Source organism: Mauremys mutica, chromosome 2 (genome assembly GCF_020497125.1).
Source record: "Mauremys mutica isolate MM-2020 ecotype Southern chromosome 2, ASM2049712v1, whole genome shotgun sequence".
NCBI lineage: Eukaryota > Metazoa > Chordata > Testudines > Geoemydidae > Mauremys > Mauremys mutica.
The window spans coordinates 114,724,046-114,828,584 of record NC_059073.1 but is presented as its reverse complement, the minus strand read 5'-3'; the positions used below and the strand labels follow the sequence as shown (position 1 = coordinate 114,828,584).

Below are 104,539 nucleotides of genomic sequence, written 5' to 3'. Positions count from 1 at the left end.
CGTTGTGCGCGAGTTAGTGACGCCACCTGCCCGGGCGGGCGCTGTGTGGTTGGTCGGACGGGGGGGGAGGGGTGCACGGAGTCGGCCGCGGCGCGGGCGGGACGGAGCCGGCAGCCAGCAGCAAGCGCGTGAGGCCCCGGAGTCCGCGAGACAGGCCTTGCGGCGCGTGGCGGGGGCATCTCCATAGCGACAGTGACAGCACAGAGGGGAGGAGGGAGCGCGCGCGCGCGGCGCGGCCAGGCCGCGGGGGGAAGGGGGCGCCAGCGGGGGCCGGGCCCGCTCTGCGCCGGGGGGCCGGATCCCAGCATGGCCTCGGGCGGGGGAGGCGGCGGCGGCGGCGGCAGCGGAGGGGGGAAGATCCGGACCCGGCGGTACCACCTGGGCGCCTCGAAGCCCTACCCGAGAAACAAGCAGGTGAGAGGCCGGGGATGGGCCGCGCCGCGCCGCTCTGCCAGGCCGGGGGCTCTGACTCGCGGGGGCCCGCGGGGACTGGGAGCCGCCGGGCCGGGCGGAGGATCCCCGGCCTATCCAGGCCCCGCGGGCTGGGGACCCACGTGGAGCCCGGGGGTGGCGGGGGATCGGGCCGCCCGAGCTGCGGGAGGGCGCTGGGGGCGTGCGAGGAGCCACGGCCCGGGGTGGGGGGGGTCTCCAGCGGGGCTGGCGGTGCGTGCGGGGGAGGCTTTCCCGTACGCTGGGGCCGCTATGCATGTGTGGGGGTTTCCTCTCGGGCCGCGGGGAGGGGTTTGGGATTTCCCTCTGGGAGCGGAGGGGGGGCGGGAGTTAGGGATTTCCTGCCTTTTTTTCGGTGAAGCTGGGAGGGGTCACTGGAGGGAAGAGGAAACGTGTTTAGCAGTTGGTGCCATGTGTGAATTAACCCCGTCTCAGTTTGCTTCAAACAGCTTTGACGGGGCGGGAACGGGGGAAAGAAAAGCCTTGGAAGGAAAAATCTGGAGAGCGTTTCCTGTCACACAGACGAGCTGGTGTAGGGTGCAGATTTTCCCAGGATGTAAACTTTGACTCTGCCCATCATGTAATATCTCTGGGCCTTTGGGGCGGTTTAGCTCCACTCTTGATACAATCTTCTTTCCTATACTGCCCAAGTTACTGGTTGCTTCCCAACTCAGATTGCCAAAAGATAATTGTATATCAGCAGGAATGATTTGGGTTCACTTTTGGGCAAACGTTATACACAATCAGGATAAACCTCTAGAATGACATTATCTTAAATAGATGTTTAGTTAGCATACAGTGAATTTTGAGATTTGAATGTCTTTAAGATCAAACTAGCCAAAATTTTAATTGTTATGTACAAGTTTCAAAACATGTTACAAACCATGATGCAGTTAGTTGTCCTTGTAATAACTTCAGTAGGCAAATAGTTCATGCTCTTTAACCCCTCACATAAATGTTTCTGGTACTTCATTCTGTGTATATCTGTTGCTAGCACATATTGGGTGCTAATACAGTATAAGTAATAACAATATTAAAAAAACCTGTTTTAATTGTTTTTTAAATCTTGCTGAAGTGGTGGATAAATAACAAAATAACTTGTTTATATATTACAGCACTTGACACTGCTGGGCATTTATAGATAAAAATCCAGAAACTAGGTGGGATGGCTGGTGGACAGGCAAATAGATCCTTCATTATTAGTGTGTGTGTTTCTAGGAGTTTTAGGGTACTCGGATACCTATGTACTATACAGATCTCATCTGTGTGGGTATATATGTATGCATACATTTGGGAATGTGTTTATGTAAATCGTTGAACTAGGTTAATACAAATTCAGTTATGTTCTGTTTGTATATAAAGTGAAGGACTATCCAACATAAATCTCATAATATACTGCTTCTCAGAATAATAGAAAGGAATTGTAATTTTTCTACAGTCTTAAGTATACATATACAATTGCATAACACTGTTCTGCATCTGTTCCTGAAGCTCTAGGACAGGGTTCTCAAACTGGGGGTTACAAGGTTATTACCTGGAGGCTGACAGCTCGCAACCCCTCACCCCAAACCCCACTTCACCTCCAGCATTTATAATGGTGTTAATTAAAAACACTTTTTTGTATATTTTATATGGGGGGGTTGCACTCTGTAGCTTGCTATGTGAAAGGGGTCACCAGTACAAAAGTTTGAGAACCACTGCTCTACGAGATTAATGACATCTAAACAGTAAAAATGAGTTTCTTCATCTCTAAGTGTAGTATTGAAACATCTGTGTAAAAGCTAAAGAAGTATTGAAGTAGCAAGTAATGAATGTGTTGATCACTGCTAGTTGAGGAGTGACTTTGAAGGAAATGTATGGAAAGCTTTAGATAGTAATTATGGACCTAATCCTCTATTCTAAATGGACCGGTTGTGTTGTCTTTGTATATTCCCAATGGGTTCATTTGGATAAGTGCTGAAGTAAGCATGTGTTTGGGAATATTTGGAGGATCAGGCCCTAAGAATAGATACCTGAATGTACTGGTCAAATTTACAGATGTAACATGGTGTAATAAGAAAAATGCTTTCTTTACTGTAATGCTTCAAAACTCATTTTTTCAGGCAGAAATTATAAAGCCTGAAAGCACAATTCTTTGTTTTTCCCCCTTGGGTAAATCAGTTTTTACTGGGCAGGCTTTTTAAAGCCTGCCACCAACCTGTATGTTCACTTTAAGGTTCAGACTAGTGGTTTTAATCTTGGGGATATGACATCTGTAGTTTCAAAGATTTGTCTACTTTTTTGTGCACTGGTGTAAAAAGTGACTTGCACTGGCTTACCTGTGTTTGAAACCTGGGTAAGCTGCACCAGTGTAGTATGTCTTCACAAAGGGTTTGCACTAGTGCAACTACATTGATGTAGCTTTAGCAGGGGGTGGGCAAACCTTTTGGCCTGAGGGCCACATCTGGGTATGGAAATTGTATGGCGGGCCATGAATGCTCATGAAATTGGAGGTTGGGGTGTGGGAGGGGGTGAGGGCTCCAAATGGGGGTGCAGGCTCTGGGGTGGGGGGTTGGGGGTGTAGGAGGGTACTTTGGGATGGGATCGAGGGGTTTGGAGGGTGGGAGGGGGATCAGGGCTGGGGCATGGGGAAGGGGTCTGGGGTATAGGTTCCAGGCGTCGCTTACCTCAAGCAGCTCTCAGAAGCAGCAACATGTCCCTTCTCTGGCCCCATCCACAGGCACCGCCCCTGTAGCTTCCATTGGCCGCAGTTCCTGGCCAGTGGGGGCAGCATGTGGAGCCCCCTGTCTGACCCTACGTATAGGAACCAGAGGGGGGACATGCTGCCGCTTTCAGGAGCCGCGCGGAGCAGGGCAAGTTCTGGACCCCGCTCCCCGGCTGGAGCAGGGCAAGTCCTGGACCCCGCTCTCCAGCAGGAGCCTGAGGGCCGGATTAAAATGTCTGGAGAGCCGGATAGTTTGCCCACCCCGAGCTATAGTATTGCAGCCCCCTCCCAAGTCCTGGTCATGCAAGTTGCTTTGAGCTTGTGGAACCCCACTGAAGTCAGTGAGGCTTGATGCCTGGGTCTGCATGTACAGAGAAGTTGCTCTTTCAGACCTAATCCTGCATGTACCAGTGCTTTAAATAATTATTTTTTTCATGTGCACACAAACAATCCCTGATTCTAAACTGTTGATTGCTTTGCTTCTGAGTGACATGAAATACAAGAGCCGAAAGAAATAAAAAATTGCCATATATCTGAACTTCCCGCCCTGTTCTGTGAGGAACATCTGATTGTCTGCTGCTGAATCATCCTAGGAAGAAAAATGTCTCATGATTAGGCATAACTTTTAGAATTTTGCAATCAACAGTATAATTTGGTGATGTTCTGTAAATGAGACAGAGATTTTTTTAGTTTAAGAATAATGTTCATTTGAGTATTTTGTGTGTCTGTCTCTACATGCTTTAGTTCAGTAGTAGGCTGGTGTAAGAAACTGGTTTTAAAAGTTTGTCTTTTCTTTCAAGAATTGGGATGTAGTTCATTTCAGCTCATGTTTTATCTCTGGTACCATCTGTACGTAAGTGGGAACCATGTTATCAAGAACAGTGTAACTATGATTCTTGTTAGCAGGTATTAACAGAGTTTCTGCCATCAGCATAAAAAATTACTCCTACTCTACAGGGGCCTATCTACACTGAGAATTTTTAGCAGTTGTCTCACATTTAGTCTAGCAGTTGTGCCAGTAAAGCTGGAAATGCCAATGTAGAGTGGGTACAGGCATTTTTACCAATTTTCATCTATTTCAACTCACTTTAAATGTAGCTTAGCATAGTTTTGTGAAACAATTTATAGCACTGTTCATTAGTGTACATTTCCCAGGGACCTTGTATTAGCATGTAGTACCAGCACAAATGTAGACAAGACTGTTGGTTCATAACTGTCCTTATTGGTATATACCTCAGTTCTGTCTCAAGGCTTAGATTCTTTCATTCCCAATGGAAGAATAAAGTTTGTAATGGAGAAAAGTCCTTTCTGAAGGAGAGAAATAATGTTTACATCCCACTTTTGTATCTTACATAGTTCATCCATCAATTTAGAGCATGAGATTCTCTCAGAGTAAGAACATGCCTAAATTATTTTGTCTATATTACTGTTTCTAAAAGTGGTCTGTGGACCACGTCTGACTTACGAAAAACTGACAGATCGGTTTTTTTCCAGCTGCCGTGTCACATCTGTGTGACAGCTAAAAAATGATTGAATTGTTCATAATATTTTTCTGATATTGTATTAATGCATAAATATTGTGCAACTGCAAATTTTGAAAGGGAGGTATTCTGCACAGTCCTGACACAGGAGAAAAAGTGGTCCCCAGTACAGTAACTCCTCACTTAAAGTCGGCCCGGTTAACGTTGTTTCGTTGCTGATCAATTAGGGAACATGCTTGTTTAAAGTTGTGCAGTGCTCCCTTTCTAACGTCGTTTGGCAGATGCCTGCTTTGTCCAGGAAGAACAGCCCATTGCAGCTAGCTGGTGGGGGCTTGGAACCAGGGTGGACCGGCAGCCCCCCTATCAGTTCCTTGCTCCCCTAAGTTCCCTGTGCAGCAGCTGCCCAGCAGGCTAGCAGTTGCAGCTGTCCCTCCCCCCACTGCCATGTGCTGCTCCTGCCCTCTGCCTTGGAGCTGCTCCCCGAGACTCTTGCTTGCTGTGTGTGGGGGAGTGAAGGAAGAGGGGGGCTAATGTCAGGGTGTCCCTCTCCCCTTTGCTCCTGCACCCCACTTACCCCATCTTCCATAGAGTAGGGGGGACACGCGACAGGGTTCAGGACAGAGGGAGCTTGCTGGCAGCAGCAGCTGAGGTCTCAGCAAGCTGATCTAATTAACAAGGCAGTGTACTTAAAGGTGAAATGCGCATCTCTTTCTCACACACAGTGTGTGTCTCTGTCTGCGATGCTCTCTCCCCTCCCTCCATTCCTGCTGCCTTGTACAGTAGAGTGTGAGAGTTAACCCTTGAGGGCTCAGCCAATTGCTAGTTCATCATTTAGCCGTAAGGCATTCCCTGGAAAATATCCCACCCTCTGACTCCTCCACCTCAACCAAGCTTCCCAATCATCATCGCTGTGTACCAGTATTAAATTGTTTGTTTAAAACTTACACTGTGTGTATGTATATATAATATAGTCTTTTGTCTGTTTAAAAAAAATTCCCTGGAACCTAACCCCCTCATTTACATTAATTCTTATGGGGAAATTGGATTCACTTAACATTGTTTTGCTTAAAGTTGCATTTTTCAGGAACGTAACTACAACGTTAAGTGAGGAGTTACTGTATAATCTTTCTGTTAATACATGATCTGCTATGAAATGTTGAGTATCCCTGGTTTCTAATACTTTACATTTTGTATTATACACCCCTGTGGTCACTGGTGCTATAGAAGTAATAATTATGCTGGGTATTCCAAAATGCCACTTTGCAGAAACTAAATTTTTTTTAATTTTGACTCATTAGAACAGAACTTTAGAATTATTCCTCAGTTTGTCCACTCTTTCTGTATTTAGTCTCAAATCTGATTCTTTTCAAGAATAGCCATGAAAAATTTGGACAGCTTTCATGCGTTGCCATCAGATATATCTCAATCCGTCCCGTTGTCTGGGCATTCACCAGATTGAGTGGTTTATTTCTTTATGACACTTCAAATATCTGCCATTTCTTCTTTATCCCATTGTCAAAACACTTACTGAAGGCTTGTGCACACAAAGTTGCACCGATTTAATCTAAAATGGAAATTTAAACCATTTTTTTAAACAGGTAGAAACCCCTGCGTGGATGCTCTTATTTTGGTTTTAGAGCAGTCCTTTCTGGTTCAGTTTAAGACTGTTGGGAACGGGTTTAAGATAAACTGAAATAAGCGACTCTTACACTAAAATGAAAGCTGGTTTAATTAACTGGTTTAAAAATTATTTAAAGGGTGGTCTGTGATAGAAAGTTATACTCATAGCTACTGAGCTGTGAATTTAAACCAGTATAACTCCAGGTGTGGATATTTTTATTCTGGAAAAAGTGTGTGTTCCCAGGTTTATTTAACTTAAAGCCTCTTTCTAAGTGACACAAGCTTTTATTCTGGAGTAAATGTTCACACCGGGAGTTATATCAATTTTACTATATCTGTTTAACTATACCAGTATAATTATAATTGGTAAAACTTCTGTAGACAAGCCCTAAGTTGAACCAGTGCAACTTTCCCATGTAGACAGGGCCTAACACTTCAGTATTCTCTAAACTTCACCTCTCATTTCCATATTTCTCCTACTTACAGTGCTGCTGTTAATTGGCATAGCTATAATTAAAATATTTGTGGTAAACTTGGTATACTGTGGCTTGCATTTTTAACAAGCGTTAGCTAATATGTGTTATAATCCTAATGTAGACAGTTGTATTTTTAACACAGGTTAATTAGTTGAAGTAAACCCTGGAGTCCGCCAAGCAGTGAATTGTTTGCTGTCAGGACTTGAACTAGTGACCTGGCAGTGAAAGGCTCTGTATCCCATTATCAGTCCCCTACTCATCCAGACCACTGAGTCTGTAAGCTGATTTAAAATAGTGGTTGAATTCTGGTGTGTGTGTGTGGGGTGTGTGTGTGTGTGTGTGTGTGTGTGTAAAAGATATTCGCTTCTCCTTCCACCCTTAAATAAAAAGGTCAATATTTTTACATGCAGTTTGAAAAGGAGATAGGCTGTTTTGTTATCTTAATTCTTTAACTTTAAAATAACAAGTTACTCTAGTGTTTAAAAGCACAGAAATATATTTTTCATATTTTTAAAAATATATTGGTTGGCTCATCTCAATTCTCCAAGTGTACTGATGGATTGGTAGCAGTAAGAGTTATAGAATACTTTAGGCTATTTTTTATGGATACACACTCCAAAATATTTGGATAAAGCACATTTTGAACTTTTTCCCCACATAACATTTGTGGTTCCTTTGAGACAAATATTAGCTCCATGTTCTTTACAAATTATTTGCAAGCTGTTGGTTTCTTTAGTGACTCTCTCTTCAGTTTAGTATCAGAGGGGTAGCCGTGTTAGTCTGGTTCTGTAGAAGCAGCAAAGAATCCTGTGGCACCTTATAGACTAACAGACATCTGTTAGTCTATAAGGTGCCACAGGATTCTTTGCTGCTTCTCTTCAGTTTGGCTTATGCAAATTATTTGGTGGAGGCTGTCATGTTAACATTAAGATTCTTTATACAAAGGGTAGAATATATACAAATTAACATATTCCATTCATGTTTGGTTTTTTTACTGCAGCTATGCTATGCAGTTGGAGGCTGGTCTACATTGTCTTAAAAAAATTAAATCAAATGAATTAAATTAGCTGTTCTTAAACTGATTTAACCCTCACTTTAAATTATTTTAACTTAATTTGCTTAAGGGTCAAACAAGTTTAAGTATATCTGTATTAATGAGTTGCACTGTATTAACGAGATCAGTTTTTAATAGCCTTAATTAAACTGGTGCAACTTTTCTAATGTAGGCAAGTCCTGATTGCCTTCCAGTAGTGCATTAAGTGACATGACTACCATCTGTGTTGAAAAATGTAGGCAATAAAGGAGCAGTGTCCTGAATCTTCACAGTAAATGATGCTACTTATTGCTTTCAGCGTGCTTACCTCATGTTAATTAAAATAAAAAAACTGCTAATGAAATCTTAAAATCACAGATATAAATACACACACATAGGGAAATGGGTATTAACATTAGTGACATTAACTTGCCCACATTCAATATATATTTTTGATTTCCATTTTATAACCTTAACATTGCCTTAATATATAATATTAAATTGCTGTTTCTTGTGTTTTGTGTTTTTGAGAGACACAAAATGCTTGTGACTGATTGTGTTTGCATTTAAATAGTTCCAATTTGGTTTTGATGTTCACACCTCATTGAAATTAACAGAACAGGAGAGCTGTTTTTACCATCTTTGCTGCTATTTGGCTGCAGACATCTTCCATATAGGTTAGGAACATATTGGGGCTGGTCTACATTAGACAAGCTACACCCATATATTCAAACCCCTAGTATAGATTCACTTAAACAGTTTTCAGTCTTACATCTGATTAGCTTAAGTCAATTTGAGCTAAACTGATATAAACAAGGTTTAAACTGATTCGAGTGTATCTATATTAGGGATTTATTCTGGTGTAACTAGATCAATTTTAAATCTGTTTAGTTACACCAGTGCAATTTTTATAACGTAGAACAGTTCTTTATGTTTTTAACAGAAGATTAGAATGTACAAAACACTACAGAATGAATCAGGAATTGTAGACAACCATGATGAAACCTCAGAATCTGCCATTTTTGCAATCACAGGTTTCTCTTGTCCCTGATGTTCCGTCAGACTTCAGAGGAACTTGTTGTGTGCTTCAGTGGATACGTACAATCTCCCTTAAGCAAACTGTCCAAGTAGCAATCCTTGTCTTTATCAAACTGGTCAGAGAACACACAGCAGGATTATACAAAATTTAGGTTTAAAAACTCTTGAGCCCTGACTAAAGTAATTACAACTTCCACTGTTGCTACCCAAATGTGAATTTTGGGTTCTAACTCTTATGTTGTAGACAAAGCCTCTGTTTGATGCTTAAAAGTTGATAGGGCTTTGTTGAGCCATGCTAAAAATCATAGATGGCCACTGAGCATAATAAAGGTGATTTTTAAATTACTTGCCTTACTTTAATATTTCCCATTTCATCACCCAAACTTAACAAGGTGCTACTTCTAAATAAGGGCTCTATACATGCAAAGTTTCAAACTTAAGTCTAGTCTACATTAGGATTTTACATGAGTATAGCTCTGGTGTGAAAATATACATCCCTGAGAGATGTAGGTATGCTGACCTAATTCCCGGTATAGACAGTGCTAGGTTGATGGAACAATTCTTCTTGTGCTAATGGGAGAATCCTTCCCATTGGTGTAAGTAGTGTCTACAGTAAAGCACTACAGAGTTTGTGCATAATTCAAAAATTGTGTCTTCACTAATAGGGAGGACTCCTGTGAACAAGATGAGATGAACAATAGGATTGGCACGTTCAGTGTTTGATTCACAGTAGCCCCATCATATATCACAGGGGTCGGCAACCTTTCAGAAGTGGTGTGCCGAGTCTTCATTTATTCATTCTAATTTAAGGTTTCACATGCCGGTAATACATTTTAACATTTTTAGAACATCTCGCTCTATAAGTCTATAAACTATTGTTGTATGTAAAGTAAACAAGTTTTTTAAAATGTTTAAGAAGCTTCATTTAAAATTAAATTAAAATGCAGATCTTATCAGTTTAGTGCAGTGGTTCTTAACCTGGGGTGCACCTCCTGGGGCAGGGCCAGTGCAAGGATATTTTGTGCCCTAGGCAAAACTTCCACCTTGCCTCTCTTTCCCCCCCGCACATCGGTACATTGAGGGGCAAATCCCAACGAGCCTTTATAGGCCCCAGGGGCCAGCCATGCCCAGAGGCTGCTCCCCAGACCAGGTTCCCCCCTCCCCGTCCCCTGAACTTCCCTGGAGGGTGCACAGCCCCCCTGTGAGCCCTCCTTGCCCCGAGTCCACTCACTGGCTTTGCCAGGCTTGGGCCGCTGCAGCAGCTTGGCAGGGAGGAGCCACCTTCCGGAGGCACCGGAGAGCCAGAGCGTCCCACTTGCGGCAGCAGCGAGCCCCAGCCATGGAGGAGCCGGTGCGGTGCAGGGGGTCAGCAGCCCTGCAAAGGCAGTGCCGCCGTTGCTAGCAGGGAGCAGCTGTGCCCCCTGCCCCTCCTGCCCAGGCTGCGGCCCGTCGCCCCCTACCTGTCCCCTGACTGCCCCAACCCTTATCCACCCCCCCACCCCCAGACAGACCTCCGGGACTCCCACCAACCACTCGCCGCCCCCTGACAGGACCCCCAGAACTCCTGGCCCATCCAACCCTCCCCCTGCTTCCTGACTGCCCCCCGGGACTCCCCTTACCATGCCCATGCCAGTCAGACGCTGGCTCCACGTGGAGGCAAAACTCCACGTGGAGTGCTGAGGCAGCGGGAGGTGGGGAGCTGTGGGAGGGGCAGCGGCGGCAGCTCACGCTTCCGGGAGCCACAGAACCCGAGTGCAGTGAGGGGGGAGCCGGGGAGCGTGTCTGCCTGGGCTGCGGCCCGGTGCATGTGGGCAGCGGTCCCCATGCGCCCCTTGGCTCCCCCGTCACCGTGCTTGGGCTCTGCAGCTCCCGGGAGTGTGAGCCGCTGCCACCACTCCTCCCACAGCAGGCTCAGGGCCCCGCGCCCTGGCGGCTCACATTCCCAGGAGCCGCATAACCCAAGCCTGGTGAGGGGGGAAACTTGGGGGTGCGCCTGCCGCTGGTCTGGGGTCCCAGCCGCTGGCCCCGGTCAGCCTCCTGCCGGCTGAGTGAACAGAACCCCAGGCCGGCAAGACACTGAGTGGGGCCGGCGGCCAGGACCCTGGCCGACAGCTGCATGCCAGGCAAAATCGGCTTGTGTGCCACCTTTGGCATGCATGCCGTAGATTGCCGACCCCTGGTATATCAGCTCAGTTTGTAGTAAGGAAGGGAGATAAAGACAGTATAGCATTGATTCTTGAAGAGTATTTGTCTTATACAAATCCTATTAAATCATATGGCTAGAGAGTAAACAAAACCAAGCAAACTGCTGACACCACTTGTAAGCAATGAGTAATTTTCCTAGTGTAGACCGGGCTACAATGCTGAAGACACTTAGGAAGTTCTGGCCAGTTAGATGACACAGTCAGTGTTTAAAAGGTTGGTTGCATTTATATTAATGCTCCCAGCTGGTATTGCTGCAACAGTGGTAATAAAAATCATAAGTCTTGGGTGGGCATAGCGGTCTTTTACGTTATGTATGCGTAACGGTGCTGGAACCCACTCTGCTAATATTGTTGATGTGCATTCTAAACAGAGTGTAGGAAAAAAACAAGTATTTGGGACCTGCCTACTAAATTAACCACATTTAAACATGATTGTGGTTAAGCCATATTATAGCAACTTTTTTTCTTTCTTGCATGGACAGATAACGTTGAACTAAGTTTTAATCCTGGTTGACACACACACTCACACTCTTAATTGTTTTAGAGAATGTTACTAAAGTATCTGGGTAGCCGTGTTAGTTTGTATCCACAAAAACAAGGAGTCCGGTGGCATCTTAAAGACTAACAGATTTATTTGAGCATAAGCTTACTAAAGTGCATTTCCTTTTAACGCTGTCACAAAATATCCAGGAAATCACCAGTTAGGCCACACTAACACCCAGAGCAGCTTGAGTTCATGTAATTTATTGCTCTAGTCTCCCCAGTCCCAAGCCTTCAAAGACTCTAACAAAGAAATTCCTGCTGATGCCAACTGGTATTGGCACAGTTGGGGTTCCCTAGTAGACAAGGCTCTAGTGGCTTCGATTGGCTTTACTGCTATGTTAATTAAAGCCGACAGAGCCTTGTCCATGCTTAAGCTCCCACTGATGCTAACATGGGTTTAGCTGAACGTTTAATAACATTAATAGGAAATTCTTTTGTAAACAAAGCGATAGATTCTTCACTTCCACAATAGACTTTCACTTCCCATATGTAACTACCCAGAAAGCACACATCCAGTTTCTCCAAATCACAAAGAAATGCAAAGGTTTAATTATGACCTCAGCAAGACATATTAAAATAAGCATACATTGCTTCACTGTGAAAGTATATAATGAGTTTTTACTACCTTAAAAATTCAGGGTCCTAGTTAAGGTTTGTATATGAAAGTTGAGGTCATGGGGGAAAATGACAAAGATTTTTATGGAGGCAATGGCAGCAAGTGATGGATTGGGAGGTTTTGGGTTGGAGGGTAAAGAATTTGTCAAGGTAGCTGGTTAATGTACCATTTGTCCCGATATTCAGCTAAGGAGACGAGCAAGATGTAGGCGCTGACTCTGTGGGTTCTCTGGGGCTGGAACACCCACAGGGAAAAATTGCAGCCAAGCTCCCCGCTGCTCGCCTCCTTCTTCCCCCCGTCCCCCCAGTGCGCCGCGTCCCCGCTCCTCCCCCCTTCCAGTGCTTCCTGCCACCTAACAGGCATTTGGCGGCACTTAGCGCTTTCCAGGAGGGAGGGGCGGGAACGCGGTGCGGTGGGGATGGAGGGGGAGAAGAGGCAGGGCAGGGGCGGGGACTTGGAAGGGGGTGGAATGGGGGTGGGATGAGGTCGGTGCAGGGACAGGAAGAGGTCGGGGGTGGGCGAGCACCCACCCAGCAGAGGAGAAGTCAGTTCTGTAGGGGTGAGTGACGGGTGAGGGAGTGAAGAGGTGAGCAGTGGGCAGGGAGATGAGCGGTGGGTGGGGGACTGAGGAGGGAGGCAGCAAGCCAGCAGCAGGCCAGGGGATGAGGAAGGGCATGTGGGGGGGCGAGTGGGGAGGGGGCGGGACCTGGGGCAGAGTGGGGGCGGAGACTGGGAGGAGTGGGAGTGGACTGTGGGCGGGGCTGATGGCACCCCAGTGTGGTGATCTGGTCACCCTAACTCCAGGTCTCCTTTCTGCCTTGACATCAACCACCATCTTCTTCCAACAGAGGATGTGTGAACCCCCAAAGAAATGACAGAGGCTCCAGCTGTGTAGGCACCCTGCATCACAATCCTCAAGTTTACAGTCTCAGCTGCTTCTTGTGTCGCAGCACCTGAGGGTTGACAGCCAGTCTCCACAATGTCTGCTGCTGCCCCCTTCAGAGGCCATGTGGTCCATTTCCTTCTGATGTGGCACACTATTACAATGGACAAATAGGTCCTGGACATGTCAAATGGCTACTCATCAGAGGGTCGGGCATTCCTCTCTTTCTGGAGTATCTTTTCTTGCTAAAGACATGTGGTTTGTCTGTCAGGTCCCAGTGGGTACATGTGGCAGCTCTTAGCTCTTCTCACCCAGTGGCAGAAGGCTCCTCAGTCTTTACTCATCCTACTACTGCAAAGTTCCTGAAGGAGATATCATAAGGACAGTCTCTCCCATTGCAAAACCGGTCCCTGCCTAGGATCTGAGCCTCATCCTCTCTGCTCTCATGAGATGACTGTTTGAATCCTGGCTTTCTGTTCCTTCCTGCACCTTCCTTGAATGTTGCTTTCTTGATGCCAATTACCTCTGCGAAAAGGGTTGGGGAGCTTGAGTTCCTTATAGCAAACCTGCCTTCTACGATTTTTCACTAGAACTAGTTTTCTTTGTGACTACATCCAAAGTTCATACCTAAAATACCTTCTGAGTTTCACCTTACCTAGACTGTTTGCCTTCCAAAAACCTGTGCATGCAGGGGACATGACTCTTCCTTGGATTTGTGTAGGGCTCTAGCCTTCTACCTGCACAGAAGGGGACTTCCAAAAAGGTGCCAAAGGTTTGTTTGTCACTGTTGCTGAAAGGGTGAAGGAAAAGTCTGTCTCTTCCCAAATAGTCTCTAAGTGGATTTCCTCCTGCATCGTTCTGTGCTATGATCATATGAAAGTCCATCCTCCTTAAACTGTCAGGGCCCATTCTGTGAGAGTCCAAGTGCTCTCAGTATCCTCATGACAGGGAATCCTGCTCTCAGATATGCAGAATAGCTACTTGGGGCTCTGTATTCATCTTCACCAGGCACTATGCTCTGGTCCAAACTTCGGCTGTGAAATGCTTTCTTTAGCACAGCAATCCTGCACTCTGTGATATAACAGACTTCCTTGTGCCCTCTTCCTTAATGAGCACTGCTTGGAGTCACCCACAGTGAATACCCATAGGGACTAGCATTTGAAGAAGAAAGGAAGGTTACTCAACTTCTAGTAACTAGAGTTCTTTGAGATGTGTGGTCCCTGTGAATATTGAAGACTGCCTTCCTTTGCTCACGTCCTTCTGGGATCCATGTTAGAATCAGAGCTGGAGAGGCAGTTGATCTGTGCTGCCCTTTATGCCCACTGTTGAAAGCACAAGGAGGCACAAGTGCAGACCAATGGACACTGCTGTTGAAGAGTTTCTGGTCCCCAGTGTACAGAGTGCATTCACACCCACAGTGACTACCCATAGTGACTACACATCTTGTATTCCAGTTACTATAAGATAAGTAATCTTTCTTTCTCCATTCCAAGGGTTAGATCAGGCCTGCACAACTCGTAAAGCGACGAGGGCCATATTACTCCAAAGAAAACAGCTGAGGGCCGCCCCTCGCCCCGCGGAAACAAACCCTCCTTCCCCAGCGCTGCCCCACCGAAACAGCAGTATTGAACCTTGGTAATATGTTATAGCGGGCCCCTAAGGTAGTATAATTAAGGTAAAAGAAAAATGTCTTTTTGCTAGAAGTAGAATAAGATCTTCCCCCAACTTTGTAATCAATTGCCCTGTCGAATGAATGAGGTATGAATGAGGAAGGCGTGGAAGGCAGCACCTCCAGACAGCTGCAACCCTTGGAGACGGGATGGGAGCCAGACCAGATCAGCCCCCCACCACCCCGGCTCGCCTACTCACCCCCCACCACTGCCTGCCCACTCGCCTCCTCAGCCCCCCACCCCTCTGTCTCGCCTACTGAGCCCCCGCCATTGCCCGCCCGCTCGCTTGCTCGCCTCCTCAGCCCCCCCACCTCACCTCCTTACCCTCTGCCACTGCCCGCCCGCCTCTTCAGCCCCCCTCCCTCACCTGCCGCTTGCCTGCTCACCCCCTGCGGGCTGCACAGTGAGCCCACACGGGCCCCTGGGCCGCATGTTGTGCAGGCCTGGGTTAGATGATACATTAGTAAAAATGCATAAGTCCTGTTCACGCTACAGTTTATATCATTGTTACTACATGTGTTAGAGTAGCTCCACTGATAAATTGTGGGGCCTAGTTTTCCTAGTTTAAACAAGGTGTTTCTGTCCATATATATATTAAACAAAGCAAACCTCCCCATATATATATTTGGGTTATGTAATCACATTTAAACAATTTTTAAAAGGTTACCATAGGATAGTCTATGACCTCATCATATACGAGTGTGCATCATGTGTGGATGAGTCCTTTATAGATTAAAAAAAATAAAAACACAACAGACTTGTCCTTACTAGTGTCTCACATTTTTATTTTCATGCTTAATTTATTTGAAATATTACTCTGCACAGTAATGTAGCCCCAATTTCACGGTTCTCAATTAAGTATGACTATGCTAGTTGTTCAGACATCTAATTGAGGACTTTCAATTCTGATTGTCATTCATTTGCTAAGTATTTTGGCCAAAGGTGTTGTAAGTTATGATTCTGTTTTATCTTGGGGGTGCTTAGCAACGCTAATTGTCACAAACAGATCACTTCAGTGGTCCATTCTCTGCACTGGCTCCCCATTGAATAGAGAAGTTATCGGTCCTAAATTTTAAAGCTCTTCATGGGAGTGGTGCTCTCTCCCCTCTCCCTGAGAGATTGCCTTTTCTGTGATGACCTTGCATGATAGCTGCATTCCACTGGAAGAATAAAATCGCTGACCAATAGGTGGAAGTTTGTAAATGTGGAGACAGAACTTTTACAGCTCTTCCACCGAACTCACAAGCAAACATTAAAAAAGTTAATTGAGCTATTTTTTTTTTCCAGACTGGGAAGGAAGAAAGGGGAGGGGATTGTTACTCCTGTTTTTAAATAAGTGTTCAGATAATATGGTGAAGTGCCCATATAAGCACATAATCAATATGAGATGGATTGGAAAAGGTATTTCTGGATGATTTTCTATTCAGTACATGTCCAAGTATTTGTCAGGAGTGTTGTACTCTACTTTGCCATCCTGCTGCCATGCCTGTTTTTAAATAAAAGTTCTAATTTTAGTCTGAAACAATTTTTCTTTGTATGAAGAGAATCAGTACCATCAGTTCTGAGCTGGCTTTCCGTTTTTACAGTTCTAACTTTTGTTTTTGTTCAATTGTAGATGTATTTTACACTATGTAAATCTGGTAGTCTTGGTGCAAACAGAGTTAGCTAAATCCCCAGTCTCTCTTCTTAGCGTTGCCAGAGATTCCTCTCAATTTTTCCTTGCATTTTAGTGTAGTGCCCATAATAGTGATGAAGATGCATATTAGTATTTTAAATTTATATATTTCTTTTTTTCTTTCCAGTGTTGTAACTGATGGCTATCTCAAGGTGTTATACCTAACATGTGCTCTGATAGTAATATGTTGTGCCTGTCGTTGATCAGTACTAAGGCTTGCATGCAGCCTGTAGTCTCACATTTTCCACTCTTATGCGGTTTTATGAAATGTTTACTCTGTATACTATAGGATATAAACATAGAATATATTTACCTAGACAAAGACACTCAATATTGGGGAAGCTGGGCAGGAACAGGCTTTAACCAACTGGTACCCTGAATTCCTTAGACCTGGGAATGGCTCGGTATGTCTTCTCTTGCAGAGTATACACTGTGGATTGGTGGTAATGATAGGCTGGGTATTTGCTTTGCAAGCAGTACTAAAATGTAGAACATTGCAGTATCTTCTCTGAGATGTTTGGATCTAGTAAACTAGCTAGATATTTTTTAAAGCGTTTCCAGGTCTCAGTTTAGATAATGAAAGAAAAACAAGCTGGTATTGAGAGACAATCCTTCATTCGGGATTTTAGAAACAAAATTTTGGAAGTATTCCAATTGCCCTAAATGAAGCAAACATTCCAAAGGATTATGTAATTGGTGGCATGCCAGTAACATGTTGTTTGGAGCAAAATACGGATATTAAATAAGTAATTTACCGATGCTTCATTTAAAAAAAATAAAAATAAAACCAAATATACTGTTCTGTCATACTTTACTCCTGGGGAAATTCTTCATCCAAAATTAAAAATTCTGTGCACAATATTTTAAAATTCTGCCTATTTTATTTGTCAAAATAACATAACATAATCATGCCAGTTTCAATTATTTTGGTAATTTATTTCAAAATATGTGTCTGCAAGTACATCTGTAGCAATACAGACAACAAAAATGATTCAGGAAATGTTTTCTGACAAATAAATTCTTTACTAGGCATGTTAATACAGAACTTTGAGTAATAATTCATTAAAACTACAATACCAAAACTATGTCCCACACCCCTCAAAAGCAGGCCAAAGGCTTGTGGAAGTCGGGGTAACGGAGATCTGATGATCGGGGACATAATTGCTCGAGAGGAGCCTGGGAGTGAAACTGGCAGGTTGTTGAGTGTAGCTGTGAGACGTATGGAACAGTTTTTTGGGGAGGAGGGAGGGAAGGACTGTTAGAGAGTTAGGGAGCCTCCTCCATGCAGAACCTGGCTGACCCCTAGCCTCTCCCATTCAGCCAGACACCTCTGCCCCTATCCCCATGTGTCCCAGCATCCCATTCAGCCAGGCATACTGTCACATGTCCCCATGTGTCCCTGCACCCCCACTCCCCATTCAGCCAGGCATAGCTGCCGCTGTACCCATGTATCCCTGCACCCCCACTCAGTCATCCCCAGTCCCTCTATCCCTGTGTGGCCCTGCACCCCCACCCCATTCAACCCCTGGCTCAATGTTGTCACCCCACTAGCTGCTGCCCCCCACTAGCCCTTCTAAATCTCCATCTGTGTGACACCACCCCCCCCAGCAGCCCCTCGTGTGCCGCTTTATTCCCCCCCCCCTTCCATCCAGTGCATCCTTAAAGGCCCTGTGTGCAGGGCTCTGTGAAGAACATAGCTTCTGCCCCTTCCCTCTGCACAGCTGGCTTCTCCAGCCTGTGGGCCAGCTGCCTCTCTTCTAATGCCACATCCGCCTCTGGTGAGCAAAAGGTGTAATTGCAACTTCTTCTTCGAGTGATTGCTCCAATGCATTCCAGTTAGGTGTGCGCGCCGCGCGTGCACGGCTTCTCCGGAACTTTTTTACCTTAGCTACTCCGGCGGGCCGGCTGGCGCCCCCTGGAGTGGCGCCGCTATGGCGCCGGTTATATACCCCAGCCGGCCCGTCCGCTCCTCAGTTCCTTCTTACCGCCCGTGACGGCAGTTGGAACTGTGGAGTGCTAAACAGTTCTCCACGTCCCTAGCTTTCTCTCTTCTTCATCGTTGTATATAGTTACCATAGTTAGTTGTAGTTATTTAGTTAGTATAGTTAGTGTTAGATAGATAAGGTAAAAAGGGGGGTTTTCCCCTTTTTTTTGCCTTAGCCGGTGCGGGCTCATGCCCAAAGCACCGGGCTTTAAACCCTGCACGGGGTGCCAGAGACCGATGCCCGTGGGAGACCCGCACGACGCCTGTCTCCGCTGCTTGGGCGAAGGGCACCGAACAGACAAGTGCCCGATCTGCTCGAAGTTCAAACCGCGGACCCGCAAGGATCGAGATACCCGCCTAAAGCAGATCCTCATGGAGGCGTCTCTTCAACCAGCGGCACCGCCCGCACCGGTCCCGCGGCCTCCTCCCATGCAGGACACACCGCCGGCACCGAGTCGCTCCACGTCTGCGGCACCGCCGGCGAAGAAGGCGGTGACGAAGTCTCGGCACCGCTCGCTTTCGCCCGCCAGGAAACAGAGACTGGCGAAGGCTTTGGCTCAGGCTCGCGTAGAGGACTCTGCCAAAGCGACTCCGCAGCCTGCAGCCCCCGTGGTGCCTCTGCACAAGCCGTGCACTGCACCGGTGACTCCGGCGACGCAAGGGCCGTCGAGTCCGGCGCCGCCACGCTCCCCGGTGCCGTCCGTGGTCGAGCCTCGGCCGCCGTCAACGCCGGAGATTTTCGCCTCCGCGCGAGAGCTGATACAGCTCCTAGAGGCTCCAGGCCTCCGGCCCCCGGCACCGCCAGTGCGGGCTGTCGTGTCCAAGGGAAAACCGGCCGCGATGATCCGGCCACCATCCCTGGAATCACGGCGTGGACGTCGTACACGGTCCCGGTCTCGTTCCCGCACCGTCGACAGGTCCCCGTCCCGCCGATCGCGATCCCGGCACCGCTCTCCATCGCGGCACCGATCACAGTCTGCTCGTCGGTCGCAGTCCCGGTACCGCTCCTCTTCGCGGCACCGGTCGTACTCCCGGCGTCACACCAGATCCAAGTCGCCACCGCATCGGCACCGACGGTCTCTGTCACGGCACCGTTCCCGGCGCTGCGACTCCCGCGGCCGCTCCAGACGTCGCAGCTCGCGCTCTTGGTCGAGCTCCCGGCACCGGTCGAGCTCCCGGCACCGCGATGACCGTGGTCATTCCCGGCACCGGAGATCTTACTCCCGGTCGAGCTCCCGGCACCGATCCAGCCCCCGGCGCCGGTCGAGCTCCCCGGCGCCGGTCGAGCTCCCCGGCGCCGGTCGAGCTCCCCGGCGCCGGTCGAGCTCCCGGCGCCGGTCGAGCTCCCGGCACCGTGGAGAGAGTCATGCGAGGTCGCCTTCCCGGCACCGAGTGGAAGGGCATCCCGCTGCGGTATGCCCTGGAATCTCCTCGGCACCTCCCTGGCCTTCTCGCCCTGAGTCGGTCGCCTCCGGCGCAGAAGCCTATGGGCTCCCGCCTCCGACGCCACCAGCCCAGCCTCGCGGTGCGCAGCAGTGGGGATTTTGGGTGCCATGGGCCCAATATGAGTCAGACGGTGTGCCCTTTCTGCCGGGGCCTCCAGGGGCCCAGCGCAGAGTCCCAGAGGCGTCGATATCTCGACCACCGCCATCACCACCACCAGCTATTCCGGTGGAGTCAGAGGGCCCCTCCGAACCCCCAGTGCACCACGCAGTGGACCCCTCGTCGGCCGAGGTCGTCCAGGAGTTATCCTCCGCATCCTCACCCGATGAGGCGGTGGCCGGCGCGGCGTCAAAGAAGCCGCCCCCCGTTGATGCGAAGGCGCATCAGGACCTGCTCCACCGTGTGGCGATGGCTATGGCCCTCCCTGTGGAGGAGGTAAAGGAGGACGAGGACCCCATCACAAACGTGGTGGGGTCAGACATGCCAGTACGGGTTGCGTTACCTTTTGTGCGCACAGTCCAAAGGAACGCCACCACTATTTGGCAAACGCCCGCATCTGTGCCTCCCACAGCCCGTGGCGTCGAAAGAAAGTACTCAGTCCCTCCCACGGGCTATGAGTACTTGTATGTGCATCCGGCTCCGGACTCCCTAGTTGTACAGTCCGTCAATGATAGAGAGCGAAACGGCCAGCCGGCCCCTGCTCCAAAGTCAAAGGACGCACGACGGATGGACCTGCTCGGCCGAAAGGTCTATTCTGCGGGGGGTCTGCAGATGAGGATTGGTAACCAGCTGGTCCTCCTGGCCAGATACGTGTTTGACATACTCACGTCTCTGGACAAGTTCTCTGACCTCCTGCCGTCGACATCCCGCCAGGACTTCACCACTATGTTGGAAGAAGGGAGGCGATCCTCTCGGTCCTCCATTACAGCCGCCCTCGACGTGGCGGACTCAGGGGCACGCACCTTAGCATCGGGGGTCACGATGCGGCGCATCGCCTGGCTCCAATCTTCTACCCTGCCTCCGGAAGTACAGTATACTCTCCAGGATCTGCCCTTTGACACCAAGGGGTTATTCTCGGAGAAGATGGACTCGCGGATCCAGTCTCTAAAGGATGGCCGGGTGGCGATACGTACACTCGGTATGCATACGCCGGTGACGCAGCGCAGGCCATTCCGCCCACAGCCTTCCCGGTATCTGTCGCGGTACCGGCCCTACCCGGCTCGGCGACCGGCCCAAAATCGCCGTCGCCCATTGGGCAACCGCCGAAACCAGGGCCAGGCCGCTTCCAAAGCCCCGCACGCGGCCAAGCAACCCTTTTGATGGGACGCACGAGGGCTGCACATCACTCTCCCCTCCGGATCCTTCCCGTTTATTTCACGACCGCCTCTCCCGCTTCTTCTCGGCGTGGTCCCGTGTGACGTCGGACAGCTGGGTACTCAGCACGGTCCACTCGGGATACCGTCTCCAGTTTGTTTCACCCCCTCCTTCCCACCCACCTTCCCTGTCCCTCTTCAGGGACCCCTCTCACGAGCAGGTCCTCATACAAGAGGTCCAGACTCTGTTGAGCGTGGGTGCCATCGAGGAGGTGCCTCCCTCCAGGCGGGGCAGGGGATTTTACTCCAGGTATTTCCTCATCCCCAAGGCGAAAGGCGGGCTACGTCCTATCCTGGACCTTCGCGGGCTGAACAGATACCTGCTCAAGCCCAAGTTCCGCATGGTCACCTTGGGGACCATCATTCCCTCCCTGGATCCGGGAGACTGGTTTGCTGCCCTCGACATGAAGGACGCCTACTTCCATGTCGCGATCTACCCCCCTCATCGGCGCTACCTTCGGTTTGTGGTCAACGACGCCCACTACCAGTTCGCCGTGTTGCCGTTCGGCCTATCGACCGCCCCCAGAGTGTTCACCAAATGCATGGCGGTCGTCGCCGCAGCCCTACGACGGAGTCAGATACATGTTTACCCGTATCTGGACGACTGGCTGATTCGAGGTCAGTCCCGACAACTGGTGGGGAATCAGCTGACAGAGATCCTGGCTCTCTTTCGGCGGCTCGGCCTTCTCATCAACGTCGACAAGTCCACTTTGATTCCGACACAGCGCGTCGAATTCATCGGCGCGGTCCTCGACTCCACGGTGGCCAGAGCCTCGCTCCCTCGAGCTCGGCACCAGACAATGGTCTCCCTCATCCGGGACCTCGTCAATTTCCCGACTACGACGGTACGGGCATGCCTTCGCCTCCTAGGCCACATGGCATCATGTACGTATGTCACCGCGTATGCGCGGCTCCACCTCCGTCCGTTCCAGTCCTGGCTCGCGACGGTGTACCGCCCGCGTCGCGACTCCATCGACATGGTGGTCACGGTCAACAGGACGACCCTCGACTCCCTCCGCTGGTGGCTCGACCCGGAGGTCGTGTGCGCCGGAGTCCCGTTCCACCCTCCTCGGCCATCGGCAACGTTGACCACGGACGCCTCTGCGCTCGGATGGGGGGCTCACCTGGGGGACCTTCACACTCAAGGTCTCTGGTCAGCGCACGAGCTCGCACTCCACATCAATGTCCGCGAGCTCCGAGCGATCCGCCTCGCATGTCACACCTTTCGGTCCAACCTGCATGGCCGCTGTGTGACAGTGTTCACGGACAATACAACAGCAATGTTCTACGTGAACAAGCAGGGCGGAGCTCGCTCGTCCCCCCTCTGCAAGGAAGCGATCCTCCTGTGGGACTTCTGCGTGACCCACTCCATTCACCTGGAAGCGTCTTTTCTTCCGGGAGTGCAGAACACGCTGGCTGACCATCTCAGCAGGTCGTTTCTCTCCCACGAGTGGTCCCTTCGTCCCGACGTTGCACACACGATCTTCCAGAGGTGGGGGTTTCCCCGGGTCGACCTCTTCGCCTCCAAGGCGAACAGGAAGTGTCTCCAGTTCTGCTCGTTCCGGGGTCACTCGCCGGGCTCTCTGTCGGACGCCTTCCTGTATCCCTGGGAGACTCACCTCCTCTACGCCTTCCCTCCGTTCCCGCTCGTGCACAGAGTGCTCCAGAAGCTTCGGAGGGATCGAGCCACCGTCATACTCGTGGCTCCGGCCTGGCCGAGGCAGCATTGGTACACCCTGCTCCTCGAGCTCTCCGTTCGGGATCCCATACCGCTCCCGTTATGGCCGGACCTCATCACGCAGGACTTCGGCAGGCTCCACCATCCGAACCTGCAGTCCCTCCATCTTACAGCCTGGTACCTGCATGGTTGACCCACGCAGAGAGGGATTGTTCGGCGGCCGTGCAGCAAGTCCTGTTGGAAAGCAGAAAGCCTTCCACTCGTTCCACCTACCTGGCGAAATGGAAGAGGTTCGCACTCTGGTGTGACCAACAGGGGCTCAACCCATTCGTGGTACCGGTCCCTACCATCCTGGACTACCTCTGCTACCTTAAGGAGCAAGGTTTGGCGGTTTCCTCCTTGAGGGTCCACCTCGCAGCAGTGTCCGCCTTTCGTCCATCGGTGGAGAGTCGCTCCGTCTTTTCCAACCCGATGGTTTCCCGCTTCCTGAAAGGCCTCGACCGCTTATACCCGCCGGTTCGACGTCCTGCCCCAACCTGGGACTTGAACCTCGTCCTGGCCAGACTCGTGTCCACCATTCGAGCCTATGGCCACATGCTCTCTCCTTTACCTCTCCTGGAAGACGGCCTTCCTGGTTGCCATAACATCGGCAAGACGAGTATCGGAGCTCCGAGCGTTGACGGTGGGCCCGCCCTACACCGTCTTCCACGCAGATAAGGTGCAGCTTCGTCCTCACCCGGCCTTCCTGCCAAAGGTGGTCTTGGCTTTCCACCTTAATCAAGACATCTTTCTTCCGGTCTTCTTCCCGAAGCCCCATACCACGCCTCGGGAACAACAGCTCCACACCCTCGACGTCCGTCGAGCGCTTGCTTTTTACATCGAGCGGACGAAGCCCTTCCGGCGTTCCACACAGCTCTTCGTAGCAGTCGCCGATCGCATGAAAGGCGAGCCGGTCTCTTCCCAGCGCATCTCCTCCTGGGTAACGCAATGCATCCGGACATGCTACGAGCTGGCTCACGTGCCACCGTGCCGCCTCACCGCTCACTCCACGAGAGCGCACGCCTCGTCTACCGCCTTCCTGGCCCATGTCCCTATCCAGGACCACCTGGTCTTCGGTCCACACCTTCGCCTCCCACTACGCGTTGGTGCAGCAGTCTAGAGACGACGCAGCCTTCGGCTCTGCGGTATTACACTCCGCCACGTCTCACTCCGACCCCACCGCCTAGGTAAGGCTTGGGAATCACCTAACTGGAATGCATTGGAGCAATCACTCGAAGAAGAAGAGACGGTTACTCACCTGTAGTAACTGTTGTTCTTCAAGATGTGTTGCTCCAATCCATTCCAGACCCGCCCTCCTTCCCCACTGTCGGAGTAGCCGGCAAGAAGGAACTGAGGAGCGGACGGGCCGGCTGGGGTATATAACCGGCGCCATAGCGGCGCCACTCCAGGGGGCGCCAGCCGGCCCGCCGGAGTAGCTAGGGTAAAAAAGTTCCAGAGAAGCCGTGCACGCGCGGCGCGCACACCTAACTGGAATGGATTGGAGCAACACATCTCGAAGAACAACAGTTACTACAGGTGAGTAACTGTCTCTTCCCTTCTCCTCACCATCAGAATCAGTTATTCTGTGGGGGAGAGGGGAATCTGTGGGAGACAATAATTCTGTGCTTGCACAGTGGTGCAGAATTCCCTCAGGAGTAATACTTCAAGATCACTTTGTTACTTAGGCATAGCAATATGCAGTTTCATTTTGAGATTCATGCATTCTAAGAAATTGGAGTAAACTGACAAGAAAAAGGAAAATCTTGAGAACTTGGCTGGATGTGTACATTTACAGCCTGATAAAGATGCTTATTGGTGGCTAATTTCCACTTGTTATTTACATTATTTGACTATTTTAAGGTATGATCTGAACTTCATGCATAGTCTTTTAGCTTCTCGGTTCATTAAGGCAAATTGCAGTTTTGCAGCTGATGTTCTTTAATGCTATTGGCTTGAAAGCTAATTAAATTATTTTCTTTAAAAAAACCTGATGTAGTTTCATGTAACACACCTGCTCTGGGTTCCCTTACCACTTGTTGTGGTTTTACAAACACACTTTCTTCTTTTAAATTTTTTTTTCTTTCCTATTGCTGTGTGAAAGGCCAATGCAAATAGGTGGAACTGTCACATGCATAAAGTAGTTTCATGGTATTTCTGCATTTACAGACACTGCACACCCAGCTAGCACGAGTATAAATAGCAATATAGATGGTGAGGCACAGCTTAGATGAGTAGAGTGACCTATGTGTCTAACCATAGGGCAGGGGTTCTCAATCTTTTTCTTTTCTGCGGCCCCCCTCAACATGCCATAAAAACTTCACGACCCAGCTGTGCCACAACAATGTTTTTTCTGCATATAAAAGCCAGGACCGATGCTAGGGGGTAGCAAGCAGGGCAATTGCCGGGGGCCCCGCAAAGCTAAGTTGGTTAGTCTTCAGCCCCATGTGGCAGGGCTCATTGCCCTGGGCTGCAGTCCTGCATGATGGGGCTTTGGCTTGCTGCCCTGGATCCTAGCAAGTCTAACTCAATTCAGGTTTCACGGACCCCCTGAAACCTGCTCATGGCCCCCCAGGGAGCCCTGGACCTCAGGTTGAGAACCACTGCCCTAGGGTATATACCCTACATGGCTCTCTATGTGCCCAAGCAGTGCTTCCCAGATCTACACTGCTACTTTAGCAGTGTAGTGTCCCACTGCCTCCATGCTGCCGGAGCCTTTCCCCACCACAATGAAAGACTCCAGCGGTGAGGGGAAGGTTCCAGAAGGGGGAAGGCAGTGGGGAAACATTCCAACAGCTCTCCCCTGCCAGAGGCTTTCCCCATTGCTTCCTGCCACCACAGGCTTTCGCTGTAGTGAGTGTGGATGCAGCCTGCCTTTTATTGTAGTTACATGTACCCTGCACACCGCCACAAGTGTAGACAAGGTCTCAAATACAGAAAGTAAATTAAAGGACCAGAGGGTTATTTTAAAATAAAGTTGGGGAATGAAATTGTGACATAAACAGTTTGCATATTTAATTGTTTTATATACTTTTTATTTCTGCTTGTGATTCTTTTTGAAGAGTGGATATTTAAACTCCCCTCCCCACTGAATTATAACGTTCATTTATTAAATGTGTCATTGAGTGAAACTTAACCAAGGTGGAAGAGCAGAACACTAATTATTTTGACAGTGTCACATAGATACATTCTTCATGCCATAGATACTATTGAAATGTAGCCAAGTTTCTTCCAGGTACTTTTCAACATCAACTTAGTTCAAGAGCACAATGTCTTCAGCCCTCCAAAATTAATGACCAATTGATGACTCTTTTTCAATAACACTAATATAACAATGATAAATCAGCATTGATTACTCACTCATATTAACGGTTCATCAGAGGATGCAGATATTTGTTCAAAGCATAGTATTTTATAGATCTTGATACAAGAAGTCAATGTTTAAAATGCCATGAGCAAAAAATCTTGAGGCTGATGGTTGTTGGAAATAACTTGATGTCACTGTAGATGTTGATTAAAGGTTTCTTTGCACATATGGTTGTACCTGATTAACTCCCTATAGGGACACATTTATTGTAGAAAAAGAATATCCACATATGAAATTAATCAGGAGCAACTCCATGTGTAGACAAGCACTAAGAGAAGGGGTAGGAAGAGGGTCGTCTTACATTGGAGGAAGAACGTAGCTTAGTGACCTGGCTCCTGAAGTTCAATCAGAGTTTTGAGAATTAGGTGAGAGAAGGGCACCATAGAGATTGAGAACTCTGATAAAGGGAAATAAATACATTGTCCAATGAATAGTCTTCATATTTGTCCTCAAGAAATATAATACTTTCTTTTAAGGGTTTGAAATTCTTGTCTGTTTTCATTTTGTCAGCAGCTCTTGCCTGACATCTGTCTTTAGTGTCTGTGTGTAATGTTGCATGTTAGAATATATTTTTGAGTTCATGCTTGTGGTTAAATATAAGCACTTTCTTTTTCAAGCAGGGAATCATTAGCAGAGTTACAGAATCAGTGAAGAATATCGTACCAGGGTGGTTACAAAGGTACTTCAATAAAAGTGAAGATGAATGTGTAGATGCAAGCGAACCTACAAGCCAGCAGGAAACTCCAGTAAACTACCATCATGGTTATGCAGATGATGACACCCCAGTGTTTGATGGGAGGGTCACTCCTGAGTCAACAAGAATTAATTTAGAAGGTATGTGGGAGATTGCAATCAAAACTGTAGCCAGTTAGTTGAATAATCTTTATTCATAGATTTACATTTCTGAATTAATTGTAACTTAAGGGAAATTGGAAGGAAAAGCGATTTTACAAAATCTGATACAAATGTTTTAATAACTTTTTTCAATTTTAAGTGTAGACATGTCATTTGAAACATTGTCTTCCTGTGTGTGATGAGTGTCCTGTAGGGAATTATATGTCAATGAGTTTCATGTAATCCATTAAATAGCTGTTAAATGGTCATGATTTTTAGTCAGAAGTAAGCTGGATTGTTTATAAACAAAAGATCTCTAGATGAAAAACTCTTATCCCATTACCATAGAAACATTGGTTATGTTTCTTGTTTTGGGAACTGTGATACTGATGAGCAGTCCTAGAATGAGTGGAGGATACCCTCCTCGTAGTCCTGACCTTTTTAATCAGGCTCCTTTGATCAGTAATAGAGGTGATAAATTCAGGTTAGTTCTTAATTACTTTAAAATTAAGATACCTATAAACATGACACGGTTGGCAGGACATGTCAATAGTTTCTCAGGTTTGCAGTGCAGGACTATCCAGATACTCCCATCTGTGAGCTTGTATTAAAAATGTTTGCTGTGATGGTGATGACCAAAACTGCTAGCCTGGGTAAGGAGGTCATTTGTGTGCATCTATCCTTAGGTGACTGTCAAATTGGAGAAAGTTAGTTGCCTCTGCTAGCAACACTATCTGAAGAAGACTTTAAGGGCAAATAAAGCCTTGGCTACACTTGAGTTACAGTGCTGGTGGTGGATTTACAGCGCTGTAACTCACTCCCCGTCCACACTGGCAAGGCACATACAGCGCTGTATCTCCCTGGCTACAGCGCTGGTTGTACTCCACCTCCACGAGAGGAATAAAGAGAATAGGGCGCGGGGGCACCAGTGTAAACAGGGAATAATCTTACTACGCTGTAACTGACCTCCGGAAGCTTCCCATAATGCTTTTAAGTAAAGATAACTCTCTTTGTTTTGTTGTGATGCCTCTGTTTGTTTTGTTGTGAACTCGGGGCTCCCGGAGCTGCTTATCAAAAAAACAAACACAACTACTGTTTGCTGTGAATGAGCTCCCTTTGGAACGCCCACAGCTAGTGTTTGCTTGAAGAGAGAGGAAGGAAGGGGCTTGAGGAGAGAAGCAGCATGGCGGGAGGGAGGGAGGGGGGGTCCGTTTCGGGGAGGCCGCTTATCTGGTCTGTGAGGAAAAAAACAAAGAGGGCTATTTGCTTTCAGTGAATGGGTCGGAACTTGCAAGGCAGCTGCTTGACAGAGTGTCGGCTCCAAAAATCCACTCTCTCTCTCCCCCACGCTCCCTGTCACACTCCACCCCACCCCTCTCTTTTGAAAAGCACGTTGCAGCCACTTGAACGCTGGGATAGCTGCCCATAATGCACCATTCCCAGTGCCGCTGCAAATGTGGCCACGACAGTGCGCTGGTAGTTGTCAGTGTGGCCAGATTGCAGCGCTTTCCCTACTCAGCTGTACAAAGACAGGTTTAACTCCCAGCGCTGTACAGCTGCAAGTGTAGCCATACCCTAAGAAAATTTACAGCACTCTCAGTCTTTGACTAGAGAGCAAGTTTTCATAAAGGAATAGGAGATGTCTTCAGGACTGAGGAACACATACTGTCTTCGATGGAGAAGTACTTACAGGACATCTCAGCAAGGCAACCACACAGCAGATTTAATCAAACAACTCCAAAGGATAAGGAATTACACTACTGTCCAGAACGTTTGACCAGTTATGATGTGAATGGGGAATGCCACAGATAAATCTTAATGACTTGAGAACAGAAAAAACAAACTCCATATAATCAGCTTTCAGGAACCATTGACCTGAAGCACAGATGCTCTCTCCCAAGCTGGACCTTTAGCCTGGTATATATTATTCCTCTCCAGATGTTGTCATAAAAATCTGCTGGAGATTGGGCAGACTGGTTAGTGACCCCACCATGATTCTGAACACTGAGCAAATCCATAGATGTTGATATCAATAGCATTTGCTTTCCTAGAACTTTGAGGAAGGCCTCGGGCTCCTTTTAAATAAAATATATTGTAATAGCCATCTCCTTCGCACAAGAACTATAAGACCTAATCCACCAATAGTCAGAACTTCAGACCTTTTGATTTATTTGTGAAGTTGCTCATCTGGTTACTATAGGGTGGCATGAGTTTCACACAAACCAAGAGGTTTGTATCCTCTGTATGCTAAAATCCCAGCAATAACTGATGGCAGGGACCCAACATTTTTCATCTGTAGGGGGAGCCAGTACAATAACATTTAGAGAAGATACCAAAATAAGTAACTTTATTACATATAATCAAGTGACTATTAATACTTTTTATCTAATAGAGATTATATTAATTAGGCGAATTGTCTGTCTGAATCTCATCATTTTCTTCATACATGCATTTTGTAAATATTCATATATTTTGTGTGATGAAAGACCCTGTTTGAGAGTAATTGGACATAGGGGACAAAATTAGGGCTGGTAAGGAAACCTTGACACTGAATTTCCTAACTTCTTTGTACTTTAAAATGTTGTTTAATGTTGCAGGAGGTTAAGTATTTGCATGTAGTGCTGCTGCTGTCATCAGACAGTTAAGTGAAACCCTGTACGGGTGAGGAAAAAGTTAAATTTGGCTTATCTTTATTTTTGTACTTGATACATGGCAGTAGAACGACTGTTGATAGAAAACGGCTCTTGATTTCTGTGTGCTTGTACACTCACCTTGCCTAATAGAATGCTAATTGTGTTTTTTTTAATTCCTCTTTAGAACCGTCCACAAGTAGATCTGCATTAAACTTCTCAGATGTATTAACAAGACCCTCTCTTCATCGGAGTAATTTGAATTGCACCATGTTGGATTCCCCATCACCACATTGTCAGCCCTCCACATCCTCTGCATTTGCAATTGGCAGTTCTGGACTCTCCCTTGTAAAAGAAATCAAAGATTCTACCTCTCAGCATGATGATGATAACATCTCAACTACTAGTGGCTTCTCCTCTAGAGCATCTGATAAAGGTAACTTTCATTTTACTACGGTCATATCTGCCTTATATGATGATTGTGTTTCACAACATGAATAAATTGAGTTTGTTTTGTATGCCATCTGTCATCTCAGTAAATACAAAATTTGTTAGTGTCAATTACTTAGATGTATATCTTCTGGTATTTAAGAATTTAATTTTAAGTATCTGAAATATTACATTACTTTGTAATTTTTAGATGAGTGTTCTGAAAAATGCTGTTATGAGGCTAGGGTGTCTCAGGAATTGGTGATGGAACACGAAGCCTTTCACCTAGGTTATACTCAAATCTGAGTTGAGGTAGTAGTGACTGACAGCTCATTGTACTCATGAAATGGGGTGGTGGTCTCAATCTATTTAATCGTAAATAGATGTTCACATCAAAATCACCAATGTAATTCAGCCCTGAAAAATGGGCTGGGGTGTTCCGCAGGTTAAAGTTGAGGCAATATGGTTAGGGTCATGTGAGGAGACTTGCACTGCCTGTGCTTTACACCTCTACCCTGCTATAACATGACCCGATATAACACGCATTCGCCTATAGCATAGTAGCAGCGGGGCTCCGGCGGCGCTTTAAAGAGTCCGGGGCTCTGGCTGCTGCGGGGAGCCCAGGGCCCTTTAAATCACTGCCGGAGCCCTGCCACTGCTACCCCGGGGCTGCAGCAGCGGGGCTCAGCCGACGATTTAAAGGGCCTGGGCTCTCCGCAGCGGCTGGAGCCTGGAGCTCTTTAAATCACCCCTGGAGCCCTGCCGCCGCTACCCCATATAACGGTGTTTCACCTATAACGCGGTAGGGATTTCTGGCTCCCCACGACTGCGTTATATCGGGGTAGAGGTGTATCTGTTTTTGCACAGAGGACTTCAGTTTTCAATACTGACAAGTCTGTCACATTTCATGAATACTACATTCACTAAGGAAAAACATTCTCAACATTTTAAAGTAAAAATTTTAAGTTTTGGACTGACACCTTTGGAGACTGAGGTTCTTTATCTTCAGAATAAGTGCTGGACAGCACAGGCAGCCATATTGTAGGTCTCCACATACTGTGCATCTAACATAGCTCCTCCAGAAAGGGGGAGAGCAATTCTTAGGGGTGAGGATAGTTGTTTCCATGCTATTGCAATTCTTGGCCTACCTGAATTTGCCAGTAAGAATGCTGGTGGTTTCTGTGGACTATTTGATAGTAACAGGAACAAGAGCATTATCTCATTTCAGATGGATAACTAAAAAGTTACCAGACTTACGAATGAGTCATTTCTGACCTGGGCTAGTCTTGAACCATTAACCTACGTGTCAAGGACTTAGTATCTGATTACCAATCCCCATGTGTTTATAGTCTCCTCCTGTCTTCGTCAGAAAGAAGAAATACTGTTTTATAGTAAATCCATCAGTATTGTTCAGTTCTGTTTAGTTCCTTGAATTCCCATTATAAGGGCTAGTTGTGTATGCACTTTTGTGAACAGGGCCTGGGTTCAGGGATGATGTTGGTGCACCTACTTTTTGATGCAGATTATATTGCCATAATAAACAATATTAGTCTGTTTAAAGAACTCTGAAACCCAGGGGTAGAATAGTGCAGGATTAAATATTGGATTTTATTATGTCTCTCTTTAATGCTGTTTTATATCCAATTTTCTGTGTGTATTAACTAGCTTACAATTTATAATATGATTTACACACACAATGTGTTCTTTTGTCAGATATCGCAGTTTCAAAAAATACATCCGTACCACCTCTCTGGTCCACAGAGACTGAACGATCTCATTCTCTCACACAACATTCTGCTACCAGCTCTAAAAAACCTGCATTCAACTTATCTGCTTTTGGAGCCCTATCCCCTGTGAGTACTGCACAATATAAGTTTTAATCATATTAGTTTTGTGTCCATTTTGCTAACTACCTGTTAATATGTCTCTCTGCAGTCACTTGGTAATGCTTCTGTCCTTAAGACAAGCCAGCTTGGGGATTCTCCATTTTACCCTGGAAAAACCACTTATGGTGGTGCAGCTGCAGCAGCAAGGCAATCTAAAATACGAATTACTCCTTATCAGGTAAGAGAAACTATTGGTGATATGGGTAGGGAAAAGCAGTTGAAATGTAAAATGAAAATGTTGTCTTGAAAACGTGCACATAATAAAGTAAGCTTTTGATCATCTTATCAAATACTTCAGTAGTAGAGACTATACTGTTAGAGAGAGATCACTGACAGTTAGTAATGGGGGAAGAAACTGTCAAATGTAGAAGTCTTTAACCAGGAAAGCTTCCAGTCTTAAAGGTAAATTTCATGAGCTTATTAACCTGTGGGACTACTGGTGATGAATAGTTGCTTATTAAACTGATTTTGAGTTTAAAAACTGTTGTAGAGCAACTGTTGCTTCTCCAGTGTGCATACACCCTCTTGTGCAGTTTTTATATTTCAACAAACAGCCACTAAAAGGAGTGTTGTAGCCATGTTGATTCCAGGATGTGAGAGTCACAAGGTGGGTGAGGTAATATCTCTTAGCGGACCAAATTCTGTTGGTGAAAACTCAAACTCAAGCTTGAAAATTGTCTTTCACCAACAAAAGTTGGTCCAATAAGAAATGTGACTTCACCCACCTTGTCTCACTGGAGAAGTGATACTAAGTCCTTGGCTCTCATGAAGACCTGTGCTTCTCTTGTTCTTCCTGGATGTAAACCAGAATAAGTGAAACACTGAATACAGGTTTCCGTGATGAATTCCATGCATCCTAATCGCTGCTGAGTAGAAAAGTAAAGCGTCAGTCAGACTACCTTGTTTGTGTAATAGCAGTCTGGCCTTAGGAATGTTGTAGAAGCTATCAGTGAAACTTACAAATAGTACAGTGCTGTTTGTTGTCTGAGAGACAGGGGCAAGCTGTATTATAACAAAGTTATACCTTATCATGTATCTTGAAATTGGAAAAGTTGCATTGTAGCAAAAACAGTAGTGATTGCTTTAAAGTTGCATAACAATTTATATATAACTTACACATACTTAACTATACATAGTATGTATGTGTATATAGTGTGTGTGCGTCTATAACATCAGGTAACCTTAACTACAGCAGGAACAGATGTTTGTGCCTATTTGAAAATGTTCATATTTAAAGTAGCAAAGAGTCCTGTGGCATACTATTTACAAACAAGGTAATTTTGCTGACCTTTATTCTTCTACTCAGCAGAGATTAGGATACAATCCTAAATGCAGTGTCAAGATAGACACTGTAACACAATCCATTTAAACATTTACATAATCCTAATGGATTTACATGGCACTTTACAAAGATACAGCTCTTAAGGACAGAGAATGTTTTATAGACTAAGACCATGTCTAATATAATAAATGCTGTAAACAGCCAAAAAAAATTTATTGCAGTTTTTCAAAAATCAGTTTTAAAAAATAAACATACTTGGGCCTGGGGAAGGGGAACTAAAATGGCAAGCTTCCTTTGAAGGAGGGACTAAGCTCATATCCTGCCCATGCTATTTGCTGTGGGTTACAGCCAGTATTACTAGCTGCTTGTACCTTCTATGCTTTGCTTCCTGCCTGCACGTAGCAACAGTGTGATTCATAGCATTTGTCTGTGATTACACAGGGGAACATAGGATGCCAACAATAAATTAGTATTCAAGAAAGTTTTCCAAGTATTCTTCCTTTTGAGCTTTGTTGCTTCTCTTTATAGTTTTATTTGATATGTATTGTTGAAAATATAAAGGTTTCTCTTCTTTATAATGAAGTTACAAGGCACTGTAGTAGCAAAATATAAACTCTGAAAATAATTAAAAAAATAAACTAAAAATTGGAATTCCTGATCATGATGTAAACTGATTAAGATGATTCACTATACTGTCATGTAAATCTGACTTCTCTTGCTTACTCAAAGTACATTCTTCAGAAGTGACTTGCAATATGAGCCTTTACTTAAATTTTCTTTCCTGCCGTCCTTCAAAAAAGATAGCAGGCCCATTATTTTCTTCTTTTTCAGCCTTTTACATTTTGATTAAAAGGCTAGGAATTGAAGTGATTTAAGACATCACTTTGTCCCACACCCTTGTTTCAGGCACATGGGAGGATAATCCAACTCTTGCTGTGAAACCAGTAGGCTCCCATTTTCTTCAATAAGTCCTCATTGAGCTCATTCCCCACATCTCTTCTAAAATATTGGGATCCAACCCATTGTTGTCCCAAAACAAACAAATATATGACTATTGAAGTCCAACATTTTAACATTTATCATGCTAATTTTTCAGACACCAGTCAGAAGACAAATGAAAGCTAAGCAAGCAAATGTGCAATCCTATGGAGTGACAAGTTCCACAGCGCGGCGCATCTTGCAGTCTCTGGAGAAGATGTCAAGTCCTTTAGCAGTAAATGGCTCTCATTTTATTCTATTGTGTTTCAGTGCAAGAGCATGTAACACATTCTAAACTTACCTGCACCATATTGGTGAAAACTTTCTTAATATAGTTTAACTTACTGTAATATTTATTCGACAGGATGCTAAAAGGATTCCATCTTCTGTTGCTTCTCCACTGTCTTCTGTAAGTTGGTCTCTAAACTGTCTTCTCTTCTGTTGCATGCCAACGTCATTGTAAAGAATTTTTCCTCTAATGTGTCGCTTTTTTCCTTACAGCCTGTGGACAGGAACATGCTGGATATTACTCGCTTCCATTTAAAGAGAAAACAGGTAAAGATTTGCTGATACCAAGGTAGTTTATCAATTGAATTAAAATATTTATTACTTTTAAGTACTGTGAAGTTTCTGCAAACCTATAGTGGATATAAACAATAGGATATTAACTCACATAACATTAACATTATATTTTGTTTGGGTTATTAGTGACTAAAATGTTGTCTTGTCCACACTGTAGCTGGGAGGGCTGGGATAGTTATCCACTCCACTTCTGGGGTAGGCTAGTTTCGTGTTGCTCTTTCTTGAAATCTTTTACTAAGAGGAACATGGCTGGAACTCTAAATGGAGCTTTGCTTCTTCCCACTACTTGTTGACAAGCAAGGTGTGTGTTAGACAATAGTTTGAGGAAGGTCTTGTGCCGGAAGAATAACCAGAATTGGAAAAAATAATAAATATTTATAAATGGTGCTAAATGACTTTGCCAGGCTTGTGTTTAAACTAACGAAATAAACTTGTTACATGTGCTCCTTAATGCTTCTGTCTTGAAAAATGGTGGTGTGTCGAGAAGGGAAGGAATTTTGTAATTTCTGGTCACCTCTATAATTTTAACCAATGTTCTTACACATAAGAATAAGTTCTTCTTCGAGTGATTGCTCCTATGCATTCCAGTTAGGTGTGCGCGCCGCGCGTGCACGGCATCTCGGAACTTTTTACCCTAGCAACTCTGGCGGGCCGGCTGGGCGCCCCCTGGAGTGGCGCCGTTATGGCGCTAAATATATACCCCAGCCGGCCCGTCCGCTCCTCAGTTCCTTCTTACCGCCCGTGACGGCCAGTTGGAACTGTGGAGTGCTCTTCGTTCTCCACAATCCCTAGCGTTTACATCTCTCTTGTATATAGTTAGTTTTGTAGTTACAGTTTTAGATAGTTAGTTAGTATAGATAAGGTGAAGGGGGGGGTTCCCCTTTTACCTCACCCGGTGCGGGCTCATGCCCAAGGCACCGGGCTTTAAGCCCTGCGCGGCGTGCCAGAAGCCTATGCCCATCGGAGACCCGCACGACGCCTGTCTCCGTTGCCTGGGCGAAGGGCACAGAACGGACAAGTGTTCGATCTGCTCGACTTTTAAACCGCGGACCCGGAAAGAGCGGGACATCCGCCTGAAGCAGATCCTAATGGAAGCGTCGCTTCGACCACCGGCACCGTCCGCGCCGGCACCGCGAACTGCCTCGGTGCAGAGCGCACTGGCGGCACCGAGCCGCTCCACCTCCGCGGCGCCGCCGATACAGAAAGCGGCTGCGAAGTCGCGGCACCGCTCGCTTTCGCCGAAGAAGAAGCAGAGACAGGCGAAGGCAATAGCTCAGGTCCGCTCTGAGGACTCTGCAAGAGCGGTTGCACAGCCTGCGGCCCCCGCGGTGCCCGTGCACAAGCCGTGCACCGGACCCTTGACTCCGGCGCCGCAAGGGCCGTCGAGTCCGGCACCGCCACGCTCCCCGGTACCGTCCGCGGTTGAGCCCCGGCTACCATCAACGCCGGAGACATTCGCCTCCGCAAGAGATCTGATCCAGCTCATAGAGGCACCAGGCCTCCGGCCCCCGGCACCGCCGGTGCGGGCTGTCGTGTTGGCGGGGAAGCCGGCTAGAATGACCCGGCCACCGTCCCTGGACAGGCAGCATGGACGACGGTCCCGGTCCCGCGGCAGGTCTCCATCCAGGCGCTCGCGATCTCGGCACCGCTCGCCTTCGCGGTACCGGTCGCCATCAAAACGCCGGTCGCAGTCCCGGTACCGCTCGTCATCGCGGTACCGGTCGTACTCCCGACGCCGCACGAGATCCAGGTCGCCATCGCGTCGGCGCCATCAGAGATCGCCGTCCCGGCACCGCTCCCAGCACCGCGACTCGCGCGGACGTTCGTGGCACCGTCGATCTCAATCCCGGTCGAGCTCCCGGCACCGGTCGAGCTCCCGGCACCGCGGCGGACGTCACTCCCGGTCGCCTTCCCGGTACCGGCCGGAGCAACCTCGCACTTCTTTGCCTCCCGGGGACGGACTGCCCCATTCGGCACCGCACTCTGCGAGCGCTTCGGCACCGCCATGGCCTTCTCGACCCGAGTCGGTCGCTTCTGGCACGGATGCATACGGACTCCTGCCGCCCACCCCACGGGACCATCCTCAAGGGGCACAACCGTGGGGCTTTTGGGTTCCATGGGCCCAGTACGAGGCCCAGGGGGTGCCTTTTCCACCAAGGCCCCCCGCGTCAGAGCGCAGACTCCCAGAGGTGACGATATCCAGACCGGCCCCTTCGCCACCGGCGGCTGATGCTGTAGCGTCGGAATCCCAAGGCCATGCGCAGCCCGCACCCTCCGACGGGCAGGTGGCGGACCCCTCTTCGGAGACGGTCGTCCAGGGGTTGTCCTCCTCGTCCTCGCCTGATGAGGCGGTGGCCGGTGCAGCAACTAAGGAGCCTCCCCCCATCGAAGTGAGAGCTCACCAGGACCTCCTTCGTCGTGTGGCGACGGCAATGGCCTTGCCCATAGAGGAGGTACACGAGGACGAGGACCCTATCACCAACGTGGTCGAGGCTGACACGCCGGTGCGAGTTGCACTTCCGTTTGTACGGACGGTGCAGAAGAACGCCACCACTATCTGGCAGACGCCAGCGTCCGTGCCCCCTACAGCCCGTGGGGTTGAGCGAAAGTACTCTGTCCCTCCCACGGGCTATGAATACTTGTATATACATCCGACCCCGGACTCCCTGGTAGTCCAGTCGGTTAATGACAGGGAGCGGCACGGTCAACCGGCTTCGGCGCCCAAGTCAAAGGACGCGAAGCGTATGGACCTGCTAGGCCGAAAGGTCTATTCTGCAGGAGGCCTGCAAATGAGGATTGCCAACCAGATGGTCCTCCTCGCCAGGTACGTCTTCGACATCCTGACGTCCCTGGCGAAGTTTACCGAGCTCCTGCCGTCAGCTTCCCGACAGGAGTTCACGGCCATGTTGGAGGAGGGAAGGAGGTCGTCTAGATCCTCCATCTCAGCCGCCCTCGACGCTGCGGACTCGGGTGCGAGGACCTTGGCCTCCGGAGTCACGATACGGCGTATCGCCTGGCTGCAGTCTTCCACCCTGCCGCCGGAGGTCCAATATACGTTGCAGGACCTTCCCTTTGACACTAAAGAGCTGTTCTCTGAGAAGACGGATTCTAGGATCCAAACTTTAAAGGACGGCCGTATCGCGATACGCACGTTAGGCATGCATACGCCAGCGACGCAGCGTAGGCCATTCCGTCCACAGCCCTCCCGACCAGCCTACTAGTCCCGGTATCGCCCTTACAACAGCCGACGTCCGGCCCAAAATCGCCGTCGTCCATCCGGCAACCGCCGCAACCAGGGCCAGGCCGCTTCGAAGGCCCCTCAGGGGGCCAAACAGGCCTTTTGATGGGACGCTCGAGGACGGCCCATCACTCTCCCTACCGGTTCTTTCCCCTCTTTTTCGCAACCGCCTTTCCCATTTCTTTTCGGCGTGGTCCCAGTTAACATCAGACAACTGGGTGCTCCAAACAGTCCAGTCGGGATACCGCCTGCAATTTGTTTAGCCCCCGCCTTCCCACCCACCCTCCCTGTCCCTCTTCAGGGACCCCTCTCACGAGCAAGTCCTCTTACAGGAGGTCCAGACTCTGTTGAGCGTGGGTGCCATAGAAGCAGTGCCTCAGGACAGACGGGGCAGGGGATTCTACTCCCGCTATTTTCTCATCCCCAAGGCGAAAGGCGGGCTACGTCCTATCCTGGACCTTCGCGAGCTGAACAAGTACCTGCTCAAGCCCAAGTTTCACATGGTCACTCTGGGGACCATCATTCCCTCTCTGGATCCGGGAGACTGGTTTGCCGCCCTCGACATGAAGGACGCCTACTTCCATGTCGCGATCTATCCTCCCCATCGTCGTTACCTTCGGTTTGTGCTCAACGACACCCACTACCAGTTCGCAGTGTTGCCGTTCGGACTGTCCACCGCCCCGAGGGTGTTTACCAAATGCATGGCGGTAGTCGCTGCAGCCCTCCGACGTCGTCAGATGCACGTTTACCCGTATCTCGACGACTGGCTGGTTCGAGGTCAGTCCCGGCAACTTGTGATGGACCACATGGCAGAAATCCTGTCTCTCTTTCAGCGGCTCGGTCTTCTCATCAACACCGAGAAGTCCACTTTGATTCCGACGCAGCGGGTGGAGTTCATCGGAGCGGTCCTCGACTCCACGATGGCCAGAGCCTGCCTCCCTCGCGCTCGGCACCAGACGATGGTCTCCATCATCCGGGACCTCGTCGCCTTCCCTACCACGACGGTGCGCTCCTGCCTCCGCCTCCTGGGCCACATGGCCTCGTGCACGTATGTCACCGCATACGCGCGGCTCCACCTTCGTCCGTTCCAGTCGTGGCTCGCATCGGTGTACCGGCCACACCGGGACCCCATCGACATGGTGGTCACGGTCACCAGGACGACCCTCGAGTCCCTCAACTGGTGGCTCGACCCGGAGGTGGTGTGTGCCGGAGTTCCGTTCCACCCTCCTCGCCCGTCCGTCACTCTGACCACGGATGCCTCGGCACTCGGTTGGGGGGCCCATCTGGGCGATCTCCACACGCAGGGCCTGTGGTCGGTCCAGGAGCTCGCCCTGCACATCAACGTTCACGAGCTACGCGCCATCCGCCTGGCCTGTCGCACCTTCTGCACCCGCCTGCAAGGCCGTTGTGTGACAGTATTCACGGACAACACCGCCGCGATGTTCTACGTGAACAAGCAAGGCGGAGCCCGCTCCTCCCCCCTCTGCAAGGAAGCGATGCTCCTGTGGGACTTCTGCGTGACCCACTCAATTCACCTGGAAGCATCCTTTCTTCCGGGAGTGCAGAACGCGCTGGCCAATCATCTCAGCAGGTCGTTCCTCTCCCACGAGTGGTCCCTCCGTCCAGATGTCGTCCACACTATCTTCCGGAGGTGGGGGTTTCCCCAAGTAGACCTCTTCGCCTCCAAGGAGAACAGGAAGTGCCACCGGTTTTGCTCGTTCCAGGGTCGCTCCCCAGGCTCCCTGTCAGACGCCTTCCTTTATCACTGGACGGATCGCCTCCTCTACGCCTTCCCTCCCTTCCCGCTTGTGCACCGAGTGCTCCTGAAGCTTCGGAGGGACAGAGCCCACGTCATTCTCGTAGCGCCGGCCTGGCCGAGGCAGCACTGGTACACCCTGCTGCTCGAGCTCTCCGTTCGGGAGCCCATCCCCCTTCCGTTGTGGCCGGATCTCATTACCCAGGATTTCGGCAGACTCCACCATCCGAACCTGCAGTCCCTCCATCTTACAGCTTGGTACCTGAGTGGCTGACCCACGCGGAGAGGGGCTGTTCTACAGCGGTTCAACAGGTCCTGCTCGAAAGCAGGAAGCCTTCCACTTGCTCCACTTACCTGGCGAAGTGGAAGAGGTTTGCACTCTGGTGTGATCACCGAGGTCTTAATCCGTTCCTGGTACCGGTCCCTACCATCCTGGACTACCTCTGGAACCTTAAGGAGCAAGGTCTGGCGGTCTCCTCCTTGAGAGTTCATCTGGCAGCGGTATCCGCCTTTCGTCCCTCCGTGGAAGGTCGGTCCATCTTCTCGAACCAGATGGTTTCCCGTTTCCTCAAGGGCCTGGACCGCTTGTACCCGCCAGTGCGGCGCCCTGCCCCGACCTGGGACTTAAACCTCGTGTTGGCCAAGCTGATGGGTCCTCCGTTCAAGCCCTTGGCCACGTGCTCCCTGCTCTACCTCTCGTGGAAGACGGCCTTCCTCGTTGCCATTACTTCAGTGAGGCGGGTTTCTGAGCTTCGCGCCCTAACGGTTGATCCGCCATACACGGTCTTCCATGCGGACAAGGTGCAGCTGCGTCCTCATCCGGCCTTTCTTCCGAAGGTAGTGTCAGCATTCCATCTCAATCAGGAGATCTTCCTCCCGGTATTCTTCCCGAAGCCGCATGCCTCGCCTCGGGAACAGCAGCTGCATACCCTCGATGTCCGTAGAGCGCTCGCCTTCTACATCGAGCGGACTAAGCCTTTCCGGCGTTCGCCCCAGCTGTTCGTAGCGGTAGCTGACCGCATGAAGGGAGATGCGATATCCTCCCAGCGGATTTCTTCCTGGGTCACTGCGTGTATCCGGACCTGCTACGAGCTGGCTCGCGTACCACCAGGCCACATCACTGCACACTCGACGAGGGCGCACGCCTCATCTCTGGCCTTCCTGGCCAACGTCCCAATCCAGGACATCTGTCGAGCGGCCACCTGGTCTTCGGTCCACACCTTCGCCTCCCACTACGCGTTGGTGCAGCAGTCTCGAGACGACGCAGCCTTCGGCTCTGCGGTATTACACTCCGCCACGTCTCACTCCGACCCCACCGCCTAGGTAAGGCTTGGGAATCACCTAACTGGAATACATAGGAGCAATCACTCGAAGAAGAAAAGACGGTTACTCACCTGTAGTAACTGTTGTTCTTCGAGATGTGTTGCTCCTATCCATTCCAGACCCGCCCTCCTTCCCCACTGTCGGAGTAGCCGGCAAGAAGGAACTGAGGAGCGGACGGGCCGGCTGGGGTATATATTTAGTGCCATAACGGCGCCACTCCAGGGGGCGCCCAGCCGGCCCGCCGGAGTTGCTAGGGTAAAAAGTTCCGAGATGCCGTGCACGCGCGGCGCGCACACCTAACTGGAATGGATAGGAGCAACACATCTCGAAGAACAACAGTTACTACAGGTGAGTAACCGTCTTTTTCAACTGTTGTTAAAGAAGCCCTAATTAGTAATAATAGTATGGTGAATCCTGATTCCTGTCATGGTGTTAACAAGTGAAAAATACTAATAGATTTTTCAAGTTTTTCAGATACTTCTAATATTGCATAAATTTAGGATCATAGAATCATAGACTATCAGGGTTGGAAGGGACCTCAGGAGATCATCTAGTCCAACCCCCTCCTCAAAGTAGGACCAGTTCCCAACTAAATCATCCCAGCCAGGGCTTTGTCAAGCCTGACCTTAAAAACCTCTAAGGAAGGAGATTCCTCCACTTTCCTAGCTAACCCATTCCAGTGCTTCACCACCCTCCTAGTGAAAACGTTTTTCCTAGAATCCAACCTAAACCTCCCCCACTGCAACTTTAGACCATTACTCCTTGTTCTGTCATCTGCTACCACTGAGAACAGTCTAGATCCATCCTCTTTGGAACCCCCTTTCAGGTAGTTGAAGGCAGCTATCAAATCCCCCCTCATTCTTCTCTTCTGCAGACTAAACAATCCCAGTTCCCTCAGCCTCTCCTCATAAATCATGTGTTCCAGCCCCCTAATAATTTTTGTTGCTCTCCACTGGACTCTTTCCAATTTTTCTACAACCTTCTTGTAGTGTGGGGCCCAAAACCGGACACAGTACTCCAGATAAGGCCTTACCAATGTCGAATGGAGGGGAATGATCACGTCCCTCGATCTGCTGGCAATGCCCCTACTTATATAGCCCGAAATGCCATTAGCCTTCTTGGTAACAAGAGAACACTGTTGACTCATATCCAGCTTCTCATCCACTGTAACCCCTAGGTCCTTTTCTGCAGAACTGCTGCCTAGCCATTCAGTCCCTAGTCTGTAACAGTGAATGGGATTCTTCCATCCTAAATGCAGGACTCTGCACTTGTCCTTGTTGAACGTCATCAGGTTTCTTTTGGCCAATCCTCTAATTTGTCTAGGTCCCTCTGTATCCTATCCCTACCTTCCAGCATATCTACCACTCCTCCCAGTTTAGTGTCATCTGCAAACTTGCTGAGAGTGCAGTCCACGCCATCCTCCCGATCATTAAGGATCTGAGACCACTATAGAAGTAAAAATATTGTTTTCCTTCCATAGCATCCACCACATGAAGTTTTACACAGAAAATGGAGAGAATGTCTCTTAAATTTCTATACTGACCTTTTGACTAGAAATATTATTATACTTGACAGTTTACCAGAACATTATAGAATCCAAATCTTTTGTAGTTGAGCATTTGTGGAAAAGATGACACTCGAACACAAAGTATAGTGTGTAATTTCTTCAACATAAGTATCATGTAAATACACTGCAAAGAAAACTGTAGTATAGCATTTTCATTTAAATTATAGAGCCACACCTGTGTTGAGGCACTAAAAAAGATGTAGCAGTTATGCAACAGAGAGCCTGGCGATCGATGTCAGACTACACGAATGTTGCACACAGCTGTCACTGGCTGAAAGGGAAGGAATTGTCTATTCATACTGCAATGTTTGGCGAGAAAAGGGAAGCCCTTGATGGTAGTAATTGCTGGTCAAGTCAAGGATTGTTGGGCGAAATTTTGTTTTGTGCTTAGCTGCCAGAGTAAGTGGACTGTTGACAGAACACTTGTGTACTTAGTAAAACCTGTTTCAGTTAATACCAGTGGTACAGTACGTTTCTTATTTTAAAAACCCACGTAGGCCAGAATAGCACTCACATTAGTACTTTTCATCTGTAATCCAGTCTCAGGAAAATTTCCGCCTACCTTTCCTTGTAATGTTTTGATAATGCACATTAAAATTCACAGTGCAAAATTCTTCCATTTAGAGTGGACTAGATTTGATGAATTTAAACTTAGTTTAACATATGGAAGCTTTCAGGAGACGGGAAACATTATTGTAATGAGCTTCTAGAAAGATCCTTTTCATTAAATAATCCTTGAAATTACGCTAGGGGAAATAAAATTTGGCTCCATCCTGAGTTATAGGGATATTGTTAGTTTAAAAATAATATTGTAAATTATTTTCTCTACTGATGTTTGACAAAACTAGATTACTGCAAGTGAAGCAGATTATAAAATTCAGATTAATTTTCACTATTTACATATTCAAACATTTCTTTGTTAGGACAATGAAAACCAGTGAAGTCAGTTTAATTTTTAGATATGTAGTGTAGCAATGTGTAAGTTACAAATATAGTGCATGTGGTATTCGTTTAAAACAACTCTTAACATTTGAATGTTTTTTAAAAAGAAATAAAGATTCTTTTTGTGTTCGTCTTTTTGATTCTTCTGTAGAAGCTTGCTGTATGCAAAATGCAAAATTTTGGATAAAATTTGAATTGACATGGTCTCTTTTTAAAATGGGTCAGTAAAATAAAATGTGGGGTAAAATTTTCAAAGTGCCTGCATGGTTCGAGGGCTTAGTTGACTAATGCTGTTGTATATTTTTTAGGATGAGATTTGTTGGAGTAATCAAATCCAGAGGGTTGACTGATTAGCCATTAGCACTTTGACATAGAAGTCTATTTCCTGGCTTCAACTATGAGCACAAATTTCGTTGTATGTGTAAAACAGGATAATACTCTGATTTCAGTGAATTAATGTTCCTAAAATGTTACTAAAATTAGCTGAGGTATCCTGGTTTTAGATTCAAGACACCGTTGGATACCTTGCTTGACTTTCTTCCTAATTTCCCCATGCGCATTGAATACCTGTATCGCACACAAAAGCATCTCACTGAGTGCAGTGATTGCGTAGAGGTATTTAGCTAGTTTTATTCAGGTTTTTAAGTAAATATAAATGATCCCAAAGCCTCCAAACTAACTATATTGAATGCTGCTTCTTTTAAAGGTGGAATCCCAGCACCCTCCAGTCCAGAAATTAGTGACACCGAAGACAATTTCTCAGTCAATGAGCCGGTTACAGTATTTTAAACCATCTCTGACTCCAGCTGCTGAGTCAGGCAAGATTAGACAGCGAGTAGACGTAAAGCACAAAGTAAGTACGCTTTCTCTTACCCTTGGAAGAGCTATAAATTGTTCTCCTATTGAGATGTTCTTACCTGTCAAGACAATTTATAGAACGCTCAGGGTAATGCTTAAGACAGTAGGAATCCTTGTAGGAGGAATATTTGAATTTGTGTCAATATTTATTGTATTCATGCACCAGTATGTGATTGGTTGGTCATCCTCAGTGTAATGATATGCTGTTGGCTTGGACTATATTTGGACTGAAAGGATAGCACAGAAATGCAGTAAATTTTGAGAACTAGTTATGATCAGTTCTCTGATAGTCTTACAAGAAACATCTGCTGAAATAATTATCTAGCAAAACTTGGATTACCATCATGCTAATTAAACACACTTAAGCTGGGTATAAACTACCTTTCAGTTAAACTATGGTCTCCCAGTGATCTAATTTGTGAGATCCTGCAGGGCATTTCAGTTTGTGTTACTCTAAAATTTTATAGGTAACTTATAAAACATATAAACTTTTGCAGTTTGTTCTAATATACCATAGTTCCCGGACAAAAATTGTACCTTGTCCTTTTCTATTATGCAAATACTGGGGACTGGAAAGTTAGGAGGATAGCTTTTGAGATGATTGAACTAGAAGAGTGATGGAACCCCACTGCCTGTGCTCCTATCTGTTTTGCCAGATATAGTCTATGGAGGAGGATTAAGTAGCACTGGCATGAGTGGGAGGAACCAACCTATGGATATTTTTGAAAGTTAATGAAGTTTATGGGTTGTAAAACGGTTGAACAACTGAGTGGCATAGGCTTGGAGGAAAGAGGGTGCCACTTAGGTTTCTGTAGAAAGCATGGTTGTTAAAACTCAGAACAAGTATTCTCCCTTGGGCTCTTCTGAGTAAAGCTTGAGTGGATTTTAGGCAGCACACGAACATATTATTTCCCAGCCGCAGACATTTGTAATACAGTCTATTATGGCGGAGTTGGTTATGGCTCAGTAGTTTAAGTCTGAGTTCCCTTTTGTCCTTAAAAGCAGGGATTTAACCTTTTGGTTATTAAAAAAAACCAGCATACCGTCCCTAAACTTACAGGACTTGCTCTTTTTACAGAACAAATTTTCTGAGGACTTACAAGTAAATCGGTTAATAAGTTTGAGTTAACTTTCTTAAATGATAGACCTAATCAATCTGTCAAGTCTTTTTGTTTCTTGAGTGATCTTAATAAAAAAAAGAGACACTTCAAACTTCTCTGTGCAGTACTTAAAATCAATTGAAATCTTTTGTGCAATGGCTATATTTGAAGAAATTAGGTTGTAATGAAGCTGAAGAAATTAGGTTGTATTTAATTGTTATGAGTATAGAGGCTCCAGAGTTATGTCACTACTCAAGTTTGTGACAGTGCTACAGTTTGTTTGCTTGAAGCAGTTCTGTTGGTTGTAATGAGTCAGTGGCATGAGAAGACTGGACTTATGTGTCAAGAGTTCTCATTGGTAGATGACTTGGCCCTTAACTGTCACTACTTGTAGAGGTTCCATGGCCATAACTTGGGCATTAAGGCCTGAAAGGCTGCCCGTGGCCCTGCTCCTGGTACTCCCCATTGTGCATCAAGGCAGTACTGCTGTGGGAGCTGAGACAGGAACATACGGTGAGCTGTTACAGTGCAGACACATTGGGGGCATGTCTACACTGCAATAAAAAACCAACGGCACTACGTCGCAGAGCCACAGTCAGCTAACTTGGGTTCGTGGGGCTCAGGCTGTGGGGCTAAAACTAGAAGTGTAGATGTTCAGGCTCAGACTGGAGCCTGGGCTCTGAAACTCTGCAAAGGAGGAAAGTCTCAGAGCCCGGGCTCCAGCCTGAGCCTGAACATCTATGCTGTTATTTTTAGCCCTGCTGTCTGAGCCTTGCAAGCCTGAGTTGGTTGACCCAAGCTCTGAGATTCGGTGTGGTGGATCTTTTATTGCAGTGTAGACATACTGTGGGACTCAGGGACTGGGCTCGCCTGCCCCTCTTTTTACAGAGTGCCAGTCTTACAAATTAAGCGCCAGGATTAATTTGTAAGACTGGCACTCTGTACCCAGTCACTGCACTTTGACTGACTTGCACTAGTTTGGTAATGCAAATCAGCTGTAAACGCAGTTTAGCTGGCCACTATAGTTGGGATGCTGTTTGTTGTACCATTGAAAATCTGCCCTTAAATCTTTTTTTTTTCTTTTAACTTTTAAGGTTGATACTACATATCTTACAAATAATTTGAAATATTGAGTGGCAGCATTCTCTTTTGGGTTTTCTTGTTTAGTGTTCGTGTATACATTTTTTAATTACTTAGAAACCAAGGAAATTCGAAGACAAATCATTAGTAAGATGGAATTAAAGTTGAGAGATAGGTGTCCGAAATTTCAGGATAAAAAGCATTACAGGGATGTAGTCAGTATCTCCCAACCAAACATTACAAACCCAGGAAATTCAAAATTAAGGTTACACTTTAAAAGAAATCCAAGTGTACTAAGGTATAGGGGACATGCCAGGTAAGGAACCCAAGCAGTCCTAACTTTGACCTGCAGTGATGGAAGAGGGCAGAACTTGAGAGTTTACAATATAACACTTAAACTGAAATTTTGAGCTGTTATGTAGATAGCATAAATATTTTATCATGTTTTTCATTAGACTCAAAATTTGTAAGAATCAAATAAAAATATTCAGTGAATTTTGAACTCTAAATGGGAAATGTCTGCTAGTAAATAACACAGCACAGCTGCCATATGGCGGGGTGCCTCAGTTCAGCATTTTTGTGTTTAACATTTCAGTTTGGATTTAAGTATCATGTCCGGAAGGGCCCAGGGAGCAGGAGGATCTGTTTTATGTTGTTGACCTTAACTGCCCCTTGTAACTAATGATGGTTACATGTTGATCCCAGTGATAACCTAGAGAAGAAACTCATTGCACTTTAGAGGGGGGAGTAAAAGTGTTTAATAGAAGAAAAATAAGTAGTTATAAAAAGGAACTAAAGAGAGAAACCTTGTGGTTGTGATCTGTTAGGGCTGCCTTTTTAGTCAGCAAGAGGTGAAAGATATTTTGTTCCAATAGCAACTCAGAAAAAATGACTTAAGCTCTACCTCTTGCGGGTATGCATTATAATAAGCTAAGATTATATGTGCAGGCTTAATTTTGAATTTTCTAATTTTTGAGGGTCTACCTCTTTAACCTAAATGTTACCTTAACATGGAGTTTTGTATGGAATATTATGTGTATTTTAGTGACTAGCTGAGACTTCCTGTTATATTAAAGCGGAGAGAGATGAGTTGTGTTTCACAGTCATCTGTGTATATGTTCTAATGTTTCCCCACACTGCAAACACTTTGTTTTGAATATAAAGTTCTGTGCAAATGACATAGTGTGGCACATACTAAATGCATTAAGAACTGGCTAATAGATCTCACAAAGTAATTGTAAGTGAGGAATTGTTATCTAGTGGGGTACTTCAGAAATTTGTTCTTGGCCCAGTGCCATTCATTATCTTCAGTGTTCTGGAGGAAAATATAAGATCTACTTTTGCAGATGATGCAAAAATTGGTGGAGTAATAAAAAAAAAAAAAAAAAGTCAGTTCTACAGAGCCTTCTGGATTGCTTAGTAAGCTGGACTCATTTGAACAACGTGTATTTTAATACTGCCAAATGTAAGATACATTTAGGAACAAAAAGTGTGTGTATCACAGTGAGGGAATACATCCTAGAAAGCAGTGACTCTGAAAACAGTTTAGAGGGTCATGATAGATGCTGTGCTAAGAGGGCTAACATGATCCTTGGATATATAAGCAGAGGAATATTGAGTAAGAGTAGAGAGGTGGCAGTATGTTTACATATAGTGTTAATGAGACCATTAATGGAGCCCAGCATACAGTTCTGGTCTCAGTGCTTCAAAAAGGATGTTGAAAAATTGGGATTTAGAAAAGAAGGTTCATATGAATGATTAGAGGTGCAGAAAACTGCCTTGCAAAGGAAGATATAAGGCACTCAGTCTGTTTAGTTTATCCAAGAGAAGATTAAGATCACAGTCTGAGTACCTACACAGGGAGAAAATTTCTGATTAAAGGGTCTTTAGTCTAGTATACAGAAGCATGACCAAGTCCAGTGTCTGGAAAAAGAAACTAGACTAGAAATAATGCTTACATTTTAAATAGGGTAATTAACTGTTGGAACAAATTACCAAGCTATGTGGTGGATTTTCCATCACTTGAAGTCTTAAAATCAAGATTGAATGTCTTTCTAAATATATGCTTTATCTCAAATGGAAGTTATGGGCTTGGTGTAGGAATTACTGAGTGAAATTATAGGACTTGTGTTATGCAGTGTCAGAATGGATAATCATAATGGTAATTTCTGGTCTTAATATCTATGAATTCATAAATCGTTTAGGTTGCAGAGTTTGTGTTTTGTCCTGATAGAAGATTATGATATGAATCTGATGTCAATAGATGTTTATTTCTGTGATTGATGGGATTGTTAAAATGACATGCGCTTTCTAATATAAAAACCTTGCTAGTATTCTATGATATACTACTTAATTTCAATAAATATTACCTCAGTGGGATTGCATGGACTTGTAAGTCAGCCCAGATTTTGATCCAAAAAGTTTATAATATATGCATGCAGGCTATGCTAGTGAAATTTGGTTAATATAAAAAGAATTTCATCTCCCACAATTTTAATCAGTAATAGTGATAAACTGATGACACCCATTGGAGCTGCAAAGCTTAATTTGAGTGTGCCTATAATATTGATTTAACTCTGAAGTCTAAGTAGATGCAGTAAGATTTTTCTAGTTAGATTAACTAATAAAAGAAGCAGAAGAAATTTTGTAAGAATTGGCATAACTATAGTCTTGTTTTGTGCTTGAAATAATAGCAAATTCAGAGAAACCTGAAGTCATTTTCCTTTATTTGCAGGGAGTAAGGGAGAAGAATTTGACTGCAGAACAGCAAGTAGAGCCAACTGAAAGGTATGTCAAACCTCCTAGATTTAATCTATATTATTTATGTGAGAGGAGTGTGGTGGCTTTGTGCTTCCTCTACTGGAATCTCTGGGCTTACCCTTTTTGTAAAAGCAGCAAAGAATCCTGTGGCACCTTATAGACTAACAGACGTTTTGCAGCATGAGCTTTCGTGGGTGAATGCCCACTTCGTCAGATGCAAGAGTGGAAATTTCCAGGGGCAGGTAAATATAAGCAAGCAAGAAGCAAGCTAGAGATAACGAGGTTAGATCAATCAGGGAGGATGAGGCCCTGTTCTAGCAGTTGAGGTGTGAAAACCGATGGAGGAGAAACTGGTTCTGTAGTTGGCAAGCCATTCAGAGTCTTTGTTTAATCCTAAACTGATGGTGTCAAATTTGCAAATGAACTGAAGTTCAGCAGTTTCTCTTAGAAGTCTGGTCCTAAAGTTTTTTTGCGGGAGGGTGGCCACCTTAAGATCTGCTATTGTGTGGCCAGGGAAGTTGAAGTGTTCTCCTACAGGTTTTTGTATATTGCCATTCCTAATATCTGATTTGTGTCCATTTATCCTTTTCCTTAGAGACTGTCCAGTTTAGCTGATGTACATAGCAGAAGGGCATTGCTGGCATATGATGGCATATATTACATTGGTGGATGTGCAGGTGAATGAACCGGTGATGGTGTGACTGATCTGGTTAGGTCCTGTGATGGTGTTGCTGGTGTAGATATGTGGGCAGAGTTGGCATCGAGGTTTGTTGCATGGGTTGGTTCCTGAGCTAGAGTTACTATGGTGCGGTGTGCAGTTACTGGTGAGAATATGCTTCAGGTTGGCAGGTTGTCTGTGGGCGAGGACTGGCCTGCCACCCAAGCCTGTGAAAGTGTGGGATCATTGTTCAGGATGGGTTGTAGATCCCTGATGATGCGTTGGAGGGGCTTTAGCTGGGGACTGTATGTGATGGCCAGTGGAGTCCTGTTGGTTTCTTTCTTGGGTTTGTCTTGCAGTAGGAGGCTTCTGGGTACACGTCTGGCTCTGTTGATCTGTTTCCTTATTTCCTCGTGCGGGTACTGTAGTTTTGAGAATGCTTGGTGGAGATTTTCTAGGTGTTGGTCTCTGTCTGCGGGGTTAGAGCAGATACGGTTGTACCTCAGTGCTTGGCTGTAGACAATGGATCTTGTGGTGTGTCCGGGATGGAAGCTGGAGGCATGAAGGTAGGCATAGCAGTCGGTAGGTTTTCGGTATAGGGTGGTGTTAATGTGACCATCACTTATTAGCACCGTGGTGTCTAGGAAGTGGACCTCCCGTGTCAATTGGTCCAGGCTGAGGTTGATGGAGGGGTGGAAGCTGTTGAAATCGTGGTGGAATTTTTCCAGATTCTCCTTCCCATGGGTCCAGATGATGAAGATGTCATCAATGTAGCGTAGGTAGAGAAGGGGTGTGAGTGGACGGGAGCTGAGGAAGCGTTGTTCCAGGTCGGCCATAAAAATATTGGCATATTGTGGGGCCATGCGGGTGCCCATAGCGGTGCCACTGATCTGGAGATATATATTGTCATCAAATTTGAAATAGTTGTGTGTGAGGATAAAGGCACAGAGCTCAGCAACCAGTTGTGCTGTGGCATCATCAGGGATACTGTTCCTGACAGCTTGTATTCCATCAGTGTGGGGGATGTTTGTGTAGAGAGCCTCTACATCCATGGTGGCTAGGATGGTGTTTTCCTTTTTGTAAAGGAAGTAAGCAATATTTCTTGATCACACAACAGAATGTGAAACTGGGATTCTTTAGTTAAGGATTGTTTCTCAGAAATGGCATATGAAATGGCTGAAGTCTCTTAATATACACTTAGGAGAAAAGAGGGGAATGATGATAGATTACATTAATAACGATAGCAGTAATTATATTAAATGAAAAAAGGATACATGAGAATAATATGATTTACAGACAACCATTTATTAGCCAGTATGTGTCTTCCTACCAGCAAATGAAGACAGGAAATAAACAAAGTTCTTGCAATGTCACAAGACAATCCAGGAAGTTTTTGGAAAGTGTAGGGGACAATTTCCTGGTGCAAGTGCTGGAGGAACCAACTAGGGGCAAAGGCTCTTCTTGACCTGCTGCTCACAAACTGGGGAGAATTAGTAGGGGAAGCAAAAGTGGATGGGAACCTGGGAGGCAGTGACCATGAGATGGTCGAGTTCAAGATCCTGACACAAGGAAGAAAGGAGAGCAGCAGAATACGGACCATGGACTTCAGAAAAGCAGACTTTGACTCCCTCAGAGAACTGATGGGCGGGACCCCCTGGGAGAATAACATGAGGGGCGAAGGAGTCCAGGAGAGCTGGCTGTATTTTAAAGAATCCTTATTGAGGTTGCAGGAACAAACCATCCTGATGTGTAGAAAGAATAGTAAATATGACAGGTGACCAGCTTGGCTTAACAGTGAAATCCTTGCTGATCTTAAACACAAAAAAGACACTTACAAGAAGTGGAAGATTGGACAAATGACCAGGGAGGAGTATACAAATATTGCTCAGGCATACAGGTGTGAAATCAGGAAGGCCAACTCACACTTGGAGTTGCAGCTAGCAAGAGATGTTAAGAGTAACAAGAAGTGTTTCTGCAGGTATGTTAGCAACAAGAAGAAAGTCAAGGAAAGTGTGGGCCCTTTACTGAATGAGGGAGGCAACCTAGTGACAGAAGATGTGGAAAAAGCTAATGCACTCAATGCTTTTTTTGCCTCTGTCTTCACGAACAAGGTCAGCTCCCAGACTACTGCACTGGGCAGCCCAGCATGGGGAGGAGGTGACCAGCCCTTTGTGGAGAAAGAAGTGGTTCAGAACTATTTAGAAAAGCTGGATGAGCACAAATCCATGGGGCCTGATGCGCTGCATCCAAGGGTGCTAAAGGAGTTGGGCGGATGTGATTACAGAGCCATTGGCCATTATGTCTAAAAACTCATGTCGATTGGGGGAGGTCCTGGATGACTGGAAAAAGGCTAATGTAGTGCCCATCTTTAAAAAAGGGAAGGAGGAGGATCCGGGGAACTACAGGCCAGTCAGCCTCACCTTAGTCCCTGGAAAAATCATGGAGCAGGTCCTGAAGGAATCAATTCTGAAGCACTTAGAGGAGAGGAAAGTGATCAGGAACAGTCAGCATGGATTCACCAAGGGCAAGTCATGCCTGACTAACCTAATTACCTTCTATGAGGAGATAACTGGGTCTGTGGATGAGGGGAAAGCAGTGGATGTGTTATTCCTTGACTTTAGCAAAGCTTTTGATACGGTCTCCCACAGTATTCTTGCCAGCAAGTTAAAGAAGTATGGGCTGGATGAATGGACTATAAGGTGGACAGAAAGCTGGCTAGATCATCGGACTCAGCGGGTAGTGATCAATGGCTCCATGTCTAGTTGGCAGCTGGTATCAAGCGGAGTGCCCCAAGGGTCAGTCCTCGGGCCGGTTTTGTTCAATATCTTTATTAATGATCGGGAGGATGGTGCGGACTGCACTCTCAGTAAGTTTGCAGATGACACTAAACTGGGAGGAGTGGTAGATATGCTGGAGGGTAGGAATAGGATACAGAGGGACCTAGACAAATTAGAGGATTGGGCCAAAAGAAACCTGATGAGGTTCAACAAGGACAAGTGCAGAGTCCTGCATTTAGGACGGAAGAATCCCATGCCCTGATACAGACTAGGGACTGAATGGCTAGGCAGCAGTTCTGCAGAAAAGGACCTAGGGGTTACAGTGGACGAGAAGGTGGATATGAGTCAACAGTGTGCCCTTGTTACCAAGAAGGCTAACGGCATTTTGGGCTGTATAAGTAGGGGCATTGCCAGCAGATCGAGGGACGTGATCATTCCCCTCCATTCGACATTGGTAAGGCCTTATCTGGAGTACTGTGTCTGGTTTTGGGCCCCATACTACAAGAAGGTTGTAGAAAAATTGGAAAGAGTCCAGTGGAGAGCAACAAAAATGATTAGGGGGCTGGAGCACATGATTTATGAGGAGAGGCTGAGGGAACTGGGATTGTTTAGTCTGCAGAAGAGAAGAATGAGGTGGGATTTGATAGCTGCCTTCAACTACCTGAAAGGGGGTTCCAAAGAGGATGGCTCTAGACTGTTCTCAGTGGTAGCAGATGACAGAACAAGGAGTAATGGTCTTAAGTTGCAGTGGGGGAAGTTTAGGTTGGATTCTAGGAAAAACGTTTTCGCTAGGAGCGTGGCGAAGCACTGGAATGGGTTTCCTAGGGAGGTGGTGGAATCTCCTTCCTTAGAGGTTATTAAGGTCAGGCTTGACAAAGCCCTGTCTGGGATGATTTAGTTGGGAATTGGTTCTGCTTTGAGGAGGGGGTTGGACTAGATGACCTCCTGATATTCCAACCCTGATATTCTATGATTCTTGTAGAGGGGGCTGTTTGGCTGCTGAGGCGTTGTAATTTCCCTTCTCCAGGAAGTGTCGTCAGTTTTCCAGCTAGCTGAACTAGATTTCTGATATTACCTTAGCTCCTTTAGCAATTCTATCAGGATTAGATGTTGTAGAAGTAAGGCATTTTGCAATAAAGATGTTTTTCTTTGTTCATCTGGGCACTCTGTATGGTAGCAGCCTCACTTTTTCCTAATAGTTTGGAATGTGAAACCTTGGTTTAAGGTGCTCTAAGTTGACCTACCACTTCCTATGACATGGCAGAAGTAACCCCCCTAGTGCACTAGCCTCTGTGGTTCCACCTGTCCTATCTTGTCTCACCTTCAGTTTTGTCCCATGATATTGAAGAGTATATTAACCTAGCAACCAATTGATGCATCAGTTCTATTGTACGCATATGGTTACTACAGTAAGGTAGTTTCTCTCTGAGGGAAGTTCTTTTGAGTGTGACCCAGTACCATTTTCTTAGTTGTATCTCATGCTCTTTGTGGAAGGTGGCATGGCCTTATCAGATGCTTTGCTGTGTGTAATATACAGGACAAATTGCTGCTTCATCCCTAGCCCTCACCCCCTTGGAGCAATTCTGTGGTCCTTGGAAATGATTACCTGGTTTTCTTCTATGATTTTTCTCAACTTTCATAGCCTCAGTATCAGTTTCAGTTTAGCATTTCCCCCTCAAAATGGATTATTCTGTAGTGGAAATAGAATTTTTCTCACAAGATATCCTCTGCATGAAGATAATGAACTTATACAAAGCCTGACCTTTGTGGATTTCTACTCTTCTGCAGAAGGGATAATCACATCCTTTTTTATATTTTTTTTGCAAGAGAGTCGATCCAGTTGCATTAATTGATCAAGAGAGTCTGCACTCTAATCTGTGGGTCTGTTTAGTTCTTGGATGGCTCTTGATAAGAAACGAAGGAAGTCCCTTAGGATTTTTGCAGAAGTTTTTCATATGTGAAATCTGGGTAAGGACTTGTAAGTCAGAATCTTTCCTTTATGGACAGAGGAGTGTCTTCCTCCGTAAGTGACAAACAGGTGTATGCAGAAAAGGTTACATATTTTGTATAAGAGTCTAAGTCAGGCTCTGGTGCAGGAGTAGTTAAATTGAGTAAAATATGAAATTTCTAAAATTCTTGCTGCTCTTTAAGTTTGGATAGTTAAGGCTGAGCATCCAAGTGCTAGTTAGGCTTTAAGAGGCAAGAGTGCTCTTCCATAGGTTCCCATCAGAGCTAGAGAGATTATTCTGGAGCACCTGACAAGGTTAAACCAGGGCTCTGCCCTCATCCTCAAGGGGACTTGACCTGGGGCTTAAAAGCCTTTGTGTGTGCTTAAACCTACCTTTTTAGTAGTCACCTGTTTGGCCAGAAGAAGAGCTTCAATATAGGATTTCTTCTTTGCTTTGGGCACTTCTATGTCTTTCTTCATCTGGGCAAGGTGTAATGCTCGATCTTGTTCCTTTTTCCTTAATTTCCTTGGGTAGTTTTTCCACTTGGGTTAGGATATCTTTCCCCTTTGTTCTGTCCAGGCTTTTGGAATGAAAAAGAGAAAATTCCGTTACACTTTATAAATCCCTTTGATGTATGTATATCTGAAAAGAATTCTGGAATGTTAACACGTCAGAAAACCTCTTTGTTCTGTTGAGGGCCATACGAAAGATGCAATAGCTTCTAAGGCTTCTGTCTCTCACTGTCATGCTGCAGAAACTGGAGTCTCTGCCTTCTGTCAAGGTTCGTTCCATAACAGTGGTAGACAGGTACCTTGACATCCTTTTTATATTTTCTCTATGCTGAAATCTTGATGTGTCAGTGTTTGCATGTAGTCTGATCTGTTCTCCCTCCCACAATACCCATTCTATCTGGTCTCTCATTTGGTGGTGGGTATTTCATTTGAAATGTCCACTGTCCAGGCTAGCAATAAGGGATGTGGGAGAATAACACATTTTACTAGTTAACTTAATTTTTCCATCTTCTTCTCTGCTGGCTCAGACATTACACCTTGTGGAGTTGGGACTGTTTCTGATTGATTGATTTTTTGATTGATTGACTCTTTATTTTGGTTGTAGCTCTTTCTGTTTAGCAATATTCTTATTACTTGGGATGTCTATTTGACCAACACAAGACAACTTGGACAAGAACTTTGCTTTTTCCAGACTGTTGGTAGGAATGTTTCTGTTCCAGCCCGGACAGAGGGCATAAGAGCTTAAAACAATTAAGTAATAAGAGTGCGCTCTAATCATATACTGTTTATTTCTGTGACAGCAATTTCACATACCCCAAATTCAGTACACCTGCATCCAATGGATTATATTCTGGAGTGGGAGGTGGTGGAGGTGGCAAGATGAGAAAGGAAAGAGGAGTACACTATGTATCTCAACCAGGACAAGAAAAACAGGTAAGAGAAAATACTTCAGCTAAATTGCTCTATCACAATGTAATTTTTCAAAGCATGGATGCAGTGAAACTGAAATATTTGGCTCCTAAGAGACTACACAAAAAATTAATAGTTACAAGCCAGTCATGTTTGTACATAGCCCAGACCCCATTGTGTTAGGGAATGATTGAAGCTCCTGGGTGCTAGGATAACATAAATAATAATAATTAATTCTGTTGGATATATAGGCCCAAGTCTTCAAAGAGCCGCTGATTTTGTATGCCTCAATTTTGGTGCTCAACTTGAGACACTGGCCCTGATTTTTCAGAAGTGCTGAGCCACTTCCATCTCCAGCTGAAGTCAATAGAGGCTGCAGCTGCTTATCACTTCTGTAAATCAGGCCCTAGACTTCTGAAGTTGGGCACCCAAAATGAGAGGCTGCATTTGGAAATTTTGGCTATATTACTTTAGGGGTTCTTCCAGTTGTATTGTAGGGTTTCTCACTAGCAGCTGAATTAATCTATACAGGAAACACTGAGTAAATGTCAGGGTAACATATACGGTTTATTTTTTAAAGGATTGAAATATTAAATAAGTGGCAGTAAGCAAATATAAGGTATTACTTAAATTCATAATTCTATCTTATATGACTTAACCATATAGAACAAATCAAAAAATTGAAATGGAATAAAGCTGAAGATAATACTATATGTGCATGCAAAAATATTAAATATGTTAGAGCTCTGTGAGTGACATTGACTGATGCTTCCCAGGTGCACAAATCAGCCACTCCGTCTTTATTTTTTCATCAAAAAATCAATTTAATAAAACACACAAATAGTAGTACATGTCCACAGAATTATGTCTGTGTTTAGTGTCTCAAATATGTGTAGTCTAAAGCATAAAATAAACTATACACTGCCTCTTTTGTCTTAAATATAGAGTTATCAATCGTTAGACTAATCTTTTGACTGAACTGATGTAGAGAGAAAATCCAGCTGGATATTGGAAATCTGTAGCACAAATAAGAGAACTTAGTATAAAGATTTGATGGGCCTAATTTTCATTAAATATGTTGAAATGAACCAATATAGAAGTTGAGAACCCAAATTCCTTTGGGTATAAACACAGGAAGAAAGTTAGGTCTTATTTTATCCACACTTAATTGTTTCTGCATAGATCCAAGTGCCACTAATGAGTTGTCATTAAATTAGTTAAATCTTTATAATACCCAGTTTAATTTTAGCAGCTAAATACCTTAAAAGAAATGTCTTTATTCTTCAGTAGCTTCTGTGTTTGTTCCATAATTGTCTTGCACCTTACCTTAAACTATATGACATACCATGAAGTCAGACAGGATACTAGACCGGATTGACCACTGGTCTGATCCAGTGTGACAATTCCTGTGTTCCTAAAATAGGGCTTATGATATTTTGTGTCTCTGTGATGTATAAAGAAGGCCTGAAAGATTTGTTTTTTGTTTGTTTTGTTTTTTAAAAAAGAACAAAACTTGCTTTCTCTGTTTCTTACCTTAGAAATATCAGAAACTTCAAGACTGGTCTTCCTTAGCTTTGCTAGAGGATTTCTTGCATATCTCAGCATGTATTGAAATCCCACATCTTAATTAAAGAATAGGGAGGATCAACTAGCAAAACTATCATTTCTCTAGAATTTTAGTTATTAAAGTTAAATGATGTTAACAACAAAAACAAGTTTTAAATGGAGAGGAACAACTCAGACTATCTTTCATTCTACATTATTTTTATGGCACATCTTATGGGCAATGGTTGAATTAGCAACTTTGAGACAGTCTTCCCTGTTCGACCTACTGTACACATGATGATCATAGCATACCCGTGGAAAGTGCCTGCCAAAGGTTAAAAAAATTCTAGTAGACTGGGATGGGGGATTGGATATATTTTTATCATTTTATTTTAAATTTGGCTTTGCGGCTTTTAATTTTGTATAGATATTAGAGGGAGAAAAGTAGTTTCTAATGTAGAATAGAAAAATAACTTAATAAATGTACAATTTTAGGAGGTGGAGGCACCAGTACTACCCAAAATACCCTTACCAATTAATACTACATCACTGCCTAACTTCAGCTTTGGCTCCCTCGCCAGTACTACTGTGTCGTCATCACCAATCACTAATACACAACCAGTGATTAACAAGGTAATTTTTTACAGTATATGTACTTAAAACTTCACAGGATTAGAATTGGTTTGTCTTATTCATTCTCTGTGTTGCGTATCAGATATGTTCTTAGTCAGGGTTCTTGAACTGGGGGTCTGGACCCCTCAGGGGGGCACAAGGTTATTGCATGGAGGGTCGCAAGATGCCAGCCTCCACCCCAAACCCCGCTTCCCCTCCAGCATTTATAATGGTGTTAAATATATTTAAAAGTGTTTTTAATTTATAAGGGCGGTCACACTCGGAGGCTTGCTAAGTTATAGGGGTCACCAGTACAAAAGTTTGAGAACCACTGTTCTTAGTGGTATTAAGGGGTAGACTAAGTAGTATTAGCTTATGGCCAGTTGAGTAAATGAGGGTCTTTATATTCTGATGTGTAATGAGATTGCAGAAAGATTTTTATGTAGTTTCACAAAGTTGTTGGATTAATTATTGGATGGATTAATTATTGGATAATACTGATGTATGGCTTCTGGAAGTGATCTGGAAAGCCTGTTATGGTTATTATATGCCAAGATTTATTCAACAGTTTAGAAGTACCATAAATGGCATTGGAAGCATCAGTAGGAAAGAAATGTCATCACAGTAATTTGTGTATATAACTGCAATAAAAATAAACATTAAGAATGTCTAGACACATTTTAATATTTGTGTACAGTTTTTTTTTAAAAAAAGAATCAGATGCCCATTTATTTTTGGAGGGGCCTGGTAAATGTTGAGTTGAATTTAAGATTGTTTAGGTGCTGGCTGCATTTTTGTACCTTAACATATTTGAATATATTTTCAGTGTAACCTCAACTCTGAATTTTCTGAGTTTATACCATATGGTTTTGGAATAATTAAAACATGACTCTAATATATTTTACCAAAAACTACTGATATGTACTCTGAACCTTAATTGCATTTCATCATAGTTCTTGTCTGGGAATTATAAACGTCAAAACTAGCTTTCCCAAGTTCATTGCAGAACTCCTTATATTTTTATAGCCTTAAATAGCTAGTGTTTTTTCTTTCAACATATTTTCTTTTTACATAGTCTTAATTTTTTTAATTTTGAAATTTAGATGCAACCAGCAAGTAATGCTAGCAGTCCTGTGTTCAGATTTTCATCTCCAATTGTAAAATCTACTGAGGCAGAAGTGCTACCTCCACTGTCTGTAAGTAATGCATGTAGAAACTCAACTGTTCCTGAAGCTTTTGCTGTAGGCTTAGCAAAACATTTCAAAACAGTAAAGTGGCATTAGTGGCAAATAATAGATAGGTTTCGATATTCAGTTGGATTCCAAATAAATTGTATGCCAGAGAATTGAAATCCAAATTTGTACTTGTGTGTTAGACTGGATTAAGATTTCTTCCTTTTGGCATTGAAAAGATTTTTTTTTTCTTTATCAGATTGGGTTTACGTTTAGTGTTCCTGTTGTGAAATCAACACAAGCTTCTGGATCCAGTGATACTCCAGTGCCACTTCTGATTAGCCCAGGTAACTAAAACTCCAGCATTTCAGACCTGAAATGTTTTATTTTTTCTAGCACTAGATCTGGCTGGTAGGCATATCCCAGCTGAACTGTCTAACCCCACCATTTGCATGCTCTCAGATGGGGATCATTTTCCACCAGATATTGGAACTAGTGTGTCACCTTTCCTCCTATAGGCTGCTATTTTATCCATTTGTGTTTCAATCACAATGCCTAAGTTATGATCATTAGCGTGTTTGGTTTACCTTGAGACTTGAAATTTTATTTCTCTGACTTGTTCCTTCTGAAAGCAATAACAGTTCCCAACCGCAACCCTAAATATTTCTCTCTTCCCTGTTGCAAAAGATGTTTTTTACTTACATAGCCAGGGTTTCTTCTGGCATAGTGTGTTATATGAAAATGCCAGTGAAATGCTATCATGTAAAGCATACTTTAATTTGTGCGGAAGTTATGCAGACACTGTAAATTTAAACTACACTACTGTTGGAATACTTTTATATACCATTGTTACAAACAGCACCTAAGATTACTGTAGTGAAAGGTTATAGAGAAAAAAAATATTTTAGTTTAACTTTCTGCATTTGATAGCATTTTTTTTAATATTCAGTTTCTCCTGTTAGTGGGTGTCCTGCACGCAGCAAATGTTAGAATTTAAGGGGGGAAAAAAAAAGGAAAATCTGATTTTTAAACTACAGAAACTGGCAGGGAGACTCAAGGGCCCTGAAAGTATATTTGACTAATTTTTTTCTAAATTGACTGTTTCAGATTGTTGTTTGTTTAAAATGATACGTCAAATCCACATCTTACACACTAAGGAATTTCAAAACACTTGCTGTGCTGTAGTTACTGAAGTAACAGAAGAAAGTCCTGTTATTAACTTATTCCCTTCCCTTCTGAATCTTAATAGCTGTATTCCATCAAAACTGGGGTAACTTCCCAGATTTTTTAGGAACTCTTTCTAAATGTCATTTATTAAAACTGCATATTTGTGCCACCACAGTTCATGTTGTCTCACTATTTTAATGATGAAATCCTATCTCGGGGTATTTATAATTTAGACATAGAAATTGTCTTACCAGAACTTTGGCACATATGGCCCCAGTCTAACAGTACAAAAAGTAATAAAAATGGATCTGACATATTAAAAAGTGAGTGGATTAAAAAGTAGTTTACAATGTACTTTGTGTCAGATCAATCATACAAATGCTATATTTATAGTCCAAGAGACTGAAGTCTTCTATCCATAAACAGGCACAATAATAGCAGTGTGACAGGAAGATCATTCTCTAAGTATAAAATGTTGGTAGCTTGAAAGCAACTCTTTTCTCTCCTTTTGAGACATCCTCTTTCCCATTCCCTCTCTTAATTGAAAGCCCTAAGAGTTTGTTTTCAATGATAGCAAGGAACAAAGAAAATCTTCTTGGGGAAAATTGCAATAGTAGATGTGAATACTACAGCATATAACTACAGTAAAATGAAAATCAGAATTTCTGTTTCTATTTCTTTTCGGCCTCAAGTGGAACAAAAAGTTAAAATACCAAAAAAAATTTTCAAAACAAAAAGTTCTGAAAAATTTATTCAGAAGTGGCAAAACGTGTTTACATATGAGCATTTTTGACCAGAACAAAATGTGTTGATATTTCCAAATTGAAACCTTTTGTTTCAGTTCAGTTCAGTTCAGTGTTAAGTTGCATCTCCTCCTGGTGCTGCATTGTCTCATTGGATTTGTAGTTCGGGTGCCTCATGCCTTCATTCTCCCTTAGGGACTGGGCTCTCTAGCCATCCTACATCTCCCATGATACATTAATAGTCATGTGACTCCCATGATGCATCATATGGCCCAGTCACAGGAGAGATTGTTTCATCAGCATCATTGGAGAAGGGAGCCTAATGCATAGCAAAGAATGGAGGCATGATAAATCTGAACTACAACTCTCATGGGGCAAAGTGACAGGATAGGAAGATGCAGTTTAATCTTGAACTGACTTTATAAACCAAATGTTTTGGTTCATTTCAACAAACAGAAATATTTTTATTTGGCATGAACTGACCCAAAGTGAAATATTTTCCTGTTGGAGAAAATAGAAATTAAAAAAACCCATCAAAATCAATTTTTTTCTATGAAAAATTTCAGTTTTACAGAAACTGCATTTTCTGTGTTTTTTAAAAAATGGTTTTTTATGGAAAATTCCCAACCAGCTCTACATCCAACCTTTCTTTGTAGGAGTCTGCATTAATTGTATTATGCTTGTCAACTAAGTTGAAAGTGGGAGGTTATGTAAATGTTTCTTAAAATTAGAAAGTAACCTTGTAATTATACATAAAAAGTTGGTTGGACTTGTATGGTTCTTGTAATAATACACTAAGTTTCTATCCTGTGTGAACATAAAATTTTAAAAATCAAATCTTGGAAAGTAGGAAGACTTTTTTTGAAGAGTTTGTATTTTTGGGAGGGATGGAAGAAGGAAATAACCTTTTGATTTGGTTTGAGCGTGTTTCTCCATGAAAGTAGTAAACTTTCTGTTTAAAGGTACCACTGCTGTAAATAGCACCAGCAATAAGAAGAAAGAAAAGGAAGAGTACGATGGCGCCTTCAAGCCTGCAAAAGTCTTGAAAGAAGGGAGTGTACTGGATCTTCTAAAAAGCCCTGGTGAGATAATGGGTTCCATTTAAAAAGAACTTACAGTAAAACCTGGACTAGTATGTAGTGTTGCATTTATAGAGAAACTTTAATTAAATCATTCATCTAAGATTAAATATTGCTGACAAATTGAAAACAAGCTCAGTGTTGAAATACTGAATGGTAGTCCACTGTGGTACAGGACTCCCAACATTAACAGTGGGGAAAAAAAACGGCTGGATGGTGTGAAGCTTTTTTACAGTGGCTTTACCACTTGTGTTTTTATGGTACTGGAGACCTCTCCCATCCCCAGGACCCCCGTATATATCTCCTGTTGTGTGGTAAGATGAATGAGGACTAAAAAGAGTTCCTCAAAGGAGCTAATGTAAATGTACCTGATTTTGTGTTTATATCTTTCTAGACTTTACTTCTCTGAAGACACACACCCCTACAGCCACACAGCCTGTTTCAACAAGCACAGAAGTTTATACACGGCCTGCAATAAGTAATTTTTCTGCAGGTTCATTGGGATTTAGAGAGACCTCTAAACAAGCTTCATCATATTGGCGCTGTGACACATGTCTCTTACAAAACAAGGCAAGAGACAACAAATGCATAACCTGTCAAGCTGCTAAAGTGCCAACAGCAGATCCTGCTAAACAGACTGGAACGTTGACTCTAAGCAGCACTGTTAAATCAACTGCTCCTGCAACAGGAACACTGGGCTTCGGAGACAAATTTAAAACAGCAGCAGGAACATGGGATTGTGATACATGTCTAGTCCAGAATAAACCTGAAGCTACAAAATGTGTGGCCTGTGAGACACCAAAGCCTGGAACCGGAGTAAAGCCTGCTCTGACATTGCCAGTGGTCGCAGAAAATACAATAACAGTGACTTCCTCTCCTAGCTGCACTGAAACTACAGTCACTTTGGGGTTTGGAGACAAATTCAAAAAACCGAAGGGTTCTTGGGACTGTACAGTGTGCCTTGTGTCAAATAAGGCGGAAGACAGTAAATGTGTAGCTTGTCAGTGTGAGAGACCAGGTATGATTTTTTTTTTTTTGTATTTTAGCTCTCCATGCTTGCAAATTTACTTAAATATTTTTTTAAAAAGCCCTTGTCTTTAAAAAGCATTCTATTTAATTTGAAGCGTAAAGTACAGAATAGTGAATACTCTGGTTTTAACATTGAGGGATTAAGATTAATGTATAAGCTCTTTAACACATCTGTCTCATGACTTGTGTGACTAAATATCTGATCTTGCATCCGACGAAGTGAGTATTCACCCACGAAAGCTCATGCTCCAAAACGTCTGTTAGTCTATAAGGTGCCACAGGACTCTTTGCTGCTTTTACAGATCCAGAGTAACACAGCTACCCCTCTGATATCTGATTCTGTTTTCTGGTTACCATTTATTCCAAGTTTCTGCTTGTGGGCCACTGCTTTGGAACTAGCATCTGCTTCTCCTCATTGCCTGAAATGAGGTAGTTCTGCCTCAAAAGGTTACTCTTCCCTAAGCTGTAGCCCATCTTCCAGCACAAGTTGATAATTTAGTTAAACTCCTTTTGCAAGACAAATGACTCATTATCCTATGGCTTTTGTAGTACTGCATTATAAAGAGGAGAAGGAAACCACATTGTCTTGAACTGTGGTTCCAAAAACTCTTCAAAAACATGTTTACAGATGTACAAATGTGTACTCATCAGAGAATGAAGGTAGGAATGGACTTCTAGTTTATATCCTGGCAGTGTGGCCACATTCCTTTTATGCTTAAGTAGCTATCAGTCCATTATCTCTTGACTTCTAGAGGGCAAGGGAGAGCTTCAGCTATGTATTCTTCCTTAATATAAGCACATAACTATTTTGCTATGACTGAGAAATAACAAGAATTTGTGCTGTAAGTTGGGGACATATCAGTTGGAAAAGACCTAGGTGCATTGATCAATCACTGGATGACTATGTCGCCATGAAAAAGGCTGATGCAATCCTAGGATGCATCAGGCGAGGTATTTCCAGTAGAGACAGGGAAGTGTTATTACCATTGTACAAGGCACTTGTGAAAGATGAATTCAGACTGTAACAAAAACAGAGCAGGGCTACTAGCACGATCAGAGGAATGGAGAACCTAACTTACAAGAGGAGACTTAAGGGGCTTGGCTTGTTTAGCCTAACAGAACGAAGCCTGAAGGGAGATGATTGCTCTCCATAAATACATCAAAGGGATAAAACACCAGGGAAGGGGAGGAGTTATTTAAGGGCCAATGTTGGCATAAGAACAAATGGTTATAAACTGGCCATCAAGTTTATACTTGAAATTAGACAAAGGTTTCTAACCGTCAGAGGAATAAAGTTCTTTATCAGCCTTCCAAGGGGAGTAATGGGGGCATAAAACCCAACTTGTTTCAAGACTATCTTTTATGAGTTTATGGAGGTGATGGTACGATGAGGTTTCCTATAATGGTATATGGCCCATTCGCGACTACTATTAGCAAATATCTCCAGTAGCCAGAGATGGGACGGTAGGTAGGGCTCTGAGTTACTACAGAGAATTCTTTCCTGCGTGTGTCTGGTGCATGTTGCCCACCTGTCAGGGTCTGATTGCCATATTTGGGGCCAGGAAGGAACTTTTTCCCAGGACAGATTGGCAGAGACCCTGGGGGGGGGTTGCATTCCTCTGCAGTGTGGGGTACAGGTTACTTGCTGGTCTGAGCTAGTGTAAATGGTGGATTCTCCATAACGTGAAGTCTTTAAATCATGATTTGAGGACTTCAGTAACACAGCCAGGGCCTATTACAGGAGTGGGTGGGTGAGGTTCTGTGGCCTGTGATGTACAGGTCAGACTAAATGATCATGATGGCTCCTTCTGGCCTCTGAGATGCTACCTGCATATACTTTCATTTTTACAACAGTTGAAGAGAACCACTCTTCCTTGCAGAAGCTTTGAGCTCTTTATAAATATGTTTTGACCCTGACTGCATCTGATTTTTGTTTGTAGTGCATAAAATTAATATATGTTTTGATTTTTATTTATAATTTTATGCACCTGACTGCCACGTGGCTACTTTCAGTAAAGCTGGGCAGGAACAGAATGAAGGGAGATGCACTGAAATAAGGCCATCTATCTTTAGGCATAAAACTAGGAACATCTCCAAGTTGGGGCACCTTTTGCAGGAATAGGCATCCACAGAGAGAGCAGCTAGCTAGCCCGCCCACCTTCCTGGCCTAAGTGATGGCCACCAGAAAGGCCACTCCTCCAGAGAGCTAGAAAAAGGGAATCCCATTAAGGGTTTGGAAGTGGGGTGGGTCTGCAGACCACTAAGCCAAGACTCCAAACTGACTGTTGGCCAAGGCTTAGTTTGTAGATTTTCTGTGAGCTGTAAAAAATCTAGATTCTAGGTTGGTGGGAAATGATGGAAAACCCTTCCTAAAGGACCCCTGATGGACTTTAAGGATGAGTTGTTCTAGTAATATGTCATGTGCTATCACCTTTTTAAAGCCTTCCTGAAAAATTCTGACAACCACTCTACACAGAGTGGAATTTCTTCCAAATATATATAATAAATTCCAGAGGTTGTTGCTTTTGTGGACTTTCAGCACCATAGTGAACACCTTATTACTACAGGGACGCTTGTGTGAGCTGGCCCTTTAGATGTGGCTTGTGAGGCTTTGGGCTATTGCTGAGAAGCGTTTTGGAAATAAAAGATTTCAGTGTGATCCCCATAATGCAGAAAACTGCATGGCCTCTAGAGCCATCAAGGATGAGAATTAGGGTGGGGGGAGAGGGCAAAGAATATCTCATCATTCTATAAGATAAATTGTGGGATGAGAGTGAATATCTTCCCTATCTTCCACGGTTGAAATCAAAGGAGGGTGAATTTGAGGAGAAGAGTAGAAGGTGGGCAGGCAGTTCTTCAATGTGACTGCTTCGAAGACCCAATTCATCGGGATAAATTTGCTGGGATTAAACTGGTGTTCAGGGGGACCCTTTATATACCTGCTGGATTTGGATTTGTGCTTCAATCTGAGTATTTGTTATGGAAGTCAGACTGCCTGCTACGGAAGCAGCATCCACTGACACACTCTGTTGGGGGATGACAATGGGTCTAGGTTGCAGGGCAGGCAGAAGGAGCCAGCTACAAATGAGAGCAAGCCAGTGTTCAGATAATATGGTGCCTTCCATGTCTCTTCAAAGAAGCCTCTGTTGCTGTTGAAGCCAGTTGGTTTGGGTGATTTAGCATAGCATTGGGAGTCTGGAGCTCATGAGATCTAGCTCTTTTATCACTGACAGGGGTATGTGGTTTTAGACAAGTCTCTTCTTTCTGCCTTTTCACCAGCCTTTCCTCTTCTCCTCTAGCCTTTTACAGTTTTGGTGGGTGGGGAGTAGCTTTAGCAACCAGCAAAGAGGAAGGAGGAGGAGGGGAGGAGCCACTGCTGCTGCAGGAGTGTTTAGTCCTCTGTTCAGGCTTGCGGGGCAGAGAGGAAGGAGGAAGAGATCTGGTTGGAATTTGCTGATGAGTCTGCCTGGTAAATAACTCCTTACCTCATGGCATTTTACAAGTTGGGGCAGAATTAATTCCAAATCTGGTAATTACCTTCTGTCCACCTAAATTTCTCCTGCAGTTTCAGTTCGATACAGTCTCCTTCACTTTATATCTTAAATAGCTGAGGTATGTTGCTGTAGCCTATGAACTGCATTAGCTGTTTAAACCTAGCGTTGGCTGCATTTTAGGGTGCTTCCAGTAATCCCTCTGTGTCGTCTGTATATTACTTTTAAGTTTGTAAAGCTCTTCAAGATTTTTCAGAGATACTAAATTATATTTAAGATAATATGCAGGTTTTGTTTCTGCCGCTTGTGCTTGATCAGTTTATGCATCTTGAAAGTGTAGCTGAAACTTAAGAGCTTCATAAAATGGTCATATTTATTTATTTTATATTTGAAATAGACTTTTAACACTTCCCTTTGTTTCCTAGGGGGTTCAGTGCCTGTGACTAGTAGCAGCACATCCTCTTTCTCTGCTCCTTCTGGAGGATTTCTGGGATTAGACAAATTCAAGAAACCTGAGGGAAGCTGGGACTGTGAAACATGCTTGGTACAAAACAAAGCAGAGGCCACAAAGTGCATAGCTTGTGAGAATGCAAAACCAGGCACCAAACCTGAGCTCAAAGGTAATGCTTCATGACGGAAATAATAATTGCACTCTTTCCATTGTTTTCTATCTGTTGTAGTGGAAGATTGGTGTGAATTGCCGCATTTTTCCAGAGTGTGTGTGTTATATATCAGGGGGGAAAAAAAAAAACTTTCACAAATGACTTGTTAGGGCTCAGCATTGTCTTTGTGTGTATGTATGGGGGAAAATATCTCTTGTTGGGGGGGAAATAATGTTCTTGTTCGTAAAGTATTCCATATCACCAAATCTGTTAACTTTTTATATACACGTCAAACTTCGGTTTAGAGTGAGTCGTAAGTACAGTTCTTTGATCCTAGTTGCGGATACAGCGCCACTCATTTGAGAGGGTCTGTATGCTAAAGTAACTGACAATCTATAAACAAAAGGCATTTCTAGTAAAAGTGTTTTGGATATAATTGGCTCAGGAAAGGATCAGGACCAGAATAGCAATGTTGTTGCAGAGCAGGACTTAAGTGCATGTGTCTGTATTACAAATGTAGTCTATTATTTCTTTCTGCAGGTTTTGGTACTGCTGCTGTGTCCTCAGATGCTGCTGCACCATCATTTAAATTTGGTATTCAGTCATCATCCTCTGAGTCATCTCAGACATTAGGAAGCACAGAAAGTTTTAAATTTGGAGAACAAGGGGGTTTGAAGTTTGGTATTACATCAGAGTTGGGATCTGTAACAAACAACATGACTGGGGGCTTCAGTTTCTCTAAAACTTCAGGGGACTTCAAATTTGGAGTCTCTTCCTCAGACTCTAAATCAGAGGAGAGTAAAAAAGACAGTAAGAATAGCAGTTTTAACTTTGGACTTCCCTCTGGTACAAGCAATCCATCTACTTCAGCATTTCAGTTTGGGACATCCAATCTTGGACAGCAGGAAAAGAAAGAGGAATCTGTTTTAGGGGGTTTCAGTTTTGGCACAAGTTCTACTGTCTCCATAGCTACATCAGAGAATAAAACAGGAGTGAGTGGATTCAGTTTTGGAACGGTGGCAGAAAAGGAAGTTGCAGCAACTCCTTTTTTATTTAAAAAGTCAGAGGAGAAAAAAGATGAAACTCCTTCAGCCAAGGGAGGCTTCACTTTTGGCAGCATGGAGCCCGCATCTGCCTCACAGTTTGTCTTGGGAAGGACAGAGGAGAAACAGGACTCCGTTACCTCTGCTACTTCATTAGTGTTCAGGAAGACGGTTGACAATGAGGAGCCAAAGGCGCAACCCATCTTTTCATTTGGGAAGTCTGAGCAGACCAAAGAAGAGAGCACAGCAAAACCCTCATTCAGTTTCAACTTAACAAAACCAGAAGAGAAGGAAGCTGAGCAAACAAAGCCAGCTTTTACATTTGGGACACAAACCAATACTGCAGGTAAAAGAATCTCTTGCCTTAAACTTTAGTCGTCTGGTCAAGTCCATGAAGTAACAAAATTAAGTCACTGCCAAGAAAACAAATATATTTGAGTGATTTGTCCGTGTGTTAGGTCTTTAGAAAAGCTTTTATTTACTACATGAAGATGAATTTACAATTTTGGGTCTTAGAGAATAACAGAATTGTTACAATTTCTCTATCGACTTCAGTGGAGTTGAACACCACTGATTGAAACTTTGACTAAATATTTACTGCACATAAGAACCATTTTCTAGTAGGCCTTGCCGAAATACAAAAGTTGTACCTCTCGCTTTCCATATCAGCAGTACAGTGTGGGTGCAGTTATCCCGGTGTAAAGGTGCCTTATACTGTGCAGCTTATTCCAGTATGGGATAGGGAATATGCTATACTGCTATAACTGTGTCCATACGAGAAGTTATACCAGTATAACTATATCCATAAAAAAAGATAAAATAAATCACAGCCCTAACTGAAATAGTTACACTGGTACAAAAATCTGGTACTAGTATATTGTCCCGCATTAGCCCATACATTGGTAATATCTCCACCTTTGCAGGTGAAAATGAGCTTTTTATTGATGTCACTTTCTGGCTGTTAAGTTCTAGTTGTGCCCAACTACCTGTCATGTTTTAAAACTGACTTCTTTTCTCTAGAGGATTAGCAAAGAGTTTTGTCAGTAACTCTGACTAAAAATAGTGTTTTTAATTAGTCTCTTCACAGTGTTATGTTGTTTGAAATCCTAAAACTGCATGATGTTACTAGACAAACAAGAGAATGAGGGCCCAGAGTTCTGAGATGAAATTCCACGACACACATATTTACAGTGCTATTTTAATCCCAGAGTCAGTGTCATCAAGGACTCTTGTTAGTTCTAACTGAAAAGATTGGTGACAGCCCTTTATGGCGAAAGGGGAACTTAATTCCTCAAAGTGGCCCCATCTCCATCCCCAAAGAAAGGGAGAGATGAAACAGAGGCCTAAGTAATAGAAAAATGGAGACTGAGAAATGAAAACAAGATGCCAGACAGTTAAGACTGAGAAATGGACACAGCAACAGACTTAGAGAAAGCTTAAAGCAGAGGTTCTCAAACAGAGGTTCGGGACCCCTCAGGGGGTCATGAGGTTATTACATGGGGGGGGGGGTCGCGAGCTGTCAGCCTCCACCCCAAACCCCGCTTTGCCTCCAGCATTTATAATAGTGTTAAATATATTTTTAAAAGTGTTTTTTTAATTGGAGGGGGGTCACACTCAGAAGCTTGCTATGTGAATGGGGTCACCGGTACAAAAGTTTGAGAGCCACTGGCTTAAAGCTTTGCCTTAATTCCAAAATGTGAGTAAACTTAGTTTAATGTCTTCAAACAAAATGGTTGATGAAGAAATCGGACTGAGGAGAGTTAGTCTTCTTTGCTTTTGTAGGAAATCTTGAAGGTACTTAAATATGCATATTTATATATGCACTTTTACCAGATAATTTTAAATTACTTTCCAGATAGCACAGGGGTTAATTAGTAAACTTTAACCCCCATTAGAGATAAACAGGGCACCCTTGAATTTTTGTGAAAGTGCAACTAGGGTCTGACCTTGCAGCCTTTACACAGGCAAAGAACTCACTTTAGTTGTTGAGTTTTGCCTGACTTAGGATCAGGTCCTTAGATTCACAGTGGGCTGGAGAAGAAATATCTCTAAATCAGTCTGTCCTTTTTCCCCCTCGAAGTAGGATCCATTTAGCATAGCCATAAAACTATTTGTTCTAATGTCTCTTGGAATAATTTACTACCAAGCATTTCCACTACTGATGGCACAAAAACAAACCAAAACCCTGAAGTACTTGTACATATGTAATAAGAACATAAGAAAGGCCGTACCGGGTCAGACCAAAGGTCCATCTAACCCAGTATCTGTCTACCGACAGTGGCCAATACCAGGTGCCCCTGAGGGAGTGAACCTAACAGGCAATGATCAAGTGATCTCCTGCCATCCATCTCCATCCTCTGACGAACAGAGGCTAGGGACACCATTCTTACCCATCCTGGCTAATAGCCATTTATGGACTTAGCCACCATGAATTTATCCAGTCCCCTTTTAAACATTGTTATAGTCCAAGCCTTCACAACCTCCTCAGGTAAGGAGTTCCACAAGTTGACTGTGCGCTGCGTGAAGAAGAACTTCCTTTTATTTGTTTTAAACCTGCTGCCTATTAATTTCATTTGGTGACCCCTAGTTCTTGTATTATGGGAATAAGTAAATAACTTTTCCTTATCCACTTTCTCAACATCACTCATGATTTTATATACCTCTATCATGTCCCCCCTTAGTCTTCTCTTTTCCAAACTGAAGAGTCCTAGCCTCTTTAATCTTTCCTCATATGGGACCCTCTCTAAACCCCTAATCATTTTAGTTGCTCTTTTCTGAACCTTTTCTAGTGCTAGAATATCTTTTTTGAGGTGAGGAGACCACATCTGTACACAGTATTCGAGATGTGGGCGTACCATGGATTTATATAGGGGCAATAATATATTCTCAGTCTTATTCTCTATCCCCTTCGTAATGATTCCTAACATCCTGTTTGCTTTTTTGACCGCCTCTGCACACTGCGTGGACATCTTCAGAGAACTATCCACGATAACTCCAAGATCTTTTTCCTGACTCGTTGTAGCTAAATTAGCCCCCATCATGTTGTATGTATAGTTGGGGTTATTTTTTCCAATGTGCATTACTTTACATTTATCCACATTAAATTTCATTTGCCATTTTGTTGCCCGATCACTTAGTTTTGTGAGATCTTTTTGAAGTTCTTCACAATCTGCTTTGGTCTTAACTATCTTGAGTAGTTTAGTATCATCTGCAAACTTTGCCACCTCACTGTTTACCCCTTTCTCCAGATCATTTATGAATAAATTGAATAGGATTGGTCCTAGGACTGACCCTTGGGGAACACCACTAGTTACCCCTCTCCATTCTGAGAATTTACCATTAATTCCTACCCTTTGTTCCCTGTCCTTTAACCAGTTCTCAATCCATGAAAGGACCTTTCCTTTTATCCCATGACAGCTTAATTTACGTAAGAGCCTTTGGTGAGGGACCTTGTCAAAGGCTTTCTGGAAATCTAAGTACACTATGTCCACCGGATCCCCCTTGTCCACATGTTTGTTGACCCCTTCAAAGAACTCTAATAGATTAGTAAGACACGATTTCCCTTTACAGAAACCATGTTGACTATTGCTCAACAGTTTATGTTTTTCTATGTGTCTGACAATTTTATTCTTTACTATTGTTTCAACTAATTTGCCCGGTACCGACGTTAGACTTACCGGTCTGTAATTGCCGGGATCACCCCTAGAGCCCTTTTTAAATATTGGCATTACATTAGCTAACTTCCAGTCATTGGGTACCGAAGCCGATTTAAAGGACAGGTTACAAACCTTAGTTAATAGTTCCGCAACTTCACATTTGAGTTCTTTCAGAACTCTTGGGTGAATGCCATCTGGTCCCGGTGACTTGTTAATGTTGAGTTTATCAATTACTTCCAAAACCTCCTCTAGTGACACTTCAATCTGTGATAGTTCCTCAGATTTGTCACCTACAAAAGCCAGCTCAGGTTTGGGAATCTCCCCAACATCCTCAGCCGTGAAGACTGAAGCAAAGAATCCATTTAGTTTCTCCGCAATGACTTTATCATCTTTAAGCGCTCCTTTTGTATTTTCATCGTCAAGGGGCCCCACTGGTTGTTTAGCAGGCTTCCTGCTTCTGATGTACTTGAAAAACATTTTGTTGTTACCTTTGGAGTTTTTGGCTAGCCGTTCTTCAAACTCCTCTTTGGCTTTTCTTATTACACTCTTGCACTTAAGTTGGCAGTGTTTGTGCTCCTTTCTATTTGCCTCACTAGGATTTGACTTCCACTTTTTAAAGGAAGTCTTTTTATCTCTCACTGCTTCTTTTACATGGTTGTTAAGCCACGGTGGCTCTTTTTTAGTTCTTTTACTGTTTTTCTTAATTTGGGGTATACATTGAAGTTGGGCCTCTATTATGGTGTTTTTAAAAAGGGCCCACGCAACTTGCAGAGATTTCACTTTAGTCACTGTACTTTTTAACTCTTGTCTAACTAACCCCCTCATTTTTGTATAGTTCCCCCTTTTGAAATTAAAGGCCACAGTGTTGGGCAGTTGAGATGTTCTTCCCACCACAGGGATGTTGAATGCTATTGTATTATGGTCACTATTTCCAAGCGGTCCTGCTATAGTTACCTCTTGGACCAGCTCCTGCGCTCCACTCAGGATTAAATCTAGAGTCGCCTCTCCCCTTGTGGGTTCCCGTACCAGCTGCTCCATGAAGCAGACATTTAAAGTATCGAGAAATTTTATCTCTGCATTTCGTCCTGAAGTGAAATGTTCCCAGTCAATATGGGGATAATTGAAATCCCCCACTATTATTGGGTTCTTAATTTTGATAGCCTCTCTAATTTCCCTTAGCATTTCATCATCACTATTACTGTCCTGGTCAGGTGGTCGATAATAGATCCCTACTGTTATATTTTTACTAGAGCATGAAATTTCTATCCATAGAGACTCTATGGAACCTGTGGATTCGCTTAAGATTTTTACTTCATTTGAATCTACACTTTCTTTAACATATAGTGCCACTCCTCCCCCTGCACGGCCTGTTCTGTCCTTCCGATATATTTTGTACCCCGGAATGATTGTGTCCCATTGATTGCTTTCAGTCCACCAGGTTTCTGTGATGCCTATTATATCTATATCCTCCTTTATCTAATGCTAGTACATATTTCCTTAGCGAACACCCCTACTCTTGCCAGCCGCAAGTAGAGCCAAGACAGGAGTGCCTTTCCTCTGCCTTGAAGTCGTCTTCTTAAACCCCCCCCCCATTGTGTTTTTCCTGGGAAAGAGACCAATTTATGCATTTCACCTTGGTTTTACATAGGTGAGATAGAAGCTGTGATACTTAGGTGTCATCCAGTGTTGTTGTTGGTATACAGTGCTTGAAACAAAAATATGTTGTGCCTTCAGCGCCTCATTTGCTATTTCTAAAGTAGTTCATAATTGCTTTCCTTCTTTTCAGATCAAGGGGCAGCAAAGCCAGCCTTTGGTTTCTTGAGCTCTGGTTCCTCCAGCACAGCCATACCAAGCACTTCAGCTAACAGCAGTAGTGTGTTTGGCAGCTCCTCCTCTGCCTCAAATCCTCCACCAGTTGCCGCTGCCTTTTTGTTTGGACAGGCCAGCAACACTGTGAGCAGCTCTGCATTTGGCAATGCCTCCGAATCCAATGCCCCTCAGTCATTTGGGTTCTCTCAAGAAAACAAACCAGCAACCACCTCCTCCAGCACAGGTGCAGCTGTTGGTTCATTTCTCTTTGGGTCAGGAACAGGCAGTAACAATACTGCAACCCCTGGTTTCAACTTTGGGGCCACAACCACATCAAGTTCTACAGGTATATATACAATGTAGTGCTGGTAATGTCACAGTTGTGGGTAGATGTAGGACCAACACAATTTTATTTCCATCAGCATTTTACTGTGGAGAATACATGGGCTGTGTACAGGACTATTCATTATTCTTTGTACGACAAAGGAGTCAAACAATCATTAGTGGGGCTATCTTGTTATGAAAAAAAATGCCTAGCTCTTAGTACTTTTCATCAGCACATCTCAAGGAAGGACTTTGTCACAGAAATCTTTAGGAAAAGTCATAAGGCGTTCCTATTGGAAAAAGGCAGAAGTATTAGAAACAAAGTGTCCCAGGCATTGTTTTATACATCACATAACCTCCCTGTTTGGTTTCCAGTTCATATAACTAGAGTTCTGCTTCCACTATGGAAACCATAGAGAAATTTGATTGAAGTTATGGAATATTGCTGTACCAGAACCAGTTTTTGAAAATCCAGCCTAACATCCCAATTTTTAAAAATGTGAAGAGATTTTAAAAAATAAAAAAAGAGGGGGGGGACCTCTTGGAAAAGTTAAAGCTCTCACTAGATGTTGGCTGGTCTGGGTCCATTTGTTGCCACAATATTGTTGCTGTCATAGTTCTGTTGCTAAGCCCTTGGTTCTCAATTCGCCGCCTCTGCAGCTCAAATCAACTTGACAGCACTCAGGTTTCTCAGTGAAAATGGTTCATTTTTTAGCTTTCCACTCAACCTTCCACATGTGAAAATCCTCAAATGTCATTAGTATTTTTAAGCATAGAATTCTTGATGACTTTACCTTAATGCAGCCATCTTCATTAGTGCAGCGTTTAAGCACAACACTCAGGCGTTTGCTGCTGCTACTATGACTGGTTCATTTAAGTTCAGATTTGTTTCTTCCAAGTTAATGAGTTAAGAACAGTGATCCTGTTTATCTTCCATTGATTCAAACAAATTAAAGATCAGAGTCTAAAATCCTAAAATGTGTCATCTAATTTGGCATGAGTTTAACTTAAACTCAAAGATACAGTGCAAGGCTCAAACCACCCAGTGATTTAAGTAAAATTTATTTTGTTGTTCTTTCTATTAAGAAGCAGAATTTAAATTTGGTTGTCTCCAACCCTCATAACCCCAGAAGTTACGTTCAGGAACTCTTTGTGCAAGAAGCAGCATTCAGAGTGTGGACCTGGAATTGCCATATGAAGAATTCCACATTTTTTAAGAACAAATAATATCCTAACTCTGAATTAGAGCTTGTTTGCCAGCAAACCAGCGTGTCACTTTGAATAAATTGCACTGAATCTGAGACAGAAATGACATGATATGAATTTACTATTATTTCTAATGCAGAAATCCAAAATTGTATGTGCAGTTAAATCTGTTTTCCTTCATTCTAAGTTATAGTGCAGTAGACCGTGCTCTTTTTCTCGGTTGTGTAAGTGCTGCCTGAAATGTGGTTAGACGAAATGAAAAGTCATTGAAATAGTGACACTTTCTACTTGGCAGATGTGTTCCCTGTGCGTTCAGTTGTTACTGGATGTCAGTTATATGTTTCTCTACTGCATTTTATTTCTGTTAGCGCAGCACAGCAAAGGCAGCTAGGAAAGCGAGCTAGGTAGGGTTCTATTTCTCCTATGCATCATCAGTAGAATTGTTTTACTGAATTCTAATCTTATGCACAATTTGAAGAAAGTGAGATTGTCATTGGGGGCCTAATTTGGCCTGCAGGACTTACATTACTGGTGAGTCAGTTGTGACTGCAAGCAGGAAGGAACCCAGCTTAACTCAGATCTCAGGTTGAGTTTGTGGGCTCACAGTTATTGGAAGAACCTCAAACCTTATTGAGCACATTCGACATGGAATCATTAAGACAATAAACATGGGCACCCTCACCCCGCCACTTCTACACAGGAGTAGAACCACACTTTAAATGTCTGACAGAAAAGTTACTAAAACTGAATAAATATAAATAAAAGTTTGCAAACTGCCCTCTTTGTTATTGGCTTGATGTGACACAAACAACTCTTAACAACTATATGAATACAAATTCACCATTAGTGTGTACCTGCTATTAGATCAGATAATTGTGGTGTTTCTGTTGAACAATTTACTTCATATAGTGACCATTTCATGTTAAGTATGAAATGCAATGTACAGGTATTTAGGCCAGGAGTAAAATTCTCTTTTTAAAAACCTGACAGTAACCCTTCATGCAGAGGAATTGTGCTGTTGTACCAATTGTGCTTTTTTCGGTGCTTGAATTGCTACTTTCAGTTTTATGTACTCCAGTTGTTGTAGGGGTTATTTCAGCCACTTCAGATTTCTTTTGGGCTTAAATGTAGCATTTGGTTGTTAATCCTGAAAGACGATGCTTTAAAAATGAAAGCCTAGTTTTGTCCTTGCAAAAAACCAGAATGCAATACTAAACTTTCTGGTCTGCTTCCTTGCTTTTCTAGGTTCTTCCTCTTCATTTGTGTTTGGCTCTGGGTCTTCAGCACCTGCTGCTGGTCCCAGCCAGACACCAGCATTTGGTGCCAGCCAGACACCAACATTTGGTCAAAGTCAAGGTGCCAGCCAGCCAAATGCTCCAACTTTTGGATCATTATCATCAACTTCATTATTTTCAGCTGGCTCTCAGCCTGCACCTCCAGCCTTCGGGTCTGTGTCAAGCAGTAATCAGCCTCCTGTGTTTGGACAGCAGGCAAGCCAACAGCCTGCCTTTGGCTCCGGTACAACACCTAATTCCGGTGAGTGCAAGCCCTTCATGGCTGACATCTGTGTTGGTCTCAAGATGTAGATTGTTTCTAGGACGAATTCTCCGTAAATGTTCAGTAAGTAGTAAGGCTATGTGGGATTTCTTGCCAGCTTTTGGTAAAACGCTACAACTTTTAAGGAATAAATTAAAAATAAAACAATCTCTTCTCTCAAACATAGTGCATATTAAACACTTTATTACAGCTAGGAAATAGAATCTGATTATTATAACTTGTAATGTCCATTAACAGAATTATTCAGTAATTTGCCTCGTTCCTAGAGGTCAGATGTTACCCCCCCATCTTCATCAGAAACTTCCCCACAAAATTCATGAGTGAAATTAAGGTTGCAAGCACATCAGTGGTTTGTGTGTTTGTTCTCTTTCAATAATGTTAGTGTTAAAATTAAGAAATCTTAGAAGAACACAGTATGAAATATATGAAACTCACACCATGAGGTTGAAGGCAGTGTGACCTGAAGATGAATATAGTCTAAGCCTGGACAAGGCCCTGCGCGCGTGAGGATCCTCTTCTGTCACCGTAGTTTATTATTTATTATTGTTTTGATTCTGGTAGCTTAAGTAGTAGTTTCTCAGAATAGAATGCATATTTGTGATTAAATGGGAAAATTTCCCAGCTTCCTTGTCTTTGTGGGAGCGTTATTCATTAACTGGGGCATATGCAGTAATTCTATAGAAATTATAAATATCATCTAGGAAAATAAGCAAATAATACAGGTCAGTAATCAGTTAGTCATAGCACAATATCAACCCTTTATTTCCATTAGTTTGAAAGACTTAGTCAGCCCTCCTTTGATCTGGTGGCATTTAGAGATCAGTCTCTTTCTGATTCCCTGGTCTGCACAAAATATGTAATGTTTATATTGTGGTAGTGCCTAACTGCAAACCAAGTGAGAGCTCCAATGCATTAAGTGTTATACAAACATATTGAATGTTGTTGAGCCATCAGGGTGGTGAATTTGTAAACTTGTTAGCACAGTATAAACTGTTTGCTTAAATATCAAAACCAGAACATTCAGCTGTAAAGGAAGATTTTATTTACAGCTAGGCTTGTAGCTGTAAGGTTACTGCTGTCACAGAAAATAGGGAAACAACAGTTTTAAAAGGGCACCGTCAAGTTTAAATGTATTTAAAAGAAAACCCACATTTCCTTACCTATATTAACGATAATACCCTTAAATTGTATGACTCATTCTTAAATCTGTTTGTTTTTTGCATTTCACTCAGTTTGGACAGTAGAAGTACAGTAGTCAGTTTCATTTTTGAGTGGATTTTGTTTGTCCTGTAATGGGCTGGGTTGTAAACATTGCAAATAAATTGTTCAGATTGAAATAGTCAGGCCCCTGTCCTGCAGTGGGTGTGGTCCTCATCGCAGTCTGGGGTCTAGGTTTGGGGTTTAATGATTAACTTGAAATCTTAACTACCTTCAGCAATTTTAAAAAAATGCCTACCTTTTGGTTCAGGCAGTACACCTACTCTTGAGTCTGCCTCCCAGTTTTAATGCTTTTGCAGTCTCATTTTGTATTTTTTTTTAACTTTTACTCTTCATTTTCATTCTTATTGTATTTTTTTTTATTTTGAACATTTTAATTTATACTTAGGCACCTAACTAAGTAGCCTAATTTTTAGAAGCTCTCCTATAGGTTTAAGAGACTGACTTTAGGGACCCACTTTTAAAAAAAAATCTTACCTGTGATTTCTAACTCAGGGCTTGTCTACATTCCCACCCCACCCCCTCTCCCATAGACAAGGCCTTAGGTTCAGTAACACTTCTTTAACAGCACCAACATTTGGGCTTAAGCTATGGGAGTGTCCTTTTAAGTTGAAATCCCAGTAGTTGTGACTTCAGTATTGAAAAATGTAAGTTGCAAAGAAATACTTGGTTAATAAAAGTGAGGTGCCTTGCCTTGCCTTACCTAGAAGAATTCTCTTCTGGAGCCTGTCTGTAACTGAGTCCTCTCACTGAAAGCCTATGTGAATATGCTGAAACTCATCCGTTTGAACCATTCTGTTGTTTGTTTGATAATAAACAATACTTGAATATAATTCTTGGTTCAGAAAACTTTACAGTATGTATTGACTTATGAATGACCAGATAAATTGTAAACCACTTCAAGTATTATGCATAAATCCAATCTGTGGGCAGCATTACCTGTGATTACAAATATATTTTAAGTATAGTTCTTCAATTTCCTTTTTGAAAGGCTTCCTAAAAATGTTCAGACCATTCAAAATATGCCACATGCCCTGCTTTTATAATTAATTATTCTTACTTCTAAAGGCACATAGTTTGAAATGCACAAATATCCAGAATAAAGAGGAATTGACTGTCACTTACCCTAAATGACTTAATAAACGCGCTGCACATATTAAAAGCTGCCGCATTCACACCTTCTATCTGAATCAGCAATGCTGAAGTAGCTGTTGGCTTGAAAGTCCCAGTCCTCCATGAAGTTGCCCCACTTAAATGAGTTAATATTTTTAGTGTAGATTTTAGGTTAGTTACAGCAATAGCTACTTTGGTATCACTGCTTTAGGGAAGCCTGTAGTCTTGTGACACAAACTTATATGGTAGAATGGCAAAGGGGAAGAAATGTGATTTTTTTGCATTGGAGGCGTTAAAGGTAGACTTTGTCTTTTTTTAGGTGCTGTATTCCAGTTCGGACGTAGTGATACTAATTTCAGCTTCACAAGTAATAGTCCAGGAGTATTTACTTTTGGTGGAAATCCAGGTGCACCAGCGCCACCAACCCAGCCTTCTAGCTCTTCAGGATTTCCATTTAACCCGACTCCAGCATTTACAATGGGGTAAGAATATCTTTAAGTGACTAAAAGGGTGGTGGTGGGAGGAATAAGGATCCTAATTCATAGTGTTGAGTATGTGCAGCGTCTAACTCCCAAATCAGTCTTCATTTACATGATTATTTAGGTGTTCACATGAACATCTGTGAACAATGACCTCCATATAAATAAGTGACTGACTAGTGGTTTTGGGTGCCAAATCTGACATAAAGGGGCCTGGTTTTCAGATGTTGAGCATCTGTCCGCTGAAGATCAGGTTCTTTTTAAAGTGTCTGAAGTGAGGCACAGAATCACTTTTTATGCATGAAAATTAGGCCACCTTTCATGTTTGCAGACCTTGCATCTACTTTAAAGCCAGCTACTTATTCATCTTGTTCTGTGTGTTCTGTACTGTAATACAGGAAACGCGGATGCTTATTTTGTTTCTGGAATCCTTCTCTTGTGTCGGATTTTATGAAGTTTGGGCCTGGCTAATTGCTGTCAGAATACAGATTATTGCAGATGGTTATTTTAAATTATTCCAGAAAAATCCTGAGATTTGCAGTGGCAGCATGCCAGATTTTTGACTACTTGTGAATTCTTTTTGACAGGTCTAACGGGAAAAATATTTTCTCTGCTTCTGGATCTTCAGTTTCTGGGCGGAAGATAAAGACTGCAGTTAGACGTAGAAAATAATTGTCAGTGGTTGTTAGACAGCAACTTTCACAACAGCTGGTGCCCTGCACTTATTGGATTGTACCTCATGCTGGGTTTAGCTGAAGTCAGATCTGCCTAAAGAAATTCAAAACTCTGCTGTCTTTTTCCTCATTTAGTTTTCTTTGGTAAGAGGTAGAGTTGGCAACAGGAAGGTTCTCAAGCAAAACTATTTTAGAATCCAGCAATTTCTTTATTCAGACTTGGCATGGTCTGGCTATAGACATGAATATAGCCTGCACAGCAAATAGCTTTGTATAATACCTCTTCATCTGCACCACTATGTGCGCTCATTTGCGTTTACTGACGCCTCAAAATTGTAATTATATCAGTGAAGGGATTCTGTATAGAGTAGAGAATGTTGATAATGAATGATTTCTATGCTGAGTTTGTGCTGGTGTATGTGTGAAGTGAGTGAGTTGGGTGTATTGTGCACTAAAATTTTCTGATAGAGGAAGACTGATTAAAGGATGGTCCCTGCTAAGGACTTGTTAGATCTGTAGTTCTCCATTTAATAATTATATGCTATTTCTATATTTTCATTCTTACAGCTCTTTATCACCTGTCTCGCCTTTTTGTTATTTTATTATGAAAAAGTGTAAATACAATTTTGTTTCTCTCTTTTGGCATAACAAATCTGTGAACTTGAAATTTTAATTTTGTGTTATGGCAATTTTTGTTTAGTATTGTCTCAGATTTTATTATGTAAATCCCATTATTCAAAGTTGCCTAAATCCATTTGGAAAATCTTTAAATAAAATTGGGAATTCTTAAAGTGAGTTTATTGGCTTTTCTGATCCATTTTTGTTTGGACCAAAAACCAGTATTGTACAAAGTATTAAGTATATATTTTTATATTTACAGAAATGGACTGTGGTGACTTTGGATAATAAGGAAAAAGTTTAATATTAAAGCCATGTTTATTACAGTATAATTAACATGTTAAACCATGGGATAAATGCCATCAATAAAAATTATGAAATATTGTTTGTTGTAGTTTTAACTCACAATGAAACCTATCTGTAAGATTAAGCATTGTGTCCATCAGAATAGAGGTCATACCTCCCTGCAACTTTTCTGCTTTCAACAGAAATACTGAGATTGGTATAAATGTGTTCTCTGTGATTTAATGGCTCCTCTAAACGAGGGGATGTCCAAACTTCTCAACCCCGAGGGGCTGTAACTGGCTACTTACTTGGAGCCTGAGGGCTGCACCTAACTTGCATATACATTTACATACTTTTAAAAATCAAAATAAATGCACATAACCATAATATTTGCTTGTACTTGTATTTTACTTGATTTAATTAAAAGTGCTGCTGCTTGGAATTCAATAGCACTGAAAACCAACAAAAAAGTCAAGGCAGTCAGAGACCTGTAGCATATGGGACTGAGGCCTAGGGTGTCTCAAACTGAAAAGCACTTGCTGGTGACCTGGCTGATTGGTTACATAGGGCTGGCTCCTTGTCATGGTTTCCAGCTGTTAAATATTTTCCTAGTATTCCATGAAAGCAAGTGTAATTGTCCTGGAGCTCCTAAGTGATTGCAAATGGGAAGGGATGTTGGTCCGTGAGACTCTAGTGAAGATGTTAGAAAGCCTCTGAATGTAGAATAATTTTAGGGAAATTCTAAAATCCCTACCCCCAGATCATCTGTTCTGGTGGCTTCCAGTGTATTGATTAGAACTTCTGAGGCAGCAGTGAGCTGGTGTAAGACAAGCTGATCTCAGAGTTCACTGGGGAATGGTCAGACACCCACCTCGGCTGCCAATATTGTTCACCCCAGGGAGTGCTAATTGTTTATGGTCCAGCAACAGACTGGCGGGACAAACACCAGTGGTTGTATTACATAAGTAAGGAGGCATTCCTGGAACTGTGTGTACCTTGACAAGAGCATCCATTTCCCTGAGGAAACAAGCTTCCTCAGATTGTTACTGGTCTGTCGGGCTGAGGGTGGTTTAGAGGTTGCATCGTATGCAGCAGCATCTGCCACACATCCATTTAGAGGTGTATCCAACTGGACATTCAGAAACATGGATTTGCTGGAACCCAGGTATCTATTCTACTGTGTTAAGTTATGTTACATGGGCTGAGGAGCTATATGTGGTAACACTTCAAACTTCCCTGGTGTAGACAAATCCAAAGCCTACTCACTTAACTTTCATCAAAGCATTAAACATTTTACATAATGTTCTAGCCTATTAGAATTACTAAAGCACAAGCATGTACTAAAAATTTTTAAAGTTAAGTGTTTTGATAGCTAAGATATTTGTGGCCTTAATCACTTATCAAATTATATTTTTAAAACTGACAACAGCTTTGTAGTTAAATGTGCTAGTCATCTCTGAAAACAGGGAACTTAGTCATACTCTTAGCTGCTTCTTTTCAGAAGTTTGACTGTGCTGGAACCTCAAGTTTCTCTTCACTTCCAAAATAGGTGGTTGGGGCGGGGGGTGTTGGTTTTTTTTGACAGACACATCTATCTTAGCTTGCTGTAAAAGCCTAGTGGAGACAAGGTGTAGGGCTGGAGTAGTCTCACCTAGCTCTGTTGTTCTAAGCAACATCAGAAGACTTAATAAAAATGATGCTGGTCTATTTCCAGTAGGGCTCCCCTTGGTGGAGCTGTACAGGTGATGGGAACAGTTGGAAACTTGGGAGGGGCAGCTCACCTACTTCACTACTACTGTACTGCTCACCTTTGAAAGCAGTAATTACCTATTTCAAGGGTTCAGCTGCTTTCAGTGCAGTTAGTTTACACTGGCTACGCTTGAGCTATTGCCACACATTAGCTTACCTCAAGTGACTTTGGCCAAACTACAAAACACTGAGGATGCACAAAATGATTGGATTAGCAGCAAGGTCTCACTACTTTATTAAAGCCGGGTCTACACTGGGAAGGCTTTGCTGGAATAGCTATCAGCATACCACATTGGCAAAGCACTCCTACTGTGGACAATACCAGATGCTGGGGTTTTTCCCACATCCCTGGCCTCCCATGAGAGAAATAGATTATACCAGCAAAACTGCTTTTGCTAGTATAAATGCATCTGTTTGAGGGGCTTTTTTGAGCTTCAGTTCACAGCAGATGATGGGCTAACTCACTCAGGTTAAAGTACCTCATTCAAACTAGAGACGTGTATGGACAGGAGTTGGGTTAAGGCAATACAAGTTGTAGGCTGAGTTATCAGTAAAGATAAGCCCTCAAAGTCACCTAGTGTAATACCAAAGAATTATTTTCATTCTCTCTCACTGTGGGCAGAAAATGGCCTCTATGAAGGAAGGAAGTTGTAGTGGTTCCTAGAGTATGCCGGAAGTGTTAGCTAAACCTTTAAAATAAACATCCCTTTTATCTTAGCCAAGCCATACTTGCAGTGAAGAGCTACTGATGCTCTACAGGAAAAAAATGTCAACACATGGCAACGCTCCAGCTACAATACCACCAGAGCTGCAACTCATCCCATTGCTGCAAGGATTCTGCATCATGACTGAATTAACCTTGTTATAAAGCAAAGCACACACTCCCTAATAGGTAATTTCTTCTGAAATATGCCTAAAGACTGAAACAGGAGCTGCTTATTGCAAAGAGAATTTTTCAACCTACCACCTTTAGGTAGTCTCGTTCACAGAACTCTGAATGGTAATATTGAGGCTGATTTTAATCACTCCTCAGCATTCAACTGCAGCTCCCCACCCAACACTTCTCCAAAAGTGGAGACACACTTCAGTCCATGATTAGCTTGTCCTTTTCCCCTTTCACTGTTTTTACCTTGCATCTTTCATACCTAATGCTTTAGCTGAAGCAGGAATACAAAAGGGTATTTGTATTTTATACAGACCAGCCACAGGCTTGTCAACTGTGCTATTGCTATCCAGTTTTGTGATAACTAGAGCAGAACTTGGTCACATTTAATTGATAGGCTAAAGGCACTTTAGAAGTGAATTCTTAAAGCTGATGTTCTAAATAGGCAAACAGCTGTGAATGAACTTTTTTATGAAAGGCAGAGCAGGGAAGCCAAACATGTACTTGCTAGCAAACTGCAGCTATGACGAAGGAATTAATTTCAAAACTCAACGGTTTGTGGTAATGTCACTCTTCAAATGAAAGGACACTTCAGGGCTTAGATTTTTATTGAGGAACTGAATGGTATAAATTGTCTTTGAGGTATCAGACAACTGAATGCCCTGATCAATTCCAAACAAAGTGGCAACTGCAAGCACCCATTTGAGTGTGAGAAACAGACTGAAGCCAGAGGCAGTGACAGCTGAATTCAAGTACTTTGTAAAAACAAACTTCTAATTTGAGAGAAGATTAAATATATAAACAAGAGAAAGTACACCGTTAACTGCAGCACTTCACCATAAATCTGGTCATATGATTGACATCTTGAGCACTTAAGAGCAGAACCTTAACATGAGAGGTCAAGTTTCTTTTTTTTGATTCTACAATCTGTTTTGAAGTTTTGCTCTAGCACAGTCTCTCTACTTTGCAGTCTGTTGCACCATACCGTCTACAGGCAACTGATAAGGTCATATGCACCCTTCTGTGATACATGGAATGAATTCATTTATATAGAGGAAACTAGATTCCTGTTTAGAATGCTATGAGCCTTTCAGAAATCTTGATTTGAGTGTTAGTTTTAAAGGTTATAACTAATCTTAAGAGTTCAAAAATGCACATCTTCAGGGAGAAGACCATACATCATTAGAACAATTTTATGCTGGTACAATTAAGCTTGATCCACACCCATTAGACATTCCCCCACGAGTTTGGGGTGTTAGACATTACAGCTTTAGTGAATAAAGATTAAATGGGAAGTTATATTCTATCTAGCTAGTGGAATGATTTAACAGTAAATAGTGTAGTTAAGGTAAAATTAATTTTTGAAGGAAAAGCATGTGCAAAATACACCTTTTAATGCTAATGATTTTTTTCCTAAAATAGCAAGCCTATCACCATTTGTTTGCAATGGCTAGAGTGTAAGATAAACCTATTACTTTTTAAATCTTGTCTTCTTAGATTGTAATTTCTTTGGACAGGGCTCATTAGACTATTTGTACAGTGCCATCATAATTTGGGGGGCAGGAGGAGAGGTGCTCTTTTGAGGAGTCTAGGTTTGGAAGCTGGGTCTCCAGCTGAGAACGGTTTGGTCAGTGTCCTGATTTTAGATACAGGCAGAAGGCTGCCCATCAAGTCAAATAGCCACCCCACATCTCAGGGATGGGCAAACTTTTTGGCGTGAGGGCTACATCTGGGTGGGGAAATTGTATGCAGCGCCATGAACGTAGGGCTGGGGCAGGAGGGTTTGGGGTGTGCAGGAAGGGGCTCAGGGCAAGGGGTTGGGGTGCAGGAGGGGATGCAGCATGCAGTGTGCAGGAAGGGGCTCAGGGCAAGGGGTTAGGATGCAGAGTGCAGGGGGGGCTCAACATAGGGCAGTAGGGGGCTCAAACCTGTGGGTACCTCCCCCAAAGGTCTCATTGGCCGCAGTTCCGTTCCCAGCCACTGGGAACTGCAAGGGGCGGTGCCTGCAGTGCACAGAGCCTTCTGCCCTACAGGGACTTGGTGCTGGCTCCTTCTGGGAGCCACACAGGGCCAGGGCAGACAAGGAGGCTGCCTTAGCCCCGCTGCGCCATGGGGCTGGCAATCCCACGGGCCAGACTGAAAGCCCTGACACGCCAGATCCGCAGACCATACTTTGCCCTCCCCTGCCATAGCTGTACTGAAAAGCAATGGCCTAAGCAAACTTAGCCTATCATCTCTATCTAGCAGTAGTTCATATTCACTCTTACTGTATGCAAACCTGTCATTCTCCCAAAACCATTTAATTATACTAGTATGGCTAACTCGGCTATTTGAGTTTGTGGTGTAGGCTCACCTCCCAGCTTTGTTGTCTAACCTATTCACGCTAGTACTGTATCCAAATGGCTGTGCTTACAGCATGTGCAGAACAGGAACCGCTTATGAAGGGAAGGGGAGGGGGGCGGACCACACACACTGTGTTGGTGAAACCTGCTGCCCTACCACACAGTGAAGCCAGAAAGGAAAGCAAAATACGGTGGTCTTTATACTGTGGCTGAACTCAGTGTTTATCCACTTCATTAGCTCTAGGAATGAGTATTAGCTGAGGTTCAAATTTTATACAGTGGCTCTGCAGTTTAAGAAGTTGGCAGCGTCTAATCTGATTTGCAGTTAGTAGGCAATACTTTAAAATTACCCTGTGTAAGTGGAAAACAAGTTTACAAGAAGCAGTGAGCTCACTCCTGCCAGGGGTGGGGGAGGGGGAGAGAGTGTGTGTGGGGGGGAGGGAGATCTAATCATGCAAATGGTGCATCTCTAAAGCAGACATTCAACGTTTTGCAAGTAGTAACCAAAAAAATAGAACAAACACCATTGTAGTGAAAATCAGTTTAGCTTCATGCTTCCTTAGATCAGAATACTCCCTCAGGAACACTTCAATACTTAGCCCTAATGATATACCACTTGTTAAAATGCTAAATTATTGTGAAAGTTCCTAAATTATTTAAATACAGTAGAAATGCTTGTTCTATGTTTAAACTGCACATTTTAGAATACTCTCTCACAACACCCCCTTGCACAAAGTAGATGACAGTCAAGAGTAACTGCTGCAACCACTTGTCAATATTTAGTCCTAAGCCAACTACAGACAGTAATGTGGAATTCCAATTCATTTAAAAAAAAAAAACTTGACACATTTAATCAAGTTTTAACAAAGAGTTGGCACTGTTCTTCAGAAGCTCTTTCACAGTCAATATTACATGAAGAATAAATATAAGTTATCAAAGCTGTTATCAAAGCTATGTAATCATGCAAAATATTAGGTTTCGTTATTCATCAGTAGGTATCCAAGTTATTCTGCATATAGCAGTGATTAGGCAGAATTTTAAAATATAAAGTGAAAAACAGTTTTTGAACTTATCTATAAAGTTAGCCATAATTTGTGTTCTGGTTGATATTTTCTACATGCTGCATATAAACTCCATCTATCAGTTTACATAGTCTATAGGCAACAATTTGAGGGAAGTAAAAACTTTCCTTCCCCAACAAACGGAAGCAACCATATTCGCCTTTTGTTACCATGATCTATACTGTCAGGGCTGACCGCGCAGGGGGGGCAATTTGCCCAGGGGCCCCCACGAGAGTTTTTTGGGGCCCCTGCAGCGGGGTCCTTCACTCGCTCCGGGGGCCCCAGAAAACTCGTGGGGCCCGGGCCCCCACAGCTTCTTCCACTCCGGGTCTTCGGCAGCACTTTGGCAGTGGGGGGTCCTTCCACCCCGGGACTCGCCGCCAAAGTGCCGGGTCTTCGGCGGCAATTCGGGGGCGGGGGCCCCTGCCGCCAAAGACCCCAGGCCCCCTGAATCCTCTGGATGGCCCTGTATACTGTTAATTTTATAGCTCTGAAGTTATTTACACAAACCTATTTCACAAATACCACAGTAATTTATTCTTCCCACAAAGAAGTAGTAAACTAATTTAGTTCTTCATTAGGATAGACATAAATAGTAAGTGACTTAATGCTTAACACAATCATGCAAAAAACCTGCCACAATACATGTTTAGATAACACATTTAAAAAGTGGTGAAGGAATACAATTCTTGAAGTGAAGGAGTTCACTAAGCCTCTAAGGGGTTGATAATACCCAACCAGCGCACAATGCATCGGTTTAATGGAAACACATTAGCTATATTTTTGCCTCCATCCCCCCAAGAAACACTGCAATCCCTTCTAAGGGATAGTCTCTGTAATGTGTTTTGTAAACACCAATGTAGACCACAACTACATTCTCCAACTTATTTTTCCCATAAAATAATCAAGTTGTAGAACTAGTACTTCTTAGGATGGCAATATTTCCAGGTATCTCCTTTCTGGAGATGGAGGGAAACTGTCCGTTATGGAGAAATATAACCAGTTTTCTTCCTGTCAATCTAATGTTAATACTTCCAAATTGAATAGGTACTATTTCTCTGAAATGTCTTTGGCATTTAAGAAAAATCAATACTTTCAAGATAATCACTGGCACCATACTGGAATGACTCATTGTTTAACATCTGAATCTGTCTCCAGTTAATTTGGGCAACCAATACTGATGGTCTTCTTTACTTTGTTTTTTAGGAGTTCAAAAAAAGTTTGGTAATCTGGGCTTCTTTTGGTATCATCTGACTCCATTTCTTCTTACCACAATAGTTCCTGCTACAATGTCATAGGCTGTTCTGTTATGCTGAAAAAATAGCAGCGTAATGAATGCAGGAAAAAAGGAAGCAATAGAAAAATTCTTGATCAAGGCTCGTATTGTAGACCTAGAATGAGAAGGAAATCAGTTTGTTTTAATTTTCAGTCTCTGCCCAGAGAAGTTTTGCCACTGATCCAGTACCTCAAATTTATGCATAAAGTGAAACATGTGGATTTAGAAATCAAGTATTTTAACACACAAAGGTAAAATATGCCTTTCTGTTTAAGTGATTAAATAGTCAGGACATGATTCTTGGGTCACTGCAGGATTCTGTCTGATAAGACTCAGTGCCAAAGAGACACAAACTTTAAAGCCAGAAAGGACCATCATGATCCTTTAGGCTGACTTCCTGCACATTGCAGACTACAGAACCTTGCCCAACCACTCCTATAATAGACCCATATTTCAGAAGAAATAGATCCCCTCAATTCTTTAGTGTTAAAAGACAGACCCCTTGCTACAAAGTATGTACTGAGACATCTCACTGTACATGACGGTTTTAATAAGAAAACAAATTAGCAAAACGCTGACAAAGTAATCTTATTTCAAATCATGTACTTTCAACCCTATTAATTTGCGAGTGATGCAATTAAGTGAAGAATACTTACGTTGTTATGCTAACATTAGAGGATGGAATCACTAACACACGATTTGGTGCAATAAGTACAGATGTATCACACGTCACAACTCGAAGTCCAAGCAGAAACTTCCCTGGGGTTGCCCCACCAGCTCCCCAAATACAGATAATCTGCAAGAGAAATCAACTATTTTATTTCTGCAATCCATCACTGTTGGTTGCCCAAAACGTATATAATTTTAATAAGCCTGATCTATAAATAAGAGCAATCCAAATGGCACAGAAGTATAAGTCTTAATCTTAATACATTGAATATTTAATTTACATTTATTCTCATGTAGTAAGTTTACATTTATAGTTTTAAAATTAAAAGGTTTAAAGTTAGTTTTAGCTTGGGTAAGAATTACATGTGTGTTTAGTAAACTGTGTAAAGAGCTAAATCAAATGTAACCAAACCTTGAAAAATAATTGGTTCAAATGCTAAAAAAAATGCAACATCTAACAAGACAAGTTTTGGGAGAAGGCTATTCTTGAAATATGGCTAAGAGAACCCTCTAAAACAAACCTGATTCTTACAGACAAAAGGGTTGTGATGAATTTATATTTATATTTCATATATCTTAAAATATGGGCCCTTGTAAAGAGATAAAAGACCAGCTTTGACATTGATACATTCAAAGAAAAAGGCCCAGACTGCCCTATCCGGTCTTAGCCAAGGTCGATGGAAAGCCAAGAGAAGAGCAGTCCCAGACAGCCAAAAATTGGTTCTTAGCTGAAGTAAGCAATAGGCAATGACATCACTTGTTTGTTATACTGTATAAAAAAAACCATGTTTGCTAAGGGTAGTTGTCATTCCTATCTGATCGAGCTGATGGCAGTCAGGATGACAGAGATGTCCCTAGGATGGGCCTTTTGAAAGTGTACTGATCAACTTATGTTTGCTATTGTATAGATGTATTGATTGCTTATTGTTATTTAGGTTTTTAGAGCAATTGTATAATTTGGCCTTTGGATTTAATAAAGGAATTTATGGTTAAATGAATTTCTAGTAGTATCCTATCTTAGTAATTCCAACAACTTCATGGATCAGACACCAGTTGGTGTACTAGTGTTAGATTTCTTAACCAGTTAATGAATCAGTTTTCAAATACTTCTGATAGTCATGGAACAACATTTGACTTGGCTATCCAGTTGATAAGTTAGGATTTAATATTCATGACTAGTTACCTCATAGAAGCAGACTAACAACCTGTAGATAAGGGCCACTATCATCATTTTCTGCAAGTCTTCCATGGATGTGTCTTCATCTATTTCTTCTATTATATAATGCATAGCAAACTTGGAAATGTCCCTGTACAAAAGAAGACTTCACTTTAACAAGTGAGCCATTCCACAAGGCTACTGCATTTGACCTTCATTATGGTATTGCCATACCTGCAGCCACCCCTTTGGAACCTAGGCCTGGTCTACACTGAAAGGTTATATTGGCATAGCTATGTCCATCAGAGATGTGAAAAAAACACTCCCTTGACAGACTTAGCTATGCCAGCATAATCCCTAGTGCAGATGCAGCTTGCTGACTCAGCCTCGTAGCCCAATTCTACACTACAAATTATGTCGACCTAATTTACGTGGACATACAGCCACTGCAATTATTAAACAGCTTGTGTGTACACATTTGGCTCCTTGCGTCAGCAGTGCACATTCTTAGCAGGAGTGCATGGACTATATTGTCAGGGTGGGACATTGTGGGGTGGCTCCTGGAGGTCAGCGACAGTCAACATAAGCAACGCAGTGTCTACACTAACACTGCATTGACCTAATTACATCGACCATGACAATGCCGCTTGGGGAAAGCGGCACAGAGAAGCACATTGTCGGGAGCCAAATTTAAGTGAAGAAACTTCCACAGCTAGGTCAACTCAAGGCTGCACAGGACCTAACTCTGTAGGACAGACCAGGCCACAGGCTTTAAGGCTAGAAGGGACCATCATGATCATCTAGTCTGACCTCCTGCACGTTGCAGGCCACAGAACCTCACCCACCCACTCCTGGAATAGGCCCCTAACCTCTGGTTGAGTTACTGAAGTCCTCAAATCATGATTTAAAGACTTCGAGTTACAAACAATCCACCATTTACTCTTGTTTAAAGCTGCAAGTGACCAATGCCCCATGCTGCAGAGGAAGGCGAAAAACCCCCAGGGTCTCTGCTAATTTGACCTAAGGGAAAATTCCTTCCTAACCCCAAATATGGTGGTCAATTGGACCCTGAGCATGTCAGCAAGACCCAACATTCAGACACCTTGGTAAGAATTCCTTGTAGTAACTCCACAGCTAGTGTCTCATCACCAGCCGTTGGGGATCTTTGCTACTAGCAGTCGCAGCTTGGCTACATGCCATTGTAAACAGTCTCATCATATCATCCCCTCTATAAACGTATCAAGCTCAGTCTTGAAGCCAGCTAGATTTTATGCCTTCATTGCTCTCCTTGGGAAGTTGTTTTGGAAAGTCACTCCAATGGTTAAAAACCTTTGTCTAATTTCAAGCCTAAACTTGTTGATGGCCAGTTTATATCCATTTGTTCTTGTGTCAACATTGGCACCTAACTTAAATAACTTCTCTCTCTCCCTGGTATTTATCCCTCTGATGTATTTAGAGAGAGCAATCATATCTCCCTATCTCCCCATAGCCTTTGTTTGGTTAGGCTAAACAAGCCAAGCTCTGAGTCGCCCTTGCATAAGGTAGGTTTTCCATTCCTCTCAACATCCTAGCAGCCCTTCTCTGCACCTCTTCCAGTTTGAATTCATCTTTCTTAAATCTGGGAGAACAGAACTGCACACAGTATTCCAGATGAGGTCTCACAAGTGCCTTGTATAATGGTACCAACACCTCTCCCTCTCTACTCGAAATACCTCACCTAATGCATCCTAGGACTGCAACAGCCTTTTTCATAGCTGCCTCACATTGGCAGTTCATAGTCATCCTGTAACCAACCAGTGCACCCAGGTCTCTCTCTTCCTCTGTCACTTCAAATTGATAAGTCCCCAGCTTATAGCAAAAATTCTTTTGTTTGTCCCTCCTGCATGCCCTTGCACTACTAAATTTCATCCCATTTCTATTACTCCAGTTTTCAAGGTCATCCAGCTCTAGCTCAGTGGTTTGAGCATTGGCCTGCTAAACCCAGGGTTGTGAGTTCAATCCTTGAGGGGGCCATTTAGGGAACTGGGGTAAAAATCTGTCTGGGGATTGGTCCTGCTTTGAGCAGGGGGTTGGACTAGATGATCTCCTGAGGTCCCTTCCAACCCTTATATGATATTCCCAATATGGAGGAGGACCGAAATAGCTCTCATCTTTTTGTCATCCACAAATTTTATTAGCACACCCCCACTTTGTGTGTCAGTCATTAATACAAATGTTAAATTAGACTGGTTCCAAGACCAATCCCTCAGGAATTTCACTAATAACCTCCCTCCAGTCTGACAATTCACTATTCAATATGACCCCCTGTAGTCTTCCATTTAACCAGTTCTTTATCCATCTTTCAATTCTCATTAATTCCCATCTTCTCCAATTTAATAATTTTTCCCACCTGGAAATTTATCAAATGCCTTACTGAAATTAGGTAGATTAGATCTATTTCATTTCCTGTGTGTCTAAAAAGATCAGTTATCTTTTCAAAGAAAGATCAGGTTGGTCTGGCACGATCTATCTTTTGTAAAACCATGTTGCATTTTATCTCAATTACCTTTTAACATCTGTCCTTAACTACTTTCTCTTTCAAAATCTGTTCCGAAACCTTGCATACAACTGAGGTCAAACTAACAGGCCTATAGTTTCCTGGATCATTTTTATTCTTCCTTAAAAATAGGTACTGCAGTGACTTCTTGCTTAATATTGTATTTATGTTCCTGAAAAATGCTACTTTAAGCAAAATGATGTTAAGTGAATCCAATTTCCCCATAAGAATTAATGTACATGGGGGGGGAGTAGATTCCAGGGAATTTTTTTCGCCAGACAGAAGACTGTGTGTGTGTGTGTGTATATATATATATATATATATACACACATACAGTATAAGTTTTAAACAAACAATTTAATACTATACACAGCAATGATTGGGAAGCTTGGTTGGTGCAGTCAGAGAGTGAGATATTTCCCAGGGAATGCCTTGCTGCTAAATGATGAACTAGCACTTGGCTGAGCCCTCAAGGGTTAACACATTGTTGTTAATGTAGCCTCACACTGTACAAGGCAGCAGGAATGGAGGAAGAAGACAACAGACGCATGGCAATAGCTGCAAACATTCCCTGCGCTATCTCACTGGAGTGCACCACTCCCTCCACTTTCCAAAACGCCGTGCATGCACATGTGAGTGTGTGTGTGTGTGTATGTATGAGAGAGAGACACACATTGCCCCTTTAAGTATGCTGACCACACTCTAAGTACACTGCCTTTTTAAGTAGTCCAGCAAGTCGAGGCAGCAGCTGCTGCCAGCAAGCTACCTCCGTCCTAAGCCGTCGTGTCCATCCCCTGCTCTGTGGAAATGAGGTACAAGGACCAGGGGGACACCCTGATATCAGCACCTCTCTTCCCCCCAGCCCAGCAAGCGGGAGCAGCTCCAAAGCAAAAGGCAGGACCAGCACACAACAGTGGGGGAAGGGACATCTAAACTACCCGGCAATTGACAGCCTGTTGGCTGGCTGCCACACAGGGAAGTTAGGGGAGCTGATATGGGGGCTGCCAGCCCATTCTGGTTCCAAGCCTCCACCAGCTAGCTCCAACAGGCTGCTCTTCCTGCAAGCAGTGGACAAAGCAGGCGGCTGCCAAACAACATTATAAGGGAGCATTGCGCAACTTTAAACAAGCACGTTCTTTAATAGATCAGCAATGAATCAACGTTAACCTGGACGACATTAAGTGAAGAGTTACTGCACCATATAGTTAAGTGGTACAACTCCTAGTAGGGACATAGTTACAGCAATGTAAAGATGCAATATACTGATATAGCTATTCCCATACAGGAAGGAGAATAAGGGCTTGACTACACTTGCGAGTTACAGCGCATTACAGGAGCCCCGGGCGCACTAGCTCACTACCTGTCCACACTGGCAAGGCACGTAGAGCACTCTGACTCAGTGGCTAGAGTGCTCCTGGTACTCCACCCCGGCAAGTAGAATAACATTTGCTGCACCCCTGCTGGAGCGCCGCAGCACCAGTGTGAACGAGGTGCTGCATTACTGCACTCTGATTGGCCTCCAGAAACATCCCATAATCCCCTTAAGTGGCCACTCTTGTCTTTGTTTTTAATTGCAGCAGAAATGTGGATATGCCCTTTGAAAGCTCCGTTTCTGACAGCCAGCTGCTTATCTGCCCCAAGACAAAACAACCATTACTGTGGAATGCTGAGAGAGAGAGAGGCAGGGGGGAGAGGAGAGGGGTCTGCTGCTGTCTGAACTTACAAGAAAGCATGCTGACATGCTCTCAGCCCCCCAAAACCCCACTCTCTCCCCCCATGTACCCACAACACACTCCCTGTCACACTCCACCCTCCCCTCCATTTGAAAAGCACATTGCAGTCACTTGCATGCTGGGATAGCTGCCCATAATGCACTGCTCCCAATGCCACTGCAAGTGCCGCAAATGTGGCCACGCCAGCGCACTTGAAGCTGTCAGTGTGGACAGACTGCAGCGCTTTTCCTACTGTACTCTACAAAGGCTGGTTTAACTCAAAGCGCTCTACATCTGCAAGTGTAGCTATGCCCTAAGCCAGTGGTCCCCAACCTTTTTGGCCAGCGGGCGCCTGCCGAAGGACCACTGCGGCGGTGGAGCACCCGCCGAAGTGCTGCCGAATTTCGGCGGCATTTCGACAGCGACACCTCTCGATGACGTCACTTGTTGACGGCAAGCAACATCATCGAGAGGCGTCCCCGCCGAAATTCGGGAGTGACGCCTCTCGATGACGTCACTTGTCGATGGCGAGAGGCGTCCCTGCCAAAATGCCGCTGCAGCATTTCGGCGGGTGCTCTCCCGGGGGCCAGGATGCAGGCGCACTAAGATGGCGCCCACGGGCACCGCGTTGGGGACCCCTGCCCTAAGCTATACCAGTATAGGGCACATTTACACTGGTTTATCCATTTAAAAGAAGCCACGCCCCTAAATGAAATAGTCAGACATGCCTAACTGTCAAACTTGCATACTTCAGTCACATGTATCCAATATACAGCTGTGTTGTCAAGTCTAATAATTTAAGTTACAAGGCATTATAAAAAAGCATTTCTTCCCCAAAGACTGCTTAAATTAGGTCATCAAGAGTAGGTGGTTCAAACCACACTGATCCCAACTTCCCATGCAGACTGAGGGCTTGGCTACACTTGCACTTTATAGCGCAATAAAGCCTCCCAGAGCGCTCTACCTTACTCCCCGTCCACACTGGCAAGGCACGGAGAGCGCTCTGACTCCCTGCCTAGAGCGGTCTTGGTCCTCCACCTCCCCAAGAGAATTAACAGCTGTTGCATATTGGGTAAGATGCTGCAGCTCCAGTGTAAATGAGGAGTAACGTTATTATGCACTGATTGACCTCCAGAAATGCCCCATAATCCTCTTAACTGAAGTGGTCTCTCTTGTCTTTGTTGTGAACTTGGGACACGGAAGTGCCCTTTCAAAGCTCCAGTTCTGAGACGGGCTGCTTATCTGGTATGAGAAAAAAACAAACAGGTACTGTTTGCCTTTGAGTATGTGAGATAGAGGCAGGGAGGCTCCGTTTGGACCAAGAGAAAAAAAACAGCTACTGTTTGCTTTGAGTGAGTGAGAGAGAGGTGGAGGAATGAGGGGGGGTCTGAACTTACAAGATAGCATGCTGACACACTTAGCACCCCAAAAACCCACTCTCTCTCCCCCTACACTCCTTGTCACACTCCACCCCACCCCCACCCTCCCTTTGAAAAGCATGTTGCAGCCTCTCGAATGCTGGGATAGCTGCCCATAATGCACCGCTCCCAATGCAGCTGCAAGCCCTACAAATGTGGCCACGCCAGTGCACTTTCAGCTCTCAGTGTGGACAGACTGGAGCGATTTCCCTAGTGTGCTCTACAAAGGCCACTTTAATTTAAAGTGCTACAGCTGCAAGTGTAGCCATACCCTGATTGCAGAGTAGAAAGTTTTTCCATGATTAGGATAGCAGTAGTCCCTACAGCTCCTAATCAAGATCAAACCCCATTGTGCTACATGCTGTGCAAGTATGTAGCTAGAAAGCCTCTGCCCTGAACAGTTTACTTTACTTAGAGAAAAATTTCAAAGAGGCAAGAAGAGGAGAAGAGTAAAAAACTGGATCATGTGGTTACACAGGTTAGCTATGTTGCAGCCTTGTGATTCCAATTATTCTATTTCAAATTAACTCACCTTTCCCGTAACTGCTACACACACACACACACAAACATCATTGGTTGGCTCTCTTTTTAGTATCACAGCAGAAATGAATCTGTAGAGAGCAGTAGGCTTATGGGTTAATTCAGCGTTCCAAGCATAAGGGCACGCATAGAAAGAATGGAAATGTTTGCAAAAGCAGATAAATCAGCCTTAAAAATCTGCATCATTTGTGCAGTAGATAGGGGAAAAACTGAGTTAGAGAGGGCTTTGAAGTTGAGAAAAAGCAGTCATCTATAGCAGATTCCCTCCATTCCCTCTTTTCAACCAAGGAACAAAACCACTCTGACCTCTTAACAGGCCACTTCTGGGCTACTGCACTAGGTTCGTTATGCCTCCATTATTCTAGATTACCTCTTAGTTTTATTAAAGTAGATCCTTCCTCTGTATACTCACTTGCAGGATCTGGTGCCCCAGGTGTTGAGTTGAAGCACTGTCTTGAAAAGCAATATCCTTTGAGGGGCGCACAAGAGATTTTACAGGAAGGAAGCTTCATCACCCAACTCTGTATAAGGGAGGGGAGCCTCAACTACCTCAGTTCCTTCTCTGCTGCCACAGACAGCAAATGGCTTGCCTTCTTGTCCTAAGGCTAGATCTTCCCTTACTCTAGATTTTCATATAATGAGTCAGTGCACAGTATAGGATAGTTTAGAGTACACAGACTGCCCTTGTCCTGGGGAACAATTGACTCTCCGCTGTAACCGAGTCCCAAGCTCTTCAAGATGTGCACCTCCTGATTGATCATACCTTACATATCCAGTACCTTCTACGTCTGGATTATCAAGTGAGTCTCACACAGCCTGCCACACTTTCACTCCCTCCCACCCGCACTAGAAGGGGGAGACACTTGAGGCTCAAGGCTCATCTGGTTTTTCCATGGCTACAGCCTGATATTCAGATGGGGCCATTGAGGGAACCAAGACTAGCCTCTGTGCCAAGGTCCTCTGACATAGGACCCAAGACAGATATTGCCATTCTGGCCTTAGGTCCAAAACTGGAATGTCTTCAGCCTTATACCATGAGCAAATCCTTTATCCAGCATTATTAGCAGCAGCTAAATCAGAAGTGGCACGGAAGACCAAACCATCAATGTTTACTGAGGCTCTAAAAGTCTTGGCAACTAAGCAGGAAAAGCTCATCTCAGCACCTACTCCTCATTTGGCACCAACTTTGGACCTATCTTCCAGTGCCAGTACCTTTGCAGTGATACTGCAAGTCCACGCAGATGCCCGTCAGGGAAAAGAAAGTAGACCTTTCCACAAGAAGTGCAGAGTCATCCCTTTTCTCCTTTTTATTATGAACCAGTATTTGGGGATCTTGATGGATGATCAGCTGAACATGAGGTCCAGGTGAGATGCAGTAGCCAAAAAGGCTAATGCAATCCTTGGATGTATAGACATAGAAATATCTAGTAGGATTAGGGAGAATGCATTATCTCTATTTGGCACTGGTGCAACACCCACTGGAATACTATTTTCAGTTCTGATACCCACAATTCAGGAAGGATGTTGATAAATTGGAGAGGGTTCAGAGAAGAACCACAAGAATGATTAAATGATTGGAAAACATGCCTTATAGTGAAAGGATCAAGGAGCTCAATCTTTTAGCTTAACCAAGAGAAGATTAAGGGGTGACTTGATCAGTCTATAACTGCCTGCATGGGAAACAAATTCAATAGAAAGAACAGGAGTACTTGTGGCACCTCAGAGACTAACAAATTTATTTCAGCATGAGCTTTCGTGGGCTACAGCCCACTTCTTCGGATGCATAGAATGGAACACACAGACAGAAGATATTTATACATACAGAGAACATGAAAAGCTTATGCTGAAATAAATTTGTTAGTCTCTAAGGTGCCACAAGTACTCCTGTTCTTTTTGCGGATACAGACCAACACAGCTGCTGCTCTGAAAAAAAAAATCAATAGAGGGCTCTTCAATCTAGCAAAGGTATAACAAGATCTGAAGCTAGACAATTCAGACTAGAAGGCACAAGGGACAAGTTTTTAAAACAGCAAAGGTAATAAACATTGGCACTTACAAGAGCCGCAGTGGATTCTCCATCACTGACAATTTTTAAATCAGGATTTGATGTTTTTTCTAATTTTTCTAGTTCAAACACAAATTAATTCAGGAGGTCATGCTAGATGATCCCAGTGGTCTCTTCCGACTTTATAATCTATGAATGTTCTCAAGTAGCATTTAAAATTACATTTTATACAAGGAGTAAAGAGAACAGTCAAGGTTGACAGGTTCCACATCTGACTTATCATACCCCCTACCCATACTAAAGAATTGCAAACAAGTGTTTTGTTTAGTAAATGCTACTTAGCCCTTTTCTTTAAAATAAATAAAAACTACACAAATTACATGCTTGATGTGGAAAACAACTGATGGAGGAAAAAACCCTCAAATATATCAGCTTTCAAAGTTTTTCCAAACAGGGAACGTGAGATTTTTGAAAAACCCTAATAGCATCTTTTAAAAGTACAAGCTAGTTTAAAGTGTTTTCCCAACTGCTCATACTCAGAAATTACATTTTTATACAAATTGTGAATGCCAACTACTAAGCTTAACCAAAAAAAGTAAACATTTGAGAGTATTTCTAGGCATGTACAGTAACTTTTTATAATACACACACCTGTATAATGCATCACTTTAATAAAGATCTATTTTTAAAAGACAAAGTATGCTTGAAAGGAGCCTCTTAACAATTAAGGTTCTGTCATGTGCAACCCTAGCTACTCCAAAATGCACACTATATATTTTCTTTAATCACAAGAGTGAAAAGCTTTATATAATAATGCCTTAAATGGTTTAACTTACTTTATTCCACTGAGATGCATAATACTTAAGACAATGGTTGCCTTTATAAAGAAAAGAATAAAGAAATCCACCATCTCTGCTATAAACCTGTGTGCCAAGGATGGGATAATGTATTCCCGACCTGTAACAAAAACAGTTAATTACCCAAAATTTTACTGTGCTAAAACAATTTATAACTTAAACCTGAACGTACATTAGTTTGCACTATACAGAATAAGAGGCAATATTAAAATCATATTCCACATTGTCCCACTGCAGGGAACATTTTAAAATCCTTATCTGACCCATGGAACCCCATATTCTTTTTATTCAATTACCTCCTTAAAATGTACTTTGATACAATGGGAAATGGATGACAAGTTAACTAAGCACGTATCTAAACCAAGTTAACATATTTTTGCTGTTGCTCTTCCTCATCCCATCCCATCCCCTTCCCTGCTCCCTTTGAGTCACATATTACACCTAAGTAACTAGACATGGTCTCACCCTTGAAGAGCTTACTTTTTGTAGTGTACCATTTTTGCAGTCTATTATATTTACAAGGGACTTGATACAGAATGTTTTCCTGCAGTTTAATTTTTTATCTGGGATTAAAACTGCCTCCTTCCCACCACTCATTCATTCTACCTTAGAAGACTTCAGAAAGAGCTGAGCACCAGCCCTGTGAAAATCAGGCAGGGTCCTTTTAGATATGTCAAGTCAGGTTCCTGAAAATCAGGTATTCTAAATGCCTAGCCACTTTTGGCACCATTTTTTTTTTTTAAACAGAACCAAAGACCAAGAAGTTGTCTATTTTTTTAAACTTCAGGAGAAGTAGACAGGTGGTGATAGTAATAAGAGAAAGTTTTTTTTTAAAAAACCCCAAAAGGACAGGTGTCATATAAAAGAATTGTAGGTAGGCTGAATCTCCACACTGTATTTCCTCAGCAGCACTTACAGGCGCGCCTGTATGAAATTTATATTCTAACAACTACAATTTAAAATATTCATCCACCTGACTTAATATAACCATATTTGTTAAAATTCACACAAGTATGTTTTGGAAGGGAGAAGGAACCCTTTACTATTCCACTTCTTCCCTCACAAAAAACTTCACCACAATAACCTCTCCTACCTAAAAAGCCATCTTCACAAGGCATCCATAGAAGCTGCACAAATGGCACTCTGAATATTAGCCTCAACAAGTTGCTTGAGAGCAGCACAAAGCTCTCAGCCTCTGTGTTCTTACTTTTAAATGGCAAATACAGTTAGAAGAATGGTTAGGTAAGAAGGGCACCTTCTTAATATTTGCTTCTGTTCATCTTCCTTTTATATCTGCTTATCTCACAGACAAAGTCACTCTCATTAATGCTAAAGAATAGCAAAACAGATTCAATTCCCATTCTTGCATTGTCATAGTTGTCAAATTCTAATTGTACAACCTTTAACCAAAGATGACGCAAGAATGTGAAGAACACAGCTTAACTTCCTCACACCAAGTTGAGCACGCAGTACCAGCAGGTAGAAATCAAATGAACTTTCTAAAATGAGCATGTTTAATATGAAAGTTAGTGATATGGAACCTCTGATTTTATTCTTCTATAGCCACGCTAATATATTAAATGCAGCAACAACTGGTTAAGATGAAAGGTAAGTGCTAAGACCATGAAAGTCAGGACTTAAATATGACACACTTGTTAAAGTGTCGAATTCTTAAATCTATTAACATGGATGGTGCTACTAATATAATACTGCATATGCTATTCTTTGAGGATAACTGTCTGTGCTGCATTAAGAAGAATTATTGCTTCTATGAAATTCTGACTGTGGTCACAACTATCCTTGATAGTCAAAATCATTTCCAGATGCCAGTAGAACACAAAGTACCAAGTATCCCTCATTCCACACTTTGTTCCCTGGCACAGCAGATTAGTGTACTAATTTCTGAAGACAAGGATAAAATTGTTGATTCAAGAATAAAATTTTGATTGTATTTAGTATTTGGATCACCACCATTTCTTTCATTAGGCAGCTAAAGGGGTTGTCATGCACCCAAGTCCAGAGGCACTAAACAATCCCAACAATAGTAGTAAAATGAAGAAACAGAAGCACAGAGATTAAGTCTCCCGCCACACCATAAGCCACTGGCAGGGCCTGGAATGAAATACAGACGCTCCCATTCCCAGGCCAACCACAACGCTACGCTTCGAAAATATAAAATGCTACATATTAGAGCCGAAGAAGGGCTCGGGGTAGCTTGTCTCTCTCCCCAGTAGCCGCCAGGCCAAGAGAAGATACCAGCTCCCCCGCCCAAGCCACAGCAGCAAAGCCCCACCACTGACAAGCCTGGCGACCAGGCGTGGGAGGGGCAGCGCGTCGCGCGTTCACAGCACTGGGGAGACCTGAATCCCAGGCCGCCCCGGCCAGGCAGCTCCCAGATCCCGCCGGGGCCACCCGCTCGAGCCAGAGCCCGAGCCAGGAGGCGCCTTCCCCCGCTGCCCCTGAGCCTCCACCTCGGCCCGGGTCTCACCTGCCGGCCGGCCGCTCTCCCTCGGGGCGCTGCTGGCGGCGGGGCCGGGCCGGGGCACCGCGGCCAGGCGGGCGGCTCCCGGCCAGGCGGGCGGCGCGCGGGGCGGGGGCGGCGGCGGCGCGGCGGGGGCGGCCAGGAGGTAGCAGGGGGCGTAGTAGGCGGGCGGCGGCGGCGGCGGGCAGCCGGCGGCGGCGGCGGCGGCGGGCGGGCCCGGGCTGCCGTAGGGGGCGGCGGCGGCGGCGGCGGCCAGGAGCGCGGGGAGGCCGCTCTGCCAGCTCCAGTAGCCGCAGTACGAGTCCCAGAGCCACTGGTGCACGCGCCGCGCGTACTCCCCCGCGCTCAGCGCCTTGGCCTCGGGGCCCTCGGCCGCCGCCGCCGCCGCGGGCTCGCCCGGGGCTGCCGCGACCTCCGCCATAGCCCCGTCCCCTCCGCTGCCTCCCCTGTGACGCACACACGCTCCCTCACCTCCCACCCTGACTGCGCAGGCGCGGGGAGCCGCTCCAGCCAATCCACCCGCCAGGAGGATTGACAAGAGAGAAACGGAAGAGCTCTCTCCTCCCCCCCCCCCCGCCGCGGTGAGATGGTATCGTCCAGGGTTGAGCGGATGAAGCAGGAGCTCCTGGGGCTGTGGGGGCGGAGCCTGGCACCTCGCAGTCCCGGGAATGGAACTGCGGGGGGCGGGGCGAGGCACCGTAGCCACACCCCTTTTCAGCCCGCCCAGGTTCAGTGCAATGGGGACGCCCCTAAACCAGGTGACGCGGCTGGGCGGATGGTCCCTAATTCTGAGCGTTTCAGTGTCACCGGGGTGGGCGGGTCTAGGGAAATCACCTCCCAAAATGCGTTACCCAATTCATGGAGAGCCCTGCCCTGCCCTGCCCACCTGGCGAGAGAAAGAAGAGAGATTCCCCGCACCTCCTACCCCCCTAATGCCCCCCACCATTGCTCTCAGAGGTGGGTCGGACCTGCTTGGCAGTGGGTTTTGTCACCTGTGTCCTTCTGTCATTGCTGACCCTTTGTGGTCCAGAGGTAGGTGCACGTGGCCACCTCAGCTTTTCTCTCCTTTTTCCAATTTGGCCTCATTGCTTTTTGAGGAGAGGTCTTTAATGGTGTCTGCTGATTTGAGAAAAATACCCTTCTCGTGCTTCCTCCTAGTGAGTACATGAGAATGGCCATAGTGGGTCAGATCAATGGTCTGTCTAGCCCAGTATCCTGTCTTCTGACAGTGGCCAGTGCCAGGTGCCTTAGAGGCAATGAACAGAAAAGGGCAATAATCCAGTAATTGAGCCTGTCAACTCCCAGCTTCTGGCAGTCAGAGGCTAGGGACGCTCAGAGCATAGGGTTCTGTCCCTGACCATCTTGGCTCATAGCCATTGATGGACCTATCCTCCTTGAGTAAAACGTGTTTCTCTGCTCCCCACTAGGTTTAGACTGCTTGCGCCTCCTACTTTCTGCCTCTAGGTTACGGTCACTGTACTTGGTTAGAGTTTGTGCCGCGGAAAACAGAAGCAGGCAATTGAGCAGCTCAATGACTGCCGCTGTCGCCTGCGGCATTTCGGCGGAGGGTCCTTCTTCGGCGGTGCGATGGGAGTGGAATCGGAAGCTCCCGCGCGCCCTGTGGGGAGCGCACAAAATGCCGCCCCTTGAATTCTGCCTAGGGCGCCAGAAACTCTGGTGCTGCTCCTGGATCTTTTGTACAAACCGCATTAGCATGTTGAAATTCTATTCTGAATTCAAAACTGAGTTTAAGCTGGTATAACAGATGTGCTAAGGGGGCAGGGCATAAGTTACCACTTCAGCTTTCCATAAACTTACCTCTGAATTTGGTCGACATCACTGATGAATCAGTCTTACCAACAGCTATCTTGTCATGCCAATAAAGCTACTGACATGATTAAAATGTACTCTCACCCTACTGCTACATTTCTGAGCAGATGTAGCTGGATAAATTGAATTTTCTCTGTTCTTGCCATTGCCCATCTGGTTTCAGCTTGTTTGTGGCCTCTGGCTACTTTCAAATCACTTTCTATTCTGAAAACTGAATTAGGTTTGCAGTTGCATTTTCTAAACTGAAATTAGCTAGAGGCCACAGAATTAGCTAGGG

At 44.0% G+C, this 104,539-nt stretch overlaps 2 protein-coding genes across 5 annotated transcripts; one reads left to right on the top strand and one right to left on the bottom strand.

The window, feature by feature from the left end:
* The first annotated feature begins 306 nt into the window (after positions 1-306).
* Positions 307-81,846, top strand: NUP153 (nucleoporin 153). Of its 4 annotated transcripts, none has more exons than XM_045004940.1 (22): positions 307-414; positions 26,895-27,108; positions 29,926-30,174; positions 31,881-32,020; positions 32,103-32,231; positions 34,432-34,548; positions 34,678-34,722; positions 34,815-34,868; positions 44,428-44,574; positions 49,494-49,546; positions 56,216-56,348; positions 58,365-58,502; positions 59,585-59,677; positions 59,913-60,000; positions 62,526-62,645; positions 63,037-63,660; positions 67,588-67,782; positions 68,305-69,153; positions 74,250-74,618; positions 77,048-77,338; positions 80,010-80,172; positions 80,757-81,846. In XM_045004940.1, exons 1-22 carry the CDS (start codon positions 307-309, stop codon positions 80,839-80,841), a joined length of 4,404 nt encoding a protein of 1,467 aa, XP_044860875.1. In that variant the 3' UTR covers positions 80,842-81,846. The 4 variants fall into 4 exon arrangements, with proteins under 4 accessions (XP_044860875.1, XP_044860874.1, XP_044860876.1 ...); XM_045004939.1 differs by having other exon boundaries at positions 26,892-27,108; XM_045004941.1 differs by lacking the exon at positions 34,678-34,722 and having other exon boundaries at positions 26,892-27,108.
* A 6,448-nt stretch (positions 81,847-88,294) lies between these two features.
* FAM8A1 (family with sequence similarity 8 member A1) lies at positions 88,295-102,868 on the bottom strand. The gene is made up of 5 exons (XM_045002774.1): positions 102,439-102,868; positions 99,930-100,050; positions 90,910-91,033; positions 89,714-89,853; positions 88,295-89,172 (listed from the first exon to the last, which is right to left on the bottom strand). The coding sequence occupies exons 1-5, from the start codon at positions 102,851-102,853 to the stop codon at positions 89,028-89,030; spliced, it is 945 nt and encodes a 314-aa protein (XP_044858709.1). The 5' UTR covers positions 102,854-102,868; the 3' UTR covers positions 88,295-89,027.
* Between the last annotated feature and the right edge of the window lie 1,671 nt (positions 102,869-104,539).

What these genes read in the sequence shown, in the direction of transcription:
- NUP153 (XM_045004939.1), top strand. Translation starts at nt 307, where the DNA reads ATGGCCTCGGGCGGGGGAGGCGGCGGCGGCGGCGGCAGCGGAGGGGGG. An exon ending in TCCATTTAAAGAGAAAACAG is followed by an intron (nt 34,869 to 44,427) that starts GTAAAGATTTGC and finishes CTTCTTTTAAAG; the next exon opens with GTGGAATCCCAGCACCCTCC. An exon ending in TTGTCAGTGTGAGAGACCAG is followed by an intron (nt 63,661 to 67,587) that starts GTATGATTTTTT and finishes TTTGTTTCCTAG; the next exon opens with GGGGTTCAGTGCCTGTGACT.
- FAM8A1 (XM_045002774.1), bottom strand. Translation starts at nt 102,853, where the DNA reads ATGGCGGAGGTCGCGGCAGCCCCGGGCGAGCCCGCGGCGGCGGCGGCG. An exon ending in ATGCATCTCAGTGGAATAAA is followed by an intron (nt 91,034 to 99,929) that starts GTAAGTTAAACC and finishes TCTTTTGTACAG; the next exon opens with GGACATTTCCAAGTTTGCTA. An exon ending in TGTTAGTCTGCTTCTATGAG is followed by an intron (nt 89,854 to 90,909) that starts GTAACTAGTCAT and finishes TTTCTCTTGCAG; the next exon opens with ATTATCTGTATTTGGGGAGC.